Source organism: Haliotis cracherodii, unplaced genomic scaffold (assembly GCF_022045235.1).
Source record: "Haliotis cracherodii isolate W230 unplaced genomic scaffold, xgHalCrac1.p SCAF_1, whole genome shotgun sequence".
In the NCBI taxonomy this organism is placed as follows: domain Eukaryota; kingdom Metazoa; phylum Mollusca; class Gastropoda; order Lepetellida; family Haliotidae; genus Haliotis; species Haliotis cracherodii.
The window spans coordinates 88,184,769-88,319,521 of record NW_027266264.1 but is presented as its reverse complement, the minus strand read 5'-3'; the positions used below and the strand labels follow the sequence as shown (position 1 = coordinate 88,319,521).

At 44.2% G+C, this 134,753-nt stretch overlaps 2 protein-coding genes across 2 annotated transcripts; one reads left to right on the top strand and one right to left on the bottom strand.

Moving 5' to 3' along the window:
* Window positions 1-16,683: 16,683 nt before the first annotated feature.
* Window positions 16,684-44,110, bottom strand: LOC139453823 (sorting nexin-2-like). The gene is made up of 12 exons (XM_071235284.1): window positions 44,018-44,110; window positions 37,917-38,016; window positions 36,669-36,877; window positions 35,566-35,673; window positions 34,390-34,531; window positions 33,666-33,744; window positions 31,883-32,075; window positions 25,423-25,516; window positions 22,580-22,785; window positions 20,625-20,768; window positions 19,119-19,271; window positions 16,684-17,315 (listed from the first exon to the last, which is right to left on the bottom strand). Exons 1-12 carry the CDS (start codon window positions 44,093-44,095, stop codon window positions 17,265-17,267), a joined length of 1,557 nt encoding a protein of 518 aa, XP_071091385.1. The 5' UTR covers window positions 44,096-44,110; the 3' UTR covers window positions 16,684-17,264.
* A 6,834-nt stretch (window positions 44,111-50,944) lies between these two features.
* Window positions 50,945-122,847, top strand: LOC139453812 (dual oxidase 2-like). Its single transcript, XM_071235274.1, has 32 exons — window positions 50,945-50,960; window positions 51,550-51,699; window positions 52,978-53,082; window positions 57,912-58,076; window positions 70,926-71,101; window positions 75,739-75,955; window positions 76,121-76,287; window positions 76,845-76,911; window positions 79,504-79,603; window positions 79,825-79,924; window positions 83,993-84,086; window positions 84,763-84,929; window positions 85,304-85,479; window positions 86,156-86,271; window positions 86,788-86,943; window positions 87,080-87,184; window positions 87,423-87,628; window positions 100,365-100,550; window positions 100,826-101,045; window positions 104,252-104,345; window positions 104,755-104,933; window positions 105,179-105,254; window positions 106,262-106,464; window positions 108,139-108,372; window positions 109,054-109,147; window positions 109,603-109,652; window positions 110,374-110,655; window positions 115,180-115,409; window positions 118,041-118,199; window positions 120,453-120,608; window positions 120,788-120,916; window positions 121,284-122,847. Exons 2-32 carry the CDS (start codon window positions 51,651-51,653, stop codon window positions 121,404-121,406), a joined length of 4,581 nt encoding a protein of 1,526 aa, XP_071091375.1. The 5' UTR covers window positions 50,945-50,960; window positions 51,550-51,650; the 3' UTR covers window positions 121,407-122,847.
* The last annotated feature ends 11,906 nt before the right edge of the window (window positions 122,848-134,753 follow it).

The window sequence follows — 134,753 nt, the reverse complement described above, 5'->3', positions numbered from 1 at the left end:
TGAAACTATGATCTAAATCTGCCACATGTGTATGTGTATTAATTACAATTATTCGACAGTTACGGAGTGCACCAACCACATACTATCCTTGATATTCCACCTATCTGATGCTAAAATCACGGTGCGTTCGGCCATACAGAGCATGTTACAGCCTGTGGCATAACCCTAGCGCGGCCGCCTAGCTGAGTTAGATAATCCAGAGTCACTGGTGTGTGACGGTCACTTACATGCACGGCAACTGAATAACATTATCTACAGAAATATATTTAGGTTTGGCTAGTTGTAAGATAAAATATTAAGAAAAATACGAAACGTATTATTGAAATATGACCACTATAATTATGGATTAATTATAGGGATTTTAGAACTATGACAATATCCCTCAGCTGTGGGAAGCTTTTGACGCAAAAGCACAAAATATGTTACATGGAACGAGTGCTACTGAAATACAATATCCATTTGTCATGGTAACAAACATAATTCAGGTATTGATAGAAAAGAATACAATATTTGAGCAATAGTCTACTAAACAGAACATGTTATGACAAAGTATTGTTCTGTTATGAGAACCACAAAAGTACAACATAATGAAGCATAATAGTTTTAGCAACATCTGGCTTAATAGAACATGTAGGGTTTTGTTCTCAGCAGGGACTCGGCAATTTGAAAATTTGACTTGATGAAAGAGGTCATATACATATGTTAGTTTAGTTCATGGGTGAGTAACAGTTCATACAACGTAAACTGTTTTATTAAGTTTAAAGTTTTAAATAGTTATGGGAAGAAAGGTGGCCAAATAGTGTCATATTTGGACATAACGTGTGTTTCTATTTTGAAATATACACCATTTTACACCATGTAACTGCTCACAATGAAACTAACTGCCAAGTACTATCAAAGCCAAGGATAACTATACTCACACGCAAAAGAAACGAAAGTGGTTTTAAGGAAATTGGTAACAAACACGGAAACATCAATTTTTAGCATGTGGTGAAGCCTTGATGGTGTTATCAATAATTTTGGTTGCATTTTGGAAGCCCCGAGTAAAAACGCAACATAAAAAAACGAATCGCCAAAACGCACCATTTCAATGTGGGTATCATGCACCCATTTCTAATGAAATCGAATATGCACGAACTGTCACGAACTGTAGTGGGTGTAAAACTGTGGCCGATTCTTGGACCTACCACTCCTTGGTCAACAATGCCACGCCTAACTCAAATTCAGAGAAACCAGGCTATCGGACGTTTGGAAGCTGGACGGTCTGTCCAAGATGTTGCCCTCATTTCAAAGTTAACATTACCACAATTTACCGTTTCCTGCATCGATACAATGCTACAAAGACCACAGATGACCTTCCTCGGAGCGGTCGTTCTAGGGTCACCACACCTCGATCGGCAGATTACCCGTCAACACCGGCGACATCCGTTCCTAACTGCAAGTGCAAGTGCTCGACAGACCACAGGACCACATAATCGACACATTAGCCGGGACACTGTGATCCGACGTCTCCGTTCCAACAACCTCAGATGTCGCCGACCAGCACGTCATCCTGTTCTCCAACCACGGCATCGACAAGCACGACTTCAGTGGGCACAGGGTCATCAAAATTGGCGTCATCGTGAGTGGAGGCGTGTCAGAATTTGGCGGCGTCGAGGTGATCGTTTCGCTGACAGAAACGTTGTGGAATGGGATCCATGGGGTGGACCTAGCGTCATGATATGGGCAGGGATTGGACTTAATGCGAGACTTGGACCCATGTTCTTTCTGAATGTTGGTCAAGGTCGGGGATACGGCGTCACTGCTCAGCAGTATATCGACCAAGTGATGCAAGTGTTCCATTTTTTTAACAACATCACCAACACATTTTTCCAACAGGACAACGCTCGTCCCCATGTTGCCAGAGCTACCATTGCCTTTCTGCAACAACACAACATCCGTGTTCTACCGTGGCCAGCCCTCAACCCTGATCTGAACCCCATCGAACACATGTGGGACGAGGTTCAAAGGCGTATGCATGATGTGCGCCCAGTCCCTACAACTGCCGATGAACTACGCACAGCTGCTCTGGGTGTGTACAGGAGGATCCCTAGGGCCTTCACAAATCGTCTGACCCACTCAATGTATAGGAGATGTGTGTGTCAGTGATCAATGCTAATGGTGGTCACACCAGGTATTGACCCGAAACTGTGTAAGCCCTTAACATTTGATAAAAAACAATTATGTCATCTGCCTTTTAATCTTGACATAATTTTATTTTTATCTTTGGCTGCTCTGATTATATTCGTTCGAGTAGCTGTCCATCGCTCAGAAACACATGAACAAAACCTTCCAAATGGCGTGCTGGTTTTCTTGGGGGAATTTGTCAGCAAAGAGCCGGAGTCACAGGAGACTAATCACAATTTTATTTACAAGAACAATTAACAATGAACAAATTAGAATATCTTAGAAAATAGCTGAGGGTGCCACAGAGAGTCGGTACAACCCTCTGGGCTGTGAGAGAGATCTGCTTGATATGAGCGTCAAACCCCTTCTGCCTAACATTTTGATTCAGTATGTATTTAACAAAAAATAGAACAATTAAAAGGAATATGATTGGTTGATATACGATGGGTTGTGCCCTATGCTAAATGAATGGATAGACAGAGGTGAATACTTGATCCTGTTTGCACTAATCTTGTTGACATATTTACTGGGTGCTTTGAAAGAGATTATGGTGTCACTATAGACGATCTTGTATGGGGGCTAATCCTTAATGTAGTTTAGACGAGCTTGTATGGGGGCTAATCCTTAATGAGTCTAAATTGAAGTAATTGCTGAATGTTATTCTAATATAGGTGATGACAGATTTACATAAATAAAATAGAAGAAGGCAATCTATAAGACTATGTAGACATATCTTTTGTCTGGGAGATGGGATCTTGATACCTTAGGCTAGCATTTATCTAAAAACGTCAAATCTATTAAACTATGTAGACATAACTCTTGTCTTATTGAATAGTGTGTCTAGGAGATGGCTCCCATTACCTTAGGCTAGCATCTATCTAAAAAACTATAACTGAAACTACTGATATGCATTTTACCTGATGATAAGTATTACTTGCTAAACTACAATTATATGAAATGATGTGTAAGTATCACACTATGATAACTTATAAAAGCACTTGATGTGGATCTAATTATTATAGGAAAACTTAGTATAAATGTTATATCATGATACATCTCTTGGCTACGGTAGATAGCCGATCTAACTGCAATTCTTGTTTTAGCCAGACGTGGGCTGGGGCATGGTCTTGGCATTCCAGTAATGTAAGCAATGGATACAGGCTGATTGCAAGACGGACAAACCTTGTCATAGTGCTTTTTGTGACCGAGTCTGAGGCATGAGAAGGCAATTTCGACTTTCCTTTCATTTGAGTATGAGTTTGGCTTTTGGTGAATCTTAGGTTGAATTTTGTGTAGCCATCTGCCGATCTTACTTGCATTGGGTTTGCCATCTTTGGGCTAGTAAGGCTTTAAGTTTTATTTTTATCTCTAATTTACTAAAGGGAATAGGCTGTATCCCCGCTTTGTCTTGAGCTAGCTTCGCCAGTGTGTCTGCTTTTTCATTTCCATGAATATCTATGTGAGAGGGGATCCAACACAGCTCCACCTATTGCCCTTGGTCCGATAGTTTTGTATATTCGTATAGAATATTGTTGACTGTGTTTGGCCTGGAGTTTGAGTTTCTGCCACTGATGGCTTGAAGTGCACTTAGCGAGTCTGATAGGATGACTGCCGTTGCTTCCCGTAGTTCCGGTATGAGTTTGAGTCCATGATGACTTGCCTTCAATTCAGCAGTGAATACTGACTGACCATCAGGCAAGCGAACTGAATATGCTTGGATTTTGGAGCTGTGGATAAGGATCCCGTTACCAGCACTGTTCTTGATAGGATTCTTGGATCCCCCAGTGTATATAGGAGCCCAGCTGTCCCAGGTAGTTTGAATTTTAGTGACAGCTACTGATCGTAGTAGGGTGGGTTTTCTTTTTAATGACTTCTGATGTTATTGTATTGTATTGTACTGTATTCTGTCGAGGCAGCTTAAGACAGCATTTGATGCTCAGTTAAAGGCCCCATAACCATGTAGAGGTTAAGCTGAGTGTCCCTCGATGTGCCCCAAGATGTGCCTGAAATTGCCCGTAATACGTCCAGGACTTTTAGACATCTGTTTTCCATATATTCTATATGTTTGCACCAAGTGAGGTGTTGATAAAGAATCACCCCATTTGATTGGTTTTCCTTTCATGGAGAAATGGGGTGTCATAGCTTCCACAGTAGCGGCCATAAAATGTCCGAGTCCCGTGAAGGGATTCGAACCACGGACGTTCTGATTAGAAGTCGGACACCTTGTCCACATGGCCAAAGAGGTTAACTCAGTCAGCAAGCTGACAAGGTAAACATGTCATCTGTGGGATGACCCCACGCCCAGAAGGCACGTCCCGGGCAGCAATGTAGGGTACTGAGATTTAATTTGCTCTATTTTATTTTGAACGTGCTCAGCCCCGTATTGGGCAGCAAATTTGTAGCCTTGGTAGTGCAATTGATCCGGCTCAGGCCGTTGGAGAATACAGACACAGGCAGATGATGATTATGCTTTTATTAAATGATTGGGGTGGCTGCTGTTGAGGAAATAACATGAAGAAAATACACATCCTTCCTCCTCAACAGCAGCACATGAAGTCTGGTATTTATATGTTTTGCAGAATTAGAGGTATTTATATTAACATAATAGTACAAAGGCATTTTGTAACCAAATAAAACTAGTAGTTATTTAACATTAAAGTTATACAATGCTTGAAAAAGAACATGGGCCAAAATGGACCACGTGGTTTATTATTTTACAAATAAGTTGTATAATATTAATATTTCATTTACTAATCTAGTATTACGTTAAAAGATATTTTATATATTATTCAATTTAATTCAGCACCTTAATATAAATATTAATTTCTCTTAGAGGCAGATAAAAACAGATTGAAAAGTGGTCATTCCACACCTGAAGAAAAGAAGGCATCCTTACTTCTCAACAGCAGCACATGAAGTGAGGAGGAAGTCAGGTATGGAAGGAAGCTACCTGTAGAGGACCAGGGTGGCCAATTAGAAGACAGATTGCATTAAGCATCAAAGAAGTGCTTAATGCAAGATACAAATAGACTGAGGGAAGCCCTACAGGTGTGAAAAAATTGTCTTTAGATATACACAAGGTTGAAGGTGTAGATCTAGTGAGAGATTCCCAGAGACTGAAAATAAGGGTGTTAAGTACTGTAAAGAGTTATTTACTGACATGCAACTGATATGTTCAAAAAGATAATTGATCATGATGTTAAACAGGTTTAGGCTTATAATGCTGTCTTGTGGTGTGTCATTGTCCAGTGGCATAGGCTCAGATTGATTGTTCCCTATTTTAACTGATAGCTGTCTATGAAGTTTGCCATGTTCCATTCTACCCCATTTTGTGCCAGGTTTTTTAGCAGTCCGTCATGTCATACCATGTCGAAATTTTTATTTTCCAGTCTTAGAATATGATCTAGACATGAGTGTCCTTTCCAGAAGCCGCTTTGATCAGGTGTGATGTTGCCAGTTTCAAGGTGATGAATGTGCCATTTTGTTATGTTTTTGTACATGTTGGAGGTGTGTGAGATCGGTGGATAAGAGTTTGGTAGGGCTTCGTCTTTCCCTTGCTTTAGAAGCGGGATAACTGCAGCATGTTTCCAAGCTCTGGGACTTCTCTTTTGGACCACACCGTGTTGTACAACTCAGGGAGTAAGCTCTTTGTTTGATCAGGTAGGCGTTTCAATATCTCGTATCTGGTTGTGTCAAGACCAGGTGCTGTGTCTTTTGTTTGATGTATTTCATCATCAAACTCTGTCACAGTTGCGGTCGACTGGGGATTATTGTGGGTAAATTGTTGTATTTAGGAACATAGTTGGTGGGTTAGTTTAAGGGGAGTCTTTGTAGTCCTATTTGTAGCAGCTTTTGCCCAGGCGGCGTAGTGGCTTGGAAGACGTGACGATGCTACGCTCTTTGCATGCTAGGCTAATGGGAAGCCATGATTGGGAGGGCCGAGATGAAAGGAGCGTGCTCATTGGCTGTGTCCGTTTTCCTGGTCACATGGTCCGCGTGTTGGCTTTATAAGCCTACCCTGGGTAGGGTATGGTCTTTACCTAAACACAGACAACCTAAATAACTTACAGTTAAACACAGCCCTAAATAACACCTTCACACCAAAACTCACCCCCCCCAAAATTGACATATCTCTCTCCACCAGACTAAATAAAGAAACTGATCCAAATACCGCTAAGCCCACACACTAGCATACATTCACGAAAAATGGCCCAATTGGTGTCACATTGACACAGACGGATCCTTTGACACGGCTTAAAACGCACAGGTTTCGGCATCCATATCACCAAACCCCAAAAAGAAACACGAACATATAGGCTCCAAAATAATCAATCATTTTTCACAGCCGAATCAATGGGGATAGTAACAGCCCTGCACAGTGATCAAATAAGTAGACACCAAAAAAACCCTAATCCTTTCAGACTCATTAAGTGGGTTCCAGGCCATAAAAAAAAACACAGAAAAAGCGCCCAAAACTAATACAACAGATATTTAAAAGCGCCAACAATATACGTAAACTAGGTAAAGACATAGAAATAGTTGGGATCCCTGCCCACATTGGAGTGTTTGGCAACGAACACGCAGACAAAGAAGCTAAATCAGCACTAAAATTAGAAGAAGTAAGCATCAACCTACCAATATAAAAAAACGAAATTGAAAGTATCATAAAGGAGAAAATATTCCAAAAGTGGCACAATAACTATCGGAAATCTGATTGCAAACTAAAACACCGGCTACAAAAGCCACTAAAAAAACAAAAATCCATTATAAAACCCCCAAAATGACAGTAATAACTAAACTACAAACAGGCCACACTAAGTTAAACTCCCATCTACACCAAATTAAAAAACACCAAACCGGTTAATGCCCCCACTGCAACTTAAAAGAAACGCCTGTACAGTAATACTATATTGCACACATTACCAGCAAAACATAACAACACTCCAATCCACACTAAATTGCAACAAACAAATGACACTAGAAACTGTACTGAACCCCCTAAATGACTTACAAACCTTTAAAGCACTAGGTATATATCTAATCAAAACAGGCCTACTTGGCCGCATTTTAAAAATTAAAAGTACGACAAACAAGCTGCCAATAAACCCTAAAATTCTAAACCTATAAAAACCTACAAACTCCTTTTAGTCCCACCCCCATCGGAATCGTCAGTCGTCGCTCACCAGTATCTGGTAAGATACAGTCGGCACCCGCACCCTGAATCAGGACAATTTATTATCAATAAATTTTATTATAGGGCTTTCGTTGGGATATTAGATTAGGAGGTATGGATTGGGAATTGAGTAGCGATTGAATAGGTTTGTTTTATAGACGTTTTATTTTCGGGAGTTAAGATAGCGGGGTGGTAAAAAAACAAGTTTAAGTAAGAAGGTTGAATTGGTTTACGTAGATAGGGAAGGGAGAAAATTATGTAGGTTATAGTTAAGTGGAGAAGCATTTTGCCCCTGTTTTTTTTTCTTAAATAAACTTTAGATCCAACTTCGCTCTTTGTGCTTTATCTATTATTAGAATTAGTATCCCATTCAGGAGCCTCCTAGAACATAAAGACAAAAAAATACTGCCTTGGGAGACGAGAACTCAACGCAAAGAACCGCAGTAAAACATCAAACCTTTTGTCAACTACTTTTATAGTTCTACTGTCACAGGGCGCCTTTTAAGGCTTTAGAGGGCGCCTATTACATAGTAAATGGTATATCATATACCAGATGCTTGCTTTGCGTCGGTTTTGATATCTTAAGCATAAGTATTTTTTTCCTGTTTGAATTCTTTGCTGTAATTTCTGTTGCTGCTGACAGATGAGAAGTGCTCAGCTAGAATGTTGGCCTTTTCGTTGACTGTATGGGCGTTGGCTAACTTGTTTTTGTTTTTTGTAGGGTTAGGCTTACCTCTGATTGCCTGTATTTTGCTCCAGGCTGTTTTCGTATTCATTTTTTCATTTAGAGATTTGCCATGACTCTATTTTAGAATGGTCTATGAGTTGTCTTACTTGTGTCCTGGCCGCTCAGACTTGAACAACGGCTGATTTATGCCTTTTTGACCTACTTCGTGCTTTCTTTTATCACTCTCCTAGCTTTTGCCAGTTCCCTGTTCCCCTATGGTACCGGACTTTTTTCCAGTTTTGTGGGGTTTTTTAAATTGATTTTTCAGCTGCTGCAATAATGCTGAGGTGAGATTTTGGCAAAAAAGATCACGATTATCCGCAGCAATTTCTGGGGATTTGAATGATATACATTACTTCCTGAATTTGGGCATCTTCCCGAGGCAAGTGAGTTAACTGACTATAAAAGTCCAGTTTCCACCCTTGCCGAACTAGGCTGGTATAATGGAGTTACATTTTGGCTGGGCTAACGAGTCTTTGCATAGTCCAATCAAAATCGCGCACCGAAATCGAAATCCGGTTTGTAAAATGTTGTGCAGATTTCTGTCGATTGCAGGATTTGCAAAGCATGTGCACCACCAACTCGTTGTCAACAGATATCTTCCAAGTCTTTTCATGTTTTTAATCAAGGTGATCACGTGATATGATGCACTATGTAAGACCTGTTTTATCACAATATAGATCTTGATTATCAATCAGATCGTTTTGACTGGGCGGCACCATTTTGTTTGAAACAAATGCAAGTGATACGAGAAGTGGAATCTGATTGGTCCATAGGAGAGGCTTAGAAGGGACATAACTCGTAATAACCACTGGTGGCGCTACGGTCGAGTCCAGGAATTCCAGGCTGGTTCGGCAAGGGTGGAAACTGGACTTTTATAGTCAGCTAACTCCCTTGCCTCGGGAAGATGGAATTTGGGTGAGGTGAGGTGACAAGGGGTTTAACATGGCCTCCAAGATTATTGAACTTATACAGCGATGTACATGTACGTGTGCGTGTTTGTGTACTAGTCCGGACTGATGCCTATTTATAGTGGTAGCTCACTGAGATACCATGCCGCAGTTTAACATGAATGCCACACTCAGACACACTATACTGACTCCGAGCCGACAGTCATTGTTTTAGCCCCTTAATGTCGAGCGCCAGACAGGGTAACAAGTACTATCTTTTATTGTCTTTTGGTATGACGCGGCCGGGGATCAAACCCCGGACCTTCCGCTCTCCGGGCAGATGCTCTACCACTAGACCACGGAGGCGATCCCTGAATTTGGGTCAATCAGCCTTTGTATAGCCCCATGTGAAACTGAGGATTGGGCTGTTCCTCTAATTGGGCCGTTGTTCAGAGTTATGAGATTGTCATCTTCAACCCTTTTCCCTACCATTTTGCTGTATTTGTACGAATCATTCCTGTCGTCCCATAAAGGACGGTGGGCATAAAAGTCACCAAGGATTATCCCATTTTTGACTACAATTTGAGCTCGTCTTGTTTGCTCTTCCTTGTTTGTGTCATGGGTAACCCTGTGGTTTATATTAGCTATGCATAATTCATGGCCATTTGCCTGTTTTAGGGAGATTACTTGGGTTTTAAGGTTTCCTACGTTTGATTCGATAGTTTTAGAGGTACAGCTGTCGTGGCCAAGGGTGATTACTCCTCCTCCCTTGTTGCCAGGCATAAGTATTTCTGTCTTTTCTATATTGGGTGTACCCTGGTAGAGTGAATCTGTCTTTTTCGTTGAGTTTAGTCTCCTGTATGAGAATGACATGTGGCTTTATCACCTCTTTTTTGACGAGTGCAGTCAGTTCATTGCCGTGGCTCTTAAGGTAATTAAAGCAAGTCCATGATTGTTTAGATGAGCGCTTATTGAGTTTTAGGGCATACCCTATTTTGGAACTGTTTCTTTGTTCTTTTGTATTTTGATGATGCAGGTGGCTTTGGCACTCATTTTCTGGCTTGTTATTTGGATCAATGCCCTGGCAATGAACTCGACAACTTTGTTTGTGTTCTGAGCCTTTTGTTTACCATGAGCTGGTGTTTTTCTTACTGATTTGTTGGCTGTGTGCCTCAGTTTGAGTATTTGAAGGCATGGGGTTTGATATGGGGGTCTGGGTCTTTTTTCCTTGCGTTTTGCAGTGGCTTTGTGTCTGTGAGTAGGCGGATGAGTGATTATGAACGGAGATATATCACTAATATCATTGAAGAAAATTCAATGACCGTTTGTAGTCAACGCTCGCCATGATCACTCCAGTGCAGGTGCTTGTGTCATGTATGAGTAAAGGTAGCAGTCTGACAGCCGGAATGTACGACCCAGTCAGTGCTGGTGAAAGATGAACTTATAGCTGCTATATTAGTCCGATGTGGGACTGTTTCGAGGACTGCATTGTACTTCTATTTCATACAAGCAAACATGGACTTGATACAGATATCGTGCTAATGTGTGTAGACATTTCACCTGAACATGCCCTGTCTATATGGATAAGGATATATACGGTTGACAACGTTTTGAGGACTGCATTGACACAATAATCCACACATATGACAAGCATTATATATTACCTACAGGTGACTTTAATGCTAGGATGCGTACTTTCTTAGATTATATTCCATGCGATAATTTGTTATATGCCCAGAAAACAAAGGATAACATAAGGTATAACAAATATGGTGTGAAAGTAGCAGAGTTATGTTGAATATGTGTATTACATGCTTTCAATGGGGGACTGTTGGATGATAACGATGGGAACTTCACTTGCACTTCTCATAATGGTGCCAGCATAGTGGACTATGTTTTGGCAGGCACCGACCTATTTCCAGACTTCAGTGCTTTTGGTGACCATGAAAGATATGAGTCTAACCGTTTTCCTCTCTACTGTAGTACTGAGTTCAAGAAAACTATTTCTGTGGCATCTGACCCATACTCTACTGCAACCTCAAGTTCATGCACAAACAACCAATCTCCACCATGTCAACTGGTTCAAGGATCGTGGATTAAATACAACTGATCTCCCGACGTAAGCAATATATTTATGGTTAATTTTCAAGAAATGTTCTTATCTTGTTGCGATGCTGTTAACAATCAGATTGAGGCAGATGTGAACAAAACTTAAATACTATAATCAAACTCTATCATTATGCAGTTGATCAGTCCAGGAGAGTATATGAAAATAACCAGTCATCTTTAGCCTCAGTACAAACTTAGTTGGACCATGACTTAGAAGAAATTAAGCAAAGAAAATATCCACATTTGAGAGCTCACAGGACTTTTGAGAAGGAAATTCATACTATAAAAAGACGTTATCAAACCCTACCATTTAAGAAAAGATGAATATTAGATGAAAGGATAAAACTCCATGAGTCAAGGAATGATCTAAAACTATTTTGGAAAGTATTAAAATCTTGCAGAGTTAATTCTGCAGTCACTCCAGGTATATTGGTGGAGAAATGGTATAACCTTTTTGAAAACCTTTTGAATTGTGATTCTATATAAGATAACTCTCATGAGATCCGTGGTGATAAAGATATTGATGCTGACGCACCTGGCCCAGATTGATTAGCAGGTGAATTATTTCAATCAACAAGGAACTATATCGCCCCTGTATTAACCAGGTTGTTTAATGCTGTGTGATAGTGGCATATTTCCCAGACCTGAGGAAGAAGCCATTTTTGCCCTATACATAAATCTGGCAGTAAGCTTGACCCAAACAACTTTAGAGGAATCTCATTGATCAACTCAGTGTGCAAGCAAATAGTTATCAAAGAAAATTGGAAGGTTTTATTGTCTCTTTATTGACTTCTCCAAAGCTTTTGATTGCATAAATCATGAAATATTGTTAAAAGGTCTCTAAAAGCTTGGTGTTAAATTGGAGGTAAATTCTTCAAGTAGTTGTGAACATGTATTCATCACTGTGTGCTTGTGTGAGAACTGAGTCTGACTTATCCCTGTACTTCAAATGTAACAGTGGCACCCGTCAAGGGTGTATCCTGAGTCCCCAAATCTTCATAATGTTCATCAACCAGCTTCCTACAATGTTGGAGGATGGAGGAGGGAGAGGTGTTTTTATACGTGTCTGATGTGTTTTCATTATCATTGGCTGATGAAGTCTCATCTGGATCTGACAGTTTTACAGCTTCAAAAGAAAATTGATGTTCTGGAACATCTATGTGCAGAGAACGATATCTCAACAAAACTAAAATGATGGTAATTGGGAAATGGAGGTCCCTTCCACAAAAATATGAAATGGCTTCTAAATGGAGAAGAAACAGAAGTTGTCAACATGTACAGATACCTTGGTATTGTTTTGACAAAGACTCAAACATGTTTAGCAGCACAAGCAAGAAAAGCAGTATTCTCGATTAACAACTATCAGAAACATTTTGTATACATTAGTCACAATGATCTTTTTAATATTTTTGATGCTACGATCACACTTATTCTCTGCTATGGGAGAGTAAACAAGGATACTAATAATAACATGGTCCGGGGAGGGTGTGGCAGAGTCTCCATGCAATATCATTATACATCCAGGGAAGGTTAAAGTACTAGTGCAGACTGCTCCAGTTACCACATCACAGACTTCCCCACCAAGCACATTAAAGGATTGAAACTCTTGATGATGATGGTAAAAATACTTGGGCATCTCATGTTGCATTTAGATATGGTTTTGGATGTATATGGCTGTCTCAGGACATTGGTTGCATCTCATCATTTATGGTAATTTTCAAACAGAGATATTGTAACTGCTTCTTCCAGGATTAGCATCACTCCCTTGATGCTTCATCTAAATGTAATTATTCTGTTTAAAAGTTACAAAATGTAGAAACCTATTTAACTTGTGATCTTCTCTCGTATAAACAGAAACCATGAAACCATGTTTCATTTAATAACTTCATACTTGCTGTTGAATGTGGCCGCCATACAAATCCCACACATAATGAACTCTCCTGTTTGTTTTGCCATGCCAGCGGCTCTGATTATGTTGAGGGTGAATTACATGTGTTGTTGACATGTGAGAGCTATTCCAAACCGAGAAGAGAATGTTTCGTCAACCATCTCATAAATCCACCAATAACTGAAACCTTTGTAAGACTTATGTCAACCGACAATATCAATATTATTAGATGTTTGATTAAATTTCTTTGTCAGGTACTAAAGATAAGAAGCAAATCACCTTTCCCTGTAACATAAATTGTACTTTCCTCCAGCTGTTTATTCAGCATGTACATTTCATTATTTTATCCATCTTGTTGTATTCAGAGCCTAGGGCCTAAAGTACTAAATGAAGTCTGTCTGTCACGATCGTATACAGCCTCTAACATATCCACGCCAACAAATCTCTTTGATAAATCCAATGAAATGATTTATGTCATCGAATTCTCTGTCCCTTTTGACACCGATGTGATTGGCAAGAGTCAAGAAAAACACGGCAAGTATGCAGTATGCTTTCATTCCAAGTACATAGTAGTTAAGACTCACTTATACAGTTGAGTAGGTTTAAGATGCAGTTACTCTGAGAAGCCTGTTATGTACACAGAAGGGAAAAACATCCAGTGTAACTGCATCTTAAACCTACTCAACTGTATAAACACTGCCTCCTATCCTGTATATATACTTGTCAACCATGCTTTGTACATCACTTGCTTGATAACGGTGTTAGAACCTACACCGAAATGTTGATCTTAATTGTAATAAAGACGTTGTTCATCCATAAATTCTTATCCTTACTTAGTACTCCAACTTCCAAATGCCTCTCAAAGAATTTGTCCTGAGACATCAATCTCACCAGCCCCCTCCCCTCCCCTACCATGCACCACAAGACACAACTGGCCCCTTGTTTAATCGATTGCCTGGTTGAGTTCGGGTACTTGAGTGTTATTCATCAAAATACATCACATCTTACAGGCGGTCACTGTATTTAGGCGGTCACTGTATTGGCTTTTTCTTCCATTTCATAATAACACTTTGTCACTTTGTTACTTTGTCCGATTCTCCAGCAAAAGAAAACTCAAGGCCAAATGTTGTAACAAATACATTGTTCATTCAACATGAGATGTACACATGTAACATGTACAGGGTGGCGTGAAATGTACAAGTCACAGAAGTGCCACAGACTCACACACAGCTAAATAATACACATGCTAGACACAGGTGCTGTGAAATGTGTGACGTCTACACTGTCTAGAGAGCAGTCCTGACACACTAACATCAAACCCCCGTAACTGTAGAGTACGTTACAGTCCACAAACAATTGCACAGTTGGTGGAAGTACTGTGACTTAGCTCATTTCATAAAAAAGTCCTTGATTCATATCATAAAAGATTTACAACAAATCATTCTAAAATCAGGTTCAAATACCATTTGTACAAAGAAAATCCTTTCCTAAAATGTATATTGACTATCATATATCTACTGCTGAGAAATGAATGAGACGCAAACATCATCCCAAGTTATCATCATCAGAGCAGAGGCAGCTCCAGGGTCTTGAAAAGGTGGCTGCACACAGTACACAACCTCATGATGGTTGACACGTCACAGTACCTATGTCAAGACGTGAACACAACCTCATGATGGTTGACACGTCACAGTACCTATGTCAAGACGTGAACACAACCTCATGATGGTTGACACGTCACAGTACCTACTATGTCAAGACGTGAACACAACCTCATGATGGTTGACACGTCACAGTACCTATGTCAAGACGTGAACACAACCTCATGATGGTTGACACGTCACAGTACCTACTATGTCAAGACGTGAACACAACCTCATGATGGTTGACACGTCACAGTACCTATGTCAAGACGTGAACACAACCTCATGATGGTTGACACGTCACAGTACCTATGTCAAGACGTGAACACAACCTCATGATGGTTGACACGTCACAGTACCTATGTCATGACGTGAACACAACCTTATGATGGTTGACACGTCACAGTACCTATGTCAAGACGTGAACACAACCTCATGATGGTTGACACGTCACAGTACCTATGTCAAGACGTGAACACAACCTCATGATGGTTGACACGTCACAGTACCTATGTCAAGACGTGAACACAACCTCATGATGGTTGACACGTCACAGTACCTATGTCAAGACGTGAACACAATCTCATGTTGGTTGACACGTCACAGTACCTATGTCATGACGTGAACACAACCTCATGATGGTTGACACGTCACACTACCTTTGTCATGACGTGAGTGAGTTGGGTTTTAACGCCGCTTTTAACATTATTCCAGTTATATCATGGCTTAATGTGGGAGGAAAGCCCGAAGTGATGCAGGTCTAAGACGTTTACCACTTCGGTGAAACCCACGATGGATGACACGTCACAGTACCTATGTCATGACGTGAACACAACCTCATGATGGTTGACATGTTAGTTGTGATAGGCCCGCCTTCCCTGGACTCTCCCGTGCAGAGCTACACTCCACAGTAATCTGTGCACATCATGGACACTGGGCATCTCAATCATTGTTTGGTTGTTGTGGATGTGCAAGGAGGGAGACATCTTCCCGAGGCAAGGGAGTTAACTGACTATAAAAGTCAATTTTCGACCCTTGCCAAACAAGGCTGGTATTATGGAGTTAGAATTTGGCTGGACTAACAAGTCTATACATAGTCCAATCAAAATTGCACATTGAAATCAAAATCCGGTTCGTAAACTGTCATGCAGATTTTGGTCAATTGTAGGATTTGCAAAACATGTGCACTGCCAATTCATTGTCAAGAGATATTTTCCAAATCTTTTCATGTTTTTAATCAAGGTGCTCACGTGATTTGAGGCACTTCTCGATGTAAGACCCGTCTTATCACAAAATAGATCTTGATTATCGATCAGATCCTCTTGGCTGGGGGGTGCCATTTTGTTGGAAGCTGATGCAAGTGATATGAGAGGTGGAATCTGATTGGTCCATAGGAGAGGCATAGAAGGGAGTAACTCGTAATAGCCACTGGTGGCGCTAAGATCAAGCCAAGGAATTTAAGCCTTATTCGGCAAGGGTGGAAACTGGACTTTTAAAGACAGTTAACCCTCTTGCCTCGGGAAGATGGGAGTGAGACTATGAACAGTGTTGTTACAGGGATATGTAAAGAAGGTGCAGCATGAACCCTCCTGCCTGCCTGCCCAGCTTCCTGTCTCCTGTGTACATCGGCAATACTTCACGGGTCTGTACACACAACGGCCACCATCACCAGTGCATACATGTCACCACCGTGGGATGTTGTCCCTACATCTGGAAGTAATCCATCCATGGGGCTTGGTGGAATTCAGTATATACAAACCTGTGAACTAGTGAGGACATTTATATATGGTAAATTATGAAGCCATTTCTGCTACCAGTGCAGGTCTACAATAACATACAATCATGTGGATTAACAGTAGAATAGTCCGACACAATGCCGCCAGAAGTAAGACTGTATCTGACAAGACCCTGCTAATCATGGAGACAGGGAGACAACACAAGCAAGGAGGGATTCAGGTCTTGCCGTGCTCTATTATGACATTAACACACATGTTGCTACATTCCTGTGAAACTAAATGAAGCAGGTGTAGAATTATTTGCCTGCAGAGAAAAGCTAATCCTGTTGCTACCAGTGAGAAGTTGGTTCATTTCAAGAGTGTTCACCTTGTTTAATATTTCACTATCAATCAGAAACATAAACTGAATGTTATGAAGAATATAAAATATCACATATTTGTACTTATTGATCAGACAGAAGGATGACTGCATCATTAAACCTTCGGCATAGTCTAGGAACTAAATAAGGCAAGTGTATGTCCAGCAACTTGTATCCAAAAGGTCCATAAGATTTCAGTTCAAATGTTGACAATCTACACCTTGAAATGGACAGCATAAAGAAAACTTGTAAATCTTAACAAATCTGTGAACGGATTTGAAACAGGAATCCCAACCATGGGACAATGTTGTAGTTGATGGTACTATTTGTGGGGCCTCTTCGCTGGTACAATATATAATGTGGAGGACACTGAGTCAGTAAGACAGACTGCCAGCAAGCACTCCAGGGTCAGTGACGGACTCGAGCAGAGCTCCTGGGATCAAGTTGTTATGCAGTACAAAACTAGACTCACTGACTAGCTTGAAAACAAGCTTGATGACTTAAGGACAATGTAAATTAAATATTGATTATTGTAGTAGATGTCCACTGTACAGTCTCCGAACACCGGGGGTATCATGCAATAGCTTTCGCCTCCGGCAGGAATGTTTCCCAGAACTTTATCATCTGAAAGGAAGTACAGCCATATCAGCAACATATTCAGTAAGCGATTAATCATTCTCTTAACTATTCTCGTGTGTTATGAAATAGCTGCTGGGGTTTTGTCAGTTAAAGTCATAAGACGAAATAGTCACTCAGTGGTTAAGGTTACGCATATACACAGAAAGAAGAAACAATCACTCAATGTCTCATGATAGGAAAACTATAGTGTCTGAGTGTGCTAGTATAACTATAGTGTCTACGTGTTCTAGTATAATTGTAGTGTCTGAGACCAAGTATGTGATGAGCCTACCTGTGCCAAAGTAAGCATGTGGATGTGATGAGCCTACCTGTGGCTTAGTGAGACGAAGGATGTGATGAGCCTACCTGTGGCTTAGTGAGACCAAGGATGTGATGAGCCTACCTGTGGCTTAGTGAGACCAAGGATGTGATGAGTCTACCTGTGGTGAAGTGAGACCAAGGATGTGATGAGCCTACCTGTGGCTTAGTGAGACCAAGGATGTGATGAGCCTACCGGTGGCTTAGTGAGACCAAGTATGTGATGAGCCTACCTGTGCCAAAGTAAGCATGTGGATGTGATGAGCCTACCTGTGGCTTAGTGAGACGAAGGATGTGATGAGCCTACCTGTGGCTTAGTGAGACCAAGGATGTGATGAGCCTACCTGTGGCTTAGTGAGACCAAGGATGTGATGAGTCTACCTGTGGTGAAGTGAGACCAAGGATGTGATGAGCCTACCTGTGGCTTAGTGAGACCAAGGATGTGATGAGCCTACCTGTGGTGAAGTGAGACCAAGGATGTGATGAGTCTACCTGTGGTGAAGTGAGCATGTGGATGTGATGAGCCTACCTGTGGCTTAGTGAGAGCAAGGATGTGATGAGCCTACCTGTGGCAAGGTAAGCATGTGGATGTGATGAGCCTACCTGTGGCTTAGTGAGACCAAGGATGTGATGAGCCTACCTGTGGCTTAGTGAGACCAAGGAAGTTATGAGCCTACCTGTGGCTTAGTGAGACCAAGGATGTGATGAGCCTACCTGTACCAAAGTAAGCATGTGGATGTAATGAGCCTACCTGTGGCTTAGTGAGACCAAGGATGTGATGAGCCTACCTGTGGCAAGGTAAGCATGTGGATGTGATGAGCCTACCTGTGGCTTAGTGAGACCAAGGATGTGATGAGCCTACCTGTGGATAAGTGAGACCAAGGATGTGATGAGCCTACCTGTGGCTTAGTGAGACCAAGGATGTGATGAGCCTACCTGTGGCTTAGTGAGACCAAGGATGTGATGAGTCTACCTGTGGCTTAGTGAGACTAAGGATGTGATGAGCCTACCTGTGGCAAGGTAAGCATGTGGATGTGATGAGCCTACCTGTGTCTTAGTGAGACCAAGGATGTGATGAGTCTACCTGTGGCTTAGTGAGACCAAGGATGTGATGAGACTACCTGTGGTGAAGTGAGCATGTGGATGTGATGACCCTACCTGTGGCTTAGTGAGACCAACGATGTGATGAGCCTACCTGTACCAAAGTAAGCATGTGGATGTGATGAGTCTACATGTGTCTTAGTGAGACCAAGGATGTGATGAGCCTACCTGTGGCTAATTGAGACGAAGGATGTTATGAGCCTACCTGTGGCTTAGTGAGACGATGGATGTGATGAGCCTACCTGTGGCTTAGTGAGACCAAGGATGTGATGAGCCTACCTGTGGCTTAGTGAGACCAAGGATGTGATGAGCCTACCTGTGGCTTAGTGAGACCAAGGATGTGATGAGCCTACCTGTGGTGAAGTGAGCATGTGGATGTGATGAGCCTACCTTCTGTTGGTTCTCCATCAGAGCTTCCAAGTATTTCACTACACTGTTCTTGAAGTCTATGACCCGATACTTTTCAAAGCGGCGAATCTCTTTCCTTATTGTGTCAGAGATCTTCTCAAAATCCTCTTGGCCTTTCTCTACCTTTTGTTCATACTGCAAACAAGCAAACATTCCTATTATATTAACAAGGTACTAGTTGCATTCAATATACCCAGTAAAATACAGTAGAACATGGAAATAACAAACTACAAGGGACCGGAGAAATCAGTTATATACATTCTTTATATACCTTTTCACTCAGAAACGTCCACCATCTTGGTTAAAACAAAACACAATGCTCGTAATTGCAGCATTGACTTGTATTTGTAGTGATGACTTCATAGCATTCAATTAATAACATTTCATAACATTAATTTAATAACCTTAAACTATATTAGTCCAATTATAGGTAAGATTAACATAAGCAAGTTTAACAAGGTTGAATCATCACCGTTGATCACGTTGATGCGCTGCTGATTGCGAATAGCCAATATCCAGTGACACTTGACACTGAGTGAGATTTCAGTGGTATCTGGGCTTGTCGGGGATCAGATATCAGTTAGCTATATACATTTGTTCACTGTAGAGAGTTCATTATATACAAATATTTTATATGATAATACAGAGGAGATAAATACAGTTCACTGTACACATGTACTACTGATACGCTGCACTTGACAGCACAGGCATGATGACAGTCCATCACTACTGACATTGTAAACATGTGTGACATTATGAAGGCACTATAAACAGGTTGACATGTATAGTGTCTGGATTAGGGGACGGACATATGTTGACATATAAAGTGTCTGAATAAGGTACCGACACATGTTGACATGTAAAGTGTCTGAATAAGGTACCGACACATGTTGACATGTAAAGTGTCTGAATAAGGTACCGACACATGTTGACATGTAAAGTGTCTGAATAAGGTACCAACACATGTTGACATGTAAAGTGTCTGAATAAGAGGATGGACATATGTTGACATGTAAAGTGCCTGAATAAGGTACCGACACATGTTGACATGTAAAGTGTCTGAATAAGGTACCGACACATGTTGACATGTAAAGTGTCTGAATAAGGGGACGGACACATGTTGACATGTAAAGTGTCTGAATAAGGGGACGGACACATGTTGACCTTTAAAGTGTCTGAATAAGGGGACGGACACATGTTGACATGTAAAGTGTCTGAATAAGGGGACGGACACATGTTGACATGTAAAGTGTCTGAACAATGGAACTGATAAAGGGACCGACAGATATCTGAATTCAGGAGAGGTTTGACGTGCACAGATCACCTACCTGTACAATGAAACATAGTAAGGTGTTAGAATTCTTTGACACCCCATATGTGTAGCCCATGACAGCCCCTTGCTATATAGAATAATTAAGTGAAGTGTTCCGACTTTTCTGCATAATATGTCAAGCATGACACAGTCACAGTTAGATACCACAAACTGACCTCTGTGATCTCCTGCTGTGCCTGTGAGATCTTGTCTGTCTTGTGTTGCACCTCCAGTTTAGCCTTATTCTCGCGTTTCTTCCCCAGGACCACCTCAGCATCCTTCCAGTTCTTGTACAGCTTGTAGCGCTCATGAAACACCTCCTGCAACACAGTCAGTACAACATGGAAACAAGCTGGGTGTCCGTCTTACCTACTGAGGTGCAGGAACAGATTTGGTTTCCAGTGTTGTAGCCGAATATTTCAGAATGTATATCTGTCTAAAAAGTATGCTCAATCACAGTTGTCTTTCAGTACATTTCAGGACAGTTTTGATATCAATATTTTCTGGAACGTGGAAAATTTAACAATTGTGAAACCAGTAAATCTTTGCTGATGCCAAATGTAAACGTAGGGTTACACTGTTAACAACATGACACAGACTCAATTATAATGAATCTCTGAGTCACAAAAATGACGGTTAACATTCATGTTACCATATCATCCTACCATGCACACATTCACTACTGGCTGAACAGAGGAATGTTTCGAACAAAGATGCTAGAAAGCTGAACGTCTGACAACTCTCCACGAGCCCTGATGCTGCACACAGGAGCATGTGCCTGCATCACCAGGTTTGTCAAGACTTTCATTGCAAGTGGGCTTCATGTAGGAATAGAGCCACACAATGCACAGCTCCGAGGTATCTACAGTTGAGGTGCAGGCTATCCACCATAATGGGGCCGAGTCTCCCCAGTGTCAGCTCTGCCTGGCACAACAGTGCTGCAGCTCCCTACCTAAGCTCTGCCTGGCACAACAGTGCTGCAGCTCCCTAACTAAGCACAACAGTGCTGCAGCTTCCTACGTCAACTCTGCCTGGCATAACAACGCTGCAGTTCCCTACCTAAGCCCTGCCTGGCACAACAGTGCTGCAGCTCCCTACCTAAGCACAACAGTGCTGCAGCTCCCTACCTAAGCTCTGCCTGGCACAACAGTGCTGCAGCTCCCTACGTCAGCTCTGCCTGGCACAACAGTGCTGCAGCTCCCTACCTAAGCTCTGCCTGGAACAACAGTGCTGCAGCTCCCTACCTAAGCTCTGCCTGGAACAACAGTGCTGCAGCTCCCTACCTAAGCACAACAGTGCTGCAGCTCCCTATGTCAGCTCTGCCTGGCACAACAGTGCTGCAGCTCCCTACGTCAGCTCTGCCTGGCATAACAACGCTGCAGTTCCCTACCTAAGCTCTGCCTGGCACAACAGTGCTGCAGCTCCCTACGTCAGCTCTGCCTGGCACTATAGTGCTGCAGCTCCCTATGTCAGCTCTGCCTGGCATAACAGTGCTGCAGCTTCCTACGTCAGCTCTGCCTGGCATAACAACGCTGCAGTTCCCTACCTAAGCTCTGCCTGGCACAACAGTGCTGCAGCTCCCTATGTCAGCTCTGCCTGGCACAACAGTGCTGCAGTTCCCTACCTAAGCTCTGCCTGGCACAACAGTGCTGCAGCTCCCTACGTCAGTTCTGCCTTGCACAACAGTGATGTAGCTTCCTACGTCAGTTCTGCCTGGCACAACAGTGCTGCAGCTCCCTACGTCAGTTCTGCCTGGCACAACAGTGCTGCAGTTCCCTACCTAAGCTCTGCCTGGCACAACAGTGCTGCAGCTCCCTACGTCAGTTCTGCCTGGCACAACACTGCTGCAGCTCCCTACCTAAGCTCTGCCTGGCACAACAGTGTTACAGCTCCCTACCTAAGCTCTACCTGGCACAACAGTGCTGCAGCTCCCTACGTCAGTTCTGCCTTGCACAACAGTGATGTAGCTTCCTATGTCAGCTCTGACTGGCACAACAACGCTGCAACTCCCTACATCAGTTCTGCCTTGAACAACAGTGATGTAGCTTCCTACGTCAGCTCTGCCTGGCATAACAACGCTGCAGCTCCCTACTTTGGTTTAAAGAGTCCACAGATGTTGCTGGAGCCTCACCTTGACTGCTCCTATGAGGGAGATGTAGTCCTTCATGAGTTCAGCCATGGTGAAGAAGTCATGCTCTGCCTGTTCTCTGTGCAGCTGCTCGATCTTCTCCTCCGTCTCGGCCAGCTGGGACAAGGCCCGTGACAGAGCCGTGTGTTCCTCCACACTCCCCAACATGGCGGCACTCTTGGCAAACACGGCCGTTGTCATGCTCAGCTCTGCAAGAGAAGATGAGTAAGGAGGAATTGTGAGGTTACTTTACTTTCCTTTTGAGTTTCATTGTATGTGTAACAGTGTGTATGTTTCCTGTGTATAGACAGAATGTGTAACAATATACCTTTCCTGTGTATTGACAGAATGTGTAACAGTGTACCTTTCCTGTGTATTGACAGAATGTGTAACAGTGTGTATGTTTCCTGTGTATAGACAGAATGTGTAACAGTGTACCTTTCCTGTGTATTGACAGAACGTGTAACAGTGTACCTTTCCTGTGTATTGACAGAATGTGTAACAGTGTACCTTTCCTGTGTATTGACAGAACGTGTAACAGTGTGTATGTTTCCTGTGTATAGACAGAATGTGTAACAGTGTACCTTTCCTGTGTATTGACAGAACGTGTAACAGTGTACCTTTCCTGTCTATTGACAGAATGTGTAACAGTGTACCTTTCCTGTGTATTGACAGAATGTGTAACAGTGTGTACCTTTCCTGTGTATTGACAGAATGTGTAACAGTGTACCTTTCCCGTGTATTGAAAGAATGTGTAACAGTGTTCCTTTCCTGTGTATTGACAGAATGTGTAACAGTGTACCTTTCCTGTGTATTGACAGAATGTGTAACAGTGTACCTTTCCTGTGTATTGACAGAATGTGTAACAGTGTACCTTTCCTGTGTATTGACAGAACGTGTAACAGTGTACCTTTCCTGTGTATTGACAGGACGTGTAACAGTGTACCTTTCCTGTGTATTGACAGAATGTGTAACAGTGTACCTTTCCTGTGTATTGACAGAACGTGTAACAGTGTACCTTTCCTGTGTATTGACAGAACGTGTAACAGTGTACCTTTCCTGTGTATTGACAGAACGTGTAACAGTGTACCTTTCCTGTGTATTGACAGAACGTGTAACAGTGTACCTTTCCTGTGTATTGACAGAATGTGTAACAGTGTGTATGTTTCCTGTGTATTGACAGAATGTGTAACAGTATACCTTTCCTGTGTATAGACAGAATGTGTAGCAGTATACCTTTCCTGTGTATAGACAGAATGTGTAACAGTGTACCTTTCCTGTGTATTGACAGAACGTGTAACAGTGTACCTTTCCTGTTTATTGACAGAATGTGTAACAGTATACCTTTCCTGTGTATAGACAGAATGTGTAACAGTATACCTTTCCTGTTTATTGACAGAATGTGTAACAGTATACCTTTCCTGTGTATAGACAGAATGTGTAACAGTGTGTTTGTTTCCTGTGTATTGACAGAATGTGTAACAGTATACCTTTCCTGTGTATTGACAGAATGTGTAACAGTATACCTTTCCTGTGTATTGACAGAATGTGTAACAGTGTACCTTTCCTGTGTATTGACAGAACGTGTAACAGTGTACCTTTCCTGTTTATTGACAGAATGTGTAACAGTATACCTTTCCTGTGTATAGACAGAATGTGTAACAGTATACCTTTCCTGTGTATAGACAGAATGTGTAACAGTGTACCTTTCCTGTGTATAGACAGAATGTGTAACAGTGTACCTTTCCTGTGTATAGACAGAATGTGTAACAGTGTACCTTTCCTGTGTATTGACAGAATGTGTAACAGTATACCTTTCCTGTGTATTGACAGAATGTGTAACAGTATACCTTTCCTGTGTATTGACAGAATGTGTAACAGTGTACCTTTCCTGTGTATTGACAGAACGTGTAACAGTATACCTTTTCTGTGCATGGAGACAATGTGTAACAGTATACCTTTTCTGTGCATGGAGACAATGTGTAACAGTATACCTTTCCTGTGCACTGAGAGAATGTGTATCAGTGTACCTTTCCTGTGCTTGGAGAGAATGTAATAGTGTAGCTTTCCTGTGCATGGAGAGAATGTGTTCCTGTGTGTACCTTTCCTGTGCATGGAGAGAATGTGTTACTGTGTGTACCTTTCCTGTGCATGGAGAGAATGTGTTACTGTGTGTACCTTTCCTGTGCATGGAGAGAATGTGTTACTGTGTGTACCTTTCCTGTGCATTGAGAGAATGTGTTACTGTGTGTACCTTTCCTGTGCATGGAGAGAATGTGTTACTGTGTGTACCTTTCCTGTGCAATGAGAGAATGTGTTACTGTGTGTACCTTTCCTGTGCATGGAGAGAATGTAATAATAAAGCTTTCCTGTGCATGGAGAGAATGTGTTACTGTGTGTACCTTTCCTGTGCTTGGAGAGAATGTAATAGTGTAGCTTTCCTGTGCATGGAGAGAATGTGTTACTGTGTGTACCTTTCCTGTGCTTGGAGAGAATGTAATAGTGTAGCTTTCCTGTGCATGGAGAGAATGTGTTACTGTGTGTACCTTTCCTGTGCTTGGAGAGAATGTAATAGTGTAGCTTTCCTGTGCATGGAGAGAATGTGTTACTGTGTGTACCTTTCCTGTGCATGGAGAGAATGTGTTACTGTGTGTACCTTTCCTGTGCATTGAGAGAATGTGTTACTGTGTGTACCTTTCCTGTGCATGGAGAGAATGTGTTACTGTGTGTACCTTTCCTGTGCAATGAGAGGATGTGTTACTGTGTGTACCTTTCCTGTGCATTGAGAGAATGTGTTACTGTGTGTACCTTTCCTGTGCATGGAGAGAATGTGTTACTGTGTGTACCTTTCCTGTGCATGGAGAGGGCCTCAACACTGGAGTGGAGTTTACGGAGCTGTTGGTCCAAGGCCTCAATCTGTTGCTGTTTCTCCTCAAACCACTGAAAACAAAACTTGTCTGCTATAGTGTGTCTACTAAAGCATTCCAGCATGAGAGTGAGGTCAAAGATTATACTTATTTCATCTATGTATGCACTTGACGCATCATTACTATACTTCAACTATGCATGTATGGAGAAGAAGGATGGAGCTTTTGACAGTTATTGAATGGAAAACTGTCCTGGGTTTACTGGAATTTTTCAAAACATAAGGTTTATCCTCAGATATATAGAAAGAAAGGAGGTCAAGCTTGTATGAAAAGAGATGAAATAAATTAGGTGGAATTAAGAACAAACTTCATTCATGTTTTAGCATGCATTTTGATCTTTGTCATGCACAACAAATGCATGTGGCTGATACCCACATGCAGGACCATGCACAAGGCGGTGTCAGACAATATACATTCACTGCATTTTGCATCACAAAACTAGAAATGAAAACCGTTATTTCTAAAGACACATCCTTCTGTTGAACCTAACATTAGTCGATGGAATTCCTGTACCTTTTCTGAAACATGCATACACTTGCTGCAGCATCAAGACATGTGGTTTCAGAGTAATGAGAAGCAGTATTCTGTTTATGGCCTGCTGCTAACACATGTGGAGCCTGGTGCTACCACTATTGAATGTGACCTGCAATGCCACTAATGTGCATTCCAGTCCAGGTTCCAAACTATATTCGATCAATGGAAAAAACAACACTAGAGAAAGATGAACAACTGTTTGCATCTCCATACAAACAGAATTACTGAATTCAATATACCTCTGACTTTGTAAGTGATTTTATGCACTTTTAAAAATTGGCTTCACTCATTGTATTCATCCAACAGCACTCATCCTCCCCATCCTCCCTCAGCCCCAACCCTCCAGGGTACAACTTTCTTCCCCCCTCCCTCCAGGACACAACCCACCCCCTCCCCATACCCTCTAGGGTACAACTCTCTTCCCCAAACCCTCCAGGACCCAACTCTCCTTCCCTAGCCTCCTGGACACAACGCTCCTCACCCTTCCCTCCAGGAACCAACACTCCTCCCAAACCCTCCAGGACCATCCTCCCCTCCCCGAACGCTCCAGGACACAAACCCCTCCCCCTACCCTCTAGGGTACAACTCTCCTCACCCCACCCTCCAGGACCATCCTCCCCTCCCCGAACGCTCCAGGACACAAACCCCTCCCCCTACCCTCTAGGGTACAACTCTCCTCACCCCACCCTCCAGGACCATCCTCCCCTCCCCAAACGCTCCATGACACAAACCCCTCCCTCTACCCTCTAGGGTACAACTCCCCTCCCCCAAACCCTCCAGGACACAACCCCTCCCTCTCCAAGGCACGGCCTTCCCTTCCCCTCCTCCTGGACAGTTACTGTGCAGTTTACACTGTGAAGTTTGTATTAGGGCATGCTGTTAAGGAAATTGTGTACTGTATGCATGGTAAACTTCATTCCGGTCTCCAGAAATAATAGTCTAATTTCTAACAAGAGTTATCACTACTTCAAACAAACTGGTAATGAGTATCTACTGATGGCTGTTAGATGCATACATACAGCCGGGAGGTACACAAATGCTGTTCTACAACTGTAACCCAACATCAGTTTTCAAATAAAAAGGCATCAGAACATAGTCAACAACATGCAGGATGTCCAAAGTGATAAAAAATAAATACACTCGAGGCAAACACTCTTTTTAAAATGTTGAAAGTGACAACATTTTTTGGCAGAAAGAGCAAAATATCCCTAAATTCATCATACAGGCTACACAAGAAAGGGTTTGTGACCAGCTGGATTTGAGAGATAATTATTTATTGACTTTTTCATCATAGGTTTGTTTTCTATCTGAGTGGAATGGTGTCACCTTTGATGTCTTGGCAAGCAGTTTTGAAAGCTGCCAATATGCACAAATTCAGACACAAAGTTGTATTGACAGACAGACATTTGGACAGACAGACAAACAACAGCTGCAACAATGTGGCTGTGATCCGAGATGCATGTGAAAGTCAATGGAGATGGACAGTACACAGATTGTTGTTGTGTTGTTACAGCAGTGTGAGATGGACACTACACAGATTGTTGTTGTGTTGTTGCAGCTGTGTGAGATGTACACTACATAGATTGTTCTGCTGTTGCAGCAGTGTGAGATGGACACTACACAGATTTTTGTTGTGTTGTTACAGCTGTGTGAGATGGACAATACACAGATTGTTGTTGTGTTGTTAGAGCTGTGTGAGATGGACACTACACAAATAGTTGTTGTACTGTTGCAGTTGTGCCAGATGGACACTACATGGATTGTTGTGTTGTTGCTGCTGTGTGAGACGGACACTACACAGATTGTTGTTTTGTTGTTGCTGCTGTGTGAGACGGACACTACACAGATTGTTGTTGTGTTGTTGCAGCTGTGTGAGATGGACACTACATGGATTGTTGTTGTGTTGTTGCAGCTGTGTGAGATGGACACTACAGAGATAGTTGTTGTGTTGTTGCAGTTGTGTAAGATGGACACTACATGGATTGTTGTTGTGTTGTTGCTGCTGTGTGAGATGGACACTACACAGATTGTTGTTGTGTTGTTGCAGCTGTGTGAGATGGACACTACACAGATTGTTGTTGTGTTGTTGCAGCTGTGTGAGATGGACACTACACAGATTGTTGTTGTGTTGTTGCAGCTGTGTGAGATGGACACTACATGGATTGTTGTGTTGTTGCTGCTGTGTGAGATTTCCACAGCACAGATAGTTGTTGTGTTGTTGCAGCTGTGTGAAATGAACACTACACAGATTATTGTAGTGCTATTGCAGTTGTGTGAGATAGACACTACACACATTGTTGTGTTATTGCAGTTGTGTGAGATGGACACTACACAGAAAGTTGTTGTGTTGTTGCAGCTGTGTGAGATGGACACTACACAGATTGTTGTTCTGTTGTTGCAGCAGTGTGAGATGGACACTACATGGATTGTTGTTGTGTTGTTGCAGGGGTGTGAGATGGACACTACACAAACTGTTGTTCTGTTGTTGCAGCTGTGTGAGATGGACACTACACAGATTGTTGTTCTGTTGTTGCAGCAGTGTGAGATGGACACTACACAGATTGTTGTTCTGTTGTTGCAGCTGTGTGAGATGGACACTACATGGATTGTTGTTCTGATGTTGCAGCTGTGTGAGATGGACACTACACAGATTGTTGTTGTGTTGTTGCAGCTGTGTGAGATGGACACTACATGGATTGTTGTTCTGATGTTACAGCTGTGTGAGATGGACACTACACAGATTGTTGTTCTGTTTTTGCAGCAGTGTGAGATGGACACTACACAGAAAGTTGTTTTGATTCTGATTCAGCTGTGTGAGATGGACACTACATGGATTGTTGTTGTGTTGTTACAGCAGTGTGAAATGGACACTACACAGATTATTGTAGTGTTATTGCAGTTGTGTGAGATAGACACTACACACATTGTTGTGTTATTGCAGTTGTGTGAGATGGACACTACACAGATAGTTGTTGTGTTGTTGCAGCTGTGTGAGATGGACACTTCACAGATAGATGTGTTGTTTCTGATGTGTGAAATGGACACTACACAGATAGGTGTGTTGTTTCAGTTGTGTGAGATGGACACTACACAGATAGTTGTGTTGTTTCAGCTGTGTGAGATGGACACTACATGGATTGTTGTGTTGTTGCTGCTGTGTGAGATTTCCACAACACTACACAGATTATTGTTGTGTTATTGCAGTTGTGTGAGATAGACACTACTCACATTGTTGTTGTGTTGTTTCTGCTGTGTGAGATGGACACTACACAGATAATTGTGTTGTTTCAGTTGAATTAGATGGACACTACACAGTTGTGTTGTTGCAGCTGTGTGAGATGGACACTACATGGATTGTTGTGTTGTTTCTGCTGTGTGAGGTGGACACTACACAGATTGTTGTTGTGTTGTTGCAGCTGTGTGAGATGGACACTACACAGATTGTTGTTCTGTTGTTGCAGCTGAGTGAGATGGACACTATGTGGATTGTTGTTGTGTTGTTGCAGGGGTGTGAGATGGACACTATGTGGATTGTTGTTGTGTTGTTGCAGCTGTGTGAAATGGACACTACACACATTGTGTTGTTGCAGCTGTGTGAGATGGACACAACACAGATTGTTGTTCTGTTGTTGCAGCAGTGTGAGATGGACACTACATGGATTGTTGTTGTGTTGTTGCAGCTGTGTGAGATGGACACTACATGGATTGTTGTTGTGTTGTTGCAGCTGTGTGAGATGGACACTACATGGATTGTTGTTGTGTTGTTGCAGCTGTGTGAGATGGACACTACATGGATTGTTGTTGTGTTGTTGCAGCTGTGTGAGATGGACAGTACACAGATTGTTGTTCTGTTGTTGCAGCAGTGTGAGATGGACACTACATGGATTGTTGTTGTGTTGTTGCAGCTGTGTGAGATGGACACTACAAAGATTGTTGTTCTGTTGTTGCAGCAGTGTGAGATGGACACTACACAGAAAGTTGTTTTGATTCTGATTCAGCTGTGTGAGATGGACACTACATGGATTGTTGTTGTGTTGTTACAGCTGTGTGAGATGGACACTACACAGATTGTTGTTCTGTTGTTGCAGCAGTGTGAGATGGACACTACATGGATTGTTGTTGTGTTGTTGCAGCTGTGTGAGATGGACACTACAAAGATTGTTGTTCTGTTGTTGCAGCAGTGTGAGATGGACACTACACAGAAAGTTGTTTTGATTCTGATTCAGCTGTGTGAGATGGACACTACATGGATTGTTGTTGTGTTGTTACAGCAGTGTGAGATGGACACTACACAGATTGTTGTTCTGTTGTTGCAGCAGTGTGAGATGGACACTACACAGATTGTTGTTGTGTTGTTGCAGGGGTGTGAGATGGACACTACACACGTTGTGTTGTTTCTGCTGTGTGAGATGGACACTACATAAAAAGTTGTTTTGATTCAGCTGTGTGAGATGGACACTTCATGAATTGTTGTTGTGTTGTTTCAGCTGTGTGAGATGGACACTACACAAACTGTTGTTGTGTTGTTGCAGTAGTGTGAGAAGGACACTACACAGATTGGTGTTGTGTTGTTGCAGTTGTGTGAGATGGACACTACACAGAAAGTTGTTTTGATTCTGATTCAGCTGTGTGAGATGGACACTACATGGATTGTTGTTCTGTTGTTTCAGCTGTGTGAGATGGACACTACACAAATTGTTGTTGTGTTGTTGCAGCAGTGTGAGATGGACACTACACAGATTGGTGTTGTGTTGTTGCAGCTGTGTGAGATGGACACTACATGGATTGTTGTTCTGTTGTTTCAGCTGTGTGAGATGGACACTACACAAATTGTTGTTGTGTTGTTGCAGCAGTGTGAGATGGACACTACACAGATTGGTGTTGTGTTGTTGCAGCTGTGTGAGATGGACACTACATAGATTGTTGTGTTGTGTGTTGTTGCTGTGTGAGATGGACACTACACAGATTGTTGTTGTGTGTTGTTGCAGCTGTAAGGCGGACACAACGGGTGGGGGGTGCAGACAGACACTGACATTACCTCCATCTGGTAGCTCCACTGGCCGCCACACGATGGGGAGCGAGGGACGATTGAGCAAAAATAAGTATGCAGATAAAGGCCTATTGACTGGGAAAACACACAGCATTAGCTACCCTCTTACCATCATACTGCATTTACATAGTGCAGACAATAGATAAACAGTTCTGAACTGAATCCTCGGGTAACAGACATCAATACAAGACTCATAGTGCAAATGGTGTATTCATAACAAGACATTGTTCTATATTTTAAACCATGAGTTAATCATGTAATAAGATCAGAGAATAACAATTATCATGTACTAACAATAACTATGTTAGCTCAAAAAACATTTAAAGTGTCTAGAAAATCCATGTGATGTAGGCTTGTATAAATTAATTATTTCATTAACATGATTAACAAATTTTCATCAAAATATCTGCTAAGAATAATACGTGAAAATAAAAAACATGGAATATATCTGAAAACTGATGTTGGGTGCAGATTACTAAGAAAGAAGGAAGATACTGTCTCATTCATAGTTAGGGTAATGTTCAGGCTTCTTTACTTCTACACGTTTTCCTTGTTGATCACATAATTAGGATATTCTGTGAGATATATCCAAACATCTGAACAAAAGCATTCATCTACCTAGAGCTGCAACATTGCCTCATGTGACTGGGTGTGTGTGAAACCTTCAGTCCCGTAACGCTGACAGTAATCTCACATCAGTGACATCACACAGCTAACCCTGCACCTCTGCCACCTCCTTAGTAACTAATAACTTGGCATTTTTAAGTCATCTCAATTCATGAAAAGAAGACATACCTCATCAGTTTCATCCATCTTGAAAGTAATTTTCTCAACAGCATCCCCCATCTTGTGGAAGAGCCGCATGACCCCGGCACCGCTGAGAGCCGAGGTGCTGGTCGACTTTGGCAGCTCCCCGTCCCGTTCCAGGAAGTCCTGGAGGTCAGGGTCACTCCTCAGAACTGGGTGCTGAGCTGTGCGATTCAAGTACCTGCAATAGACTCATTAGGTCAGTGAGTGAGTTGAGTTTTACACCATATTCAGCAAATACTCCATGAAAATCATGGAAGAGGACACAAAAATGAGTTTACACATTGTACCCATGTGGGGAATAGTGCCTGTCCTTTGTCGTAATCCCACCGCCCGGAGCATTAGAGTGGGACTACATAAAGACAACATGTTCCATTAATGTGACAACAGACTTGTTTAGTACAATGTCCTTACTGCATCGCCTCTCAGTATAACAGACTTACTCCTCACTATTACACAGGCTGACTCCTCACAAGAACACAGACTGACTTCTCACAATAACAGACAGACTCCTCACTATAACACAAACTGACTCCGCGCAATAACACAGACTGACTCCTCACTATAACAGACTGACTCCTCACAATAACAAAGACTGACTCCTCACTATAACACAGACTGTCTCCTTACAATAACAGACTGACTCCTCACTATAACAAAGACTGACTCCTCAAAATAACAGTCTGACTCCTCACGATTACACAGACTGACTCCTCACGATAACACAGACTGACTCCTCACAATAACAGACTGACTCCTCACTATAACATAGACTAACTTCTCACAATAACACAGGCTGACTCCTCACAATAACACAGACTGACTCCTCACGATAACAGACTGACTCCTCACAATAACACAGACTGACTCCTCCCTATAACAGACTGACTCCTCACAATAACAGACTGACTCCTCACGATAACACAGACTGACTCCTCATGATAACACAATGCATGTCATTGTATCGCAAATGCATGGATCAGTGCTCATGATATTCATCACTGGATTGTCTGGGCTAGACTTGATTACAGACTGCTGTCATATAGCTGGACTATTGCTGAGTGTGACGTTAAACAACAAATATAACAAACAAACAAAAACAATAACACAGCTTGACTTCTCCAATGCAAAAACAAGCTGTATTGCCATCACATAGTCGTAAGGTAATACAGAAACAAGAAACTGTTTTGTATTTGCATATTGAAATTAATCTCTGACACCTGAGATGTCCTGTACTGTGACAAGCAAAAGTTATAATAAGATGAAGTGTACCAATGTCCCCCTCCACACTACAGAGGTAGTCAGATCTGTGTAAGTTGTCAGATGACGTGTACCGTTGTCCCCCACCACACTACAGAGGTGGTCAGACCTGTGTAAGTTGTCAGATGACGTGTACCGTTATCCACCACCACACTACAGAGGCGGTCAGACTTGTGTAAGTTGTCAGATGATGTGTACCGTTGTCCCCCACCACACTACAGAGGTAGTCAGACTTGTGTAAGTTGTCAGATGACGTGTACCATTGTCCCCCACCACACTACAGAGGTAGTCACATCTGTGTAAGTTGTCAGATGATGTGTACCGTTGTCCCCCACCACACTACAGAGGTAGTCAGATCTATGTAAGTTGTAACATGATGTGTACCGTTGTCCCCCACCACACTACAGAGGCGGTCAGACCTGTGTAAGTTGTCAACAGAGGTAATCAGATCTGTGTAAGTTGTCAGATGATGTGTACAGTTGTCCCCCACCACACTACAGATAATGTATACCTTTCAAGTGCCGCTCGTCTCCTCTCCACAAAGTCAGAAGAACCCGACTCTTCCTTGGACATCTTGATCTTTGTCATACCTGCAACAACACCAGGTTAACTGACACACTGTTAACCTTTCATAAGAGCTCATTAGAGTCAAGGATAAACAGATGCTATCAGATAATGAACACAGATTTAAGGAAAACACCAAGTTGATGGATAATGTAACAGTAGAATTCTACATATACCACCTAATCTATTGCAGCAGAAAACATAACAGTGAACCCATCCATGTGTTTCACTACACAAAACAAGCATGCAATACTCATGTATCCCTGCAATATGTCATGTCTGCTTGTGTACAAGGGAAGAAGTTTTGTATGGTTTTCAAGATCTGCTCCAGAAACGAGCACTACTGCCATTTTCAGTCAAAGTCAAAGTCGTGCCAATGGATACTCGAAAAATAAGTATCAAAAAGCAACAGTTTACCAGTAGACCTATCTATGCACCATGTTAGGTGAAGAAATATTGTATGTTTTTCAAAATCTGCTCTGGAAAGGAGCACTACCACCATTTTCAGTCCAAGTCAAAGTTGTTGCCATGAAAACTAATCCAAATGGCTTTGACACCCACTGTTAACATGTCCGTTCTGTGAATGAGTCTGTATATTTCTACCTGTGTAACCATATCAAATAACTCCCAATTTCCTTTTCCCAGAGCTAGAGACAAATCCCATTTCATACCAACAACGCTTTTCTCTGGTGCTGGGGGGACAATGATTCCATTCTTGACATTTTTCTCCTGGAGCCTGGCATGTAGACCCAGGAAGTCACTGAACCTACGCAAAACACTCAACTCTGGCTTGCGGAATGCTGGAATGCTGGTCTGAAACAGTGGAAGGTGGTTGTTGCCTCAGGTAACAGCTCTTAAAAACGGTTTTGGTAATATTGACATGGATAGTCTACATCAGATTTGAAAACAATTGATGGAAAAATCATGCTTCTAGTGTCATAAAAATTCCAGATGATTGTAACTGTGTCATTTTTGTAAATCTAAAACATCTTGACCATCTGAAACAGACTCCACTGGGCGTAAAATAGTAGTGAAAATAATATGAATGCATCATTGAAATTCAGTGATGACACCAGATGTTTGTGAAAAGGGTAAGCATGTTCTGTTCTACCGGTAGCACCCGCCCTCACAACTGCATAAAAAGTAAGCGTGTGTTGCCTGACATCAAACAGCAGGACATCTGCCTGTCTTCACCAGACAGGGACAGCGTACCAGGCAATCTAGAGACACGATAGTGGATTACTGACTAGTTGAAATTAAAAATGATATGTTACCCGGTACTTTTGAAGTATGTCCTCTGCATTCATGTTAACATACATCTGAATTTAGGAAAATAGGTATCCCAATTTTGCCCAATATGGTGACAACACCACTTAGTTTGAATCCTAGATAAATCCCCCCTGCTCCAGGCAACAGACCTGAAGCTGAAGGCACTCTCCTACCCAGAGTGCCATGCGACTAGCGTAGTACCTCTGCCACAGGGCAGTGCCATGTGATGATTCGTCACATCTTACACAGTCCATTCAAGTTATTTCATATGTTTTTCATCTGCTTCATCTTGATAGAACATATGTCATAGAATGGTTACTGGTAAGTTTCATTGAGAAAATATCCTAAATCATGAAAAAGCAGTTGTAGTAGCATATTTATATAATTATGAAAAAAAATGTAAAGTGCCAAATACTTGCATTAATCCTTTCTATTTTGATTTCTGTAAAAGCGCATTTGTTAACAAACAAGAGAAAAATCCGGTCACGTGATATGCAAATTAGCCTGTGGCAGTGGTGTGATGCATAAGTCAGCACTGCACCGGAGTGGGAGCTGAAGGGTGCAGGTGAAGGACCTACTTTAGTTACAACTCGGTACACCATGTATGCGCCGATGCCATCACCCATCTTCTGTGGCTCCATCACCCGAATCTCTATGGTGCCTTCATCCTCATCATCAACATCCACCTGTGGGCATCAATCGTGTCAAAATTAACAAATTCTCACATCAATACAAGACTATAACATCCGCAAATCATTCGACCAGCATCAAATGATCATTTATACTGATCCTGACTCGTACTTATTGCTTATCTAATCTCATTTCCAAAAGGTAGCGGAAACTTCCTGAACTGTGATCCCCGAGAACAGTAATATTTTTACTCTAATAAATACATATCCTGACTCACACTTATTGCTTGAATCCCACTGCTGGTGGTGGGTTCCACCAGTGTGAGTGATTCAGATCGAGATCTGTACTTAATTTTTCAATATATACATGCGAGGTACCACCTCTTTGTGAGTGAGGGAGTTGGATTTTACGCTGCTTTCACCAGTATTCCAGCAATATCAAGGCAGGGGACTCATTGTACCCATGTGGGGAATTGATCCCGGGGATTCAGCGCGACGAGCGAGATCTTTAACCACAACTAGGCCACCCTTCTGAGTTCCCCGTGAAAGGGATAGATTTTGTGGATTATTTATGTGGAAATGTTTTGTTTGAAGCAACTGCATGTGACATGAGAGGTGGAATCTGATTGGTCAATAGGAGGAATATAGAAGGGACATAACTCGTAATAGAAGGGACATAACTTGTAACAGACACTGGTGGAACTACGACTTTTACAGTCAGTTAACTCCCTTGCCTTGGGAAGAAGGAAGCTGTCCTCCCTCATATGTTATGATCTATGAATGATGCAGCATCATTATCAGTGTTCACAATTAAGCATGAAAGGAATTAAATATGTTCCTCACAATAAAGAAGTTGACATCCATGAATTCTCTTCCATATGAAAGTAATTACGTGCCTTGTCATTGCCCTAGTTTTAACAGTCCAAGTTTTAGATTTCCAAAACTAACCCCAGGACCCTGTCTACTTGTGGGCACTGATAACAAGTTCCATCTACCAGTAGGTGTTATCAAGACTGTATGAAGCAAGCAGGAGGAATGACTTGGTTCTGTACCTCATCTCGAGAGCTCTTTGTCGTCCCTGACAATTTTGATGATGCTGTAGAGGACTGGGACACACTGATCTGAGGTGTTGGCTCAGGTTTGGGGCTGACGGCACCGACAACGGGTTCAGCTGCTTCCTTCTCTGGCACGACAGCTGCTACAGGGGGGACTTCCTCCTCCTCATTGTCTGAGTCATCCAGCTTCACCTCATCTCCACCTCCTACACAACAACACATGCAGTACTGAGTGTACAAGTTTGCCTGTTTACTTAAAGAAATAATAACTAGCAATTGCTTTCTGACTAGCTTTTCAAATAAATATTCATTATAATGATTGAAGTGAAGGGAATGAATGGAATGAGCATACTTGGGCAATGCTGGAGTGGAGAGTAGGTCATGTAGTAGCAAGTAAACATGAAATGAATGGGGGCACATGCACCCTGACCAACTGTCCTCAATGATAACCAGCTGTAAACTTACCCTGACAATATAATTAAATGTCTGATCCTCAAATGATAATCCAGGATCCGTCTTAAACTAAGCAAAATAAGCAATACTGCAGACTTGGGGCATCACATATTTCAAGGTACTGTACATCTTATTCAGAATTTGGTATTCACAAAAACATGTCAGTGAGTCATGAAAAAGAAAATATTTTGCAGTTCATGGCAAAGTGTAGTTTCCGGACTTCTGGAACCTCGGCTTGATCATCTTGCATCTTGACAGTCCCAGCAAGCTGAATTCAAATCATTCAAGAACCATTTTTTTGTCAGCAAGCCCAATTTTGATACCTGGGTAGCTCTCATGTGATGGCACTAGATCTTATTTCACAGAGACAGTCAGTCAATCAATCACATCACTAAGTACAATGTCTAGACATAGGCTGGAGCTTAGACCCTTCAATCACAAGCAGTCGACTTGCTAGAGACAAATGGCATAAGGAGATTTCAATGATTTTATTTTTATAAACTTTTGATAGGAGATTCTTCTATATTATCACCCAGTTTGACCAAAATTTTCAGGACATGCTGCACAACAATGAACCAATTTAAAACCCTGATAAGACATACTTAGTAATAATTCTACACACTGTCCACCATGATCACCAGTTTGTTACTCATTGGAAACAACTTTGTTAATAATCACAAGAACTTGTTTGGAGATACAACAACTACATGCCATACCCTACTTAATCACTGAGCTGACTGGAAGTAAACATTTTCTGGCAGTATTTTCTTATTTCTGGAACCTGAAACTAACCAGCAAACAAGTCCTCCTCCTCTTTTTCTTTAATTCCACCATCCTCATCATTGATGGGCAAACTTGCTGGCTCTTCACTAGGTGATGGCTCAGACTTTTGCTGAAACAAAGAAATATTTCCAAGTGTTACAGACATCATGTCATCTTTGTCCGAGTCCCACCCAGGATTATAACTGAAGTAAATATGCATCTGCCACAAGCTCCATTACAAAATAAGATGCAGGGTTCATTCTAGGAATTTTCTGACAAATGTTGTTTGGAAAGAGAGTCATTTCTTTTTTCTTGGAGTCAACGACTCACACAAAGTGGCAATCCGAAGCCCTGCGGTCTATGAAAGAAGGACTCCTCATAGAAGACAACAACATGACATCAGAATGATGAGGTAAACAGGATGGACTTTGTTTCTGCCCTACTACCTTTCACATCCTACATAAAAGTATGGCCCAACAATGGCCCAAAACTTGAAGATATAAAAGAGGTGAAAACAGAAAACTAAAGTATTGAAGAACTAAACAGATTTTTTAGTAAATCAACCAAGTTTGCAGCAAATGTCAGTAAAAAAAAAAACTTCCCAAATTCATGTTAATAATGCCCTAAAAATATTAACTTGTATTTCACTGATGACAGGTCCAGTGAAGAGGCAAAGGAAAAAACTGCATGTCCAAATATACCTTGATGCGTTGTTTTAAATAGAGCTATCAATCATTGGTTCACCCCAAAAGTGCCAACTTTCTTACAGACAACAGGTCAGTCAGGCGGACAACAGTATGAGAATTAGCGATACTCGGTAGTCTGTATCTCGGTAGTCTGTATCTCATTTGGACTGTTCACATGCCAACTTTCTTGTAAGGCTTAAATTGAAGATTTGCTGATTGGTGAGCAAAAGTCATCATTTACCAGCATCAGAGAAGGAATGCATATGACGAAATACTCAGCAATTTCTAATGACCGGTGAGTGGCAATCAATAATGTAAAATTGGTCAAAGAACAATGGTGAACATTATTCAATTTCCAATTCTGCATACTTTTAAAGGCCCAACTGTGTCAATCATCCATATTCAACCATGGCAAACATTCAAGTCAATGTTCAGTATACACTCAGTTCTCAAGGCAGTGAAAACTTGGTTTGCAAAGGTTATAAGTTAAGACTTAGGATGAGAAAAGATGTACGAGTTTACTAGACATGCTTGAGATGCTGCATAAAATGAAAACTTATGTAGATTTTTCTAGATGTGCTCAAGACAAAACATCACTTTTGACCAATGTTGAACAAGTGCCAAGAGTTGTATTTACAGACTTTGAAGATGGTGCCCAGACTGCTGTAAGAACTGTGTTTCCTAACTGTCAATTAAAAGGTTGCTTCTTTGACTTTGATCTGTGTGTTTGACATTATGCACAGAAGTGTGGTTTGCAGACAGAATTCTCAAACGTTCCTGAGATCAAGGAACTAGTCAGAAGAGCAGCAGCCCTGCAACTAATTCCAGAGCACCACCTGGAAGATGTGTGGGTCATGCCCTGGAAGATGCACCACTTCATGATCCCAGGGTGTTGCAATGAATGGTTGGTTGGTTGATTGTTGAGACTAAAGACTCAAATGAAACACCTGCAAAATGGAACTTATAAGTATGCTAATGCAGCTTCTTATCTAACTGGCTTGTGAAAGTATTTTGTCCATGTGGTTAAAAATTGTAAAAATGTATATATTGTAAATGATAAAATGGATTGTGTATTGTGGATCATATGTTAATGTAGCAGTATGCTTGTAAATAGAATATTGTTAGATTTTAAAGTATCATCATAGTAACCAAACATGAATTAAATTAATAAGCTAACCTAAATATTTAACATTTATGTTCCTAAATACTTGTGTTAACTTCAGCACTTGCACAAATCTACTAATTCACAGGTAAGCTAGTTCTGTATATAGCTTGGGTAGTTCAGCCATTTCTTTCTTGGCTATTGTCAATGGGTCGGTCACAGGCTTGGCCTGTGATTAGGTGCTCTTTGTGATCTAGCTTAGTTGCATGTTCTCTGCAATTATGTGGGGACACTGATCACACTTCTACTGGTCAGTCAGGACATATTTTCTCAACACGTTCTCTGCACTGAATCATATAGGGTAAGTTCATTTAATTATTACTTTATTTATCTGGAAGCTTAGCTTATGTATTTTAATCATTGTTGTTAGATATAGTATTTTAGCTAGCATTGTATTATGACATTGTAATGCTCCAGCTACATACCAACAGCCAAATTGGATGCTACTGGACACAGGTGGATTGCAGCTCTTTCCGCATTCAACTTTGATATTAAGTATCGTCCAGGAAAAGGTAACATAGATGCTGATGCGCTATCAAGGTTGCCACAAGAAGAAGAGACAGATACTATAGCTACTACATCTGTAAAGGCGATCTGCAATAGTTGTCAGACATCTAACTACATTGAGAGTTTATGCTTTGCAGCTGAAGTTATTGCAGATGACGACGTTGAATACAGGAACAACATAGCTAGCTTCACTCTAAGGGACTGGAGGAAAGCACAAGACAGGGATCCAGTACTCAATAGAGTCATTGACAGACTACATCACCACACGACACCAGAGGATATTCTTACTGGTCTTCTCAGAGAATTCAGTCATCTCCAATTACAACAGGGAGTGTTGTACAGAATTACTACCATGGATGGAGAAGAAAGGAAGCAACTTGTTCTCCCAGCAGAATTCATCAAAAGAACATTAAACGGACTTCATGATGAGATTGGACATCTCGGCCGAGATCTGACTCTAGCTCTCTGCAGGGATAGATTTTACTGGCCTGGAATGGCTAAAGATGTGGATCAGTGGATAAAAAACTGTGACAGATGCTTCAGAAGAACACCAGCAGAAGCCAGAGCTCCTCTTCTCTCGATCACTACCAGCCAGCCCCTTGAGTTAGTTTGCGTCGACTTCCTTACACTGGAGATGTCAAAGGGAGGATATCAACATATTCTTGTTCTGACTGACCATTTTACAAGATATGCTCAGGCCTACCCTACTAGGAACATGACTGCGAAGACCACTGCAGAAGTCCTATTTCACAACTTCTTTGTACACTATGGCTTCCCACAAAGACTACATGCAGATCAAGGCGCCAACTTTGAGAGTAACCTAATCAAGGAACTATGTAAGCTGGCGGGAATAGAAAAAAGCAGGACCACACCTTACCACCCACAAGGAAATGGAATGACAGAAAGATTCAATCGGACACTGATAAGTATGTTAGGTTCTTTGCAACCATCCCAGAAGACCAACTGGAAGTCATATGTAGCACCACTCGTTCATGCTTACAATGCAACACGACATGAATCGACTGGAGAAAGTCCTTTTTTTCTTATGTTTGGCAGACAGCCACGTTTACCTGTTGACATTGCATTTGGAATAGGTTCTCCACAAGGTAGACAATCTAAGACCACCTACATCAAAGATCTGCGCCAACGGCTTGCTGACTCCTACAAGTTTGCAACAGCTGCTGCACATAGAGCCAGGGAGAGACAGAAGAGTAGGTATGACATCAAGATCAGAGGAGCCATTCTCAACATTGGAGACAGAGTCTTAGTGAAGCAGCTTGCATTTGATGGAAAGCACAAACTGGCAGACAAGTGGGAAGGAAGCACATATGTTGTGAGGGACCAGCCCAACCCAGAAATCCCAGTGTACTGTGTACAAAAGGAAGATGGAGATGGACGGCTAAGGACGCTTCATCGAAACTTGTTGCTGCCAGTGGGTTCACTAGAGATCAACACTGACATGAATAGGACGGTTCCCGTTCCAAAGCCAAGAACGAAGTACCTGGGACCAATAGTGAAGGAACAAGAGTCTACCCAATCACTATCAGACAGCGAGTCTGACGATGATCCCATAGTACTGGTTGAGTCACAACCTGTGGACCTCATTGATGTGTCTTCAGTGGATAGCATTCCATCAAATGCTGCCCCACAAGCTGAAGCAGATGGACATGAAACCTATGTAGATGTGGAATTAGAAGATTCCACTGCTGCAATGGTTCAAGAGGGGGAAGAAGGAGGTAATTCCACAGCTGGTGATAGTCCTCAACTGGAAGCTGAGGAAGAAGGAGCGGCAAAGCCGGAACAGGAACAGGAACCAGATCCAGAGCCAGAGCCAGAACAGGAACCAGAACCAGATCCAAAAACAGATCCAGAACCTATTAGGGTGCCTAGGAGAGTTCTACCAACTCTACCACCTAGGCGATCTACAAGACAGCGTCAGCCGCCAGCCTGGATGGGAAGTGGAGAGTTTTGTATGAGTCAAGCACCAACATTGTTGACAGATTGGAAAACAAGAGCATCGTTTCTTAAGACTCTAGCTGAAGGCAGACTTTTGCAGGACCTCCCAGAAGACGCCTACAAGGCTATGCTATTTCTGATAACTGGTTCTGCTGTAACATAGAATATATTTCGGGACGCCATTTTCTGTGGCAGGGGAGAATGTAGCAGTATGCTTGTAAATAGAATATTGTTAGATTTTAAAGTATCATCATAGTAACCAAACATGAATTAAATTAATAAGCTAACCTAAATATTTAACATTTATGTTCCTAAATACTTGTGTTAACTTCAGCACTTGCACAAATCTACTAATTCACAGGTAAGCTAGTTCTGTATATAGCTTGGGTAGTTCAGCCATTTCTTTCTTGGCTATTGTCAATGGGTCGGTCATAGGCTTGGCCTGTGATTAGGTGCTCTTTGTGATCTAGCTTTGTTGCATGTTCTCTGCAATTATGTGGGGACACTGATCACACTTCTACTGGTCAGTCAGGACATATTTTCTCAACACGTTCTCTGCACTGAATCATATAGGGTAAGTTCATTTAATTATTACTTTATTTATCTGGAAGCTTAGCTTATGTATTTTAATCATTGTTGTTAGATATAGTATTTTAGCTAGCATTGTATTATGACATTGTAATGTATTCTTAATTCAACTTAACTGTGTATTTGACTGAGGTAATAGCCAAATGTACATTTATATATAAAATAAGTTTAAATTGGTTAGAAGTGATATATGTATATGTATCATGTATATATGTATAGTATTTTGTAGAATTTATAATGCTTGTATTCCATACATGCTAGTGTAACTGTGGCTATGTGATATATCTATATGTAGTATACTTATATGTAGTATACTTATTTGTGCAGGGCTATTTCACTGCACATCTCTATAAGAGAGTTTCCAGCCTGCGTCCCTGAGACGAGGTATGCTATTTATGTTTTATTAATTATGCATTATTAACTGTATATATATAGAGTGTAATTTGTTTTATCTGGAAGGATTTGTTAATATATATATATGACAAAAGTAAGGAATTTTAGATTTAAATGTATACTTAGTATTGTTGTTATATAGTGCCTTTATAATGATACCCATGATATTTATATCATGTTATGTATGTTTTAGGGCAGATCCGGACTACCGTGTAGTTCTCTACGCCCATTGAAAATAAATCCCTTGAACCCAACAAGTACTCTCTTATCTTTGAGAGGACCAGAGTACCGCTGTTACATTAATATATATGAAATAAAAGCCAGTAAAAAAGCTTTATACTCCTATATGTATATATTGTACATAAATATATGCCTGCAAAAAAAACGCTTACATCTTACTCTTACCTAGAAAAGGACTACAGCCTAATGCACTTGTTGTTCCAAGACTGACTATAGAAACAGTTGGCACAGCGGGGGGACATCCACTCAACACAGGGGCTTTGATCGGGGACAAGACACGCCCCCTGTGTATTGGTGGTACTACCAACTTTAAACAGCAAACACAATCGCTTGGAAAAGTAAAATCGCCCTGCCGATATTACCATCTAGAACCGTTAGAGCACCTGCTACGATTGTCATAACGTACGTGTGTGTACGTACAACGTGATGCCTTCCTGCTTATTGGAGCTGAACTGTTTATGAATAATCACCAAGGAATGAGTCAAGCCGGCTGCCGATAATCTAATAGTCTTTCAGCTTACTTACGGTGAAACACACATTCATACGTTAATCAGTTCAAGTGCAGATTCAGATGATGAACAGATGCATATAATTATTACCTCCTTGGCGTCAGAAAATAGATCATCTTCGTCCTTCTGATCTGTTTCCTCGTCAAATGGGGGTGGTTCAGACGCCATCTTGATATCACGTGACTGAATCACGAAAACTGGAGTTGTGTCCCTTGGTAGATCACAAAATAGAGTTACTTCCCCTTATTTGTCATTTCTGTTAGCTCACCCGTTTACGATGCTGAAATATAATGATACATAAAATTAACAAATCCTCGATAGAAAACCAGTCTATCTGTTAGACAGTAAAGTAGACCCAAGAGCTAAGTTAAAAAATATACATTGGTGTTGTTTATTATTTGTTACAGATTCTTGATGATATGAAGCAAATACATTGGACATATAAGTGAGTGAAAACATTTCCATTGCTAGTGTTGTCATTTCTGACTGTTCTCTGCTTAGTGCTTAGTTTTGTATTTATAATCATGCCAATAGAAACCAGATATTTAATTGTTGTCGCTAAAAACCGGTGCTAAGCGAGTACATTCTATCATGTGCCATTCCCTACCCCCGAGTACATTCTATCTTGTGTCTGTCCCTACCTCCGAGTGCATTCTTATCTTGTGCCTGTCCCTACCCCCGAGTACATTCTATCTTGTGTCTGTCCCTAACCCCATAACATTCTATCTTGTGTCTGTCCCTACCTCAGAGTATATTCTATCTTGTGTCTGTCCCTACCTCCGAGTACATTCTATCTTGTGTCTGTCCCTACCCCCATAACATTCTATCTTGTGTCTGTCCCTACCTCAGAGTATTTTCTATCTTGTGTCTGTCCCTACCTCCGAGTACATTCTATCTTGTGTCTGTCCCTACCCCCGAATACATTCTATCTTGTGTCTGTCCCTACCTCAGAGTATATTCTATCTTGTGTCCGTCCCTACCTCAGAGTATATTCTATCTTGTGTCCGTCCCTACCTCCGAGTCCATTCTATCTTGTGTCTGTCCCTACCCCCGAATACATTCTATCTTGTGTCTGTCCCTACCCCCGAGTACATTCTATCTTGTGTCTGTCCCTACCCCCGACTACATTCTATCTTGAGTCTGTCCCTACCTCCGAGTACATTCTATCTTGTGTCTGTCCCTACCTCCGAGTACAGTCTATCTTGTGCCTGTCCCTACCCCCGAGTACATTCTATCTTGTGTCCGTCCCTACCTCCGAGTACATTCTATCTTGTGTCTGTCCCTACCCCCGAATACATTCTATCTTGTGTCTGTTCCTACCCCCATAACATTCTATCTTGTGCCTGACACTACCCCCGAGTACATTCTATTTTGTGCCTGTCCCTACCCCCGAGTACATTCTGTCTTGTGCCTGTCCCTACCCCCGAATAATTCTATCTTGTGTCTGTCCCTCCCTCCGAGTATATTCTATCTTGTGTCTGTCCCTACCCTCGAGTATATTCTATCTTGTGTCTGTCCAAACCCCGAGTATATTCTATCTTGTGTCTGTCCCTACCTCCGAGTACATTCTATCTTGTGTATGTCCCTACCCCCGAGTATATTCTATCTTGTGTCTGTCCCTACCCCCGAGTATATTCCATCTTGTGTCTGTCCCTACCCCCGAGTACATTCTATCATGTGTCTGTCCCTACCCCCGAGTACATTCTGTCTTGTGCCTGTCCCTACCCCCGAGTACATTCTATCTTGTGTCTGTCCCTACCCCCGAATTTATTCTATCTTGTGTCTGTCCCTACCCCCGAGTATATTCTATCTTGTGTCTGTCCCTACCCCCGAGTACATTCTATCTTGTGCCTGTCCCTACTCCCTAAGGATTCTATCTTGTGCCTGTCCCTACCCCCGAGTACATTCTATCTTGTGCCTGTCCCTTTCCCCATAACATTCTATCTTGTGTCTATCCCTACCCCCGAGTACATTCTGTCTTGTGCCTGTCCCTACCCCCATAACATTCTATCTTGTGTCTGTCCCTACCTCCGAGTACATTCTGTCTTGTGTCTGTCCCTACCTCCGAGTATATTCTTTGTTGTGTGTGTGCCTACCCCTGAATACATTCTATATTGTGCCTGTCCCTACCGTCGAGTACATTCTATCTTGTGTCTGTCCCTAACCCCAGTACATTCTACCTTGTGCCTGTCCCTATCCCCGAGTACATTCTATCTTGTGCCTGTACCTGCCCCAGAGTACATTCTGTTTTGTGCCTGTCCCTACCCCTGAGTATATTCTATCTTGTGTCTGTCCCTACCTCCGAATACATTTTATTTTGTGCCTGTCCCTACCCCGAGTATATTCTATCTTGTGCCTGTCCCTTCCCCCAAGTACATTCTACCTTGTGCCTGTCCATACCCCCGAGTACATTATATCTTGTGTCTCTCCCTGCCTCCGAGTACATTCTGTCTTGTGCCTGTCCCTACCCCCGAGTACATTCTATCTTGTGTCTGTCCCTACCTCCGAGTACTGTCTTTCTTGTGTCTGTCCCTACCCCCGAGTACATTCTATCTTGTGCCTGTCCCTACCTCCTAGTACATTCTATCTTGTGTCTGTCCCTACCTCCGAGTACTGTCTTTCTTGTGTCTGTCCCTACCCCCGAGTACATTCTATCTTGTGCCTGCCCCTACCTCCTAGTACATTCTATCTTGTGTCTGTCCCTACCTCCGAGTACTGTCTTTCTTGTGTCTGTCCCTACCCCCGAGTACATTATCTTTTATGTCTGTCCCTACCTCCGAGTATATTCTATCTTGTGCCTGTCCCTACCCCCTAATACATTCTATCTTGTGTCTGTCCCTACCCCCGAGTACATTCTATCTTGTGTCTGTCCCTACCCCCGAGTACATTCTATCCTGTGTCTATCCCTTGCCCCGTGTATATTCTATCTTGTGTCTGTCCCTACCCCCGAGTATATTCTATCTTGTGTCTGTCCCTACCCCCGAGTATATTCTATCTTGTGTCTGTCCATACCCCCGAGTACATTCTATCTTGTGTCTGTCCCTACCCCCGAGTATATTCTATCTTGTGTCTGTCCCTACCCCCGAGTACATTCTATCTTGTGCCTGTCCATACCCCCGAGTACATTCTATCTTGTGTCTGTCCCTACCACCGAGTATATTCTATCTTGTGCCTGACACTACCCCCGAGTACATTCTATCTTGTGTCTGTCCCTACCCCCGAGAACATTCTGTCTTGTGTCTGTCCCTACCCCCGAGTACATTCTATCGTGTGTCTGTCCCTACCCCCGAGTATATTCTATCTTGTGTCTGTCCCTACCCCCGAGTATATTCTATCTTGTGTCTGTCTCTACCCCTGAGTATATTCTATTTTGTGTCTGTCCCTACCCCCGAGTACATTATATCTTGTGTCTGTCCCTACCCCCGAGTATATTCTATCTTGTGTCTGTCCCTACCCCTGAGTACATTCTATCTTGTGTCTTTCCCTACCCCCGAGTACATTCTATCTTGTGTCTGTCCCTACCCCCGAGTATATTCTATCTTGTGCCTGTCCCTACCCCCGAGTACATTCTATCTTGTGTCCTTCCCTACCCCCGAGTATATTCTATCTTGTGCCTGTCCCTACCCCCGAGTATATTCTATCTTGTGCCTTTCCCTACCCCCGAGTACATTCTGTCTCGTGTCTGTCACAGTCTACGCCTCACTCTGTCCGCAGTATCTGCACCAGAAAGTACGGATAATGGCCCTTTGTATGTTACCAAGGTAACACGGCATCAGCCGTCAAAGGCAATAGCATATGTTCAGATTGCAAAGTAACATAAGGTTACAGTTATGACGTATTAGTATTTAATTTATGTATGTATTTGTTGTTCCCTATTTGATGAATGCGGGTGAATTAAACAGTGAATATATCGTGAATCAGTTGGAACAACTTCCGCCACAACAAGATATATTTAGACGTGGGTAAAACGATGTGGAAATATTAATATCAATTGCAAATACTAACCCAAAGGAAACATTTGTATACAGGAACATACAAATAATGACGACATTTATCAAGACCATGTCAAGCGAGAACTGCAGACTGTCAAATGCAAACTGAAAAAGAAAAAGAAGCGACCGTAAAATATAACAACTTGCACTCAAAGTTCACATATTTTATTGATTGTATGTACAAACCTGGGGTACAAATTATTTCTATTTGTCATAATGATATTTTATATAGGTCGAGAGATCGGATTTACATTTAGTTTTACTTTCATGCGCCATAGACGTACAACCGACTAATTTTGTCGCATGAGACTCCGGCTGCGTGATTGGCATTCTAGAAGTTGGCAAATAAGAAAGAAAAACGTACAACTTTATGGATAACAGGGCTTCTGGTTTATTGCATATAGCGACGTTTCGATGTAGATTCTTACACCGTTATCAAGCTGGCTACACCGTTACTCTATGACGAATATACATCGAAACGCTGCTATATTCAATAAACAAGAACTTCTTTGATAGGCATTTAGAAGTTGGAGTACTAAGTAAGGATAAGAACCATACTCACTCACTAACTCACTCACTCACTTATGACGACTGGGCAACCCGTGTCCCGACTTATGACTGACAGGCACACCTTGCCTCGCTCGCTTCGTGAAGACTCAATTGTCTTGATCATCTCTCTACCCGGACCGAGTTGGAAATAGTTTTTGAACTTCCCGAGTCGTCATCAGCCAAGGACCAACAGCATAATCACGTTGATGCAAACACCCGTATAAAGATTCTGAGGACAATTGTTCAACAACATGACCAGTAGTTTGTTCCAAAATGTTTCTCGAAGTATGAGAAATAAATAAATAGTTCGCAAAGGGATACCATGCCTGGCTAGCTACCCCGACTCTACCGATTGGGAAGCAAAGCTCTCAGATCAGATCGACCATGCTAGGTTTTCCACAGATTAGGATGTAGCCTTGTTATTCAGTTTGAAGGCCATATCCGATATACAAATAACAATTTCCGAGTATGAAACAGATTGTAGTGGCAATATATATCATTTTAAACAATGTTTAACGAATACTTCTTCTATATGCATGATAAATAAACAAGCATGCTGATTTCATATGTTCAGGATGGTTCGTGGTAATTATGCATATTTACATTAGTCATACACGCCTTTGGTACACTATTTCCGTCTAGCAGCAACACAAGTAGCGCATACATGAACAGTAGCGTAAAACATGACAGTTTCCTCTGTAAATGTACCTCGATCACATAAAGGACAGATTCTCATACATACATCAATGTTTTGCCACCTACCATCATTATTTCCCAATCGTAGAAGCTCCCTCTGAACTTCACTGAAATGTTTCGAAGCTTTAATTCCCTAATTGCATAAAGATACTTCTCTAGTTCTACCAAACATTAAGTTCTCTAAAATGGCAATATCTTGAGCAATGAATCTTTTCTTTACATTAGATATCCAATTTGATGACACAAAATGGTAACACAATCCTTCAACATACTTATTAAACATTTTATACACTTTGGAATCTCCTCAGTATTTTATTATTGAAGCAATAGGAGGCCATAATTTCCACAGCTTTGTTCGATTGAATCAAATGTCGGTCTTAAGCCAATAAAAGTAACATATTTAAGCGCGTTCGGTACCCAATTCAATCGAGTGCGATTAAGCTATAGATAACCTGGCTTCACAGTGATTACACAATAGGTTTATCTACTAGGAAATACTGTCCAATTCCTCATGAACTCAGTAACAAGTGCTCAGTCACCAGGCTCACGACATCCGCCAGTAGGTGGGTGCAGCGCTGTTCACAGTACACAGTGTATCCAAGTCATCGTGACCTCCGTGTTCCGCTACGTGAGCCCCACGTCCTGCCCTTTCATCAGAGTGTGTCAGCACTACCTACATCATCTCAGCCACCATTGGGAGGAATCCATATTGACGCTAGTTTCACTAGTTCACGTGGCTATCACATTAAAGAACACAATCCAGTGACAGACGTGATTTTCGTATAAGATTGCTCTTTATCAGATTGTATACCAAATCTCGTTTTTGCTATAAGGGTACAGGTTTTATGTAGATAACGGCATTAGCCGAGAGAATGTCGGGTTGGTTGAGTCACGCTTGTTACACTGTGGAGCGGACGTACTTCCGTCTATAGATGAACAACACATACGTTAACTCTTATATCACGGAGTGTGAAGCCCATTTCTGGTGTCCCCCGCCGTGATATTGCTGGAATATTGCTAAAAGCGGCGTAAAACCGTACTCACTCACTCACTCACTTATATCACGGACACTGTCATAAATATTATCTCTGAAATAGCTTCCCATTTGTACCCAGATCTAGGTTTTTGTGAGAATTCAAGATCATTATTTCTTATATCGTTTTCGCTCACACTTCCCAATCATGACTGTATAAAGAGTTCCTTGTTAAAACAAACTAAAGTCAAAGGAGTGGACTTCAAGCTATATTTCAATAATCAGCATATTATATGTGTAAACCACTGAACAGTCCATCATGACAGCAACCAGCCACACACTTGCACGACATCGGTTACTACGTACTTCCGGTTCCGTTCCACAAAGCGATCTTAGCGCTAAGCCGTTCGTTACCTTTACTTGGACATAGAGTTATGACGACCTTTATGCTAAGATCGCTTCGTGGAACGCGGCTCTGAGTCATACTTACATATGGTTGCACAGGTTATGGATTATAATTTTTAGATTAAAATATAAACCATTCCCGTTTCTGATAACATACTGTTGTGGTTTTGAGAAATAGATGGTCTCAAGACATACCAGGCGATACTTCAAAACGAATAGGTCTTCGGATATACAGTGAAAACCACTTCACGAAAGAAAACACAGAAAAGGGCATGTTGAAAATAGTGGAGAAGTCTAGTCAGACCCACCAAGGAGTCTTGGAAGCCTAAGGGTATCAACTCTTCCCGTCGGCATTTGTGGCTGAAGATGGGTTCACTGGAGTGTTCAAGCTGTAAGGGTTAACTGGAGTGTTCAAGCTGTAAGGGTTAACTGGAGCGTTCAAGCTGTAAGGGTTAACTGGAGCCTTCAAGCTGTAAAGGTTAACTGGAGTGTTCAAGCAGTAAGGGTTAACTGGAGCCTTCAAGCTGTAAAGGTTAACTGGAGTGTTCAAGCTTTAAAGGTTAACTGGAGTGCTCAAGCTGTAAGGGTTAACTGGAGTGTTTAAACCTTGACCCCTCTACAACACCTTTCGACTGCCAACTCTTGCCGAAGCGCTACTGGTGTATTCACAGTGAATACAGATTACAGAAAACACAACACGCTGAACACGAGCTTGAGCTTGAAGCATTCTGTGCCTGCCAGTTATAGCCGCTGTCACTGCTGAAAGTAGAGGGCCCAGCAAACACGATGTATATGTTAGAATGCGCGTATTGTGGGAAAGTGAGCGTGAACCTATACACATGCGGTATTGCATTGTATTGTATTGTTCTGATCAGTATGCTGTTTTATCATGATACAGTCAATAAACAGCCAGTAAGCCCCGTCTAACCACATTGCACAACAACTTGCACAACACACATAGTGTCTATTCTACATTTATTTTTTAGTCACGTTTTTCATTTACCTAGAGGCTCTCAACGATTAACAGTTAACATCCCATGTCCTACTGAACAAGGAAGAAAATTAGCGAGTGTCTGTTACCGGCCTCAGGAGGAGTCATACTCAAGCAATGCATCGCCACGGACACATCGCTCTTCGTGTGGTGCTCGTTATAGCAGGTTCGTTCATTTTTATAATACATGTTACACTTGTACAAGAGAAGCGCATTTCATGAAATAGGGGCACCGCCTTCGGGTCAAGGAGACGGGCGAAGAATTAAGATTCCTTCGGGCACCTTTTCGTCACGCCTGATGCAGGGTATATGCTACTGACATGCATTGTTGCATGTGTACCGGACTCAGAGGGGATAGATAACAGACTGTTTTACTATGTTTAGTCTGGGTACCGGACTCAGAGGGGATTGATAACAGACTGTTTTACTATGTTTAGTTTGTGTACCGGACTCAGAGTGGCTAGTTTACAGAAAGTTTTACTATGTTTAGTCTCGGTACCGGACTCAGAGGGGATAGATAACAGACTGTTTTATTATGTTTAGTCTGTGTACCGGACTCAGAGGGGATAGATAACAGACTGTTTTACTATGTTTAGTCTGTGTACCGGACACAGAGGGGATAGATAACAGACTGTTTTATTATGTTTAGTCTGTGTACCAGACTCAGGGGGGATAGATAACAGACTTTTTTACTATGTTTAATCTGTGTACCGGACTCAGAGGGGATAGATAACAGACTGTTTTACTATGTTTAGTCTGGGTACCGGACTCAGAGGGGATAGATAACAGACTGTTTTACTATGTTTAGTCTGTGTACCGGACTCAGAGGGGATAGATAACAGACTGTTTTACTATGTTTAGTCTGTGTACCGGACTCAGAGGGGATAGATAACAGACTCTTTTACTATGTTTAGTCAGTGTACCGGACTCAGAGGGGATAGATAACAGGCTGTTTTACTAAGTTTAGTCTGTGTACCGGACTCAGAGGGGATAGATAACAGACTCTTTTACTATGTTTAGTCAGTGTACCGGACTCAGAGGGGATAGATAACAGGCTATTTTACTATGTTTAGTCTGTGTACCGGACTCAGAGGGGATAGATAACAGACTGTTTTACTATGTTTAGTCTGGGTACCGGACTCAGAGGGGATTGATAACAGACTCTTTTATTATGTTTAGTCAGTGTACCGGACTCAGAGGGGATAGATAACAGACTCTTTTACTATGTTTAGTCTGTGTACCGGACACAGAGGGGATAGATAACAAGCTGTTTTACTATGTTTAGTCTGGGTACCGGACTCAGAGGGAATAGATAACAGACTGTTTTACTATGTTTAGTCTGTGTACCAGACTCAGAGGGGATAGATAACAGACTTGTTTACTATGTTTAGTCTGTGTACCAGACTCAGAGGGGATAGATAACAAGCTGTTTTACTATGTTTAGTCTGTGTACCGGACTCGTCACATGGACAAAGCGGGATTGAGAAGGAACTTCATCCTCAAAATGGATTCTACAACAACCTATTCGAGCCTGAATGGGGGACCACAGGTCGGTGATTTTTCTTTACTGCTTTGAGTGTGTGTGATCAAGTATGAAGCTCTTGTTGAATAATATTACGTAGCGCGGTCTGCGTGACGCCCAGATATTGTCTCTCCCCATCATTAATACATGTTACAGATTCTTTAAGACGACAGTAAAAACTGCAATACGTAAGAAAATGATGATGATCACCACATCTGATTATATCATGAATATATGTTATTATGTTCCGGGTATACTTCAGTGATGTCTCGACAAGTAGAAACCGTTTAAGTGGACAAAACTCTTACGTAGATACTTACATTGGTCCTGGCAAGCTCATTATATCAGTATCATTATTTTATATCTGATAAGTAGGAACCTCTAAGTAAAAAAACGGTTATCTAGATACATTTCCTTGGCCCCCAACAACATGCTGCAGGGTAAATTTGACTTGGTAAGTGGAACAGCAGTCAACGTGGTTGTAAACACACGACTGACTAAATTGAGTAATTAACAGACAAATGGAAGTATATATATGGCGTCAATTTCCAGATCGGATCTGCTCAAAGGCGCTTTTGCATGAGTCTGGTGGCCAAAGTGAGAGAGAGAGAGCTCAGTGAGCGTTGTAGGCGGATTGGAACAAATAGGTTTTTAACAGTCCCTTAAATTGGTTGATATCTTTGGCACTTTTGATGTTGACGGGAATGCTGTTCCAAAGCGTTGGGCAGGCCTTGGCAGAGCACCGGTCACAAAGTGGCATAGTCCTGGTTTGGGGCACAAACAGGGGCTGACTGTTACCAGGCCTGAGTGATGGTACTGGTTGATATAGCTGCATCACTTCACTGATGAGGGTGGACCGATATCATGAAGCGTTTTGTGTACAAACACAAGTAGTTTGAATTCGATGCTCTTTGCGATAGGGAGCCAGTGTAGTTGCATCAGAGCAGGTGTGATATGCTCGTACTTTCCAGCACGGGTTACCACTCTGGCAGCTGCGTTCTGAACACCTGAATCTTTGCGATCTGGTATCTAGGCTACCCGTACAGAAGAGCATTACAATAATCCAGCCGGGATATAACGAAAGACTGAATGAGAGATGGATTGATGTGTTTCCTGATAGGCCAATATTTCTGATATTGTAGTATGTCAGTTTGCAGATGTTACTGATGTGACCATCGAGACTTTAACCAGAGATAATATCTATGTACCATTTGGAGTTAGGACATTAGGCAAGAAATAGGAATCTTTATGGTACCAATTATGCTCGCCTCTTGCGGATCTCTTTCGTTATGCGCATGAATCGGAATTTCTGCTCGGATTGGCAAAGCTAAAAGAAGGTAATTTGGCCTAGAAGGTTAACTTATGCTTCAAGTATATCGATGATCCGATATGCGTCAATAACCACCAAATAGCCAATTCCCTTCCACTGATTTACCCACCTGAACTAGAAGTAAAGGAGACCAGTGAGACCGGCTCATCTGTTTCATCTGTTTACATCTTTTCATACAGATTCAGGGTGACAGGACACTCACCACAAGACTGTATGACAGTATATTTTGTTTATGCCGCGCAGTATTCCAGCATTTCACAACTTTTGAGGTAGATTCGAACATCTTTTATGCCAAGATTTCAAAGAGTGTCATGCAATTCTTGCTCAGAAGACCTCAGCATTCAAAGCCTCAGTAAAGCTTTCAAAAAGATTAATGATAGACATGTGGAGGTCATTTCAAAATTTGACGCATCAGTGATTTTGATTTGTACCAAATGTGCCTGTGTTTTTTTAAGTGAACAATTGACTTGTATTTGCATGTGTTTGTGACGGGTGCCGCCAGTGGGGCAGGAGACACTCACCTTTTCGCGACCACCTGGTATCATCACTAATTGATAGTGATTCATAAACACACTCTCAGGATATAGTCGGAATCGTACAATCGACTCTGGTTTTGGCAGAGATTTGTAATGAATGTGGAAAGGTCTTTGTCGTATATTATCATTATAACTTATCACAGCTTATACCTTTCAGACACCTACTGGTACATAGATATATATCTACTGAAAGTCATGACACACACATTCGGAGCTTTACGTAACCATAACACATCTAGCGAAAATCGTGACACAAACAAGCGGTGCCTTCCGTAACCATGACATAGAACATTTTTATGTTTGCGAAATTTCCCGTATCTTTGTCCCCGACCTGCGAGTGTCATAAAGGTGTGTAACCACGGATGCAGGAGGCAAGATACGTCATAGTCATGTGACATCTGTGAACACATGCCATTGGTTGAATTCCATTAGAAAAAGATCAATCTATGACAATCGCGTTTTCAGGGAAGTAAGACCTTTTACAAAATGTGTTAAGTTAATAAAGGTATGGTTGAACTGTAGAACACGCTCAGGGTGGCATCTGTAACATTTAACATCAAGTTCCTAAAAAGTAGTACACCACAGACGGCCACGTTCAGTAGGACCGCCCCTAGGTGCTGCCTTCAAAGTCGGCTTTCATGTTAAAGAAATACGTCTATAATTGAATGTTACAGAAATCTACACTTTGTAATTGTACCATTTCGAAATTATGCCAGAAAAGAAACGGACATTCTTCGGGAGTTCAACTGATTCAAACAACGTTATCTCTATTTGCAAGTCTTTTAAACATGTTTGAAAAACTCCCGAACCTATTGTGTCTATAAACATACTATTGCAGACGTTTTAGTAAATCACCCTCAGTTGTACACAACAAACTATTGAATTATATACGAATACGAAATGATATTCTTCTGCAACAGATACATCACAAACAGGGCACAGGCATCACGGGTGACAAAGTAGACACAATTGATAGATAACAACTTCTTCCTTTACTGTGAAGGCACAAGTAGACACAATTGATAGATAACAACTTCTTCCTTTACTGTGAAGGCACAAGTAGACACAATTAATGGATAACAACTTCTTCCTTTACTCTGAAGGCACAAGTAGACACAATTGATAGATAACAACTTCTTCCTTTACCGTGAAGGCATAAGTAGACACAATTGATAGATAACAACTTCTTCCTTTACTGTGAAGGCACAAGTAGACACAATTAATGGATAACAACTTCTTCCTTTACTCTGAAGGCACAAGTAGACACAATTGATAGATAACAACTTCTTCCTTTACTGTGAAGGCACAAGTAGACACAATTGATGGATAACAACTTCTTCCTTTACCGTGAAGGCGCAAGTAGACACAATTGAAGGATAACAACTTCTTTCTTTACTGTGAAGGCACAAGTAAACACAATTGATAGATAACAACTTCTTCCTTTACCGTGAAGGCACAAGTAGACACAATTGATAGATAACAACTTCTTCCTTTACTGTGAAGGCACAAGTAGACACAATTGATGGATAACAACTTCTTCCTTTACCGTGAAGGCACAAGTAGACACAATTGATGGATAACAACTTCTTTCTTTACTGTGAAGGCACAAGTAGACACAATTGATAGATAACAACTTCTTCCTTTACCGTGAAGGCACAAGTAGACACAATTGATGGATAACAAATTCTTTCTGTACAGTAAAGGCGACGTTTCGGTATAGAACCTGAGACCGTTGTCAAGCATGCATCTACGCAAGTTTATATAGCAGTGTTATACCAGCGTATACAGCAGTGTTATACCAGCGTATATAGCATTGTTAAACCAGCCTATGTAGCAGTGTTACACCAGCCTATATAGCAGTGTTATACCAGCCTATATAGCAGTGTTATACCAGCGTATACAGTAAAATACATACAGTGTCAGGTGACATTGGTGGTGTACAGTTAGATATATACTAGAGCTAAACTGTGTCAGCTGACCTGGGTGGTGTACAGTCAGATATATACATACATGTGTAGGTAAACAGTGTCAGGTGACATTGGTGGTGTACAGTTAGATATATACATACAGGTATAGGTAAACAGTGTCAGGTGACATTGTTGATGTACAGTCAGTTATATACATTCAGGTGTAGGTAAACAGTGTTAGGTGACATTGTTGGTGTACAGTTAGATATATACATACAGGTGTGGGTAAACAGTGTTAGGTGAGATTGGTGGTGTACAGTCAGTTATATACATACAGGTGTAGGTAAACAGTGTCAGGTGACCTGGGTGGTGTACAGTCAGTTATATACATACAGGTGTAGGTAAACAGTGTCAGGTGACATTGTTAGTGTACAGTTAGACAATACAATAGAGGTGTAGGTAAACAGTGTCAGGTGACATTTTTAGTGTACAGTTAGATATATACATACTGGTGTAGGTAAACAGTGTCAGGTGACCTGGGTGGTGTACAGTCAGATATATACATACAGGTGTAGGTAAACAGTGTCAGGTGACATTGGTGGTGTACAGTCAGATATATACATACAGGTGTAGGTAAACAGTGTCAGGTGACCTGGGTGGTGTACAGTCAAATATATACATACATGTGTAGGTAAACAGTGTCAGGTGACATTGGTGGTGTACAGTCAGATATATACATACAGGTGTAGGTAAACAGTGTCAGGTGACCTGGGTGGTGTACAGTCAAATATATACATACATGTGTAGGTAAACAGTGTCAGGTGACATTGGTGGTGTACAGTCAGATATATACATACAGGTGTAGGTAAACAGTGTCAGGTGACCTGGGTGGTGTACAGTCAGATATATACATACATGTGTAGGTAAACAGTGTCAGGTGACCTGGGTGGTGTACAGTCAGATATATACATACAGGTGTAGGGAAACAGTGTCAAGTGACATTGGTGGTGTACAGTTATTAGATAAATAAACAGTGACTCATCATAATCAGCATGATATTGCAGTCGGTGTTTCTGTCTTCAGGTAACGAGTTGCTCCGGTCAGCACAGGCCTCCTACAGTGACCAGGTATATGAGCCGAACCAACAAGGACGACCTAACCCCCTGGACATTAGCCAGGCGCTTCACGCCGCCGGCAGTAGCGGAGATGCATCGACGTCAGGCAAAAATGCCATGCTGGTATATTTTGGTACGCGCAAGTATGACAAGATAAAATCTGATGGTGGCAGGGTCGTTATTCAATTTATTTAAGTACAGAGATGTGATGTGTGTAGAAGATTGATATAGGGCATAGAGTAGTGTTGTGTGTCCGAGAGTGATATAAAGTGGTGTTTTGTGCAGGAGAGTGATATAGAGAGATGTTGTATGTATGCGGGAGATATAGAGCATAGAGTGATGCTGTGCGTAGGAGAGTGATATAGAGTGATGTTGTGTGTAGGAGAGTGATATAGAGTGAGGTTGTGTGTAGGAGAGTGATATAGAGTGACGTTGTGTTTAGGAGAGTGATATAGAGTGACGTTGTGTGTAGGAGAGTGATATAGAGTGAGGTTGTGTGTGGGAGAATGATATAGAGCATAGAGTGATGTTGTGTGTAGGAGAGTGATATAGAGTGATGTTGTGTGTAGGAGTGAGTGAGTGAGTTTGGTTTTACACCACTATTAGCAATATTCCAGCAATATCACGGCGGGGGACACCAGAAATGGGCTTCACACATTGTACCCATGTCGGGAATCGAACCCGGGTCTTCGGCGTGACGAGCGACCGCTTTAACCACTAGGTTACCCGTCCGCCCCAGTTGTGTAGAGCGTTGAATGCTGTGGTGTGTAGAGTGGTGATAAAGAGTGATGTTGTGTGTAGGAGAGATATATAGAGCATAGAGTGATGGTGTGTGTAGGAGAGTGACATAGAGTTGTTTTGTGTATAGGAGAGTGATGTAGAGTGGTGTTGTGAGTAGGGGAGTGATATAGAGTCTTTTGTGTGTAGGAGCGTGATATAGAGCATAGAGTATTGTTGTGTATAGGAGAGTGATATAGAGTTGTCTTGTGTGTAGGAGAGTTATGTAGAGCATTGAATGCTGTTGTGTGTAGGAGAGTCATATGGAGCATAGAGTTTTGTTGTGTGTAGGAGAGTGATTTGTCTTGTGTGTAGGAGAATGATATAGAGCATAGAGTTTGTTGTGTGTAGAAGGGTAATATAGAGTGATGTTGTGTGTAGGCGTGCGAAATAGATGGATGTTGTGTGTAGGAGAGTGACATAGAGCAAAGCGTTGTGCTGTGTGCATGAGGTTGACATAGAGTTGTGTTGTGTGTTGGAGAGTGACAGAGCGTTTGTTGTGTAAGAGAGTGACATAGAGTGATGTTGTGTGTAGGAGTGTGACATAGAGTGATGTTGTGTGTAGGAGAGTAAAAAAGAGTGATGTTGTGTGTGGGAGAGTTATGTAGAGTGAGTGAGTGAGTATGGTTTTACGACCCTTTTAGCAATATTCCAGCAATATCACGGCCGGGGACACCAGAAATGGGCTTCACACATTGTACCCATGTCGGGAATCGAACCCGGGTCTTCGGCTTGACGAGCGAACGCTTTAACCACTAGGCTACCCGACCGCCCCAGTTGTGTAGAGCGTTGAATGCTGTGGTGTGTAGAGTGGTGATATAGAGTGATGTTGTGTGTAGGAGAGAGATATAGAGCATAGAGTGATGGTGTGTGTAGGAGAGTGACATAGAGTTGTTTTGTGTATAGGAGAGTGATGTAGAGTCTCTTTTGTGTAGGAGAGTGACATAGAGTGGTCTTGTGTGTAGGAGAGTGACATAGAGCATAGAGTGGTACTGTGTGTGGGAGAGTGATATAGATTCTGTTGTGTGTAGGAGAGTGATATAGAGTACTGAGTTGTGTTGTTTGTAGGAGAGTGATATGGAGTACTGAGTTGTGTTGTGTGTAGGAGAGTGACGTAGAGCATAGAGTTGAGCTGTGTGTAGTGATATAGAGTCTGTGTGTGTAGGGGGAGACATAGAGCGGCCTTGTGTGTAGAAGAGTGACATAGAGTGGGTTTGTGTGTAGGAGAGTGACTTAGAGCATAGAGTGATGGTTTGTGTAGGAGGGTCATATAGAGTGATGCTGTGTGTAGGAGAGTGATATGGAGTAAGTACTGAGTTGTGTTGTGTGTAGGAGAGTGACGTAGAGCATAGAGTTGAGCTGTGTGTAGTGATATAGAGTCTGTGTGTGTAGGGGGAGACATAGAGCGGCCTTGTGTGTAGAAGAGTGACATAGAGTGGGTTTGTGTGTAGGAGAGTGACTTAGAGCATAGAGTGATGGTTTGTGTAGGAGGGTCATATAGAGTGATGCTGTATGTAGGAGAGTGATATGGAGTAAGTACTGAGTTGTGTTGTGTGTAGGAGAGTGACGTAGAGCATAGAGTTGAGCTGTGTGTAGTGATATAGAGTCTGTGTGTGTAGGGGGAGACATAGAGTGGCCTTGTGTGTAGAAGAGTGACATAGAGTGGGTTTGTGTGTAGGAGAGTGACTTAGAGCATAGAGTGATGGTTTGTGTAGGAGGGTCATATAGAGTGATGCTGTGTGTAGGAGAGTGACAGAGCATAGAGTGATGGTGTGTGTAGGAGAGTGACAGAGCATAGAGTGATGGTGTGTGTACGAGAGTGACATAGGGCATAGAGTCGTGGTGTGTGTAGGAGGGTCATATAGAGTGGTGTTGCGTCTAGATGAGTGACATTGAGTGATGTTGTGTGTAGGAGAGTGATATAGAGTGGTATTGTGTGTAGGAGAGTGATATAGAGTGATGTTGCGTCTAGAAATGTGACATTGAGTCATGTTGTGTGTAGGGGAGTGACAGAGCATAGAGTGATGTTGTGTGTAGAAGAATGACATACAGTCATGATGTGTAGAAGAGTGATATAGAGTGATGTTGTGTGTAGAAGAGTAACATTGAGTCTGTTGTGTGTAGGAGAGTGATATAGAGTGGTATTGTGTGTAGGAGAGTGATATAGAGTGGTATTGTGTGTAGGAGAGTGATATAGAGTGATGTTGTGTTAAGGAGAGTGATATAGAGTGATGTTGTGTGTAGAAGAGTAACATTGAGTCTGTTGTGTGTAGGAGAGTGATATAGAGTGGTATTGTGTGTAGGAGAGTGATATAGAGTGGTATTGTGTGTAGGAGAGTGATATAGAGTGATGTTGTGTTAAGGAGAGTGATATAGAGTGATGTTGTGTGTAGAAGAGTAACATTGAGTCTGTTGTGTGTAGGAGGGTGATATAGAGTGATGTTGCGTCTAGATAAGTGACATTGAGTCTGTTGTGTGTAAGAGAGTGATATAGAGTGATGTTGAGTGTAGGAGAGTGATATAGAGTGATGTTGTGTGTAGAAGAGTAACATTGAGTCTGTTGTGTGTAGGAGAGTGATATAGAGTCATGTTGAGTGTAGGAGAGTGATATAGAGTGATGTTGTGTGTAGAAGAGTAACATTGAGTCTGTTGTGTGTAGGAGAGTGATATAGAGTCATGTTGAGTGTAGGAGAGTGATATAGAGTGATGTTGTGTGTAGAAGAGTAACATTGAGTCTGTTGTGTGTAGGAGAGTGATATAGAGTCATGTTGTAGGTAGAAGAGTAACATTGAGTCTGTTGTGTGTAGTGTTTATTCCTAATACAGGATATTTACCATCCCCAAACACACAAGCGTGATACCCTCTTTATCATATATTGTCATTCTTTAATTCTGTGCTTCAAAATCGCTTTCCATCTCTCACAAACAATACCGAAACATTGCCAGTTTTCATGGAATGCGCGCATTAATATTTATTGCGTCACGGCCGGGTATGTGATGTGTCAGTCGGACAGTGACAGTAGCCAATATAGTTCCAACTGAAATCTATTTCTTATACAGTGGCGAAGCAGCATATACGCAAAACAAAAATTGTTTTTAATTGCCTTTCGCGGAAATCCATCGGTCTGTCCGCTAGAGTAACTGCCCTTTGTCAAAGGGAAGCTACTCTAACCCTAGTCCATGAGACGTCACGGCCACGGTCAGACGTTGTTGACAGTCAGTCTGTCCTGTGATAACGTTAAGAAGTGTAGTCAGATGTACACTGTTATAACCTAGCCCTCAGACTGGAGACAAAAACCAGAGGCGTTGGGGAGAGACTTTTATTTTTTTTTGCCGCCAACATGGCCGGTCCATACGTCATATCCCAGTGACAGCACGTGCGGACTACCTTCACAGGCACGTGAGGTATCCATACACGTTACTCTCACAGTACATAGCTCTAGGGCACGTCGGGTAATATAGTACTCATAAAGATATTACATTCCTCCCTCTTTAGATGGAAACATTTCTAAACCAAACATATCTACATTAAAAGTGCCAAGGTGCTTCTCAACATTTGTACACAAAGAAAGCCATCTACAAAAATCATTCTCTAGATTTAGTAGGTATTTGCCATAAGAGAAATATGTAAACTTCTACTGTTCAAGCAAACTTTACCTTAACCCAAAATAACATACGAGTTCAATCTTCAATCTCATTAACCAATTACTTCCTGACAAAGTCCTCAAAATATCTTGGTTCATGTCGAGTCCTCTTAGAAGATCTACTCAGAACGGGAGATTTAACATTGCTATTGTCTGTTGATAGTACAATCTCTGAAGCAGGATCTTGTATCGCCTCTGACATGTGATCCTTCTCTGGATAGTCATTGATAGCAGGTATCTCGACACCGCGCGTCTCTGGTAGAGCAGATTCTACCTGTTGATCTGAATGAGAGTCAGTATTGCCTCCGGGTAGTTGGGTTTCTCGAGTACGCACATGATCCTGATGGCGCCTCACATTTCTACCATCAGACAGTTCTACCTCAAACGATACTGGCCCTGTCCTGTTCGAGACTGTACCAGGTAACCATTTCAGTCCATTTCCAAAGTTCTTAACATACACAGTGTCATGTTCCTTCATACTTCTGTCCTTCACATGTAGGTCATGTTGAATCTTCTGTCTCCATTGACTCTTCTTTACTGTCTGCTGTACAGAAGGATGCGTCAAGTCTAGATGTGTTCGTAGTCTCCGGTTCATCAGAAGTTCGGCTGGTGTTTGTCCAGTAGTTGTCTGGGGTGTTGTTCTATATCGGAACAAGAATCTGTCGAGACGAGTCTGAATATCCGGACCTTGTACCTTCTTTATCCCCTCCTTGAATGTCCTCACTGACCTTTCAGCGAGACCGTTGGACGATGGGTGATATGGAGCTGTCTGCACATGGTGAATACCATTCTTATCCATGAATGCTTTGAATTCCTCACTAGTGAAACAGGTACCGTTGTCACTCACTAACATCTCGGGTAATCCCTGGGTTGTGAACACTCTACGAAGAACTGCCACTGTAGCTGAAGATGTACCTGAGCGCACAACAACATCTATCCATTTACTATATGCATCCACAATCACCAAGAACATTTGACCAAGGAATGGTCCGGTAAATCAATATGCACACGAGACCATGGTCCCTCAGGCCACTCCCACGGGTGTAGGGGTGCCTTAGCTGGTATCTGCTGCATTTGCTGACACACCTCACACTTTTTCACTGTTGACTCCAGAATTGAATCCATGCTAGGCCACCACACATAGCTACGAGCAAGTGCCTTCATCCTACTGATTCCAGGATGTGCCTCATGAAGTTCATGAATAATCCTATCCCGACCTGGCGGGGGAATCACTACACGGTTACCCCACAACACACAGCCATCCTGCACTGTCAGCTCATCACGGCGACAGTAGTATGCCTTCATTTCTGGGTTTTCACAGAAATTAGGCCATCCACACTGCACATATCTCAACACTGTTGACAACTCAGGATCCTGGCGCGTCCATGAACGAATATGTTTGGAGGTCACAGGTGTAGTATCCATCAGTTCCAGAAGCATGATGTATTCCGGAGGTACAGGTGTTTCTTGAATACTTGGTTTTTCTTTCGCAGCAAGTCGGCTCAGACAATCCGCATTGGCGATCTGTGATCCTGGTCTGTAAACAAATTCATACTCATAAGCAGACAATGTTAGTGCCCACCTCTGAATCCGTGCTGATGCCATCATTGGTATCGCTTTGGTCTCAGCAAATACTCCCAACAATGGTTTGTGATCAGTCTCTATAGTGAAATGATTTCCTGCCAGGTACTGATGAAATTTCTTCACACCAAAAAGCATTGCTAAGCCTTCCTTTTCCAGTTGCGTATAGTTTTTTTCAGCGGAGTTTAGGGAGCATGATTTATATCCAATGGGACGATCGCCTCCCTCTTCAGTACGATGAGACAGTACCGCACTGACTCTGTAGGGCGATGCATCACAACAGAGAATCAGTTCCTTCTTCGCATCATAATGAACGAGAACTTTATCAGAACACAGCAGTGGACAAGCCGACAACAGTCATCTTTTGAGAAATCCAAGTCAGGATTTCTCAAAAGATGACTGTTGTTGGCTTGTCCACTTCCATGGTACTTCTTTCTGTAACAGTTTGTGTAACGGTGCCAGAGCAGTGGAAAGGTTTGGCATGAACCTTCCATAATAGTTCAGCATACCCAAATAGCTTTTCAGTTCTGTCACATTCCGCGGAGGTGACGCTACCTTGATGGCCTCGACCTTTTCAGCGACTGGATGGGTGCCCTCTCTATCCAGACAGTATCCAAGATACACAACTTCTGTTGCCATGAAGCTGCACTTGTCCTTACGAACTCTCAGACCTGCTGCCGCTAGTCTCCTCAGAACTTCATCTAAGAGTGTCAACTGTTCCTGCCTCGAATGGCCACAAATCAGAATATCATCAATCCTGACCAGAACTTGTTCAAGACCTTGTAGGGTATTCTCGATGATGCGCTGAAATATACCAGGTGCTGACGACACACCAAATGGCAAAAGGTTATACCGAAAGAGTCCTTTATGTGTATTTATTGTGACGTACTGCTTGGAATGTTCGTCCAACAAGACCTGCTGGTAAGCTTGACTTAGGTCCAACTTAAAATAGAACTTAGCTCCTCCTAATGTTGCGAACAGGTCATCTGTCTTTGGAATTGGGTATTTATCCAACTTGGACACTTTGTTCACAGTCACTTTATAGTCACCACAGACTCTAATACTCGAGTCGGACTTCACCACAGGTACTATTGGTGCTGCCCATTCAGAAAACTCTACAGCTTCTATGGTACCATTACTCTGTAGGCGATCAAGCTCCTGTTCAATCTTCTGCTTCAATGCATATGGGACTGGTCTTGCTTTATGGAAGATCGGTTGGGCATTCTTGTCAACATATATCTTTGCTTTCGTTCCTTTGAACGTACCCAAACCATCCTTGAATACTTCAGGATGCTTATCCAACACAGTTCTCAAACTGCTTTGCGAATCCTCGGCAGTCACATGTTTGATTATATTCCAATCAACATCAAACACATCAATCCAGTTACGTCCAAACAGACTAGCACGGTTCCCTCGGGCGACTAATAGGGGAAGACTCGCAGTCACTCCTTGAAAATCAACCTCCACCATCACCTGTCCCGCAAGATCAAGCTTATTTCCGGTGTATCCAAGGTATGATTTAGTCGTAGGTGTCACAGTCAAGTTCTCTACACCCTGTTGAAGATGTGACAAAGTCTTTTCACTCACAATGGATACCGCAGCCCCAGTGTCAAATTCCATCTTCAACTCCTGACCGTTGACTTGTACTGGTACATAAACTGGTTTGTTCACTGAACCAGAAACCATGAACATCTCATATGCTTCACTCACATCCACAAATCCCTCAGAATCCTCCTGTGAATCATGTTCTTGAATGTAGTTTGCTCTATTTCCGTAATGTCTGTGATGTCTACCTCGGCGACCTCGACTCTGTCTCCCACCTCGATGTGAAGCTCTCTTCTGACCATTTCCCCTCCTGTTGAGACATTTCTGTGATAAATGTCCAACAAGTCCACACGAGTAACACTCCTGATCTTTAAAACGGCATGTTGAAGGGTCATGTCTTCCGCCACAACGAAAACATGAAGAACTGTAGTTACCTCCCCTGGCTGGTTTCTTCGTAATAAAGTTGACGATACCAGAGTCACTGGATGTTGCAGTTTGTTTCTGAAGTTCAGCAGAATTTTTGTCAGCCGCTTCCATTGATGTTGCTATGGCAACGGCTTTGGTGAATGTCAAATCAATTCTGACAGTAACCTGGATAACATTTTCTGTTTGTTTATACCGCAAACGAATCTGTCCCTCAGCATGTCGTCAAGGAATGCTCCATAATCACAAAATTCAGTCAGTTTTCTCATTACAGCAACAAACTCACTGATGGTCTCGTTGGGCTTCCGTACTCTCGTGTTGAAGTTGTAGCGGTGCACAATCTTCGACGGTTGGGGGTTGTAATGGTCTTTCAACAATTTCACAAGTTCCTCAAAACTTTTTGACGTCGGCTTTTCGGGGCGAAGTAAGTCTCTTTTTAATCCATAAGTTTTACCTCCCACGGAACTCAGCAAGGTCTGACTTTTGCGTTCAGTTATGGAATTCGCCTCGAAGAAGATCTCGCATATTGGCTCCAATCTTCGACTGTTTCGTTAAACTCGCCAAGATTCCCGTATACAGACGATGCCATCTCGACTGCGCTTCCAAACTTCGCAAAACTTCAGGTTTATACCTCGTCGCCAATTGTTATAACCTAGCCCTCAGACTAGAGACAAAAACCAGAGGCGTTGGGGAGAGACTTTTATTTTTTTTGCCGCCAACATGGCCGGTCCATACGTCATAGCCCAGTGACAGCACGTGCGGACTACCTTCACAGGCACGTGAGGTATCCATACACGTTACTCTCACAGTACATAGCTCTAGGGCACGTCGGGTAATATAGTACTCATAAAGATATTACCAGACGTTGTTGACAGTCAGTCTGTCCTGTGATAACGTTTCGAAGTGTAGTCAGATGTACACACAGCGACAAAACGAAACAAGGTAACAATTCAAACATATTTCGGCCAAATCCAACTATTTTAATTTGTGGAAAAGGTTTCAAGCCGCAGAGGTCTACAAACAAAGATATGCATGGCTACTGATCCCGCTTGGCTAGGCCTCGTGTCCTCGTAAAATTGTTTCAAAATTTATATCTCCAAAGTTGCCCAAACTTATAAAATGCCTTAGCTACGTCACAGTTAGACACTGATTTTCAGTATATTAGACTGTTCTTTTGATAATGATAGCAATTATCCCTGTAGTTTATCCAGATTCCCGATGGTTATTTCTGACTCGATCGCCGAATGACGAGGGCGACGCCATGTTTGTTTATAAACAGTGAAAGTAGTCCCTACTTGACCTTTGATATTTGCATCTCTATCCGCATATGACCCCAACGGATATCGTTTTTATCCGTTGGTTTTATCCACACTCCGGCGCAGTTGTGACTCAGCATAACACCACTGCCACAGGCTAATTTGCATATCACGTGACCGGACTTTTCTCTTGTTTGTAAACAAACGCGCTTTTTCAGAAATCAGTATAGAACGGACTAATGCAAGTATTTGGGGGCGCTAAAAACATATTGTTTTGCATAACTATATAGATATGCTACTACAACTGCGACAGTGAGTTGCATGACAATATATATTTATGCATCAAAGTGACCGTGTCGCTAGCTCTCCGTTGGGCTTCGATGACAGCACGTGACACACAACACAACACACGTACAACCAATGTAAACATAGGATAACGACGCAAAAACAAGTAGATTTTTACGTATTTGCATACTTTCTCAATGAAAGTTAACCATTCTTTGACATTTGTTTATGAAAATGTGTAGACTTGTCAAACATGAAACGGATGAAAAGCATATGCAATATCTTGAATGGACTGTTAAAGATGTGACGAATCGTCACATGGCGCTGACCTGTGGCAGAGGTACTATGCTAGCTGGCTGCCGGCCGCATGGAACTCTGGGCTTTATCCTGCCGAGAAACCTACCCATTATATGATAAATAGAGTGATGTTGTGTGTAGGTGAGTGACATAGAGTGATGTGAGTAGAAGAGTAACATTGAGTCTGTTGTGTGTAGGAGAGTGATATAAAGTTTGTTGTGTGTAGGAGAGTGATGTAGAGCATAGAGTGATGTTGCATGTAGGAGAGTGATGTAGAGCATAGATTGCTGTTGTGTGTAGGAGAGTGACATAGAGTGTGGCCTTGTGTGTAGGAGAGTGATGTAGAGCATAGAGTGCTGTTGTGTGTAGGAGAGTGACATAGAGTGTGGCCTTGTGTGTAGGAGAGTGATATAGAGCATAGAGTGCTGTTGTGTGTGGGAGAGTGACATAGAGTGTGCCCTTGTGTGTAGGAGAGTGATGTAGAGCATAGAGTCGTGTTGTGTGTTGGGGGTGACATAGAGTGGCCTTGTGCGTAGGAGAGCGATTTAGAGTCGTGTTGTGTGTAGGAGAGTTATTTAGAGTCGTGTTGTGTGTAGGAGAGTGATTTAGAGTCGTGTTGTGTGTAGGAGAGTGATTTAGAGTCGTGTTGTGTGTAGGAGAGTAATTTATAGGTCGTGTTGTGTGTAGGAGAGTGATTTAGAGTCGTGTTGTGTGTAGGAGAGTGATTTAGAGTCGTGTGGTGTGTAGGAGAGTGATTTAGAGTCGTGTTGTGTGTAGGAGAGTGATTTAGAGTCGTGTTGTGTGTAGGAGAGTGATTTAGAGTCGTTTTGTGCATAGGAGAGTGATGTAGAGCATAGAGTGGTGTTGTGTGTTGGGGGTGACATAGAGTGACCTTGTGGGTAGGAGAGTGACATAGAGCATAGAGTCTGTTGTGTGTAGGAGTGACATGTAGGCTTGAATGTTTCGAAACTATCTAAGCAATGAACCTTTTCATCACATGTCGCCATCTCAAGAAATAACATGAATTGGAAGATCTGAAGAGACAGCTTTCAATTTGAACCCTCTCAAGTAATAGATTTGAAACTCGTGAGTAAACAGTATATATTATATCTACTTTCCAATGCGTGTCAACATGTTGAATAGAAGGAGGAACGTGTGATTTGATTTGTATGTTATGTTAAACAGCTGTCTCACTTCCTTGTCAACAATGTTTTATCATGCGTTTGATCCACATAACTCGAGGAGGCATCGTAATGAGACCAATGGCGTCACGTGACATGTGCACACAGAGATCCCCCAACACACACCCATGCTACCAGGTATCGGGGCTATTGGTTAAGCGTGACTGAGTCCATCAGTGATAGTTTTAATACCATTACTAGAGTTTTGTATTGATATTCATACATTGATTCAGTTTTGTTTGATTTAGTCGGTGTAGGTAAACATACATATCAGTATTAGTGACATTATATATATATATATATATATATTACTGAACCGCAAAAGAAACGTCACCATGGGTAAATATATGAGAAACCTTATTTGACCAAACACTGAAAACATACTTTGAATCATATCAAAAAGATGAAACTTGGCAAAACTGATCACCATGGTTGAAATTAAAGTGTCAAATGTTCTTAAAGTGAAACACAACACTAGTCTCTGAGAAAATGGCATCACAAGTCAGTATCTCGTGTGTCCGCCATGTGCATTGATGACTGCCGTGCAACGTCGATACATAGAATGGATGACGCGGTTGATGAAGGCCATAGGCACTTGAGGCCACAATCTGAGGAACGCCTGACGCAGTTCAGCTGCAGTTGTCGGCCTTGGTCGGACGTCTTTGAATCTCGCCCCACAGGTGCTCAAAGGGATTTAAATCGGGACTGTGGGAAGTTTACTGCATAGTTCTGATGCCATTCTGCTGGAGGAAGTCTCTTGTTGCTCTCGCAGTGTGGGCACGGGCGTTATCATGCTGAAACATGCCAAATTAAGTATGGCGTGTTGTTTCAAGACTTGATCAATGTACCGAGCTGCTGTGACACCATTGCCTCTCCATGGGCCGATGTTCTGAAAGACCACAGGGCCGACCCTCTGAGCTAGACCAATTCTACCCCACACCATGATGCTCGGACCACCCCACGAGTCTCTCTCAACAACACAAGCATCCGAATAACGTTCCCCGCGGCGTAGCCAGTCTCTCTCTCTCTGCCATCTGCTGTTGAGATACAGTAACGGTTCTCGTCTGAGAAGGGGACTCTTCTCCACTGCCGGTGGCGCCAATGCTGGTGCTGTGTTGCCCACTGAAGACGGTCCCGGCGATGACGTGGTGTCAGAATGGGTCCATGGTGTCAATCGTCGACGCATGGTGTCCGCACTAATGTGTCGCTGGTGTGTCCCCATGGTCTCTCGAGCAGTTTCCGCAGCAGTAACAAAGCGATCTTGAAGAAACTGTTGCACAATCTGACGATCCTGACGTCGGGTGGTGACCTTTGATCTTCCACTACGTGGTCGGTCATCTGTAGTGATGGTTTTCTAATACCGTTGCTGGAGACTTATATGGTCCTTACGTGGACTTGAAATGCATTGGCTACTTGCCGGGCGGTTTGTCCAGCTTGCAATCATCCAAGGGCTTGGTGTCGCTGATTTCTTGTCAATCTTGGCATGTGGTAGCAATTCAATACCGAATGAATGTTATTCGATCTGGGTGGATTGTTATAGAGCAAGAAATGGGGGAACGCATGTACATTTCAATTTGCACGGAACTCACGTGCATCGGGTTAGCATGGCCGTTGTCGTGATGCGTTAGGGCGATCGGTTTTATGTCATCTGCTTTCTTTTTTATCTTCAAATTTCATTTTTCCGGACAAGGTAATGTTAAATTTTAGAAACTTTGACAAAATTACCCAGATATTTCAATGACAACTTTTCATGCAATGTTACTTGGAGAGACGTTTCTTTTGCGGTTCAGTATGTATTTACACACGCAGAGCAGGTACTCGAAGTGTTATCAGACATGATGTTTGTGACTGCGCCAACACCTTTGTGGACATAAAGAAGTTGTCATGGTAACAATTGTCTCGAATTATCACTGTAAATGTCCAGAATGTCGGAAATCATCGGAAAAAGGTTGCGGAAATATTTAACATTATTGGAATATGTTACCTGTTGTCAGGCCAACTGGTTGCTGATGAAATCGTTAACGCCCGAAGTGCAGGGTGTCCCCCCGAGTACGACAACATCCGGGTACCCGCGGGACATCTCTACAGAGACGCCTCTGAGGAGATGGTCTTCAAGAGGGCTGGCTACAACCAAAGGACCGGAATCTCTCCAAACTATCCCAGACAGCAGGTACGTAGACTTGGGGATATGCTCACCTAACTACCTAGACAGCAGGTACGTAGACTTGGGGACATGCCCACCTAACTACCTAGACAGCAGGTACGTAGACTTGGGGATATGCTCACCTAACTATCCAGACAGAAGGTACGTGGACTTGGGGACATGCCCACCTAACTACCTAGACAGCAGGTACGTGGACTTGGGAATATGCTCACCTAACTATCCAGACAGCAGGTACGTAGACTTGGGGATATGCTCACCTAACTACCCAGACAGTAGGTACGTAGACTTGGGGATATGCTCACCTAACTATCCAGACAACAGGTACGTAGACTTGGGGATATGCTCACCTAACTATCCAGACAGCAGGTACGTAGACTTGGGGATATGCTCACCTAACTATCCAGACAGCAGGTACGTAGACTTCGGGATATGCTCACCTAACTATCCAGACAGCAGGTACGTGGACTTGGGGACATGCCCACCTAACTACCTAAACAGCAGGTACGTAGACTTGGGGATATGCTCACCTAACTATCCAGACAGCAGGTACGTAGACTTGGGGATATGCTCACCTAACTACCCAGACAGTAGGTACGTAGACTTGGGGATATGCTCACCTAACTATCCAGACAACAGGTACGTAGACTTGGGGATATGCTCACCTAACTATCCAGACAGCAGGTACGTAGACTTGGGAATATGCTCACCTAACTATCCAGACAGCAGGTACGTAGACTTGGGGATATGCTCACCTAACTACCAAGACAGCAGGTACGTGGACTTGGGGATATGCCCACCTAACTACCCAGACAGCAGGTACGTAGACTTGGGGACATGCCCACCTAACTACCCAGACAGCAGGTACGTGGACTTGGGAATATGCTCACCTAACTACCCAGACAGCAGGAACGTAGACTTGGGGACATGCCCACCTAACTACCTAGACAGCAGGTACGTGGACTTGAGAATATGCTCACCTAACTACCCAGACAGCAGGTACGTAGACTTGGGGATATGCTCACCTAACTACCTAGACAACAGGTACGTAGACTTGGGGATATTCTCACCTAACTATCCAGACAGAAGGTACGTAGACTTGGGGATATGCTCACCTAACTACCCAGACAGTAGGTACGTAGACTTGGGGATATGCTCACCTAACTACCCAGACAGTAGGTAGGTTGACTTGGGGATATGCTCATCTAACTACCCAGACAGTAGGTACGTAGACTTGGGGATATGCTCACCTAACTACCCAGACAGTAGGTAGGTAGACTTGGGGACATGCTCACCTAACTACCCAGACAGTAGGTACGTAGACTTGGGGATATGCTCACCTAACTATCCAGACAACAGGTACGTAGACTTGGGGATATGCTCACCTAACTATCCAGACAGCAGGTACGTAGACTTGGGGATATGCTCACCTAACTATCCAGACAGCAGGTACGTAGACTTGGGGATATGCTCACCTAACTATCCAGACAGCAGGTACGTGGACTTGGGGACATGCCCACCTAACTACCTAAACAGCAGGTACGTAGACTTGGGGATATGCTCACCTAACTATCCAGACAGCAGGTACGTAGACTTGGGGATATGCTCACCTAACTACCCAGACAGTAGGTACGTAGACTTGGGGATATGCTCACCTAACTATCCAGACAGCAGGTACGTAGACTTGGGGATATGCTCACCTAACTATCCAGACAGCAGGTACGTAGACTTGGGGATATGCTCACCTAACTACCAAGACAGCAGGTACGTGGACTTGGGGATATGCCCACCTAACTACCCAGACAGCAGGTACGTAGACTTGGGGACATGCCCACCTAACTACCTAGACAGCAGGTACGTGGACTTGGGAATATGCTCACCTAACTACCCAGACAGCAGGAACGTAGACTTGGGGACATGCCCACCTAACTACCTAGACAGCAGGTACGTGGACTTGAGAATATGCTCACCTAACTACCCAGACAGCAGGTACGTAGACTTGGGGATATGCTCACCTAACTACCTAGACAACAGGTACGTAGACTTGGGGATATTCTCACCTAACTATCCAGACAGAAGGTACGTAGACTTGGGGATATGCTCACCTAACTACCCAGACAGTAGGTACGTAGACTTGGGGATATGCTCACCTAACTACCCAGAGAGTAGGTAGGTTGACTTGGGGATATGCTCATCTAACTACCCAGACAGTAGGTACGTAGACTTGGGGATATGCTCACCTAACTACCCAGACAGTAGGTAGGTAGACTTGGGGACATGCTCACCTAACTACCCAGACAGCAGGTACGTAGACTTGGGGATATGCTCACCTAACTACCCAGACAGCAGGTACGTAGACTTGGGGATATGCTCACCTAACTACCCAGACAGCAGGTACGTAGACTTGGGGATATGCTCACCTAACTACCCAGACAGCAGGTACGTAGACTTGGGGATATTCTCACCTAACTATCCAGACAGAAGGTACGTATACTTGGGGATATGCTCACCTAACTACCCAGACAGTAGGTACGTAGACTTGGGGATATTCTCACCTAACTATCCAGACAGAAGGTACGTAGACTTGGGGATATGCTCACCTAACTACCCAGACAGCAGGTACGTAGACTTGGGGATATGCTCACCTAACTACCCAGACAGTAGGTACGTAGACTTGGGGATATGCTCACCTAACTACCCAGACAGTAAGTAGGTAGACTTGGGGATATGCTCACCTAACTACCTAGACAGCAGGTACGTAGACTTGGGGACATGCTCACCTAACTACCCAGACAGCAGGTACGTAGACTTGGGGATATGCTCACCTAACTACCCAGACAGTAGGTACGTAGACTTGGGGATATGCTCACCTAACTACCCAGACAACAGGTAGGTAGACTTGGGGATATGCTCATCTACCTACCCAGACAGTAGGTACGTAGACTTGGGGATATGCTCACCTAACTACCCAGACAGTAGGTAGGTAGACTTGGGGACATGCTCACCTAACTACCCAGACAGCAGGTACGTAGACTTGGGGATATGCTCACCTAACTACCCAGACAACAGGTACGTAGACTTGGGGACATGCTCACCTAACTACCCAGACAGCAGGTACGTAGACTTGGGGATATGCTCACCTAACTACCCAGACAGTAGGTACGTAGACTTGGGGACATGCTCACCTAACTACCCAGACAGTAGGTAGGTAGACTTGGGGATATGCTCACCTAACTACCCAGACAGTAGGTAGGTAGACTTGGGGACATGCTCACCTAACTATCCAGACAGTAGGTACGTAGACTTGGGGATATGCTCACCTAACTACCCAGACAGCAGGTACGTAGACTTGGGGACATGCTCACCTAACAACCCAGACAGCAGGTACGTAGACTTGGGGATATGCTCACCTAACTACCCAGACAGCAGGTACGTAGACTTGGGGACATGCTCACCTAACTACCCAGACAGCAGGTACGTAGACTTGGGGATATGCTCACCTAACTACCCAGACAGCAGATACGTAGACTTGGGGATATGCTCACCTAACTACCCAGACAGCAGGTACGTAGACTTGGGGATATGCCCACCTAACTATCCAGACAGAAGGTACGTAGACTTGGGGATATGCTCACCTAACTATCCAGACAGAAGGTACGTAGACTTGGGGATATGCTCACCTAACTACCCAGACAGCAGGTACGTAGACTTGGGGATATGCTCACCTAACTACCCAGACAGCAGGTACGTAGACTTGGGGATATGCTCACCTAACTACCCAGACAGCAGGTACGTAGACTTGGGGATATTCTCACCTAACTATCCAGACAGAAGGTACGTAGACTTGGGGATATGCTCACCTAACTACCCAGACAGTAGGTAGGTAGACTTGGGGACATGCTCACCTAACTACCCAGACAGCAGGTACGTAGACTTGGGGATATGCTCACCTAACTACCCAGACAGCAGGTACGTAGACTTGGGGACATGCTCACCTAACTACCCAGACAGCAGGTACGTAGACTTGGGGATATGCTGACCTAACTACCTAGACAGTAGGTAGGTAGACTTGGGGACATGCTCACCTAACTACCCAGACAGTAGGTAGGTAGACTTGGGGATATGCTCACCTAACTACCCAGACAGTAGGTAGGTAGACTTGGGGACATGCTCACCTAACTACCCAGACAGTAGGTACGTAGACTTGGGGATATGCTCACCTAACTACCCAGACAGCAGGTACGTAGACTTGGGGACATGCTCACCTAACTACCCAGACAGCAGGTACGTAGACTTGGGGATATGCTCACCTAACTATCCAGACAGTAGGTACGTAGACTTGGGGACATGCTCACCTAACTACCCAGACAGTAGGTAGGTAGGTAGGTAGTCAAGGGGAAAGTCTGCCCTAACTACCCCAGACAGCAATTAGGTAGCCCTGGAAAACATAGATTGTGTCTCCCACTAACTCTCCCAGATGACAGACAGAAGTTTGTCAGCACCATGTCCGTGCTCGGTGGTTTCCCAAAGGACGTAAACGTCTAAGACCTGCACTTTGAACTTTCCTCCCATATCAAACTCACACACCTTATAGTATAGTAATAATGCTGTTTTCTTGTTACATTATTTACTTCTTGGTATTACAGCAAAATGGGGTGACGCCGTACCTTGACGCAGGTTTTTTGTATGGAACAACGCGATTCTGGACCAACGCTATCCGGGAATTCAGCGGTGGTAGATTAAAGAGATTGTCTCCAGCTGGCGTCAAGAATAGCTTCCCCGCCCTGAACGCTGACCGCCTGCCACTGTACAACCCCCCAGTGCCCCGGGATCACAGCTTGAGGGAGGCCAGCCGATTCTTTCGTAAGTTGCATATATAAGAAGCTTCTGAATGACACAGCCAGTCAGTAAAACATAAAACACATGCTTCTTCGCCAATACTTACTAAACAACACAAACCCCTATTCTGATGCATCTACATGTAGTGGTCATCTTCAAATGGAACATGTTTGCTTGGTCTCTCTGTAGTCATGGGCAACACACGAGGCCATGAGAACCCGTTTCTGCTGAGTCTGCAGATTATCTGGTTCCGATGGCACAACCACTTGGCAGATGAGATCTCCAGGACAAACACCACACTGACAGATGAGCAGGTTTTCGAGGAAGCCCGACGCCGAGTTATTGCCCACTTCCAGGTAATGGTTACTGTCAGCGGCTGACACCGTGGCTGTGAAGGGGACATGCGTGTTGCTGAAGACACCAACAAGCTAAGATTCACACAAAGGAGTAGCGGAATATAATTGCCATTATTTCAAGTGAGTGAGTGAGTTGGGTTTAACGCCGCTTTTAACAGTATTCCAGTTATATCACGGCGTGTCAGCTTAATGTGGGAGGAAAACCCGAAGTGATGCAGGTCTCAGACGTTTACCACTTCGGTGAAACCCAAGATCACGGGTATGGTGCTGACAAACCTAGAAACATGATCGGGGCGAACCGGGATTCGAACCCACAATCATAGGTTTCTGGCGTGCCCAAGGGACGCAACTCCGCACAGCGAATCGCGGCGCTTTAGACGACTGGGCCAACCGTGCACCCGCCATTATTTCAAGAAATAAACATGACATAATGAATAAATCCTTACATTTTGGTTTCACACTGAACAATCTTGACATCTATATTTGTATATATATTTCATATGCCTCAGTAATACTTAATAATGGGATTTAAACCAAATACTTTGTTATTTGCACAGAAAATCGTTGTAAAGGAATGGCTTCCCCGGTACCTGGGGCCGGGGCCCGATAAACCGGCGTACAAAGGTCAGTTACTGAATGTGATAACGATTTGAAGTTCATCAGCTACCTACTACTACTACTACTACCACTACTACCACCACCACTACTAAGACTACCACTACTACCACTACCACTTCCACTACCACCACCACCACCACTACTACTACTACCGCTACCACTACCACTACCACTACTACCACCACCACCACCACCACTACTACTACTACCACTACTACCACTACCACTACTACTACCACCACCACCACAATTACTACTACTACTACTACTACTACTACTACCACCACCACTACTACTACTACCACTTCCACTACTGCTACTAAATCTCGTGGAAGGTCAGGTCTATACGTACTTAGGAATGCAGGTAAGGGACAAACTCCAGAATGCCCATATCAAGGACAAACTTCGGGCAGAGTACAATTGTAGACTTAAGAAAATTTGGAGTTCGGAGCTGTACGCTCGCAATCAAGTCAACGCCACAAATACTTATACTGTACCCGTCTTTGCGTATTCTTTGGTTTTTTTGATTGGACGAAACAAGAAATTCAGGGTATCGACACCCTCACACGAGGAATCATGTCAGACAATAGATCCCACCACCCTCGCTGTTCTCTCAATATATGTCAATCATAATGGGGGTTATTTGATTAACGTGGAGACTCTTCATGGCATAATTGTTTTGTGCACTTTTGCACACATTTATTTGTCTGATGAACCTCTTGTTAAGCATCTCAAGACCCATCATGAAAACAAGGCATTCCACAGTTAATTAAACGAGCCAAGTATGTGGGACTTAATCTGAATGTCAGTGTTGGTTTTGTTGATGGTTCTGTACTGCTGGACGATACAGAAATGAATGTCAACCAAGTGCCCTATCAAATCGGCCTCAGACTCATTTTTTTCAAGGAGAGGCTATCTGAACGACCACTGCTTTGGGTTTATGTACAGTGTGTTGAGAAGATCAGTAACCCCGCATAGTCCTTCGCATGGTTGAAGTCGGCTGGCCTTAAAAGTGAAACAGAAGGCTTTCTGTTTGATGCCCGGGACCAGTCACTTCCCACTCAAACCGTCAATGATTTTGCATCAAAATGTAAATTTGAAATGTCGATTATGTAATGACTGAACATTGTCAGTGGATGTCCAGCTTTGTCCAACTTTGGCACAAAAACAGTGGCTTAAGCGACATGATGGAGTGGCTCGATCATTTTATTACCTTCTTCGCCATGCTTGTGGTTTTGACACAGAGGTCCATCCATAGTACGACCCAGAATATATAGACGTCATGGAAAATGATCAATACAATATTCTTTGGATCAGGCCCGTACACAACCTCAGACGTATCCAGGCCGACATACCACATCTTGTGCTATTGATAAATCCAATGAAACCATTTATATTATTGAATTTTTCTGTCTCTAGAAGGAGTACGGTGATAAGACAACATTTATAGGATAACTGTGCGCGCGCGCACACACACACGCACGCACGCACGCACGCACGCACCCACACACACACGCACACACACACACACATATGTTTATTACATATAAATCGGAAGAAGTTCATATACATATGGATCATTGATATTTGGTGTACTTAAATGGACAGTTAGCATGGGCTAGTTACAAGTGTCCACTTGCTTACAATATATACATTGTTTAGACTGATTCTTTCACGTGTGATGGGAGATGGTTCAGAGCTGCAGCATTGTAGGCAATTGATCTGCCCAGACCTTGTCAGTTTTGTCTACGTATACAAAGAAGATATTTCTCAGCAGAAGGGGTGTAATTGGTTGATGTATAACCCAAGTGTGCCTCTACCCAGATGATCTTTGTACAACTATATATCCTCTACCCACACATGCATCTACCCCAGGGTGCATCTACCCAGATGATCTTTGTACAACTATATATATACTCTACCCACACATGCATCTACCCCAGGGTGCATCTACCCAGATGATCTTTGTACAACTATGTATACTCTACCCACACATGCATCTCTCCCAGGGTGCATCTACCCAGATGATCTTTGTACAACTATATATACTCTACCCACACATGCATCTACCCCAGGGTGCACCTACCCTGATGATCTTTGTACAACTATATATCCTCTACCCACACATGCATCTCCCCCAGGCTGCATCTACCCAGATGATCTTTGTACAACTATATATACTCTATCCACACATGCATCTACCCCAGGGTGCATCTACCCAGATGATCTTTGTACAACTATGTATACTCTACCCACACATGCATCTCCCCCAGGGTGCATCTACCCAGATGGTCTTTGTACAACTATATATATACTCTACCAATACATCCATCTCCCCCAGGGTGCATCTACCAAGATGATCTTGGTACAACTAGATACACTCTACCCACACATGCATCTCCCCCAGGGTGCATCTACCCTGATGATCTTTGTACAACTATATATATACTCTACCCACACATGCATCTCCCCCAGGGTGCATCTACCCAGATGATCTTGGTACAACTATATATATATACTCTACCCACACATGTATCTCCCCCAAGGTGCATCTACCCAGATGATCTTTGTACAACTATATATATGCATCTCCCCCAGGGTACAACCCAAGGGTACATCCAGGTGTGACGCAGGAGTTTGCTATGGCAGCCATGAAGTACGGCCACACCCTCGTCCCTGCCGGCGTATGGACAATCAGGTAAACGGTATTTATACCATCAGGTCTCAGTTAATGCACTAATGCTAATGTCTGAAAATCTCCCAGTGCAGAAAGGTTATTCATATTTGTTTCACAACCAGCCCGACTATTTGATGTCAAAGTCTTGGTTTATGTAGAGTGATGGAAACGTGTTGGTTTATGAAGAGTGATGTCAACATGTTGGTTTATGTAGAGTGACGTTCACCTACGATATGTTCCAGTGACACCTGCACCGAGACAGCAACGTCCGACCAGGGCGCGCAGGGCGAAACCAGGCCCGTCCAAGCCATCAGGCTGTGTAACACATACTGGGACTCTCAGGTACAGTGGATAACACATACTGGGACTCTCAGGTACTGTGCATAACATATACTGGGACTCTCAGGTACATTGTCTAATACATACTAGGACTCTCATGTACATTGCATAACACATATTGGGACTCTCAGGTACAGTGCATAACACATACTGGGACTCTCAGGTACTGTGCATAACACATACTAGGACTCTCAGGTACAGTGAATAACACATACTGGGACTCTCAGGTACATTGTCTAATACATACTAGGACTCTCATGTACATTGCATAACACATACTGGGACTCTCAGGTACAGTGAATAACACATACTGGGACTCTCAGGTACATTGTGCAAGACATACTGGGACTCTCAGGTACATTGTTTAACACAAACTGGGACTCTCAGGTACAGTACATAACAGATACTGGGATCTCAAGTACATTGCTTAACACATACTGGGACTCTCAGGTACATTGTGTAACAGATACTGGGACTCTCGTGTACATTGTGTAACACATACTGGGACTCTCAGGTACATTGTATAACACAAACCGGGACTCTCAGGTACATTGTTTAACACAAACTGGGACTCTCAGGTACCGTGCATAACAGATACTGGGATCTCAAGTACATTGCTTAACACATACTGGGACTCTCAGGTACATTGTATAACACATACTGGGACTCTCAGGTACATTGTATAACACAAACTGGGACTCTCAGGTACATTGTGTAACACATACTTGGACTCTCATGTACATTGTGTAACACATACTGGGACTCTCAGGTACATTGTGTAACACATACTGGGACTCTCAGGTACATTGTGTAACATATACTGGGACTATCAGGTACATTGTGTAACACATACTGGGACTCTCGTGTACATTGTGTAACACATACTGGGACTCTCAGGTACATTGTGTAACACATACTGGCACTCTCATGTACATTGTGTAACACATACTGGCACTCTCATGTACATTGTGTAACACATACTGGCACTCCCATGTTCATTGTGTAACACATACTGGGACTCTCAGGTACATTGCATAACACATACTGGGACTCTCAGGTACAGTGCATAACACATACTGGGACTCTCAGGTACATTGTGTAACACATACTGGCACTCTCAGGTACATTGTGTAGCACATACTGGGACTCTCAGGTAAAGGGTATAACACATACTGGGACTCTCAAGTACATTGTATATCACAAACTGAGACTCTCAGGTACATTGTGTAGCACATACTGGGACTCTCAGGTAAAGGGTATAACACATACTGGGACTCTCAAGTACATTGTATATCACAAACTGGGACTCTCAGGTACATTGTATAACACATACTGGGACTCTCACGTACATTGTTTAACACATCCTGGGACTCTCATGTACAGTGCATAACACATACTGGGACTCTCAAGCACATTGTATAACTCAAAATGGGACTCTCATATACATTGTATGATACAAACTGGTACTCTCATGTACATTGCATAACACATACAGGGACTCTCAGGTACAGTGCATAACACATACTGGGACTCTCAGGTACATTGTGTAACACAAACTGGGACTCTCATGTACATTGTATAACACATACTGGGACTCTCAGGTACAGTGCATAACACATACTGGGACTCTCAGGTACATTGTATAACACATACTGGGACTCTCATGTACATTGTTTAACACATCCTGGGACTCTCAGGTACATTGTGTAACACATACTGGGACTCTCAGGTACATTGTGTAACACAAACTGGGACTCTCATGTACATTGTATAACACATACTGGGACTCTCAGGTACAGTGCATAACACATACTGGGACTCTCAGGTACATTGTATAACACATACTGGGACTCTCATGTACATTGTTTAACACATCCTGGGACTCTCAGGTACATTGTGTAACACATACTGGGACTCTCATGTACAGTGCATAACACATACTGGGTCTCTCAGGTACATTGTGTCACACATACTGGGACTCTCAGGTACATTGTGTAACATATACTGGGACTCTCAGGTACATTGCATAACACATACTGGGACTCTCAGGTACATTGTATAACACAAACTAGGACTCTCAGGTACATTGTATAATACATACTGGGACTCTTAGGTACATTGTGCATAACACATACTTGGACTCTCAGGTACATTGCATAACACATACTGGGACTCTCAGGTACAGTGCATAACACATACTGGGACTCTCAGGTACATTGTATAACACAAAATGGGACTCTAAGGTACATTGTATAATACAAACTGGTACTCTCATATACATTGTGTAACACATACTGGGACTCTTAGATACATTGTGTAACACATGCTTGGACTATCAGGTACATTATATAACACATACTGGGACTCTCATGTACATTGCATAACACATACTGGGACTCTCAGGTACATTGCATAACACATACTGGGACTCTCAGGTACATTGTGTAACACATACTGGGACTCTCAGATACATTGTGTAACACATACTGGGACTCTCATGTACATTGCATAACACAAACTGGGATCTCAGGTACATTGTGTAACAGATACTGGGACTCTCACATACATTGTGTAACACATACTTGCACTTTTAGGTACATTGTGTAACACATTCTGGGACTCTCAGGTACATTGCATAACACATACTGGGACTCTCAGGTACATTGTGTAACACATACTGGGACTATCAGGTACGGTGCATAACACATACTGGGACTCTCAGGTACTGTGCATAACACATACTGGGGTCTCATGTACATTGCTTAACACATACTGGCACTCTCATGTACATTGTGTAACACATACTGGGATCTCAGGTACATTGTGTAACACATACTGGGACTCTCGGGTACATTGTGTAACACATACTGGGACTCTCATGTACATTGTGTAACACATACTGGGACTCTCGGGTACATTGTGTAACACATACTGGGACTCTCAGGTACATTGCATAACACATACTGGGACTCTCATGTACATTGCATAGCACATACTGGGACTCTCAGGTACATTGCTTAACAGATACTGGGACTCTCAGGTACATTGTGTAACAGATACTGGGACTCTCAGGTACATTGTGTAACACATACTAGGACTCTCAAGTACATTGTATAACACATACTGGGACTCTCAGGTACATTGTGTAACACATACTAGGACTCTCAAGTACATTGTATAACACATACTAGGACTCTCAGGTACAGTGCATAACAGATACTGGGACTCTCAGGTACACGGTATAACACAAACTGGGACTCTCAGGTACATTGTGTAACACATACTTGCACTCTCAGGTACATTGCATAACACATACTGGGACTCTCAGGTACACGGTATAACTCAAACTGGGACTCTCAGGTACATTGCATAACACATACTGGGACTCTCATGTACATTGCATAACACAATCTGGGACTCTCAGGTACATTGCATAACACATACTTGGACTCTCAGTTACATTGTATAACACATACTGGGACTCTAAGGTACATTGTATAACACATACTGGGACTCTAAGGTACACGGTGTAACACATACTGCGACTCTCATGTACACGGTATAACACATACTGGCACTCTCATGTACAGTGTATAACACATACTGGCACTCACAGGTACATTGTATAACACATCCTTTCAGACGTTCATAGATGGTGTGACATCCTTTCAGCAGTACATACATTTTATAACAGAAACTTGCATCATTTTGTATCCAGTATAAGACATATTTTTACCCTTTCGTACAGGGAATAAAACATACTTGCACCCTAACGTACAAGTATAACACATCCATTAACCCATACGTCCATGGCGTAGCCCACACTTGGCCTTTCAGTCCCTGGGATTCACATACACATTCTTTCATATCAATTTTACTGCGTGCGACCTTGAACTTCAACCATTAAATAAGCTGCCTCAGATGTATTTAAAGTAGTCAGGCTATGGCGAATGTGTTCATCAGCATAAGTCCATGTGTCTACAGAGCAGTCATAAACGTTTTAAGTCAATCTCACGATGAAGACACAAGACACAGATCACGTGAAGCTCAGCTGATCATATCTTATTCCAGGATCTGGTTCAACAAAACATCGACAGTATTGTCCGGGGGATGGCGCTGACACAAGCCAAAGCCGACAACCCCACGTATGTGCCTGACTTAAGAGGTAACTCACTTTAATTGGAGTATATATAACTCCAGCTGCAGACGAATTGAATCTCTTGCTTTATGTTTTGTTTGTTGTTTAATTCTGCCGTCAGCAATATTCCAGTTATATGACGGCGGTCTGTAAATAATCGAGTCTCGACCAGACAATCCAGTGATCTATATAAGGAGGATCGATCGACACAGTTGGGATCCGATGACATGCAGCAACCAAACATAGTCGCCTTTTACGGGAAGCATGGGTTGCTGAAGAGATATTCTATCCCGGATCTTCACGGGTATCTTTTTGTAAATGGTGTCCTATACTATATATAGCTCTAACGTATTCGGAGCATTATCGTCACACGCATTCTCTTTGTTCTGTCTGCTGTGATTTGCTCTGTGGGGTATTTGTAAGTGAGGCGAAATGGGGGTTGAACTTCCAAGTATATTCAACTTGTAAAGCGTTGCATGCATATACATGTGTGGCTGATTGTAGTTCTCCGGGCTTATGTCGAGCGCCAGACAGGGTAAAAACAACTTGACATCTTTTGGTATGACGGGACCAAGGAAACGAGCAAACGACCTTCCGCTGTCTGGGCAGACGCTCTATCCCTTGAACCACGGGTAGTATACGTTAGTACATCAATACGAGTAAACTGTTTCAAGACGATTGTGATCGAGTATACATGTTTCAGAGTATCTGTACGGGCCGTATGAGTTTTCGCGGCAAGATCTAGCAGCACTTGATATTCAAAGGTCACGTGATCATGGACTTGCCAGCTTCAATTCAGTCCGTCAAGCTCTCAATATGTCGTCTGCGACCACCTGGCGTGATGTCACAAACGACGCAAGACTCCAAGACGTAAGTAGAAACGCATAGGAGCGGCACTGGATTTAGCCATAACAACGATGCGTTCTCATTTCACCCCTACATTAACTGAAATATTTCGGAACTAGGAAACTAGGTGAGGTGAAATGGGGTTTAACGTCTCGAAAGTTTGTTGCACTTATACAGCACCACTCTGACTCCGCGCCGACCAGTCCTTGTTTTAATCCTTTAAAGCCAAGAGCCAGGCAGGGTAACAAGTACCATCTTTAAACATCTTTTTTTACGTCTGTACCACTAGACCACGGGGGCGGTTACAATGAAACTAAGTCGAAGCAGTTGGGTTATCTGCGCTACATCTGCAACTGTGCGTTATATCAGTATCTGTGTTTTGCTTCTACTATGAACAGAGTCTGCGAGCTGTGTACGGCAATAAGTCCTTCTCTGATGACCTCGACCTTATCACTGGAGGGCTGTTGGAGACAAGAGGGAGTGGACCGGGACAACTATTCTCTGTCATCATACAGGACCAGTTCCAGCGCATCATTGACGGAGACCGGTTCTGGTACGAAAACACTCGGAATGGGTACGTTGTCATGTGTGAAGTCAGCTTGCTGCCATGTTGATATGAAGTGTCACGCTTGATGTCGGTTAACGCCATGTTGATATGACGTGTCACCCTTGCCGTCGGTTAACGCCATGTTGATATGACGTGTCACACTTCCCGTCAGTTAACGCCATGTTGATATGACGTGTCACACTTCCCGTCAGTTAATGCCATGTTGATATGACGTGTCACACTTGACGTCCATTAACGCCATGTTGATATGACGTGTCACGCTTGATGTTGGAAAAAGCGCCCTTGGAAACCAGCTGAAATGAAGTCGGATCGCGAGAACACAAGATTTGGAGGAGATCACAAATTTTCAGCTCATATTAGGGACGTTAAACATGTGTCTTTGTTGGAGAACGCTCAAACCAAATCATTATATGTATAAATTCTCTATAAATCGGAATGACCATTGCGTACCAGGCTTATCAGTCAGAGCCTTTCATCAGCCAGTTGCCGATGAATAAAATTTCATTCCGCGTACATAGTGTGTATATTGTTATATATTGTGTGTATAGTGTGTGTATGTTGTGTGTATATTGTGTGTTTGTTGTATATTGTGTGCATTTTGTGTGCATTTTGTGTATATATGGTGTGTATATTGTGTGTTTATAAATATACTGTCAGATATAAAGAGTGACGTATGTTGCAGACTGTTCACGCAAGATGAAATACGGCAGATTAACAGTGTGACGTTCCGGCAAATCCTATTGAACGTTACTAACATCCAACCAAATAATTTGCCTAGTGACTCATTCAGCTGTCGAGGTGAGTGACATCAGTTAGTCACATTGATGCACAGATCATTTATGCACAACAGATGAATGAGAGAGGATATTACCGTATGTTTGTTTGTTGTTTAACACCGCACTCAGCGATATACCAGCTATATGATGGCGGTCTGTACTACATTGAGTCTTGACCAGACAATCCAGTGATTGACACCATGTGCATCGATCTGCGCAATTGGGATACGATGACATGCGTCAACCACGTCAGCGAGCCTGACCACCAGGTCCCCTTAGTCGCCTCTTACGACAAACATAGTCGCCTTTTACGCCATCGAGAGGTTGCTGAAGACCTATTCTCCACACGAATCTGCACGGGTCCTATGAGTGGTAGATACATCAGTCCATCACATCCATGCACAAGAGATGCAAGTATGCCACATCGACCAAGTATGTCTCCATTGTATATTCCAATGTTTCATCATGAAACACAATATTGAGGTAACTGTAAGATTTTGCAATGCTATTTGTATACATACCCCCTCGTGCGTTTCAGGCAATGTCACTTGTAACTGTCGCCCCCCTCCAAACGTTGACGACAACAACAGCACGATGTTCGGCGTATGTAGCAAGCTACAGACTTACGACTTCTTCAGTGGCAGCGAGGCGTCCTTCGCGCTCTCAATCCTAGCAACAGGTCTCACCATTCCAGGTAGTAATATATTTCCCTCACTCCTAGCCCTGGGTCTCTATACCAGGTATCCACCTCTCTCTGTGTTCATGTGATGCAGATTCTGGTGAAAAGGATTCAATAAGAGTGTCTGGGTATCTGTATGTGTTGCTTGTAGGGTCTATCGGCATTCTGCTGATGCTGGTGTGGTTGCGGAAGAGGAGGGAGGCCCGGAGGAACATGTCAAGACCGAGGAAGACCGACAAGACCAACACGTTTGCAGGTAACATTCATTCATTCAGTCAGTCAGTCAGTCAGTCAGTCAGTCAGTCAGTCAGTCAGTCAGTCAGTCAGTCAGTCAGTCAGTCAGTCAGTCAGTCAGTCAGTCAGTCAGTCATTCACTCCATCATTGAGTCAGTGAGTGAGTCAATGAGTCAGTGAGTCATGAGTCACCAGTGAGGAACTTAGTTATACACCAGCATAATGCTGCCTGCTTCAATGTCGTATTTGTACGCCTGCAGCATGTGAGTGGTTGGGGCCAGAATCCGGAAAAAGAAATGTCACCGTGGAGTTCATCAATCAACGGAAGAAGATAAAAGTAAAGGACATGCGCGGCAAAGATCTTCGATTCATTGACCTGCGCAACACAGAAAAGGCGACGCTTAGATTATCTTACGACAAGCGCCTGGATCTGCTGTCTCTCCGTGTCCCTGGGGAGGTGGACCTAGTGAGTATATGCAGATGGTGAACCTTCTCGCCACTTTGTACATGAACAATGTAGGCAAGACCACTATATATATACTAGCATGTATACGACCCAGGATGACAAGGCCACTATATATGTATACGAGCTAGGATTACAAGGCCAATATATATATACTAGTATGTATACGACTCAGGATGACAAGACCACTATATATGTATACGAGCCATGATGACAAGGACACTATATATGTATACGAGCCATGATGACTAGACCACTATATATGTATACGAGCCATGATGGCTAGACCACTATATATGTGTACGAGACCTGATGACAAGACCACTATATATGTGTACGAGACCTGATGGCTAGACCACTATATATGTTTACGAGCCATGATGGCTAGACCGCTATATATGTGTACGACCCATGATGACTAGACCACTATATATGTGTACGAGACCTGATGACTAGACCACTTTATATGTAATACGAGCCATGATGACAAGACCACTATATATGTAATACGAGCCATGATGACAAGACCACTATATATGTATACGAGACCTGATGACTAGACCACTATATATGTAATACGAGCCATGATGACAAGACCACTATATATGTAATACGAGACCTGATGACAAGACCACTATATATGTGTACGAGACCTGATGGCTAGACCACTATATATGTTTACGAGCCATGATGGCTAGACCGCTATATATGTGTACGACCCATGATGACTAGACCACTATATATGTGTACGAGACCTGATGACTAGACCACTTTATATGTAATACGAGCCATGATGACAAGACCACTATATATATAATACGAGCCATGATGACAAGACCACTATATATGTATACGAGCCATGATGGCTAGACCACTATATATGTGTACGAGACCTGATGACTAGACCACTATATATGTATACGAGCCATGATGGCTAGACCAATATAACTTCTTTGATAGGCATTTAGAAGTTGGAGTACTAAGTAAGGATAAGAATTTATGGATGAACAACTTCTTTATTACAATTAAGAGCGACGTTTCGGTGTAGGTTCTAACACCGTTATCAAGCAAGTGATTTACAGAGTGCAGTAAGCAAGTATATATACAAGTAGGAGGCAATGTTTATACAGTAGGGTAGATATTGTATTCTGGATTAGAGAAGCCTGTTGTGTACACACAAGGGCAGTGATGATGACCATGGGTGAAGTCAGTGCCATGAACAAAGGATGAAGCCAGTAATGTAAACAACGGGATTATGGCTGATTGGGGTCTTTGATGAGTTGATGGTACGCCAGGGGTATGTAATAGCCTTGGTCACGGTTGATTGAGGGCTGAAGTCTTTTGATGTTGATGGCTTCTTGTAGTTTCCTGATCTTGAAGTCTTTCAGGTTGGTGGCGAGGGTTGTGACTCTCTCCGAATGGATGTTGTGGCTTGGGTTGTCACGGATGTGGTCTGATAGAGCTGATTTAGAGTCATCTTTGGAGACTGAGCTGTTGCTTGATAACGGTGTTAGAACCTAGACCGAAACGTCGCTCTTAATTGTAATAAAGAAGTTGTTCATCCATAGATTCTTATCCTTACTTAGACCAATATATATGTATACGAGCCATGATGGCTTGACCACTATATATGTATACGAGCCATGATGGCTAGACCACCACTATATATGTGTACGACCCATGATGACTAGACCACTATATATGTATACGAGACCTGATGACTGGACCACTTTATATGTATATGAGCCATGATGGCTAGACCACCACTATATATGTGTACGACCCATGATGACTAGACCACTATATATGTATACTAGACCTGATGACTAGACCACTATATATGTATACGAGCCATGATGGCTAGACCACCACTATATATGTGTACGACCCATGATGACTAGACCACTATATATGTATACGAGACCTGATGACTAGACCACTATATATGTATACGAGCCATGATGACAAGACCACTATATATGTATACGAGACCAGATGACAAGACCACTATATATGTATACGAGACCTGATGACTAGACCACTATATATGTATACGAGCCATGATGGCTAGACCACCACTATATATGTGTACGACCCATGATGACTAGACCACTATATATGTATACGAAACCTGATGACTAGGCCACTATATATGTATACGAGTCATGATGACTAGACCACTATATATGTATACGAGCCATGATGGCTTGACCACTATATATGTGTACGAGACCTGATGACTAGACCATTATATATGTGTACGAGACCTGATGACTAGACCACTATATATGTGTACGAGCCATGATGGCTTGACCAATATATATGTGTACGAGACCTGATGACTAGACCACTATATATGTGTACGAGACCTGATGACTAGACCACTATATATGTATACGAGACCTGATGACTAGACCACTATATATGTGTACGAGCCATGATGACTAGACCACTATATATGTGTACGAGCCATGATGACTAGACCACTATATATGTATACGAGCCATGATGACTAGACCACTATATATGTGTACGAGCCATGATGACTAGACCACTATATACCTGTACGAGACTTGTTTCATCATCAACGTGGCTGTATACTAGTATATTTCAGATCCTCTATGTCCGAGACATACTATTTCTAGTAACTTTGTTGTTACCAAGTGTAACAGAAGGGGTCAGTGTGATGGACGCGTTTACATTCATTATTAATCTCAATCAGTCTTATAACTCCCTGATCATGTATCCGTCCAATCATTCTCACATCTCCCTGACCGTGTGTCACTCCAATCATTCTCACATCTCCCTGATTGCGTGTCCCTCCAATCATTCTCACATCTCCCTGTCCGCGTGCCCCTCCGATCAATCTTACATCCCCCTGATTGTGTGTCCCTCCAATCAATCTTACATCTCCCTGATCGTGTGACCTCCAATCAATCTTACATCTCCCTGATTGTGTGTCCCTCCAATAATAATCATTCTCACATCTCCCTGATCGTGTGTCCCTCCAATCATTCTTACATCTCCCCGATCGTGTGTCCCTCCAATCATTCTCACATCTCCCTGATCGTGTGTCCCTCCAATAATTTTTACATGTCCCTGATCGTGTGTCCCTCCAATCATTCTCACATCTCCCTGATCGTATGTCCCTCCAATCATTCTTACAGCTCCCGGATCATGAGTCCCTTCAATCAATCTTACATGTCCCCGATCGTGTGTCCCTCCAATCATTCTCATATCTCCCTGATCGTGTGTCCCTTCAATCAATCTTACATCTCCCTGATCGTGTGTCCCTCCAATCAATCTTACATCTCCCTGATCGTGTGTCCCTCAAATCTTTCTCACATCTCCCTGATCGTGTGTCCCTGAAATCATTCTTACATGTCCCTGATCGTGTGTCCCTGAAATCATTCTTACATGTCCCTGATCGTGTGTCCCTCCAATCAATCTTACATGTCCCCGACCGTGTGTCCCTGAAATCATTCTTACATCTCCCTGATCGTGTGTCCCTGAAATCATTCTCACATCTCCCTGATCGTGTGTCCCTGAAATCATTCTTACATGTCCCCGATCGTGTGTCCCTCCAATCAATCTTACATGTCCCTGATCGTGTGTCCCTGAAATCATTCTTACATGTCCCCGATCGTGTGTCCCTCCAATCAATCTTACATCTCTCTGATCGTGTGTCCCTCCAATCAATCTTACATCTCCCTGATCGTGTGTCCCTCCAATCATTCTTACATCTCCCTGATCGCGTGTCCTTCAAATCAATCTTACATCTCCCTGATCGTGTGTCCCTCCAATCAATCTCACATCTCCCTGATCGTCTGTCCCTCCAATCATTCTTACATGTCCCCGATCGTGTGTCCCTCCAATCATTCTCACATCTCCCTGATCGTATGTCCCTCCAATCATTCTCACATGTCCCTGATCGTGTGTCCCTCCAATCATTCTCACATCTCCCTGATCGTATGTCCCTCCAATCATTCTTACAGCTCCCGGATCATGAGTCCCTTCAATCAATCTTACATGTCCCCGATCGTGTGTCCCTCCAATCATTCTCATATCTCCCTGATCGTGTGTCCCTTCAATCAATCTTACATGTCCCCGATCGTGTGTCCCTCCAATCAATCTTACATCTCCCTGATCGTGTGTCCCACAAATTTTTCTCACATCTCCCTGATCGTGTGTCCCTCCAATCAATCTTACATCTCCCGGATCGTGTGTCCCTGAAATCATTCTTACATGTCCCTGATCATGTATCCGTCCAATCATTCTCACATCTCCCTGACCGTGTGTCCCTCCAATCATTCTCACATCTCCCTGATTGCGTGTCCCTCCAATCATTCTCACATCTCCCTGTCCGCGTGCCCCTCCGATCAATCTTACATCCCCCTGATTGTGTGTCCCTCCAATCAATCTTACATCTCCCTGATCGTGTGACCTCCAATCAATCTTACATCTCCCTGATCGTGTGTCCCTCCAATATTAATCATTCTCACATCTCCCTGATCGTGTGTCCCTCCAATCATTCTCACAGCTCCCGGATCATGAGTCCCTTCAACCAATCTTACATGTCCCCGATCGTATGTCCCTCCAATCAATCTTACATCTCCTTGATCGTATGTCCCTCCAATCATTCTTACATGTCCCCGATCTTGTGTCCCTCCAATCATTCTCACATCTCCCTCATCGTATGTTGTGGTCTGAAAGTGTAACGATGGTTCACATTCTATGTTTTGTTTCATGTTGTTGTTTTGAATGTTTGTTCAAATATCAGACATTAATTGCATTTCTTTGTAACAAATGAAAACAGCCCCAGTTTAGAATGCTTTGTATAATACATCAAATTTACGTCACACTTGTGCTGTACAACATCAATAATCTACCATAGATGACACCCTAGTAATTCCTTCCTTTGTCAGATCCTCTATGTCCGAGACATACTATTTCTAGTAACTTTGTTGTTACCAAGTGTAACAGAAGGGGTCAGTGTGATGGACGCGTTTACATTCATTATTAATCTCAATCAGTCTTATAACTCCCTGATCATGTATCCGTCCAATCATTCTCACATCTCCCTGACCGTGTGTCCCTCCAATCATTCTCACATCTCCCTGATTGCGTGTCCCTCCAATCATTCTCACATCTCCCTGTCCGCGTGCCCCTCCGATCAATCTTACATCCCCCTGATTGTGTGTCCCTCCAATCAATCTTACATCTCCCTGATCGTGTGACCTCCAATCAATCTTACACCTCCCTGATCGTGTGTCCCTCCAATATTAATCATTCTCACATCTCCCTGATCGTGTGTCCCTCCAATCATTCTTACATCTCCCCGATCGTGTGTCCCTCCAATCATTCTCACATCTCCCTGATCGTGTGTCCCTCCAATAATTTTTACATGTCCCTGATCGTGTGTCCCTCCAATCATTCTCACATCTCCCTGATCGTATGTCCCTCCAATCATTCTTACAGCTCCCGGATCATGAGTCCCTTCAATCAATCTTACATGTCCCCGATCGTGTGTCCCTCCAATCATTCTCATATCTCCCTGATCGTGTGTCCCTTCAATCAATCTTACATGTCCCCGATCGTGTGTCCCTCCAATCAATCTTACATCTCCCTGATCGTGTGTCCCTCAAATCTTTCTCACATCTCCCTGATCGTGTGTCCCTCCAATCAATCTTACATCTCCCGGATCGTGTGTCCCTTAAATCATTCTTACATGTCCCTGATCGTGTGTCCCTCCAATCAATCTTACATGTCCCCGACCGTGTGTCCCTGAAATCATTCTTACATCTCCCTGATCGTGTGTCCCTGAAATCATTCTCACATCTCCCTGATCGTGTGTCCCTGAAATCATTCTTACATGTCCCCGATCGTGTGTCCCTCCAATCAATCTTACATGTCCCTGATCGTGTGTCCCTCCAATCAATCTTACATCTCCCGGATCGTGTGTCCCTGAAATCATTCTTACATGTCCCCGATCGTGTGTCCCTCCAATCAATCTTACATCTCCCTGATCGTGTGTCCTCCAATCATTCTTACATCTCCCTGATCGTGTGTCCTTCAAATCATTCTTACATCTCCCCGAACGTGTGTTCCTTCAATCATTCTTACAGCTCCCTGATCGTGTGTCCCTCCAATCAATCTTACATCTCCCTGATCGTGTGTCCCTCCAATCAATCTTACATCTCCCTGATCGTGTGTCCTTCCAATCAATCTCACATCTCCCTGATCGTCTGTCCCTCCAATCATTCTTACATGTCCCCGATCGTGTGTCCCTCCAATCATTCTCACATCTCCCTGATCGTATGTCCCTCCAATCATTCTCACATGTCCCCGATCGTGTGTCCCTCCAATCATTCTCACATCTCCCTGATCGTATGTCCCTCCAATCATTCTTACAGCTCCCGGATCATGAGTCCCTTCAATCAATCTTACATGTCCCCGATCGTGTGTCCCTCCAATCATTCTCATATCTCCCTGATCGTGTGTCCCTTCAATCAATCTTACATGTCCCCGATCGTGTGTCCCTCCAATCAATCTTACATCTCCCTGATCGTGTGTCCCACAAATCTTTCTCACATCTCCCTGATCGTGTGTCCCTCCAATCAATCTTACATCTCCCGGATCGTGTGTCCCTGAAATCATTCTTACATGTCCCTGATCGTGTGTCCCTCCAATCATTCTTACATGTCCCCGATCGTGTGTCCCTCCAATCATTCTCACATCTCCCTGATCGTATGTCCCTCCAATCATTCTCACATGTCCCTGATCGTGTGTCCCTCCAATCATTCTCACATCTCCCTGATCGTATGTCCCTCCAATCATTCTTACAGCTCCCGGATCATGAGTCCCTTCAATCAATCTTACATGTCCCCGATCGTGTGTCCCTCCAATCATTCTCATATCTCCCTGATCGTGTGTCCCTTCAATCAATCTTACATGTCCCCGATCGTGTGTCCCTCCAATCAATCTTACATCTCCCTGATCGTGTGTCCCACAAATTTTTCTCACATCTCCCTGATCGTGTGTCCCTCCAATCAATTTTACATCTCCCGGATCGTGTGTCCCTGAAATCATTCTTACATGTCCCTGATCGTGTGTCCCTCCAATCAATCTTACATGTCCCCGATCGTGTGTCCCTGAAATCATTCTTACATCTCCCTGATCGTGTGTCCCTGAAATCATTCTCACATCTCCCAGATCGTGTGTCCCTGAAATCATTCTTACATGTCCCCGATCGTGTGTCCCTCCAATCAATCTTATATGTCCCTGATCGTGTGTCCCTCCAATCAATCTTACATCTCCCTGATCGTGTGTCCCTCCAATCATTCTTACATCTCCCTGATCGTGTGTCCTTCAAATCATTCTTACATCTCCCCGAACGTGTGTTCCATCAATCATTCTTACAGCTCCCTGATCGTGTGTCCCTCCAATCAATCTTACATCTCCCTGATCGTGTGTCCCTCCAATCAATCTTACATCTCCCTGATCGTGTCTCCCTCCAATCATTCTCACATCTCCCTTATCGTATGTCCCTCCAGTCATTCTCACAGCTCCCGGATCATGAGTCCCTTCAACCAATCTTACATGTCCCCGATCGTATGTCCCTCCAATCAATCTTACATGTTCCTGATCGTGTGTCCATGAAATCATTCTTACCTGTCCCCGATCGTATGTCCCTCCAATCAATCTTACATGTCCCTGATCGTGTGTCCCTCCAATCAATCTTACATGTCCCCGATCGTGTGTCCCTGAAATCATTCTTACATCTCCCTGATCGTGTGTCCCTCCAATCATTCTCACATCTCCCTTATCGTGTGTCCCTGAAATCATTCTTACATGTCTCCGATCGTGTGTCCCTCCAATCAATCTTACATGTCCCTGATCGTGTGTCCCTCCAATCATTCTTACATGTCCCCGATCGTGTGTCCCTCCAATCAATCTTACATCTCCCTGATCGTGTGTCCCTCCAATCAATCTTATATCTCCCTGATCGTCTGTCCCTCCAATCATTCTTACATCTCCCGGATCGTGTGTCCTTCAAATCATTCTTACATCTCCCCGAACGTGTGTTCCTTGAATCATTCTTACAGCTCCCTGATCGTGTGTCCCTCCAATCAATCTTACATCTCCCTGATCGTGTGTCCCTCGAATCAATCTTACATCTCCCTGATCGTGTGTCCTTCAAATCATTCTTACATCTCCCTGATCGTGTGTTCCTCCAATCATTCTCACATCTCCCTGATCGTGTGTCCCTCAAATCATTATTACATGTCACCGATCGTGTGTCCCTCAAAACAATCTTACATCTCCCTTATCGTGTGTCCCTCAAATCATTCTCACATCTCCCTGATCGTATGTCCCTCCAATCAATCTTACATGTCCCCGATCGTGTGTCCCTGAAATCATTCTTACATGTCCCCGATCGTGTGTCCCTGAAATCAATCTTACATGTCCCTAAACGTGTGTCCCTCCAATCAATCTCACGACTCCCTGATCGTCTGTCCCTCCAATCATTCTTACATGTCCCCGATCGTGTTTCCCTCCAATCAATCTTACATCTCCTTGATCGTATGTCCCTCCAATCAATCTTACATCTCCCTGATCGTGTGTCCCTCCAATCAATCTTACATCATTCTGATCGTGTGTCCTTCAAATCATTCTTACATCTCCCCGAACGTGTGTTCCTTCAATCATTCTTACAGCTCCCTGATCGTTTGTCCCTCCAATCATTCTCACATCTCCCTGATCGTGTGTCCCTGAAATCTTTCTTACATGTCACCGATCGTGTGTCCCTCCAATCAATCTTACATGTCCCTGATCGTGTGTCCCTCCAATCATTCTTACAGCTCCCTGGTCGTGTGTCCCTGAAATCATTCTTACATCTCCCTGATTGTGTGTCCCTGAAATCATTCTTACATCTCCCCGATCGTGTGTCCCTCCAATCAATCTTACATCTCTCTGATCATGTGTCCCTCCAATCAATCTTACATCTCCCTGATCGTGTGTCCCTCCAATCAATCTTACATCTCCCTGATCGTGTGTCCCTCCAATCAATCTCACGACTCCCTGATCGTCTGTCCCTCCAATCATTCTTACATGTCCCTGATCATGTGTCCCTCCAATCATTCTCACATCTCCCTGATCGTATGTCCCTCCGATCATTCTCACATGTCCCTGATCGTGTGTCCCTCCAATCATTCTCACATCTCCCTGATCGTATGTCCTCCAATCATTCTTACAGCTCCCGGATCATGAGTCCCTTCAATCAATCTTACATGTCCCCGATCGTGTGTCCCTCCAATCATTCTCATAGCTCCCTGATCGTGTGTCCCTTCAATCAATCTTACATGTCCCCGATCGTGTGTCCCTCCAATCAATCTTACATCTCCCGGATCGTGTGTCCCACAAATCTTTCTCACATCTCCTTGATCGTGTGTCCCTCCAATCAATCTTACATCTCCCGGATCGTGTGTCCCTGAAATCATTCTTACATGTCCCTGATCGTGTGTCCCTCCAATCAATCTTACATGTCCCCGATCGTGTGTCCCTGAAATCATTCTTACATCTCCCTGATCGTGTGTCCCTGAAATCATTCTCACAACTCCCAGATCGTGTGTCCCTGAAATCATTCTTACATGTCCCCGATCGTGTGTCCCTCCAATCAATCTTACATGTCCCTGATCGTGTGTCCCTCCAATCATTCTTACATCTCCCTGATCGTGTGTCCTTCAAATCATTCTTACATCTCCCCGAACGTGTGTTCCTTCAATCATTCTTACAGCTCCCTGATCGTGTGTCCCTCCAATCAATCTTACATCTCCCTGATCGTGTGTCCCTCCAATCAATCTTACATGTCCCTGATCGTGTGTCCCTGCAATCAATCTCACATCTCCCTGATCGTGTGTCCCTCTAATCATTCTTGCATGTCCCCGATCGTGTGTCCCTCCAATCATTCTCACATCTCCCTTATCGTATGTCCCTCCAATCATTCTCACAGCTCCCGGATCATGAGTCCCTTCAATCATTCTTACATCTCCCTGATCGTGTGTTCCTTCATTCATTCTTACATCTCCCTGATCGTGTGTCCCTCCAATCATTCTCACATCTCCCTGATCGTGTGTCCCTCAAATCATTCTCACAGCTCCCTCATTGTGTGTCCCTCCAATCTCCCGGATCATGAGTCCCTTCAATCAATCTTACATGTCCCCGATCGTATGTCCCTCCAATCAATCTTACATGTCCCCGATCGTTTGTCCCTGAAATCATTCTTACATGTCCCCGATCGTGTGTCCCTCCAATCAATCTTACATCTCCCGGATCGTGTGTCCCTGAAATCATTCTTACATGTCCCTGATCGTGTGTCCCTCCAATCAATCTTACATGTCCTTGATCGTGTGTCCCTGAAATCATTCTTACATCTCCCTGATCGTGTGTCCCTCCAATCATTCTCACATCTCCCTGATCGTGTGTCCCTCCAATCATTCTCACATCTCCCTGATCGTCTGTCCCTGAAATCATTCTTACATGTCTCCGATCGTGTGTCCCTCCAATCAATCTTACATGTCCCAGATCGTGTGTCCCTCCAATCATTCTTACATGTCCCCGATCGTGTGTCCCTGCAATCAATCTTACATCTCCCTGATCATGTGTCCCTCCAATCAATCTTACATCTTCCTGATCGTGTGTCCCTCCAATCATTCTTACATCTCCCTGATCGTGTGTCCTTCAAATCATTCTTACATCTCCCCGAACGTGTGTTCCTTCAATCATTCTTACAGCTCCCTGATCGTGTGTCCCTCCAATCAATCTTACATGTCCCTGATCGTGTGTCCCTCCAATCAATCTTACAACTCCTTGATCGTGTGTCCCTCCAATCAATCTTACAGCTCCCTGATCGTTTGTCCCTCAATTCTTTCTCACATCTCCCTGATCGTGTGTCCCTCCAATCAATCTTACATCTCCCGGATCGTGTGTCCCTCCAATCATTCTTACATGTCCCCGATCGTGTGTCCCTGAAATCAATCTTACATCTCCCTGATCGTGTGTCCCTCCAATCAATCTCACGACTCCCTGATCGTATGTCCCTCCAATCAATCTTACATCTCCCTGATCGTGTGTCCTTCAAATCATTCTCACATCTCCCTGATCGTATGTTCCTCCAATCAATCTTACATATCCCCGATCGTGTGTCCCTGAAATCATTCTTACATGTCCCCGATCGTGTGTTCCTCCAATCATTCTTACATGTCCCTGGTCGTGTGTCCCTCCAATCAATCTCACGACTCCCTGATCGTGTGTTCCTCTAATCAATCTTACATCTCCCTGATCGTGTGTCCCTCCAATCAATCTTACATCTCCCGGATCGTGTGTACCTGAAATCATTCTTACATGTCCCCGATCGTGTGTCCCTCCAATCAATGTTACATCTCCCTGATCGTGTGTCCCTGAAATCATTCTTACATGTCCCCGATCGTGTGTCCCTCCAATCAATCTTACATCTCCCTGATCGTATGTCCCTCCAATCAATCTTACATCTCCCTGATCGTGTGTCCCTCCAATCAATCTTACATCATTCTGATCGTGTGTCCTTCAAATCATTCTTACATCTCCCCGAACGTGTGTTCCTCCAATCATTCTTACAGCTCCCTGATCGTTTGTCCCTCCAATCATTCTCACATCTCCCTGATCGTGTGTCCCTGAAATCATTCTTACATGTCCCTGATCGTGTGTCCCTACAATCAATCTTACATGTCCCCGATCGTGTGTCCCTCCAATCATTCCTACAGGTCCCTGGTCGTGTGTCCCTGAAATCATTCTTACATCTCCCTGATCGTGTGTCCCTGAAATCATTCTTACATGTCCCTGATCGTGTGTCCCTCCAATCAATCTTACATCTCCCTGATCGTGTGTCCCTCCGATCATTCTTACATCTCCCTGATCGTGTGTCCCTCCAATCAATCTTACATCTCCCTGATCGTGTGTCCTTCAAATCATTCTTACATCTCCCTGATCGTGTGTTCCTTCATTCATTCTTACATCTCCCTGATCGTGTGTCCCTCAAATCATTCTCACAGCTCCCTCATTGTGTGTCCCTCCAATCTCCCTGATCGTGTATCCCTCCAATCATTCTCACATCTCCCTAGTCGTGCAACCCTCCAATCAATCATACCCTCCCTGATTGTGTATCCCTCCAATCATTCTGACATTTCCCTAGCCGTGCAACCCTCCAATCAATCATACCCTCCCTGATCGTGCATCCGTCCAATCATTTTACATCTCCTGATCGTGTATCCCCCAATCATTCTTACATGTGCCTGATCGTACATCCCCCCAATCATTCTGGCATCTCCCTGATCGTGCATCCCTCCAATCATTCTGATATCTCCCTGATCGTGTATACCCCAATCATCATTACAGCACCCCGATCGTGTGTTCCTCCAATCATTCTTACATATTCCTGGTCGTGTGTTCCTCCAATAATTTTTACTTCTCTCTGACGTGCACCCCTCCTATAATCATTACAGCACCCTAATCGTGTGTTCCTTCAATCATTCTTATACCTCCCTGTTCGTGCATCCCTCCAATCATTCTTACATCTCCCTGATCGTGCATCCCTCCAATCATTCTTACATCTCCTTGATCGTGCATCCCTCCAATCATTTTGGCATCCCTCGTCATCCATCCATCCAATTATTCTCACACCCTTAGTCGTGTATCCCTCCAGATTCTCCGCTTCGGGCACCTGGGCGAGAGGCAGGAGATGCTGCAGTACACGGAGGAGTTCCTGCAGTCGCTGGGCGTGCAGACGGAGAGACAGGAGCAGCCGGAACTGATCATCCTCAGTCACTCCAACAACAAGGACGACAGACAGAAGCTGCTGGACAAGTTCTTCAGGGTCGTGTGTCTGCAGGTAGTGTATGGAGCTACAGAGACGGTTAACGCGGTTCAGTAGCTATATACAAGGTGTTCGTCTGTTGAATGTAGGCCAAGTGTTTTCTTTGTTGGACATATACAATGTGTCTGTGTGTTGAATACAGGCCAAGTGTTGATATGTTGAACATATACAACGTGTCTAGGTGTTGTTGATATGTTGAACAAATAGGGTTCATGTGTTGAATGTAGGTGTTTTCATGTTTAAGATATACAAAGTATTCGCGTGTTGAATGTAAGTGTTGAAATGTTCAGGCTCTGAAGAAAGACCCGACTGCGGAGCGATGGGATTTCGATGACGATGCTGCTAACGATGTTATAAAACTGAAACTGACAAGGACAGAGTTTGCTGAATCTCTGGGTATGCAAGCCTCGTCCATCTTTATCAGGAACGTCTTCCTTCTCGCTGATACCAACAACGACGGCTTCCTATCCTTCAAAGAATTCCTCGACCTGTTTGCCGTGTTCGCCAGAGGTAAGAAACCAGTTATGTTCCGTGTTCACTTGAGGTGATCTATGAGATATGTTCCGTCTTCGCTGGAGGTGATCCATGAGATATGTTACGTGTTCACTGGAGGTGATGCATGAGATATGTTTCGTCTTCGCTGGAGGTGATCTATAAGATATGTTCCGTGTTCGCTGGAGGTGATGCATGAGATATGTTCCATGTTCACTGGAGGTGATGCATGAGATATGTTCCGTCTTCGCTGGAGGTGATCTATAAGATATGTTCCGTGTTCGCTGGAGGTGAACCAATGAGATATGTTCCGTTTTCGCTGGAGGTGATGCATATGATATGTTCCATGTTCGCTGGAGGTGATCTATAAGATATGTTCCGTGTTCGCTGGAGGTGATCTATGACATTTGTTCCGTGTTCGCTGGAGGTGATCCTTGAGATATGTTCCGTGTTCGCTGGAGGTGATCTATGAGATATGTTACGTGTTCGCTGGAGGTGATGCATTAGAAATGTTCCGTGTTCGACAGAGGTAAGAAACGAGATACATTCCGTGTTCCCTGGAGGTGATCCATTAGAAATGTTCTGTGTTCGCCAAAATCGATCTATGAGATATGTTTGGTGTTTGACTGAGGTGTTCTATAATATATGTTCCGTGTTCGACAGAGGTGTTCTATAAGATATGTTCCGTGTTCGACAGAGGTGTTCTATAAGATATGTTCCGTGTTCGACAGAGGTGTTCTGTTACACATGTTCCATGTTCGACAGAGGTGTTCTGTTACACATGTTCCATGTTCGACAGAGGTGTTCTGTTACACATGTTCCGTGTTCGACAGAGGTGTTCTGTTACATATGTTCCGTGTTCGACAGAGGTGTTCTGTTACATATATTCCATGTTCGACAGAGGTGTTCTGTTACATATATTCCATGTTCGCCAGAGGTGTTCTGTTACATATGGTCCGTGTTCGACAGAGGTGTTCTGTTACATATATTCCGTGTTCGACAGAGGTGTTCCGTTACATATATTCCGTGTTCGACAAAGGTGTTCCGTTACATATATTCCATGTTCGACAGAGGTGTTCTGTTACATATGTTCCGTGTTCGACAGAGGTGTTCTGTTACACATGTTCCATGTTCGACACAGGTGTTCTGTTACACATGTTCCATGTTCGACAGACGTGTTCTGTTACACATTTTCCATGTTCGACAGAGGTGTTCTGTTACACATGGTCCATGTTCGACAGAGGTGTTCTTTTACACATAGTCCGTGTTCGACAGAGGTGTTCTGTTACACATGTTCCATGTTCGACAGAGGTGTTCTGTTACACATGTTCCATGTTCGACAGAGGTGTTCTGTTACATATGTTCCGTGTTCGACAGAGGTGTTCTGTTACACATGTTCTGTGTTCGACAGAGGTGTTCTGTTACATATGTTCCATGTTCGACAGAGGTGTTCTGTTACATATGTTCCATGTTCGACAGAGGTGATCAAATAGATTAATCTATTTCATTTTCGTAATAGACTGCATGTGCTACTCGAGAACTTGTACTTAAACTGCCCTCTTGTGTTATATATACTCACACGCAAAAGAAACGCAAGTCGAGTATGCAGTATACATGTTATTTATTTTCAACAGTAAAGGCAAGAAATACTAATAGGGCAAGATTGACAAAAATTTGACTGAAGACAGTTTAATGGATTTAAAGGCAGATGACATAATTGGTTTTTTTCAAATGTTAAGGTCTTACACAGTTTCGGGTCAATACCCAAAATGTCAGTCAATACCTGGTGTGGCCAACATTAGCATTGATCACTGCCACACATCTCCTGTACATTGCGTGGATCAGACGATTCGTGAAGGCCCTATGGACCCTAGACACCCAGAGCAGCTGTAGTTCATCGGCAGTTGTAGGGACTGGGCGCACATTGTGCAGACGCCTTTGAACCTCATCCCACAAGTGTTCGATGGGGTTCAGATCAGGGCTGAGGGCTGGCCACGGTAGAACACGGATGTTGTGTTGTTGCAGAAAGGCCATGGTAGCTCTGGCAACATGGGGACGAGCGTTGTCCTGGTGGAAAATGTGTTGTTGATGTTGTGCAAAAAATGGAACAACGTGGGGTCTGATCACTTGGTCGATATACTGCTGATCATGAGCAGTGACGCCGTGTCCCCGACCTTGACCAACATTTAGAAAGCACATTGGTCCAAGCCTCGCATTAAGTCCAATCCCTGCCCATATCATGACGCTAGGTCCATCCCATGGATCCCTTTCCACAACGTTTCCGTCAGCGAAACGATCACCTCGACGCCGCCAAATTCTTCCGTCTGCATGGGAGACACATCAGAGAAGATGAAACGCCTCCACTCACAATGACGCCAATTGCGATGACCCTGTGCCCACTGAAGTCGTGCTTGTCGATGCCGTGGTTGGAGAACAGGGTGACGTGCTGGTCGGCGACATCTGCGGTTGTTGGAACGGAGACGTCGGATCACAGTGTCCCGGCTAATGTGTCGATTATGTGTTCCTATGGTCTGTCGAGCACTTTCACTTGCAGTTAGGAACGGATGTCACTGGTGTTGACGGGTAATCTGCCGATCTTGTCGAGGTGTGGTGACCCTATGACGACCGCTCCGAGGAAGGTCATCTGTGGTCTGTGTAGCATTGTATCGACGAAGGAGACGGTGAATTGTGGTTATGTTAACGTTGAAATGACGGGCAACATCTTGGACAGACTGTCCAGCTTCCAAACGTCCGATAGCCTGGTTTCTCTGAGTTTGAGTGGCATTGTTGACCAAGGAGTGGTAGGCCCAAGAATCGGCCAGTTTTATACCCATAACAGTTCGTGACAGTTCGTGCGTGATATCCACATATTCATTGAAATGGTGCATTTTTGCGATTCGGTTTTTATGTTGCGTTTTTACTCGGGACTTCCAAAATGCAACCAAAAATATTGATAACACTATCAGGCTTCACCACATTTTAGAATGTGTATCAACTTATGGTTCCGTGTTTGTTACGTATTTGCTTAAAACCACTTGCATTTTTTTTGCGTGTGAGTATATATTGTTCAAGTTGCAGTGTAAATTTGCAGTCTATGCTTTACCTTAAATGTGAATGTTATATGAAGCATTCTGTCATTTATAGAAACAAAATATGCCATATTATGAACAGCCTGCTGTTCTGTTGGTGCCCTGGATACATGTTACACACGTGCTATGTTGCAGGCACTGCTGAACAAAAGGCCCAGATGATGTTTAATATCTATGACATTCGACGGCGTGGCTATCTGACTCGGGAAGATTTCTTTAAAATGATACGGTGAGTCATACAGTGGTGTACTACTTTCCGATGTGGAGTGATTCACACACAGCCTGCTATTTCTGAATCAGTTCAGTCCCTATCAATGTTGAATGTAAATAGAAAACGCCAACCCCAGAGAATAATCAGTCTCGATGAAATTAATGATGCCACCAGATGTTCACAGAGAGGGACATGACCTGCTCTACCGGTAACACCCGCCATTGTTCATCCTCCTGCCATACGACGGTGGCCAGGAAGCAATCGAGTCTTGACTTATGTGCACAGCTGCATAACGCAAAGGGATAAAACAAGGACAAGCCGCCTTGGAGAACTGTGTTTCTGGGGTATTCATCCTAAAACTGCGGTATGGTATGTACGTGCAATCAAGTTGAACGCTGCGCTAAACCCCATTTCATCTTCTATCCAGTTCCCTGCTGGACCTGTCTGACGCCAGCTTGGATAACACCAACGTAACCAACCTCATGGAAGTCATGTTCAGAGACGCCGGCATCGCCGACAAAGACACCATGAGTTTCGAGGACTTCAAGAAAGTGTTTGTATCTAAAGAGTATGAATCTACCCTACACGCAGCCTCCATTGCGGACGGTAAGTACAAAGTATAAGTACAAGTTATCTTCAACGTCTATTTCTTGGGGCTCGACCATATCCTATTCTGAAGAACATAACCTGTTCCCTCATTGTGTTTTGCTCCATCGAGCTGAGACAACTCTGCTTCCCGCTGTGTCAGTGGTTAATGTTCACAACTAACGACTGTAACCAAACTACCCACCAGCAATGACCTTCCAGCTGACCCTTGCTGTAACTTGACATCGGTTGTTGTCCGTTGTCAGGTGGAGCTCTCTCCAAACACACCAAGGAGGAGTCGCCATTGAAGGGAAGACGCAAAACGTTCATCCAAAGCTACAGGTAGGCACTTGGGAACTTTTTAGCAATATTTCTTTTTTTCCTCCGAAGTTGAAGCATAATCTTTTTTATCAAAACTGTTGGGAACAATTTATTCCTTTCAATAAAATCCAAGGAGTGATGGTGAGGGTGGGATGTAATGGGTTTGGGTCGGGTGATGGTGAGGGTGGGATGTAATGGGTTTTCGCCGGGTGATGGTGAGGGTGGGATGTAATGGGTTCGGGTCAGTTGATGGTGAGGATGGGGTGCAATATGGGTGGTGGTGAGGTGGGAAGGGTGGTGGCGAGGTGGGTGGGGTGGTGGTGAGGTGGGAAGGGTGGTGGCGAGGTGGGAATGGTGGTGGCGAGGTGGAAATGGTGGTGGCGAGATGGGTGGAGTGGTGGTGAGGTGGTGGCGAGATGGGTGGGGTGGTGAGGTGGGAAGGGGTGTTTCGAGGCGGGAAGGGGGGTGGCAAGGTAGATTGGGTGTTGGTGAGGGGGGTGGGTGGGCTGCTGGATAGGTGGGGGGGGGGGGGGGGTGGGGGTGGTGAGGTGGGAAGGTTGGTGGCGAGATGAGCGGGGTGGTGGGGAGGTGGGGAGGGTGGTGGCGAGGTGGGAAGGGTGGTCGGTGCTGGGACTTATGATTGATATATTTCTGCTCAGTGATTCACCACACTGAAAAACCTGAGACAATTTTTTCCCCATTATTTTCCTTTCACAAATATCCCTACCAATAACCCCTCATCCAATCACTCATCTCTACAAAACCACTCAACCCTACCCCGAACATCTATTTCGGTCACAGATATCCCATGGCATGCAAGTACTTCGATATCTTCTAGTGTTATACTATACCTGTATCGTAACATTACCCACAAACTGTGGATGTCTCAACAGGACAACGTGCATGTCAATCAACGTGTACTGATGACGACGGACACAACAGCTGACATCACACAACATGGGAATCCGTATCACTCTCACCACCTCACATGATAATGAACATGTTGTTTCAACTTTCTACCACGACAGGGGCGCCAAAGAAGGGGGGAGACAACTCAACCGTCAAGCGTCCAGGGTGCGAGCACCGGTCAGGAAACAGAAGTACCCAGGCACCCCTCTGGCCCAGAGGTGGTACGCCTTCAGCCGCTATGTGGAGACCTACCAGTGCCACATCTTCTGGCTGTGTCTCTACACCCTGGTGTGTGTGGGGATCTTCACCGAGCGGGCATACTGTAAGCAGGTCTTGTGTAATGTGTGGGTTGCAAGAGTAAGTGAGTGAATATGGTTTTACGCCGCTTTTAGCAATATTCAAGCAATATCACGGCGGGGGACACCAGAAATGGGCTTCACACATTGTACAAAAGTGGGGAATCGAACCTGGGCCTTCGGCGTGACGAGCGAACGCTGTAACCACTAGGCTACTCCGTCGCCTGTTACAATAAGAAGCAAAAGTAGCGTTCTGATCCCTTGTATATGTATATGTATATGTAGCTGGAAAACATATCACACTTTATTTGTTTTATAACCATGGTAAAGTATTGTGACCGGTTACCCACACACGCCGAATTATATGCGTATGTCTACTTGATAGACATCCACAGCAGCCCTCCATATCACACAGTGAGATTTGTTCCTGTCTCTCGGTCTCGGGAAAGGAGTACTTGTCTCCCAATACATGCCCCGGGCTCTGCGCCTTATTCAGAAATCCTACTTCTAGGAATATAGGTTTATAATGGTTGTATATATGCGTGTAATCTATGTAAAGATCCACGTGGGCATGCACAAACACATGTGTCATAATATGTAAGGTAATGATAAATGAATATGAATAATTATGGTGTTGATAAGGACGACATTGCTCCAGCATTCATCATCGTGTCAAGACTCGTTTCAGTGGATTTTGGGTATGAAATGTAATATTTTATTTGCCATGTCTGATGAAGAATGAAAGTAATCAGTTATTTACCCCAAAGGTTGGTGATTCTTGTAGAATGTGGTTGGAAAAATACCACTGGATTCATCTGCAGCCAAATAAAACAACGGGCCACCAATTTAAATATTCCAAGATATCGATACGATTTATATTAGTTTGATCCCTATTTAAAAAATAACACAATTCCATAAATAAAAACATGACTGTGGTTTGTCTTTGGGTCTCAGACGAGACAGGACTTTTCATAGAATCTTCTCAAAAGAAATATAATTGTCTTCCACTTCTAGATGTCAAACAGATTTCTGTCAGTCACTACTGGTCAGTACAAAAGGCACATTCACTCACAAAGTTCATCCCCTAATCCCCTAAACCAGCTCTCCAATCTCCCCAAAAGTGACCACCAGGCCACACCCGTTGACCCAGCCGTCCCAGCTGAAGTACAGTGTCCGTCTCTAATTTAACATTGTCATAATCATACCTTCACGTCAGATGGATGAGATCTGATTGGTCGACGTGACCTTGATAAAATACTATGTATCCCGCCTTGGTTGGAAATAAATGTCTTAGCGGGTGAATAAATCCCTTATACCACGCCACGAGCAAGTCAGGCTGCACGTGGATTTCTGAGAGGCAGAATAAATCCCTTATACCCCGCTTCGAAGCAAAAAGCCGCATGCTTTTTTCCAGTCAATGAAAGTCATGTGACATACCACAAAATAACCTCAGCTCAATCGAACTGCTGTTTTCTATCAATTTTGAATTTGTTTTAATTATTTTACAATGTCTTATTAAAACATGTCGGTAAGATAAATTCGTTGTAGCAGGATCAGTCGGGGTACATAGGGTTTTATGTGTCCCTCGTTAGGTATGAAACCGAACTCAGCTCGCGGTATAAAACCTAACGCGGGACGCGTGTAACAAACCCTATGTACCCCTCGTGATCCTGCTACAACTTGTAGTTTTCCCTCAACAGATTATGCCGTGGGTCGAGAACATGCGGGACTGAGACGTCTGTCTGGTGCGTGGACGACGGCGATGATCCGTGGATCTGCCAGCGTCATCATGTTTAACCTTGCCAGCCTTCTCGTCACCATGTCTCGCAACACCATCACGAGACTCCGGGAGACGTTCGTCCATCGTTTTGTACCCTTTGACTCGGCAGTCTCCTTCCACAAGTACATAGCTGCCGTGCTGATGATAGCATCCAGTAAGATGTCTCATGTCGCTCTGACATAGAAGGTGTATTCTATGCTTATCAGAACACCTGGGCCATGTACCCACTTCGTTGTACTTGAACATGAAAAACACATAAAGAAACTATAGAATGTTCAAAAGTTATAAAACGTACCACTCATTACTGTTGTTAGGCTCTACAGCCCTGGCGTCAGTCAGTGTCAAGACGCATGTCAGTCATCTCTCGCGCCACACTTTGTTGTGCAGCTGCGACCTTCATGCGGGCCAGAACCATATACTCGTGGGTTCGAATCCCATGTATGCCCGATTATGTTCCTAGGTTTGTCAGCACCATACCAATGCTCGCGGGTTTCACAAGAGTGGTAAACGTTTAGGAAGTTCAACTGTTCTGGCGTCCCGCCCACATCTGGCTGACATTCCCTGACACAACTGAAATACTGTGCAAAGATGTGTTGAACTCAAGTCAGTCACCTACTACATGTATTGTATAGAGTATTAGAGAATGTTTTCCTGTATACAACAAATCACAAAACCGTCCTTGTATAGGTAGCACATGTGTGAACTATAGACGACGGAATGTTTTAAATGGGATGTTTAAGAAGTAATAACATTCTCCTCTTTCGTCTCCATTCCCACACTACAGCACTGACGTCCACCTGACAATGTCACTATATATGGTGTTTACACATTGCAGTCGTTCACATCGTGGGCCACTGCGTCAACCTCTACTGCATGAGCACTCAGCCGGCGCAGGACCTCAGCTGTCTGTTCAGGGAGTTTTTTAGAGCGTGCGTATTACTTACCTACTCGGCGTGTATCAGGAAGTTAGAACTATTTACCTGGTACATATCATGTACGTTTAGGGAAGTGGCGATACATTACATTTCGGAATTAAATGTGTATATAATACATTCTCAATGGAAGAGCGTAGTTGTTCCCGTTATCTAAGGTGTCGTAATCGGTATGCAGAGTTGCGTCCCCTGAAATTCGGGGTTCGAATCCCGACTCGCCCGATTTTCCAGTTTTACCAACACCATGCAAGTGCTCGCGAATCTCACCAAAGTAGTAAACTTCCAATCCATGATATATAACTGAAGTACTGTTCAGAGCGGCTTTAAAACCAAACTCACCCATTCACTCATTCGAACTGATGAGAAATACCATTGGTCTATGGACGGTAATGTATATGCCTGTCAAGGAACTGTCATGCCATACTAATGGTTGTCCTCTTGTCCTACTGCAGGTCACATGTCCTCTACACATTCCACTTTTGGGCATTCCAAACTATCACAGGTGAGACCTTTGAAGCATCCATGTGTGCCATTGGTTGTCTGTCTGTCCAACCCACAGGGTTCCCCGACCTGTCTCCACCTAGTGGCTTCCATGGTGTTTACATTACAATCAAACTATTGCAAATGGTTTCACTATTAACGAAGCAGGGGTCTGTGATGTTTGGACAAACATAAGTGTAGATTGTGTGAGGGGCTGTCGTGATGAAGTACTTGTACATTGTGTGAGGGACTGTCGTGATGAAGTACTTGTAGATTGTGTGAGGGGCTGTCGTGATGAAGTACTTGTAGATTGTGTGAGGGACTGTCGTGATGAAGTACTTGTAGATTGTGTGAGGGACTGTCGTGATGAAGTACTTGTAGATTGTTCGAGGGGCTGTCGTGATGAAGTACTTGTAGATTGTGTGAGGGACTGTCGTGCTGAAGTACTTGTAGATTGTGTGAGGGGCTGGCGTGATGAATATGAGGAGCTGTAGTGATGAAGTACTTGTAGACTGTGTGAGGGGCTGTAGTAATGAAGTACAAGAAAATTGTGTGAGGAAGTATACTTTTTCCCCTACGTAAAATCGTTGCAGTAACATTTCTGGACCACCCCTCGTACAACTGTGCATTTAGGCCAACAAACTACCGTGGGATAATGCTGGTGTTTGTAGACTAGTTAAACCATGACCTCATTATTGTCCCCCTTTCACACACCATTCACTCACTCACGCTGATGTTGCCAGGACTCGCCGGGATCCTGGTCACCGTGGTGATGTTCATCATGTACGTGTTCGCCATCCAGTTCGCTCGACGCAACGTCTTCAACGCCTTCTGGTTCACTCACAGCTTCTACATCTTCCTCTACATCTTGACATTCATGCACGGCATCGGGCGTCTGGTGCAGGATCCGCTGTTTCCCTGGTACCTGATTGGCCCCTTGCTGGTGTACCTCGTCGACAGGACTCTCACCTACAGCAGGCACAAGGTCGAGATTATTGTCAAGAAAGCCGAGCTGCTTCCGTCAGGTAACATCAGACAAATATATCTGTATATACCTCCACCAGGTAAGGTCAGACGAATATATCTGTATATACCGCCACTAAGTAATGTCAGACGAATATATCTGTTTATCATATAATGGGTAGGTTTCTCGACAGGATAAAGCCAACGGATAAAAACGATATCCGTTGGGGTCATATGCGGATAGAGATGCAAATATCAAAGGTCAAGTAGGGACTACTTTCACTGTTTATAAACAAACATGGCGTCGCCCTCGTCATTTGGCGATCGAGTCAGAATTAACCATCGGGAATCTGGATAAACTACAGGGATAATTGCTATCATTATCAAAAGAACAGTCTAATATACTGAAAATCAGTGTCTAAGTGTGACGTAGCTAAGCCATTTTATAAGTTTTGGCAACTTTCGAGATATAAATTTCGAAACAATTTTGCGAGGGCACGAGGCCTAGCCAAGTGGGATCAGTATCCATATCTGTGCTTGTAGACCTCTGCGGCTTGAAACCTTCTCCACGAATTAAAATAGTTTGATTTGGAACCAAATATGTTTGAATTGTTACCTTGTTTCGTTTTGTCGCTGTGTGTACATCTGACTACACTTCTCAACGTTATGACAGACCGACTGTCAACAACGTCTGACCGTGGCCGTGACGTCTCATAGACTAGGGTTAGAGTAGCTTCCCTTTGACAAAGGGCAGTTACTCTAGCGGACAGACCGATGGATTGCCGCGAAAGGCAAATAAAAACAATAGTTGTTTTGCGTATATGTTGCTTCGCCACTGTATAAGAAACAAATTTCAGTTGGAACTATATTGGCTACTGTCACTGTCCGACTGACACATCACTTACCCTGTGACGTAATAAATATTAATGCGCGCATTCCAGGAAAACTCGCAATGTTTCGGTAATGTTTGTGAAAGAGGGAAAGTGATTTTGAAGCACAGAATTAAAGAATGACATTATATGATAAAGAGGTTATCACGCTTGTGTGTTTGGGGATGGTAAATATCCTGTATTAGGAATAAACACTATGTATTTAGCTCGCCAAGGCTCGCTAAATACAATGTTTATTTCTAATGCAGGATATTTACCATCCCCAAACACACTCGCGTGATAACCTCTATATATACCGCCACTAAGTGAGATCAGACGAATATATCTGTATATACCGCCACTACGTAACATCAGACGAATATATCTGTATATACCGCCCCCAGGTAAGGTCAGACGAATATATCTGTATATAACGCCACCAGATAACGTTCGACTAATATATCTGTATATACCGCCACAAGGTAAGGTCAGACGAATATAACTGTATATACCACAAACAGGTATGACCAAACGAATATATCTGTATATACCGCCACTAAGTAAGGTCAGACGAATATATCTGTATATACCGCCACTAAGTAAGATCAGACGAAAATATCTGTATATACCGCCACTAAGTAAGGCCAGACGAATATATCTGTATATACCGCCACTAAGTAAGATCAGACGAATATATCTGTATATACCGCCACTAAGTAAGGTCAGACAAATATATCTGTATACAACGCCACCAGATAACGTTCGACTTATATATCTGTATATACCGCCACTAGGTAAGGTCAGACGAATATAACTGTATATACCACAAACAGGTATGACCAGACGAATATAACTGTATATACCGCCATTAAGTAAGGCCAGACGAATATATCTGTATATACTGCCACTAAGTAAGGTCAGACGAATATATCTGTATATACCGCCATTAAGTAAGGCCAGACGAATATATCTGTATATACTGCCACTAAGTAAGGTCAGACGAATATATCTGTATATACCGCCATTAAGTAAGGCCAGACGAATATATCTGTATATACCGCCACTAAGTAAGGTCGAGCAAATATATTTGTATATATCGCAAACAGGTATGGCCAGACGAGTATATCTGTACATACCGCAAACAGGTATGGCCAGTCGAATATATCTGTATATACCGTAGCCAGGTAACGTTCAACGAATATTATTAGTTATTGTGTCTTTAGTTGCCGTATACGGCGTCAAATTAGATTAGCAGAAAAATATATTTGACACAGGATGAGGCACATGTTACTTACACAACAAACAGTCTTTTAATGTTCTAAGGGACGTCTGTGTCTGTGACGGCACTGTGCCAAAGTCAGTACCGGGTGTTACCACCACGAGTATCGATCACAGCTCTGCACCGCCTGGGCATGGAATGTATGAGTCGTCGAATCTGACGTTGTGGAATCCTTCTCCACTCATCCTGCAATGCATGGTTCAGCTATTGTGCTTCTGTGGTTGAGGCTGTCGGCTGTCGGCGTCGTACACATCTGTCTAGCAGATCCCACAAATGTTCAATGGGGTTTAGATCAGGCGATTTGGAGGGTCATGGCAGCACAGAAACATTGTTTTGGGCAAGATAATCCATGGTAACACGTGCAGTATGCGGTCTTGCGTTGTCTTGCTGGGAAATCTCTCTTCTGACGTCCATGGCGGGAATAAGGTGACGTTGAAGGATTTCATCACGGTAGCGTACAGCAGTTAAATTTCCCTGCACGTGCACCAGATCTGACCTACCATTCACGGATATGCCTGCCCACATCATGACACTTCTACCGTCGTATCGGTTGACTTCATGAATACAGTGCAGCGTTCATTTCTCCGTCTGTAGACACCTACCATCATGGCGATACAACATGAACCACGACCCATCACTGAAGCATATCCTTCTCCAGTGCACTAGGGTCCATGGTCGAACATGTCTGCTCGTTTGCAGACGTGCACGACGATGTTGCCGCAGAGCGGGCGTTGTATATGGTCTCATTGGCCGTATCCCATGCTCTCACGATTTCTGATGGTTTGCGCTGAGACTCTACGAAGACCAGGAACATTGTTAGCTGTGTATTCTGCACTGATTGTCCGGTTGCGAAGATGCAACACCCGGATGAAGCGGTCCTGCGCCGCAGTTGTGACCCTGGGTCTTCCACTTCTCGGTCGATCTCTTGTAGAGTTGTGGAGTCTGTAGCGCTGCCACAGACGAGAAATGGTGCTCTGCCTCACGTTTAAGTGCCTGGCTACTGATGTCTGACTTTCTCCAGCTTCCACACGTCCAATGGCTTTGTTTCTACAGTCTTCATTCAGTCTTGGCATCATGAGAGTCACGTATACAGAACATCGGAGAGTGATTCACAGCAGGACTGCCAAATTTTTATACCTATCGGTATAAAGGTTAAGTAACCGTATTTGCACGTGCAGCATGCTTACAGCTCTCTCTCCATGCAATTTCTCCCAGTTTGGTTTCAAGGTGATGTATTTTGGCGACAAGTCACCAAATGTTGTGTTCGGGTGCAATAAATTAGTGTAAGGTCAATATTCACAGTTAGCAATGACCTTTTGTATTGAGATCAAGCCTTCATCTTTAATAACAGTCAAGTTTGAAAAACAGATTTCAGCTATGCGGTTTTGTTTTGGCCAGTTTATAATATGAGCGCTCTTCTTGAAGCTGTCTTAAACCTTTCGCAATGTTATCTTACTTGAGACAGTGAGCTCTTTTGTGACGGGGGGAAATAATGACTCAGTGAGTCATTGATTTTTCAGGATAACCCATTGACTAAAATGTATTTTTACGTTTATTTGGTATATATTTATTTGTGAAGGAGAGTTTGAAAGGTGTACAACGACAGTTCCTGAATTATTTGTGGATGACGAATAACTGACTTTCTCAGAACATTTCAATACAATGTCCGCATTAACTTCGACTGTTACACTAACTGTGACCCGGGGTACACTGCTGACTCTACTTTACTAGTCACGTGTCTCTTTCGTCATCAGCAGCGATGCACTTTTCACATGTTTGTTTGTTTGTTGTTTAACGCCGCGATCAGCAATATTCAAGCTGTATGTCGGCGATCTGTAAATAATCGAGTCTGGACCAGACAGTCCAGTGATTGACATCATGAACAGCGATCCACGCAATTGGTATACGATGACATGCATCAACCAAGTCAGCGAACCTGACCACCCGATCCCGTCAGTCGCCACATACGACCAGGATAGTCGCCGATGTAGTCGTGCAGAATAAATGTTTTGTGTGCCTGCAAGCAGCCTTGATTGTTATGCTATCCCTTCCAGCAAGCAACATCTGTTATCGACTCGTTATTTAGACATCAATCAAGCTGTCGGATCTGGAGTAAACACTGACGACAGGTTCCAACCTGTTTTAAGTTCGTGTCTCAAACTTAAGATGACACAGCGCCTATACAACTTCAAGAATTGACTCAGCTACGGTAATCTTCTCTACTTCATCTTTAAGACAATGTTAACGCTGTAAGTTTGGTGAAAAAGCTGTCTGGTTGTATCACGTCGTCAGGTGAGGTCAGATGAATGTTGTTGACATCTGGTGTGGTGTGTTCAGACGAATCTGGCTGTTTTGAAAAAATCCGAAATTGTACCTTTATGCAACAATTTGCCATTTATCACTCATTAGGATAAACGTGCATTGCCTTCGGGTTTCAGCTGTGATATTTCTGGAGTTCAAACGTCCCGCTAACTTTGACTACAAGTCTGGGCAGTGGGTCCGTATCGCCTGTCTGAATCTGGGGAAGAGTGAGTACCACCCTTTTACTCTGACGTCAGCTCCGCACGAGGAAAATCTGTCTTTGCACATCCGGGCAGTTGGCCCGTGGACCAGCAATCTGCGCGAGACCTATGACCCCAGCAACCTTGACATGAACAAGTTACCCAAGGTGAGCCAAGACGAACAGTACCTTCCTAGCCTCCCACAAGCCCTGGGTGGTGTTATTGTGACGGGAGTGGCATAAGCGTTTCTTTCAAACGTGAATCTGTTTGAGTGACATGAACGTCATTAAGCGACATTAACGTCTGGGTGTAGTTGTGTTTAACGCCGCTTTTAACATTATTCCTGTTATATCACGGCGTGTCAGATCAATGTTGGAGGAAAGCCCGAAGTAATGCAGGTCACAGACGTTTACCACTTCGGTGAAACCCACGAGCACGGGTATGGTGCTGACAAACCTAGAAACATAATTGGGGGGAACCGGGATTCGAACCCACAATCATAGGTTTGTGGCGTGCACAAAGGACGCAACTCTGCACAGCGAATCGCGGCGCCTAAGATGACTGGTATGTGAGAGGCAAGTATGAACGTCTTTGACCGCATTGATCATTTCTGAGCGGCATCAACATCTCTGAGCGGAATGGTAGTCTTGAACGGCCTGGCTGTGGTTAGTGTGACCAGGCTGTGGTTAGTGTGACCAGGCCGTGGTTAGTGTGGCCAGGCTGTGGTTAGTGTGACCAGGCTCTGGTTAGTGTGACCAGGCTGTGGTTAGTGTGACCAGGCTGTGGTTAGTGTGACCAGGCTGTGGTTAGTGTGTCCAGGCTGTGGTTAGTGTGTCCAGGCTATGGTTAGTGTGACCAGGCTGTGGTTAGTGTGTCCAGGCTGTGGTTAGTGTGACCAGGCTATGAGTGTGTCCAGGCTGTGGTTAGTGTGACCAGGCTATGAGTGTGACCAGGCTGTGGTTAGTGTGACCAGGCTGTGGTTAGTGTGACCAGGCTATGAGTGTGTCCAGGCTGTGGTTAGTGTGACCAGGCTATGAGTGTGTCCAGGCTGTGGTTAGTGTGACCAGGCTATGAGTGTGTCCAGGCTGTGGTTAGTGTGTCCAGGCTGTGGTTAGTGTGACCAGGCTGTGGTTAGTGTGACCAGGCTGTGGTTAGTGTGTCCAGGCTGTGGTTAGTGTGACCAGGCTGTGGTTAGTGTGACCAGGCTATGGTTAGTGTGACCAGGCTATGAGTGTGTCCAGGCTGTGGTTAGTGTGACCAGGCTATGCGTGTGTCCAGGCTGTGGTTAGTGTGTCCAGGCTGTGGTTAGTGTGACCAGGCTGTGGTTAGTGTGACCAGGCTGTGGTTAGTGTGTCCAGGCTGTGGTTATTGTGACCAGGCTATGAGTGTGTCCAGGCTGTGGTTAGTGTGACCAGGCTATGGTTAGTGTGACCAGGCTGTGGTTAGTGTGACCAGGCTGTGGTTAGTGTGACCAGGCTGTGGTTAGTGTGACCAGGCTATGGTTAGTGTGACCAGGCTATGGTTAGTGTGACCAGGCTGTGGTTAGTGTGATCAGGCTGTGGTTAGTGTGACCAGGCTATGGTTAGTGTGACCAGGCTGTGGTTAGTGTGATCAGGCTGTGGTTAGTGTGTCCAGGCTATGGTTAGTGTGACCAGGCTGTGGTTAGTGTGTCCAGGCTGTGGTTAGTGTGATCAGGCTGTGGTTAGTGTGATCAGGCTGTGGTTAGTGTGACCAGGCTGTGGTTAGTGTGTCCAGGCTGTGGTTAGTGTGACCAGGCTGTGGTTAGTGTGTCCAGGCTGTGGTTAGTGTGATCAGGCTGTGGTTAGTGTGATCAGGCTGTGGTTAGTGTGACCAGGCTATGGTTAGTGTGTCCAGGCTGTGGTTAGTGTGATCAGGCTGTGGTTAGTGTGATCAGGCTGTGGTTAGTGTGACCAGGCTGTGGTTAGTGTGACCAGGCTGTGGTTAGTGTGACCAGGCTATGGTTAGTGTGTCCAGGCTGTGGTTAGTGTGATCAGGCTGTGGTTAGTGTGATCAGGCTGTGGTTAGTGTGACCAGGCTATGGTTAGTGTGTCCAGGCTGTGGTTAGTGTGATCAGGCTGTGGTTAGTGTGATCAGGCTGTGGTTAGTGTGATCAGGCTGTGGTTAGTGTGACCAGGCTGTGGTTAGTGTGACCAGGCTATGGTTAGTGTGTCCAGGCTGTGGTTAGTGTGATCAGGCTGTGGTTAGTGTGATCAGGCTGTGGTTAGTGTGATCAGGCTGTGGTTAGTGTGTCCAGGCTGTGGTTAGTGTGATCAGGCTGTGGTTAGTGTGATCAGGCTGTGGTTAGTGTGATCAGGCTGTGGTTATTGTGAACAGGCTGTGGTTAGTGTGTCCAGGCTGTGGTTAGTGTGATCAGGCTGTGGTTAGTGTGTCCAGGCTGTGGTTAGTGTGATCAGGCTGTGGTTAGTGTGATCAGGCTGTGGTTAGTGTGATCAGGCTGTGGTTAGTGTGACCAGGCTGTGGTTAGTGTGTCCAGGCTGTGGTTAGTGTGATCAGGCTATGGTTAGTGTGATCAGGCTGTGGTTAGTGTGATCAGGCTGTGGTTAGTGTGTCCAGGCTGTGGTTAGTGTGACCAGGCAGTCTTTCGGTGGGCCAAAGCGTTTTGGAATGCCACGAGTGTCTTTGAACGACACTTTGGGAATTGTGGTTGAGGCAAAAGCAAATGTTGCCAGATGTACGTTGGGGGGTGATCTTTCTGAAGCAATGCAGGTGTATTCTATGTTCTAGGCATTGTAGTCCTCGTGGTACGTCTGTTCTAGTTGTATCTCGACGGGCCATTCGGCGAGGGGCATCAGGACTGGTACACATTCGACATCGCAGTGCTTGTGGGTGGCGGGATAGGCGTGACGCCGTTTGCCTCCATTCTCAAAGACATTGCGTTCAAGTCACAGACGGGGGCTCGCTTTACATGTAAAAAGGTAAACAGGCATTACAAGCAGAAATGTTTTTGTGTTGATGTTGGTTATATTACAGGTAGGTCTAACTTCAAACGAGAGCTACTTTTCTCAAAATATTTACGATGCTGATGACAGAATGTCAGCTTGTCATTACAGCTAATTGTGAAGCTAACATGTACACTTGGCAGGGCATGGATGCCTCACTCAGATGGCATCACACCTCGTCAGCTTGTCATTACAGCTAATTGTGAAGCTAACATGTACACTTGGCAGGACATGGAGGCCTCGCTCAGGTGACATCACACCTCGTCAGCTTGTCATTACAGCTAATTGTGAAGCTAACATGTACACTTGGCAGGGCATGGAGGCCTCACTCAGATGACATCACACCTCGTCATCTTGTCATTACAGCTAATTGTGAAGCTAACATGTACACTTGGCAGGGCATGGAGGCCTCACTCAGATGACATCACACCTCGTCAGCTTGTCATTACAGCTAATTGTGAAGCTAACATGTACACTTGGCAGGGCATGGAGGCCTCACTCAGATGACATCACACCTCGTCAGCTTGTCATTACAGCTAATTGTGAAGCTAACATGTACACTTGGCAGGGCATGGAGGCCTCGCTCAGGTGACATCACACCTCGTCAGCTTGTCATTACAGCTAATTGTGAAGCTAACATGTACACTTGGCAGGGCATGGAGGCCTCACTCAGATGACATCACACCTCGTCAGCTTGTCATTACAGCTAATTGTGAAGCTAACATGGACACTTGGCAGGGCATGGAGGCCTCGCTCAGGTGACATCACACCTCGTCAGCTTGTCATTACAGCTAATTGTGAAGCTAACATGTACACTTGGCAGGGCATGGAGGCCTCACTCAGATGACATCACACCTCGTCAGCTTGTCATTACAGCTAATTGTGAAGCTAACATGTACACTTGGCAGGGCATGGAGGCCTCACTCAGATGACATCACACCTCGTCAGCTTGTCATTACAGCTAATTGTGAAGCTAACATGTACACTTGGCAGGGCATGGAGGCCTCACTCAGATGACATCACACCTCCTTAGCTTGTCATTACAGCTAATTGTGAAGCTAACATGTACACTTGGCAGGGCATGGAGGCCTCACTCAGATGACATCACACCTCGTCAGCTTGTCATTACAGCTAATTGTGAAGCTAACATGTACACTTGGCAGGGCATGGAGGCCTCACTCAGATGACATCACACCTCGTCAGCTTGTCATTACAGCTAATTGTGAAGCTAACATGTACACTTGGCAGGGCATGGAGGCCTCACTCAGATGACATCACACCTCGTCAGCTTGTCATTACAGCTAATTGTGAAGCTAACATGTACACTTGGCAGGGCATGGAGGCCTCGCTCAGATGACATCACACCTCGTCAGCTTGTCATTACAGCTAATTGTGAAGCTAACATGTACACTTGGCAGGGCATGGAGGCCTCGCTCAGATGACATCACACCTCGTCAGCTTGTCATTACAGCTAATTGTGAAGCTAACATGTACACTTGGCAGGGCATGGAGGCCTCACTCAGATGACATCACACCTCGTCAGCTTGTCATTACAGCTAATTGTGAAGCTAACATGTACACTTGGCAGGGCATGGAGGCCTCACTCAGATGACATCACACCTCGTCAGCTTGTCATTACAGCTAATTGTGAAGCTAACATGTACACTTGGCAGGGCATGGAGGCCTCGCTCAGGTGACATCACACTCGGAAAGTTTACGCCCGCTACATTGGTGCACAAAGTGGGGCTGAATACATTCATATTACATTTGAGAATCTCAGTATCCTAAGATGCGACCTGGGATGTACTCCATTTGACGGAGAGTGTGTGGCAGGGCGTGGAGTCACACAGATTACTTCCTGACCCGTGAAGATCCGGGTTTTCAGCAACATTTGCGTGCCCTAAAAGGCGACTATGTTTGTCGTAAGAGGCGACTGACGGGATTTGGTGCTCAGGCTCGGTTGATGCATGTCATCATATCTCAATTGCATGGATCGCTGCTCATGATGTCAATCACTAGATTGCCAGGTCCAGCCTCGATTATTTACAGACCGCCGTCATATACCTGGAATACTGGTGAATGCGGCGTTAAACAACAAACCAAACCAAAAAAAAACATCCTTATCTTGTCGCCTTGGTGTCAACCGTCTGTAAAGAAAACTGAAAGTAGCAATCAATGGACAATGCTATGTGTGTCAGGTATCTAGGAGTGTATATATCTTGTATGTAGGTGTACTTCGTGTGGGTGACGCGCACCCAGAAGCACTACGAGTGGCTGGTTGACATCATCAGGGATGTGGAGAACAAGGACAAGCACAACATCGTCAGCGTCCACATCTTCGTCACGCAGTTCCAGCAGAAGTTCGATCTGAGGACCACCATGTTGGTATGTCAGACGCTGATTACCTCTGTAATGTTCAGAACTAGAACAGGAAGCCATTCACAATATCGATCACTGGATTGTCTGGTCCAAACTCGACTTTTTACAGGCCGTCTTCATGTAGGTGGGTTAATGCAGAGTGTGGCGTTAAACAACATACATATAAACAAGGGCCTCTGTTTCAGTACATCTGTGAGCGACACTTCCAGAAGGTGGAAAACCGCAGCCTGCTGACTGGCCTCCGGGCTGTCACCCACTTCGGGCGGCCCGAGTTTGATGAGTTTCTCAACTCTCTCCACTATGAACACCCACAGGTCTGTATCACCAGGAATCACTTCAGACTTGGTCAGTAAGAATCATGCCGTTCCATTCATCCTTACCACGTGGCGAAACAATATATGTCAATGTACACCCCAAAATCACGTGAGTGACACTGACCTCGAATACTGACTCGTCACCTGATGAATATTGATTGTCTGCTAGAAAACAAGATGGCGTCTGGTAGGACCATTTCACGGTTCGCTGCTAAGTTACTATAATGAAACACGGGACGGTTTAAAGACCATCTCAGGGGTCGGGTCCTTGGTTTTGCATATTGACCTCGTCAGGGGTAATTATTTGTATAATGACATATGCATGAGTCCACGAGTACTGCATGATAGGTTGTCTCTGTTCTGGCAGGTTCGCCGCGTGGGCGTCTTCAGCTGTGGTCCAGGCCCAATGACCAACTCAGTCCAGGCAGCATGTAGTTACCTCAACACTCTGGAGGGGCCAAGCTACACCCACCACTTCGAGAACTTCTAGACTCAGCGTCCTCACCAAGCATCACGTCCCACTTCGCAAGTCGGGTTCTCTACATTTGTCGGGGCGGTCGGGTAGCCTAGTGGTTAAAGCGTTCGCTCGTCACGCCGAAGACCCGGGTTCGATTCCCGACATGGGTACAATGTGTGAAGCCCATTTGTGGTGTCCCCCGCCGTGATATTGCTGGAATATTGCTAAAAGCGGCGTAAAACCATACTCACTCACTCACTCACTCTACATTTGTCACTTAGAGATACAGCGGACATAAGCACCGCTGATTGGCGACCTTGACCACTGTGTAAAGGTGAAGGACGACGTAGCATGTAACAGCAGAACCAAAACTGACGTGTATGCTTGGGAGCTGTGTTGTTTTGATTTAGACTGCCATATTATCTCGCGAAGACGCCATGAGTCTCTCGCTACATTGTATATGGAGAGTAGAGAATTGTAAGTTACTATAGAGAAGCACTTCAGCCCTGGGACGGGGACCTAGGGTCCTTGTAAGTGCACGTACTCGTGTGTGTCTCCACATTGGTAAACCTATGTCACATTTAGCTTTCTTCAGCTGAAATGACCTTTATCGGCGTTATAACGAAGTCCACTTACACTCACATTTACTGACAGCCACGGCAGTTTCCAGACGAGTTACGTCAAGCTAGCCACCAGATACCGTGACAGCCCATGGAGTGCGATTACAGGCGTGCATAGACTCGCATCTTCCTTGTTCAGTTTAGTCACGATATTGTGTTTGTGAGTGACTTGACAAATCCCTGTACGATTTCCTGCGAGATCACGAGCGAATGCCATGTATCATAACAGAGTATATTGTCCCGGAATGTGTGCTACGTGTAATTAGATTTCTATGTATATTTAAAGAGAAGTATTCAAGAATGTATCTAATTGCCTGCTGGATCATTTGAATGCATATGGATTCCGATATTTTACCTAATCCCGGATCAAACAGGTCCTTTCTGTAACCTTTGTTTCACATCCCCATTGCGTCATCTCAACTGGTACTATTGTGATGTTTATTAACATGTTGATATATTTTACAAGAATATGATGTACTTACTATTGACATATATAAATACATTAGGTAATGTGTACACTCAAAGGCAAACATGTTCCTATATTTCACACGGAGATTCGTCCCAAGCCAATACCGTTAATGTCCTCTGTTTATTTGGAGATTAAACGTGTACCGATGTTTCATTGGGCTGTGGATGGCGGCAATATGCCCTATCATCTAAAATTCATATTGTACCCAGGAAAGTTTGTTATTTACCCACTTTTGGTGACATGTTCTTTATATTAAGACAACAGTTTGTAATCCCACAGTGGAGGTGCGATCGTCTGCAGAAGATATATCTATACATACAGACTTAAAGTCATATCATTATTATTATCATTAACTCAGTTATCAATAAAGTTTTATGGTCACTGATACATTTCACTGTGTATATTTTCATAATATTAAGAGTGAGTGAGTTGGTTTTAACAGGGCATATCAGCGGGCATATCAGCTTAATGCGGGAGGAACGCCCGAAGTGATGCAGGTCTCAGACGTTTACCACATTGGTGAAACCCACAAGCATGGGTATGGTGCTGACAAACCTAGAAACATTATCGGGACGGGATTCGAACACACGACCATAGAATTCTGGTGCGCACAAGGGACGCAAATCTGTATCGCAAATCGCGGCGCCTCAGACGACAGGGCCACCCGTGCCTCTCATAATAGTCATACACATGCATGCATGAGTATGCATGTGTAATTGTATCTGTAGATCTGTTGGGCAACAAGGGAGTGCACGTGTATGAATGTGTGATTGTTACATACAGGTGCGGTGTTCATCAACAGGAGAAGGCACGTGTATGCATGTGTGATTGTTACATACAGGTGCGGTGTTCATCAACAGGAGAAGGCACGTGTATGCATGTGTGATTGTTACATACAGGTGCGGTGTTCATCAACAGGAGAAGGCACGTGTATGCAAGTGTGATTGTTACATACAGGTGCGGTGTTCATCAACAGGAGAAGGCACGTGTATGCATGTGTGATTGTTACATACAGGTGCGGTGTTCATCAACAGGAGAAGGCACGTATATGCATGTGTGATTGTTACATACAGGTGCGGTGTTCATCAACAGGAGAGTGCACGTGTATGCATGTGTGATTGTTACATACAGGTGCGGTGCTCACCAACAGGAGAGTGCACGTGTATGCAAGTGTGATTGTTACATACAGGTGCGGTGTTCATCAACAGGAGAAGGCACGTGTATGCATGTGTGATTGTTACATACAGGTGCGGTGTTCATCAACAGGAGAGTGCACGTGTATGCATGTGTGATTGTTACATACAGGTGCGGTGTTCATCAACAGGAGAGTGCACGTGTATGCATATGTGATTGTTACATACAGGTGCGGTGCTCATCAACAGGAGAGTGCACGTGTATGCAAGTGTGATTGTTACATACAGGTGCGGTGTTCATCAACAGGAGAAGGCACGTGTATGCATGTGTGATTGTTACATACAGGTGCGGTGTTCATCAACAGGAGAAGGCACGTGTATGCATGTGTGATTGTTACATACAGGTGCGGTGTTCATCAACAGGAGAGTGCACGTGTATGCATGTGTGATTGTTACATACAGGTGCGGTGCTCATCAACAGGAGAGTGCACGTGTATGCAAGTGTGATTGTTACATACAGGTGCGGTGTTCATCAACAGGAGAAGGCACGTGTATGCATGTGTGATTGTTACATACAGGTGCGGTGTTCATCAACAGGAGAGTGCACGTGTATGCATGTGTGATTGTTACATACAGGTGCGGTGCTCATCAACAGGAGAGTGCACGTGTATGCATGTGTGATTGTTACATACAGGTGCGGTGCTCATCAACAGGAGAAGGCACGTGTATGCAAGTGTGATTGTTACATACAGGTGCGGTGTTCATCAACAGGAGAGTGCACGTGTATGCAAGTGTGATTGTTACATACAGGTGCGGTGTTCATCAACAGGAGAAGGCACGTGTATGCATGTGTGATTGTTACATACAGGTGCGGTGTTCATCAACAGGAGAGTGCACGTGTATGCATGTGTGATTGTTACATACAGGTGCGGTGTTCATCAACAGGAGAAGGCACGTGTATGCATGTGTGATTGTTACATACAGGTGCGGTGCTCATCAACAGGAGAGTGCACGTGTATGCAAGTGTGATTGTTACATACAGGTGCGGTGTTCATCAACAGGAGAGTGCACGTGTATGCAAGTGTGATTGTTACATACAGGTGCGGTGTTCATCAACAGGAGAGTGCACGTGTATGCATGTGTGATTGTTACATACAGGTGCGGTGCTCATCAACAAAAGAGTGCACGTGTATTGACATGATATTTGTGCCATTAAACCTCCAGTAAGTCCGAAGTGTTTGAAATGTACAATAGAATCGCCCTTAAAAAAAACATTTGTAAAGCTCAAACAATAAACCGAGCCCCAGGTTCGTGTATGCGTAGCCCGGAGGGGTAGATGAGGCGGCAGATAACGTTACTGGTCACGGATGAAGGAACAAACTTCCTTGTATGTGCGGCAACAATGTCGCATAACATATCCCGAGGCAAGTGGCTTCGTGAGTCTAAATACGCTGGCTTTGTTTATTCTTTGTCTCTTATATGTTTGTTGTTGTTTTCTTCATTTCAATATGTTTTAACTGATGCCACTGAAATGACTCGATAATCACACCTGTTCGCGAATCCCTGGTACCATAGCTATTTGATAGTGATTCATAAACACATGCTGAAGATAAAGTCGGAATCGGAACATAGACTCACTTTTCACTTTTGATTAAAACTGTGACACGAACCTGGCTATCAGAGGCAATGAACGTGCAACATGCTGGGATCATCACCAGGGTCACTCTGGCCGCTTGTAGGAAATGTCACTGGCTACAAAGTCTGCTGCAAACCAGTGTGATGATGGGCATCCAGTGCCAGAATGGTGATGATAGACAGACTAACTGATCCCGATAGACCACACACGTGACAGACTAACTGATCCTGATAGACCACACACGTAACAGACTAACTGATCCTGATAGACCACACACGTGACAGACTAACTGATCCTGATAGATCACACACGTGACAGACTAACTGATCCTGATAGACCACACACGTGACAGACTAAATGATCCTGATAGACCACACACGTGACAGACTAACCGATCCTAATAGACCACACACGTTACAGACTAACAGATCCTGATAGACCACACACGTGACAGACAAACCGATCCTGACGGACAGACACGTCGCGGACTAACTGATCATGATGGACCACACACGTCGCGGATTAACTGATCTGAATGGACCACACACGTCGCGGGCTAAGTGATCTTGATGGACCACACACATCGCGGACTTACTGATCATGATGGACCATACACATCGCGGACTAACTGATCTTGATGGACCACACACGTCGCGGATTAACTGATCTTGATGGATCCCACACGTCGCGGACTAACTGATCATGATGGACCACACACGTCGCGGATTAACTGATCATGATGGACCACACACGTCGCGGATTAACTGATCATGATGGACCACACACGTCGCGGATTAACTGATCATGATGGACCACACACGTCGCGGACTAACTGATCTTGATGGACCACACACGTCGCGGATTAACTGATCATGATGGATCACACACGTCGCGGACTAACTGATCTTGATGGACCACACACGTCTCCGATTTACTGAACATGATGGACCACACACCTCGCGGACTAACTGAGCTTGATGGACCACACACCTCGCGGACTAACTGATCTTGATGGACCACACACGTCGCGGACTAACTGATCTTGATGGACCACACACCTCGCGGACTAACTGATCTGGATGGACCACACACCTCGCGGACTAACTGAGCTTGATGGACCACACACATCGCGGACTAACTGATCTTGATGGACCACACACGTCGTGGACTAACTGATCCTGATGGTCCACACACGTCGCGGACTAACTGATCCTGATGGTCCACACACGTCGTGGACTAACTGATCATGATTGCCTAGACACGTCTCTGAGTAACTGTACACATTTATCATACACAGACATGTTTACAAAGACAACCTGTTCACAAAGACAACCTGTTCACAAAGACAATCTGTTAAGAAAGATGACCTGTTCACAAAAGGTAACCTGTTCACAAAGACAACCTGTTCACAAAGACAACCTGTTCACAATAACAATCTGTTAAGAAAGATAACCTGTTCACAAAAGGTAACCTGTTCACAAAGACAACCTGTTTACTTAGAGAACCTGTTCACAAAGACAACCTGTTCACAAAGACACCCAGTTGACAAAGACAATCTGTTAAGAAAGATAACCTGTTCACAAGGACAACCTGTTGACAAAGACAACCTGTTCACACAAATAACATGTTCATAAAGACCACCCGTTTTCAGGTATAACATCTCCACACACATACAGACTCGGATGCAAAATGCCGCGTGGACCGTCTGTAATGTCGGGTAGAGCGTCCGCCCGGAGAGCATAAAGTCCGGGGTTTGGGTGAGTGAGTGAGTGAGTGAGTGAGTGAGTGAGTGAGAGAGAGAGAGGTTTTAGCAATATTCCAGCATATCATGGCGGGGCACACCGGAAAACGGGCTTCAGAAATTGTGCCCATGTATGGCATCGAACCCGAGCCTTTGGCGTGACGAGCTAACGCTCTAACCACTAGGCTAACCCACCGCCCCTTAAGCCAAAAGACGTTAAAAGATGGTACTTGTTGTTACCCTGGCTGGCGCGCGGCATTAAGGGGCTAAGACAAGGACTGGCCGGCTCGGAGTCAGTATACTGTGTCTGAGTGGGGTATTCATGTTAAACTGCGGCATGGTATCTCAATGGGCTAGCACTATCAATCGGCATCACTCTGGATGCAGCCACACACTCACACACAAACACACACACAGACGTGCATGTACGTCGCTGTATAAGTGCAATAATCTTGGACGCGACGTAAAACACCATTTCACCTCACCCTAAATCGTGAGCAGTGATTCTGACCTGAGCTGGTGCATCTCGTTGGGTATGAGTTTATCTGGAATGAAAATATCGATGTAGAATTTAACGTTAACAACATTCCGCCTATGTGATAAAATGTTACAGACTAAAAGCAGTGTAAATGATGATACACGAATACGCGTCTTCACACCATTGCATATCTGCAAACTCAGCATTCAAACACTTGATCTCGCAATGTATTTCCAAGTGTAGCCTCCCTTCCCTTGTTCCTGACTGTACGCAATGCAGACATGGTGTTCATGGGGGCTGTATAAAGTATATGTATCGCAGCTATGTTATGATCATCATGCTGAATGATTTTGTTGATGGATAACATTGTGTATCAAGGGCACTAAAGTTGTCTTAAAAATATCATTATGTTAATTTTAGAATTGCATTTTTGAGAATAATCGGAATATGATAGCAATGCTGTCATTGTTTGCCAGTAAAGGTGACTTGCGGACTGTGCTGTCTACGTGTGTGAAGCATTCGTCTAAACCCAACCCTGGCAGCTTACCAAAGAATTAGGGTGGGCGAGGCAACAACTGGGGCGGCGTCTTGTGAAGGGTGTTGCCCTAACAGCTTACCAAAGAATTAGGGTGGGCGAGGCAACACCCTGTGCGGCGTCTTGTGAAGGGTGGAGCCCTAACAGCGCACCATAGGATTGGGGTGGGCGAGGCAACACCCTGGGCGGCGTCTTGTGAAGGGTGTTGCCCTAACAGCTTACCAAAGAATTAGGGTGGGCGAGGCAACACCCTGTGCGGCGTCTTGTGAAGGGTGGAGCCCTAACAGCGTACCATAGGATTGGGGTGGGCGAGGCAACACCCTGGGCGGCGTCTTGTGAAGGGTGGAGCCCTAACAGCGTACCATAGGATTGGGGTAGGCTATACAACACCAGGGACGGGTTGTGTGATAATGGCGTTACCAGACGTTTGAAAATATCATTATGTTAATACTAGAATTGCATTTTTGAGAATAATCAGAATGTTATAGCAATGCTGTCATTGTTTGCAAGTAACGGTAACTTGCGGACTGTGCTGTCTACGTGTGTGAAGCACAAATCTACACCCAGCCCTGGCACCTTCCTCGGGGCCATGGTGCATGACCCACGATGTCACTTTGCCCTTAGTCAGCTCTGGAAGGAAGGAAGAGCTACTTTGATGCCTCTTCCCAGTTTCAACGACAGGATGTTTAGCCTGTACATGTCATCGTTCGTCGACATGCGGCTGCAACTAGGCATAACATATGAAATATGGTGTTTCCCTTGCAGGACGATGTGTTCACTCCAGTGCTGTGATCAGGACAGAGTACATCTCAGAGTTGGTTGGTGTGCCATTTAATCTTTACAACTGCTATAAATTGTCTATTAGGTTGTTGAAAAGTTCATAAATCAAAATCCAGGTGTCGCAGCTTCAGAGTGTTGTCATTCGCGGGTTTCACCAAAGGTAAATATAAACTTGTACACTTCGTGTGTCGTGTCCATGGTGAAACCACATCCTACTCTGTGCAGGTGTGTGGACAACAACAACGCCGGTTATCTAAAAAGGTCGATAATTAGGTAAAGTTATCTCGACAATAACTAAATGTGTAGACAATTACAGGAAGTGCAAGTCCTCTCATCCCTGTTATATCTATAGTCAGCTCGTGACAGAGGCTGGTAACATTCATGTGTCAATAAAAAAAAACCCACCGCCACCCCCACCCCCACCGAGTTAAATGAACGACATAAACAATAATACAAGTTCAACTCACATGCAAAACAGTTTTTACATACGTTTTTCACAAACATATTTGACGAATTTAATAGCTATAAGACACAACTGGGAAATTCATAGCACTAAGTTTTTAATTTCATGAAGTTTATAAAATTAAGTAATCTAACCAAGTTTCAGCAAATGTCCGGCTGCATCAAGAAAGGGTTGTGGGGTCTTCTCCCAAAGTTGGTAAGGAAAGATTGACCACTATTCACTATGACATTTATGGAATGGTAATAAGAATATTTCGGATGTTTAACTACAGGCCCTTCACCCCATACTATATGTTGTATGTACCGAATATTTGGAATAGGTCCTACCGCAGCACTCTGGCATGACGGATGGCCCAGTCGTCTAAGGCGCCGTGATTCTCTGTGTAGAGTTGCGTCCCTTGGGCACGCCATAAACCTATGATTGTGGGTTCGAATCCCGATTCGCCCCGATTATGTTTCTAGGCTTATCAGCACCATCCCGTGCTCATGGGTTTCACTGAAGAGGTAAACGCCTGAGACCTTTCCTCCCACATTAAGCTGACACGCCGTGACACGACTACGATACTGTTAAGAGCGGCGTAGAAGATTATGTAGCAATGTCGAAGATAAATATTATGTTTCAGTTACCTGTGAATTCAACTCTGATATAAGATCGGAATTATTTCATCAACCCTCTCCAGTTAATCCACAGTTTGTTAACATGGCTGCAGTTGATGAATTCGCATTTCTGATGCAGTGTGAAGAGTAATCGTTAATCCTCGCCACTGTCGTGAACATGATGTAGCATCATCTATAAATACACATACTTTCATACCTAAGGTGAAATGGAAATCTACGCCCGCGCGTGTGTGGCTGCTTTTACCAGTCCGGACTAGTGCCGATTTTATAGTGCTAGCCCACTGAGATTAAACATGCATAACACTCATACACAGTATACTGACTCCGAAACGACCAAAATATTTTCTGATGGTGTTTTGTGAAAACTTGTAATGAGCGTGCTGAGCTTATGGAAGTTCATATGTGATAGGATCAGGGCGAAGTACGTCCTGTGTTGTCAATGTTAACCATACAAATATATATATGTTTACACTGAACAAATGAATGACGCGACTGTTTCAATGATGCATGTTAGTGAGCAAATATTGCGAGTACTGAATGGCAGATAGAGTGTACATGGGGTATTTCAAGGACAGAACGAGAGGAAGGACATTGACAATTTCACTGATTTTATTTTCTATCGAGAATGCATTGGACGTTTTCGGTACAGTTATCCACATTTACAGATGAATACTTCTGAGTGCGAGACAGAAAAGGGGTACAGTGGACGTCGTGTTGTAGATGTGAGTGAGGGGGAGTCAGGGCGTACAGTGGACGTCGTGTTGTAGGTGTGAGTGAGGGGGAGTCAGGGCGTACAGTGGACGTCGTGTTGTAGATGTGAGTGAGGGGGAGTCAGAGCGTACAGTGGACGTCGTGTTGTAGGTGTGAGTGAAGGGGAGACAGGGCGTACAGTGGACGTCGTGTTGTAGATGTGAGTGAGGGGGAGTCAGGGCGTACAGTGGACGTCGTGTTGTAGATGTGAGTGAGGGGGAGTCAGGGCGTACAGTGGACGGCGTGTTGTAGGTGTGAGTGAGGGGGAGTCAGGGCGTACAGTGGACGTCGTGTTGTAGATGTGAGTGAGGGGGAGTCAGGGCGTACAGTGGACGTCGTGTTGTAGGTGTGAGTGAGGGGGAGTCAGGGCGTACAGTGGGCGTCGTGTTGTAGGTGTGAGTGAGGGGGAGTCAGGGCGTACAGTGGACGTCGTGTTGTAGGTGTGAGTGAGGGGGAGTCAGGGCGTACAGTGGACGTCGTGTTGTAGGTGTGAGTGAGGGGGAGTCAGGGCGTACAGTGGACGTCGTGTTGTAGGTGTGAGTGAGGGGGAGTCAGGGCGTACAGTGGGCGTCGTGTTGTAGGTGTGAGTGAGGGGGAGTCAGGGCGTACAGTGGACGTCGTGTTGTAGGTGTGAGTGAGGGGGAGTCAGGGCGTACAGTGGGCGTCGTGTTGTAGGTGTGAGTGAGGGGGAGTCAGGGCGTACAGTGGACGTCGTGTTGTAGGTGTGAGTGAGGGGGAGTCAGGGCGTACAGTGGACGTCGTGTTGTAGGTGTGAGTGAGGGGGAGTCAGAGCGTACAGTGGACGTCGTGTTGTAGGTGTGAGTGAGGGGGAGTCAGGGCGTACAGTGGACGTCGTGTTGTAGATGTGAGAGGGGGAGTCAGAGCGTACAGTGGACGTCGTGTTGTAGGTGTGAGTGAGGGGGAATCAGGGCGTACAGTGGACGTCGTGTTGTAGATGTGAGAGGGGGAGTCAGGGCGTACAGTGGACGTCGTGTTGTAGGTGTGAGTGAGGGGGAGTCAGGGCGTACAGTGGACGTCGTGTTGTAGATGTGAGTGAGGGGGAGTCAGGGCGTACAGTGGACGTCGTGTTGTAGGTGTGAGTGAGGGGGAGTCAGGGCGTACAGTGGACGTCGTGTTGTAGGTGTGAGTGAGGGGGAGTCAGGGCGTACAGTGGACGTCGTGTTGTAGATGTGAGTGAGGGGGAGTCAGGGCGTACAGTGGACGTCGTGTTGTAGGTGTGAGTGAGGGGGAGTCAGGGCGTACAGTGGACGTCGTGTTGTAGGTGTGAGTGAGGGGGAATCAGGGCGTACAATGGACGGCGTGTTGTAGGTAGGTGCAGGTGAGGGGGAGTCAGGGCGTACAGTAGACGGTCGTATTGTAGGTAGGTGCAGGTGAGGGTGTCAGGGCGTACAGTGGACGGTCGTGTTGTAGGTAGGTGTATGTGAGGGGGAGTCAGGGCGTACAGTGGGCGTCGTGTTGGTAGGAGTGAGTGGGGGGGGGGGGATCAGGGCGTATAGTGGGCGGCGTGTTGTAGATGTGAGTGAGGGGGAATCAAGGCGTACAGTGGACGGCGTGTTGTAGGTAGGTGTATATGAGGGGGAGTCAGGGCGTACAGTGGACGTGGTGTTGTAGATGTGAGTGAGGGGGAATCAAGGCGTACAGTGGACGGCGTGTTGTAGGTAGGTGTATATGAGGGGGAGTCAGGGCGTACAGTGGGCGTCGTGTTGGTAGGAGTGAAGGGGGGGGGGGATCAGGGCGTACAGTGGACGGCGTGTTGTAGGTAGGTGTATATGAGGGGGAGTCAGGGCGTACAGTGGACATGGTGTTGTAGATGTGAGTGAGGGGGAATCAAAGCGTACAGTGGACGGCGTGTTGTAGGTTGTTGTTGGTGAGGGGGAGTCAGAGCGCAGAGTGGACGGCGTGTTGTAGGTAGGTGCAGGTGAGAGGGAGTCAGGGCGTACAGTAGACGGCGTGTTTTAGGTAGGTGTGGGTGAGGGGTGTCCGGGCGTACTGTAGACAGCGTGTTGTAGGTAGGTGTGGGTGAGGGGGAGTCAGGGCGTACAGTAGACGGCGTGTTGTAGGTAGGTGCAGGTGAGGGTGTCAGGGCGTACAGTGGACGGTCGTGTTGTAGGTAGGTGTATGTGAGGGGGAGTCAGGGCGTACAGTGGGCGTCGTGTTGGTAGGAGTGAGTGGGGGGGGGGGGGGGGGGAATCAGGGCGTATAGTGGACGGCGTGTTGTAGATGTGAGTGAGGGGGAATCAGAGCGTATAGTGGACGGCGTGTTGTAGGTAGGAGTGAGTGGGGGGGGGGGGGGGGGGAATCAAGGCGTACAGTGGACGTGGTGTTGTAGATGTGAGTGAGGGGGAATCAGAGCGTATAGTGGACGGCGTGTTGTAGGTAGGAGTGAGTGGGTTGGGGGGGGGGGGGGGGGGGAATCAAGGCGTACAGTGGACGTGGTGTTGTAGATGTGAGTGAGGGGGAATCAAGGCGTACAGTGGACGGCGTGTTGTAGGTTGTTGTTGGTGAGGGGGAGTCAGAGCGCAGAGTGGACGGCGTGTTGTAGATGTGAGTGAGGAGGGATCAGGGCGTACAGTGGACGGCGTGTTGTAGGTAGGTGCAGGTGAGGGGGAGTCAGGGCGTACAGTGGACGTGGTGTTGTTGGTAGTTGTGGGTGAGGGGGTGTCAGGGCGTACAGTCGACGGTGTGTTGTAGGTAGGTGTGAGTGAGGGGGAATCAAGGCGTACAGTGGACGGCGTGTTGTAGGTTGTTGTTGGTGAGGGGGAGTCAGAGCGCAGAGTGGACGGCGTGTTGTAGATGTGAGTGAGGAGGGATCAGGGCGTACAGTGGACGGCGTGTTGTAGGTAGGTGCAGGTGAGGGGGAGTCAGGGCGTACAGTGGACGTGGTGTTGTTGGTAGTTGTGGGTGAGGGGGTGTCAGGGCGTACAGTCGACGGTGTGTTGTAGGTAGGTGTGAGTGAGGGGGAATCAAGGCGTACAGTGGACGGCGTGTTGTAGGTTGTTGTTGGTGAGGGGGAGTCAGAGGGCAGAGTGGACGGCGTGTTGTAGATGTGAGTGAGGAGGGATCAGGGCGTACAGTGGACGGCGTGTTGTAGGTAGGTGCAGGTGAGGGGGAGTCAGGGCGTACAGTGGACGTGGTGTTGTTGGTAGTTGTGGGTGAGGGGGTGTCAGGGCGTACAGTCGACGGTGTGTTGTAGGTAGGTGTGAGTGAGGGGGAATCAAGGCGTACAGTGGACGGCGTGTTGTAGGTTGTTGTTGGTGAGGGGGAGTCAGAGCGCAGAGTGGACGGCGTGTTGTAGGTAGGTGCAGGTGAGGGGGGGTCAGGGCGTACAGTAGACGGCGTGTTGTTGGTAGGTGTGTGTGAGGGGGTGTCAGGGCTTACAGTAGACGGCGTGTTGTTGGTAGGTGCAGGTGAGGGGGAGTCAGGGCCTACAGTAGACGGTGTGTTGTTCGTAAGTGTGTGTGAGGGGGAGTCAGGGCGTACAGTGGACGGCGTGTTGTAGGTAGACGTGAGTGAGGGGGTCAGGGGGTACAGTGGACATCTTGGTGTAGGTGTGAGTGAATGGCAGTCAGGGCGTACAGTAGACGGAGTGGTGTAGATTGTTGTGGGTATGGGGGAGTCAAGGCGTACGGTAGACGGCGTGTTGTAGGTAGGTGCAGGTGAGGGGGTGTCAGGGCGTACAGAAGACGGCGTGTTGTTGGTAGGTGCAAGTGAGAGGGAGTCAGGGCCTACAGTAGACGGCGTGTTGTAGGTAGGTGCAGGTGAGAGGGAGTCAGGGCCTACAGTAGACGGTGTGTTGTTGGTAGGTGCAAGTGAGAGGGAGTCAGGGCCTACAGTAGACGGCGTGTTGTAGGTAGGTGCAGGTGAGAGGGAGTCAGGGCCTACAGTAGACGGTGTGTTGTTGGTAGTTGTGAGTGAGGGGGTGTCGGGGCGTACAGTCGACGGTGTGTTGTTGGTAGGTGTGGGTGAGGGGGAGTCAGGGCGTACAGTGGACGGCGTGTTGTAGGTAGGTGTATATGAGGGGTGTCAGGGCGCAGAGTGGACTGTGTTGTAGGTAGGTGTGAGTGAGGGCGAGTCAGGGCGTACAGTGGACTGCGTGTTGTAGGTAGGTGTGTGTGTGGGGGGGGGGGGGGTGGGGGG

Excerpts from the sequence above, each read along its gene's own strand:
- LOC139453812 (XM_071235274.1), top strand. The coding sequence starts at position 51,651 with ATGCATCGCCACGGACACATCGCTCTTCGTGTGGTGCTCGTTATAGCA. Across the intron at positions 86,272-86,787 it reads TGACTCATTCAGCTGTCGAG|GCAATGTCACTTGTAACTGT; the intron begins GTGAGTGACATC and ends CGTGCGTTTCAG. Across the intron at positions 120,609-120,787 it reads ATCTGAGGACCACCATGTTG|TACATCTGTGAGCGACACTT; the intron begins GTATGTCAGACG and ends CCTCTGTTTCAG.
- LOC139453823 (XM_071235284.1), bottom strand. The coding sequence starts at position 44,095 with ATGGCGTCTGAACCACCCCCATTTGACGAGGAAACAGATCAGAAGGAC. Across the intron at positions 36,878-37,916 it reads GGAGGAGGACTTGTTTGCTG|GAGGTGGAGATGAGGTGAAG; the intron begins GTTAGTTTCAGG and ends GTTGTTGTGTAG. Across the intron at positions 34,532-35,565 it reads TGTACCGAGTTGTAACTAAA|ACCAGCATTCCAGCATTCCG; the intron begins GTAGGTCCTTCA and ends CCACTGTTTCAG.